Source organism: Atractosteus spatula, chromosome 13 (genome assembly GCF_055471065.1).
Source record: "Atractosteus spatula isolate fAtrSpa1 chromosome 13, fAtrSpa1.hap1, whole genome shotgun sequence".
NCBI lineage: Eukaryota > Metazoa > Chordata > Actinopteri > Semionotiformes > Lepisosteidae > Atractosteus > Atractosteus spatula.
Genome location: NC_142718.1, coordinates 29364626 through 29508804, shown reverse-complemented (window position 1 = coordinate 29508804; position 144179 = coordinate 29364626). Strand labels below are relative to the sequence as shown.

At 37.3% G+C, this 144179-nt stretch overlaps 4 protein-coding genes across 8 annotated transcripts; all 4 read right to left on the bottom strand.

Annotated features, from left to right (window-relative positions):
- Window positions 1-29165: 29165 nt before the first annotated feature.
- On the bottom strand, window positions 29166-56227 carry LOC148822053 (CD302 antigen-like). The gene is made up of 5 exons (XM_088929911.1): window positions 55737-56227; window positions 36783-36908; window positions 32542-32652; window positions 30552-30734; window positions 29166-29999 (listed from the first exon to the last, which is right to left on the bottom strand). Exons 1-5 carry the CDS (start codon window positions 55819-55821, stop codon window positions 29791-29793), a joined length of 714 nt encoding a protein of 237 aa, XP_088786037.1. The 5' UTR covers window positions 55822-56227; the 3' UTR covers window positions 29166-29790.
- A 3459-nt stretch (window positions 56228-59686) lies between these two features.
- Window positions 59687-90332, bottom strand: ly75 (lymphocyte antigen 75). 2 transcript variants are annotated; one of them, XM_088929903.1, is made up of 35 exons: window positions 90112-90332; window positions 86585-86956; window positions 84461-84634; window positions 83790-83948; window positions 82932-83045; window positions 82426-82563; window positions 81857-82045; window positions 81273-81427; window positions 80817-80924; window positions 79193-79281; window positions 78918-79087; window positions 78265-78464; window positions 77221-77363; window positions 76229-76310; window positions 75526-75597; window positions 74646-74769; window positions 73626-73661; window positions 72209-72378; window positions 71697-71764; window positions 70716-70798; window positions 70348-70481; window positions 69631-69736; window positions 69038-69192; window positions 68411-68534; window positions 67611-67834; window positions 66954-67116; window positions 65194-65358; window positions 64680-64802; window positions 64401-64586; window positions 63915-64138; window positions 63258-63438; window positions 62931-63092; window positions 62508-62630; window positions 62244-62417; window positions 59687-61457 (listed from the first exon to the last, which is right to left on the bottom strand). In XM_088929903.1, exons 1-35 carry the CDS (start codon window positions 90209-90211, stop codon window positions 61273-61275), a joined length of 5175 nt encoding a protein of 1724 aa, XP_088786029.1. In that variant the 5' UTR covers window positions 90212-90332; the 3' UTR covers window positions 59687-61272. The 2 variants fall into 2 exon arrangements, with proteins under 2 accessions (XP_088786029.1, XP_088786030.1); XM_088929904.1 differs by having other exon boundaries at window positions 81273-81424.
- A 4965-nt stretch (window positions 90333-95297) lies between these two features.
- On the bottom strand, window positions 95298-125000 carry pla2r1 (phospholipase A2 receptor 1). Of its 3 annotated transcripts, none has more exons than XM_088929905.1 (30): window positions 124779-125000; window positions 121381-121761; window positions 120529-120702; window positions 119917-120081; window positions 119597-119710; window positions 118678-118827; window positions 118212-118400; window positions 117502-117662; window positions 116940-117050; window positions 115328-115440; window positions 114903-115072; window positions 112460-112668; window positions 111487-111632; window positions 110894-110978; window positions 110594-110723; window positions 110105-110140; window positions 109849-110009; window positions 109424-109488; window positions 109237-109340; window positions 108030-108166; window positions 107246-107363; window positions 106207-106346; window positions 105326-105464; window positions 104348-104583; window positions 102700-102877; window positions 101896-102027; window positions 99899-100021; window positions 97911-98090; window positions 97447-97482; window positions 95298-96845 (listed from the first exon to the last, which is right to left on the bottom strand). In XM_088929905.1, exons 1-30 carry the CDS (start codon window positions 124912-124914, stop codon window positions 96628-96630), a joined length of 4437 nt encoding a protein of 1478 aa, XP_088786031.1. In that variant the 5' UTR covers window positions 124915-125000; the 3' UTR covers window positions 95298-96627. The 3 variants fall into 3 exon arrangements, with proteins under 3 accessions (XP_088786031.1, XP_088786032.1, XP_088786033.1); XM_088929906.1 differs by having other exon boundaries at window positions 119917-119992; window positions 124779-124984; XM_088929907.1 differs by lacking the exons at window positions 95298-96845; window positions 97447-97482; window positions 97911-98090; window positions 99899-100021 and having other exon boundaries at window positions 104484-104583.
- A 1696-nt stretch (window positions 125001-126696) lies between these two features.
- itgb6 (integrin, beta 6) lies at window positions 126697-141631 on the bottom strand. Of its 2 annotated transcripts, none has more exons than XM_088929908.1 (16): window positions 141552-141631; window positions 141335-141407; window positions 140328-140407; window positions 139736-139931; window positions 139240-139486; window positions 138772-138937; window positions 138384-138545; window positions 137907-138002; window positions 135313-135402; window positions 133906-134040; window positions 132668-133085; window positions 131518-131740; window positions 130857-130954; window positions 129206-129322; window positions 128550-128716; window positions 126697-127670 (listed from the first exon to the last, which is right to left on the bottom strand). In XM_088929908.1, exons 2-16 carry the CDS (start codon window positions 141387-141389, stop codon window positions 127569-127571), a joined length of 2352 nt encoding a protein of 783 aa, XP_088786034.1. In that variant the 5' UTR covers window positions 141390-141407; window positions 141552-141631; the 3' UTR covers window positions 126697-127568. The 2 variants fall into 2 exon arrangements, with proteins under 2 accessions (XP_088786034.1, XP_088786035.1); XM_088929909.1 differs by having other exon boundaries at window positions 128550-128635; window positions 141552-141630.
- Window positions 141632-144179: the final 2548 nt, after the last annotated feature.

The following is a 144179-nucleotide window of genomic DNA, read 5'->3' as shown; positions in this document are numbered from 1 at the left end:
GCGCCATTTCAGGAGAAAGTGAGAAAAAGAAAAATATTGGAAATTAAAATAACAGATTCACTGCAGATACATTAAATTCCTTAGAAACATTATTTTAAATGTTTCTGACTAGTTGGGAGCGATTTGGGTGACTTTTTGAACGCTGTATTTGTAGACATGTTTTCGATACAGTATTTGAGTTCCCAAAGTGCCCGACCTAGGGTTAGGGTTAGGGTTTCAAAAAGAACTAGACAGTTTCTGATGCATTTGCTGTGCTTTAGGATGCATTTGAAATGCAGGAAAATTGTTGTTTGGTTGTTTCCTCGAGAAAAAAATATGGCCGTATTTTGCCATTTTTCTTAAGCCGCGCGGCTGTCGCTCAAAAAGGGTCAAAAATCAAAAGTTTGAAAACACACATTCTGTATGTGAATTTATCCTGCTTGTTGCATTTAATGCCCAAAACAATGATACTTTTAGCCACACTGTAGTGGTAATTGTAATGCAGTCCCACAAACGCCACAAGACTTGCTCATTTTCTGCGCCATTTCAGGAGAAAGTGAGAAAAAGAAAAATATTGGAAATTTAAACAACAGATTCACTGCAGATACATTGAATTGCTTAGAAACATTATTTTAAATGTTTCTGACTAGTCGGGAGCGATTTGGGTGACTTTTCGAACGCTGTATTTGTAGACATGTTTTTGATACAGTATTTGAGTTCCCAAAGTGCCAGACCTAGGGTTAGGGTTAGGGTTTCAATAAGAACTAGACCGTTTCTGATGCATTTGCTGTGCTTTAGGATGCATTTGAAATGCAGGAAAATTGTTGTTTGGTTGTTTCCTCGAGAAAAAAATATGGCCGTATTTTGCCATTTTTCTTAAGCCGCGCTGCTGTCGCTCAAAAAGGGTCAAAAATCAAAAGTTTGAAAACACACATTCTGTATGTGAATTTATCCTGCTTGTTGCATTTAATGCCCAAAACAATGATACTTTTAGCCACACTGTAGTGGTAATTGTAATGCAGTCCCACAAACGCCACAAGACTTGCTCATTTTCTGCGCCATTTCAGGAGAAAGTGAGAAAAAGAAAATATTGGAAATTTAAACAACAGATTCACTGCAGATACATTGAATTGCTTAGAAACATTATTTTAAATGTTTCTGACTAGTTGGGAGCGATTTGGGTGACTTTTCGAACGCTGTATTTGTAGACATGTTTTTGATACAGTATTTGAGTTCCCAAAGTGCCCGACCTAGGGTTAGGGTTAGGGTTTCAATAAGAACTAGACCGTTTCTGATGCATTTGCTGTGCTTTAGGATGCATTTGAAATGCAGGAAAATTGTTGTTTGGTTGTTTCCTCGAGAAAAAAATATGGCCGTATTTTGCCATTTTTCTTAAGCCGCGCGGCTGTCGCTGAAAAAGGGTCAAAAATCAAATTTTGAAAACAGACATTCTGTATGTGAATTTATCCTGCTTGTTGCATTTAATGCCCAAAACAATGATACTTTTAGCCACACTGTAGTGGTAATTGTAATGCAGTCCAAAAAACGCCTCAAGACTTGCTCATTTTCTGCGCCATTTCAGGAGAAAGTGAGAAAAAGAAAACTATTGGAAATTTAAACAACAGATTTACTGCAGATACATTGAATTGCTTAGAAACATTATTTTAAATGTTTCTGACTAGTTCGGAGTGATTTGGGAGACTTTTCGAACGCTGTATTTGTAGACATGTTTTTGATACAGTATTTGAGTTCCCAAAGTGCCCGACCTAGGGTTAGGGTTAGGGTTTCAAAAAGATCTAGACCGTTTCTGATGCATTTGCTGTGCTTTAGGATGCATTTGAAATGCAGGAAAATTGTTGTTTGGTTGTTTCCTCGAGAAAAAAATATGGCCGTATTTTGCCATTTTTCTTAAGCCGCGCGGCTGTCGCTCAAAAAGGGTCAAAAATCAAAAGTTTGAAAACACACATTCTGTATGTGAATTTATCCTGCTTGTTGCATTTAATGCCCAAAACAATGATACTTTTAGCCACACTATAGTGGTAATTGTAATGCAGTCCCACAAACGCCACAAGACTTGCTCATTTTCTGCGCCATTTCAGGAGAAAGTGAGAAAAAGAAAAATATTGGAAATTTAAACAACAGATTCACTGCAGATACATTGAATTGCTTAGAAACATTATTTTAAATGTTTCTGACTAGTTGGGAGTGATTTGGGTGACTTTTAAAACGCTGTATTTGAAGACATGTTTTTGATACAGTATTTGAGTTCCCAAAGTGCCCGACCTAGGGTTAGGGTTAGGGTTTCAAAAAGATCTAGACCGTTTCTAATACATTTGCTGTGCTTTAGGATGCATTTGAAATGCAGGAAAATTGTTGTTTGGTTGTTTCCTCGAGAAATAAATATGGCCGTATTTTGCCATTTTTCTTAAGCCGCACGGCTGTCGCTCAAAAAGGGTCAAAAATCAAAAGTTTGAAAACACACATTCTGTATGTGAATTTATCCTGCTTGTTGCATTTAATGCCCAAAACAATGATATTTTTATCCACACTGTAGTGGTAATTGTAATGCAGTCCCACAAACGCCACAAGACTTGTTCATTTTCTGCGCCATTTCAGGAGAAAGTGAGAAAAAGAAAAATATTGGAAATTAAAGTAACAGATTCACTGCAGATACATTAAATTCCTTAGAAACATTATTTTAAATGTTTCTGACTAGTTGGGAGCGATTTGGGTGACTTTTTGAACGCTGTATTTGTAGACATGTTTTCGATACAGTATTTGAGTTCCCAAAGTGCCCGACCTAGGGTTAGGGTTAGGGTTTCAAAAAGAACTAGACAGTTTCTGATGCATTTGCTGTGCTTTAGGATGCATTTGAAATGCAGGAAAATTGTTGTTTGGTTGTTTCCTCGAGAAAAAAATATGGCCGTATTTTGCCATTTTTCTTAAGCCGCGCGGCTGTCGCTCAAAAAGGGTCAAAAATCAAAAGTTTGAAAACACACATTCTGTATGTGAATTTATCCTGCTTGTTGCATTTAATGCCCAAAACAATGATACTTTTAGCCACACTGTAGTGGTAATTGTAATGCAGTCCCACAAACGCCACAAGACTTGCTCATTTTCTGCGCCATTTCAGGAGAAAGTGAGAAAAAGAAAAATATTGGAAATTTAAACAACAGATTCACTGCAGATACATTGAATTGCTTAGAAACATTATTTTAAATGTTTCTGACTAGTCGGGAGCGATTTGGGTGACTTTTCGAACGCTGTATTTGTAGACATGTTTTTGATACAGTATTTGAGTTCCCAAAGTGCCAGACCTAGGGTTAGGGTTAGGGTTTCAATAAGAACTAGACCGTTTCTGATGCATTTGCTGTGCTTTAGGATGCATTTGAAATGCAGGAAAATTGTTGTTTGGTTGTTTCCTCGAGAAAAAAATATGGCCGTATTTTGCCATTTTTCTTAAGCCGCGCGGCTGTCGCTCAAAAAGGGTCAAAAATCAAAAGTTTGAAAACACACATTCTGTATGTGAATTTATCCTGCTTGTTGCATTTAATGCCCAAAACAATGATACTTTTAGCCACACTGTAGTGGTAATTGTAATGCAGTCCCACAAACGCCACAAGACTTGCTCATTTTCTGCGCCATTTCAGGAGAAAGTGAGAAAAAGAAAATATTGGAAATTTAAACAACAGATTCACTGCAGATACATTGAATTGCTTAGAAACATTATTTTAAATGTTTCTGACTAGTTGGGAGCGATTTGGGTGACTTTTCGAACGCTGTATTTGTAGACATGTTTTTGATACAGTATTTGAGTTCCCAAAGTGCCCGACCTAGGGTTAGGGTTAGGGTTTCAATAAGAACTAGACCGTTTCTGATGCATTTGCTGTGCTTTAGGATGCATTTGAAATGCAGGAAAATTGTTGTTTGGTTGTTTCCTCGAGAAAAAAATATGGCCGTATTTTGCCATTTTTCTTAAGCCGCGCGGCTGTCGCTGAAAAAGGGTCAAAAATCAAATTTTGAAAACAGACATTCTGTATGTGAATTTATCCTGCTTGTTGCATTTAATGCCCAAAACAATGATACTTTTAGCCACACTGTAGTGGTAATTGTAATGCAGTCCCACAAACGCCACAAGACTTGCTCATTTTCTGCTCCATTTCAGGAGAAAGTGAGAAAAAGAAAACTATTGGAAATTTAAACAACAGATTTACTGCAGATACATTGAATTGCTTAGAAACATTATTTTAAATGTTTCTGACTAGTTCGGAGTGATTTGGGAGACTTTTCGAAAGCTGTATTTGTAGACATGTTTTTGATACAGTATTTGAGTTCCCAAAGTGCCCGACCTAGGGTTAGGGTTAGGGTTTCAATAAGAACTAGACCGTTTCTGATGCATTTGCTGTGCTTTAGGATGCATTTGAAATGCAGGAAAATTGTTGTTTGGTTGTTTCCTCGAGAAAAAAATATGGCCGTATTTTGCCATTTTTCTTAAGCCGCGCGGCTGTCGCTCAAAAAGGGTCAAAAATCAACAGTTTGAAAACACACATTCTATATGTGAATTTATCCTGCTTGTTGCATTTAATGCCCAAAACAATGATACTTTTAGCCACACTGTAGTGGTAATTGTAATGCAGTCCCACAAACGCCACAAGACTTGCTCATTTTCTGCGCCATTTCAGGAGAAAGTGAGAAAAAGAAAAATTTTGGAAATTTAAACAACAGATTCACTGCAGAAAAATCAAATTTTGAAAACACACATTCTGTATGTGAATTTATCCTGCTTGTTGCATTTAATGCCCAAAACAATGATACTTTTAGCCACACTGTAGTGGTAATTGTAATGCAGTCCCACAAACGCCACAAGACTTGCTCATTTTCTGCGCCATTTCAGGAGAAAGTGAGAAAAAGAAAAATATTGGAAATTTAAACAACAGATTCACTGCAGATACATTGAATTGCTTAGAAACATTGTTTTAAATGTTTCTGACTAGTTGGGAGTGATTTGGGTGACTTTTCGAACGCTGTATTTGTAGACATGTTTTTGATACAGTATTTGAGTTCCCAAAGTGCCCGACCTAGGGTTAGGGTTTGGGTTTCAATAAGAACTAGACCGTTTCTGATGCATTTGCTGTGCTTTAGGATGCATTTGAAATGCAGGAAAATTGTTGTTTGGTTGTTTCCTCGAGAAAAAAATATGGCCGTATTTTGCCATTTTTCTTAAGCCGCGCGGCTGTCGCTCAAAAAGGGTCAAAAATCAACAGTTTGAAAACACACATTCTGTATGTGAATTTATCCTGCTTGTTGCATTTAATGCCCAAAACAATGATACTTTTAGCCACACTGTAGTGGTAATTGTAATGCAGTCCCACAAACGCCACAAGACTTGCTCATTTTCTGCGCCATTTCAGGAGAAAGTGAGAAAAAGAAAAATATTGGAAATTTAAACAACAGATTCACTGTAGATACATTGAATTGCTTAGAAACATTATTTTAAATGTTTCTGACTAGTTGGGAGCGATTTGGGTGACTTTTCGAACGCTGTATTTGTAGACATGTTTTTGATACAGTATTTGAGTTCCCAAAGTGCCCGACCTAGGGTTAGGGTTAGGGTTTCAATAAGAACTAGACCGTTTCTGATGCATTTGCTGTGCTTTAGGATGCATTTGAAATGCAGGAAAATTGTTGTTTGGTTGTTTCCTCGAGAAAAAAATATGGCCGTATTTTGCCATTTTTCTTAAGCCGCGCGGCTGTCGCTCAAAAAGGGTCAAAAATCCAAAGTTTGAAAACACACATTCTGTATGTGAATTTATCCTGCTTGTTGCATTTAATGCCCAAAACAATGATACTTTTAGCCACACTGTAGTGGTAATTGTAATGCAGTCCCACAAACGCCACAAGACTTGCTCATTTTCTGCGCCATTTCAGGAGAAAGTGAGAAAAAGAAAAATATTGGAAATTTAAACAACAGATTCACTGCAGATACATTGAATTGCTTAGAAACATTATTTTAAATGTTTCTGACTAGTTGGGAGTGATTTGGGTGAGTTTTCGAACGCTGTATTTGTAGACATGTTTTTGATACAGTATTTGAGTTCCCAAAGTGCCCGACCTAGGGTTAGGGTTTGGGTTTCAATAAGAACTAGACCGTTTCTGATGCATTTGCTGTGCTTTAGGATGCATTTGAAATGCAGGAAAATTGTTGTTTGGTTGTTTCCTCGAGAAAAAAATATGGCCGTATTTTGCCATTTTTCTTAAGCCGCGCGGCTGTCGCTCAAAAAGGGTCAAAAATCAAAAGTTTGAAAACACACATTCTGTATGTGAATTTATCCTGCTTGTTGCATTTAATGCCCAAAACAATGATACTTTTAGCCACACTGTAGTGGTAATTGTAATGCAGTCCCACAAACGCCACAAGACTTGCTCATTTTCTGCGCCATTTCAGGAGAAAGTGAGAAAAAGAAAAATATTGGAAATTTAAACAACAGATTCACTTAGATGCATTGAATTGCTTAGAAACATTATTTTAAATATTTCTGACTAGTTGGGAGCGATTTGGGTGACTTTTCGAACGCTGTAGTTGTAGACATGTTTTTGATACAGTATTTGAGTTCCCAAAGTGCCCGACCTAGGGTTAGGGTTAGGGCTTCAATAAAAACTAGACTGTTTCTGATGCATTTGCTGTGCTTTAGAATGCATTTGAAAAGCAGGAAAATTGTTGTTTGGTTGTTTCCTCGAGAAAAAAATATGGCCGTATTTTGCCATTTTTCTTAAGCCGCACGGCTGTCGCTCAAAAAGGGTCAAAAATCAAAAGTTTGAAAACACACATTCTGTATGTGAATTTATCCTGCTTGTTGCATTTAATGCCCAAAACAATGATACTTTTAGCCACACTGTAGTGGTAATTGTAATGCAGTCCCACAAACGCCACAAGACTTGTTCATTTTCTGCGCCATTTCAGGAGAAAGTGAGAAACAGAAAAATTTTGGAAATTTAAACAACAGATTCACTGCAGATACATTGAATTGCTTAGAAACATTATTTTAAATGTTTCTGACTAGTTGGGAGCGATTTGGGTGACTTTTCAAACGCTGTATTTGTAGACATGTTTTTGATACAGTATTTGAGTTCCCAAAGTGCCCGACCTAGGGTTAGGGTTAGGGTTTCAATAAGAACTAGACCGTTTCTGATGCATTTGCTGTGCCTTAGGATGCATTTGAAATGCAGGAAAATTGTTGTTTGGTTGTTTCCTCAAGAAAAAAATATGGCCGTATTTTGCCATTTTTCTTAAGCCGCGCGGCTGTCGCTCAAAAAGGGTCAAAAATCAAAAGTTTGAAAACACACATTCTGTATGTGAATTTATCCTGCTTGTTGCATTTAATGCCCAAAACAATGATACTTTTAGCCACAATGTAGTGGTAATTGTAATGCAGTCCCACAAACGCCACAAGACTTGCTCATTTTCTGCGCCATTTCAGGAGAAAGTGAGAAAAAGAAAAATATTGGAAATTTAAACAACAGATTCACTGCAGATACATTGAATTGCTTAGAAACATTATTTTAAATGTTTCTGACTAGTTGGGAGCGATTTGGGTGACTTTTCAAACGCTGTATTTGTAGACATGTTTTTGATAAAGTATTTGAGTTCCCAAAGTGCCCGACCTAGGGTTAGGGTTAGGGTTTCAATAAGAACTAGACCGTTTCTGATGCATTTGCTGTGCTTTAGGATGCATTTGAAATGCAGGAAAATTGTTGTTTGGTTGTTTCCTCGAGAAAAAAATATGGCCGTATTTTGCCATTTTTCTTAAGCCGCGCGGCTGTCGCTCAAAAAGGGTCAAAAATCAAAAGTTTGAAAACACACATTCTGTATGTGAATTTATCCTGCTTGTTGCATTTAATGCCCAAAACAATGATACTTTTAGCCGCACTGTAGTGGTAATTGTAATGCAGTCCCACAAACGCCACAAGACTTCCTCATTTTCTGCGCCATTTCAGGAAAAAGTGAGAAAAAGAAAAATTTTGGAAATTTAAACAACAGATTCACTTAGATGCATTGAATTGCTTAGAAACATTATTTTAAATATTTCTGACTAGTTGGGAGCGATTTGGGTGCCTTTTCGAACGCTGTAGTTGTAGACATGTTTTTGATACAGTATTTGAGTTCCCAAAGTGGCCGACCTAGGGTTAGGGTTAGGGCTTCAATAAGAACTAGACTGTTTCTGATGCATTTGCTGTGCTTTACAATGCATTTGAAATGCAGGAAAATTGTTGTTTGGTTGTTTCCTCGAGAAAAAAACATGGCCGTATTTTGCCATTTTTCTTAAGCCGCGCGGCTGTCGCTCAAAAAGGGTCAAAAATCAAAAGTTTGAAAACACACATTCTGTATGTGAATTTATCCTGCTTGTTGCATTTAATGCCCTAAACAATGATACTTTTAGCCACACTGTAGTGGTAATTGTAATGCAGTCCCACAAACGCCACAAGACTTGTTCATTTTCTGCGCCATTTCAGGAGAAAGTGAGAAAAAGAAAAATATTGGAAATTTAAACAACAGATTCACTGTAGATGCATTGAATTGCTTAGAAACACTATTTTAAATGTTTCTGACTAGTTGGGAGCGATTTGGGTGACTTTTCGAACGCTGTATTTGTAGACATGTTTTTGATACAGTATTTGAGTTCCCAAAGTGCCCGACCTAGGGTTAGGGTTAGGGTTTCAATAAGAACTAGACCGTTTCTGATGCATTTGCTGTGCTTTAGGATGCATTTGAAATGCAGGAAAATTGTTGTTTGGTTGTTTCCTCGAGAAAAAAATATGGCCGTATTTTGCCATTTTTCTTAAGCCGCGCGGCTGTCGCTCAAAAAGGGTCAAAAATCAAAAGTTTGAAAACACACATTCTGTATGTGAATTTATCCTGCTTGTTGCATTTAATGCCCAAAACAATGATACTTTTAGCCACACTGTAGTGGTAATTGTAATGCAGTCCCACAAACGCCACAAGACTTGCTCATTTTCTGCGCCATTTCAGGAGAAAGTGAGAAAAAGAAAAATATTGGAAATTTAAACAACAGATTCACTGTAGATGCATTGAATTGCTTAGAAACATTATTTTAAATGTTTCTGACTAGTTGGGAGCGATTTGGGTGACTTTTCAAATGCTGTATTTGTAGACATGTTTTTGATACAGTATTTGAGTTCCCAAAGTGCCCGACCTAGGGTTAGGGTTAGGGTTTCAATAAGAACTAGACCGTTTCTGATGCATTTGCTGTGCTTTAGGATGCATTTGAAATGCAGGAAAATTGTTGTTTGGTTGTTTCCTCGAGAAAAAAATATGGCCGTATTTTGCCATTTTTCTTAAGCCGCGCAGCTGTCGCTCAAAAAGGGTCAAAAATCAAAAGTTTGAAAACACACATTCTGCATGTGAATTTATCCTGCTTGTTGCATTTAATGCCCAAAACAATAATACTTTTAGCCGCACTGTAGTGGTAATTGTAATGCAGTCCCACAAACGCCACAAGACTTCCTCATTTTCTGCGCCATTTCAGGAAAAAGTGAGAAAAAGAAAAATTTTGGAAATTTAAACAACAGATTCACTTAGATGCATTGAATTGCTTAGAAACATTATTTTAAATATTTCTGACTAGTTGGGAGCGATTTGGGTGACTTTTCGAACGCTGTAGTTGTAGACATGTTTTTGATACAGTATTTGAGTTCCCAAAGTGCCCGACCTAGGGTTAGGGTTAGGGCTTCAATAAGAACTAGACTGTTTCTGATGCATTTGCTGTGCTTTAGAATGCATTTGAAATGCAGGAAAATTGTTGTTTGGTTGTTTCCTCGAGAAAAAAACATGGCCGTATTTTGCCATTTTTCTTAAGCCGCGCGGCTGTCGCTCAAAAAGGGTCAAAAATCAAAAGTTTGAAAACACACATTCTGTATGTGAATTTATCCTGCTTGTTGCATTTAATGCCCTAAACAATGATGCTTTTAGCCACACTGTAGTGGTAATTGTAATGCAGTCCCACAAACGCCACAAGACTTGTTCATTTTCTGCGCCATTTCAGGAGAAAGTGAGAAAAAGAAAAATATTGGAAATTTAAACAACAGATTCACTGTAGATGCATTGAATTGCTTAGAAACACTATTTTAAATGTTTCTGACTAGTTGGGAGCGATTTGGGTGACTTTTCGAACGCTGTATTTGTAGACATGTTTTTGATACAGTATTTGAGTTCCCAAAGTGCCCGACCTAGGGTTAGGGTTAGGGTTTCAATAAGAACTAGACCGTTTCTGATGCATTTGCTGTGCTTTAGGATGCATTTGAAATGCAGGAAAATTGTTGTTTGGTTGTTTCCTCGAGAAAAAAATATGGCCGTATTTTGCCATTTTTCTTAAGCCGCACGGCTGTCGCTCAAAAAGGGTCAAAAATCAAAAGTTTGAAAACACACATTCTGTATGTGAATTTATCCTGCTTGTTGCATTTAATGCCCAAAACAATGATACTTTTAGCCACACTGTAGTGGTAATTGTAATGCAGTCCCACAAACGCCACAAGACTTGCTCATTTTCTGCGCCATTTCAGGAGAAAGTGAGAAACAGAAAAATTTTGGAAATTTAAACAACAGATTCACTTAGATGCATTGAATTCCTTAGAAACATTATTTTAAATTTTTCTGACTAGTTGGGAGCGATTTGGGTGACTTTTCGAACGCTGTAGTTGTAGACATGTTTTTGATACAGTATTTGAGTTCCCAAAGTGCCCGACCTAGGGTTAGGGTTAGGGCTTCAATAAGAACTAGACTGTTTCTGATGCATTTGCTGTGCTTTAGAATGCATTTGAAATGCAGGAAAATTGTTGTTTGGTTGTTTCCTCGAGAAAAAAATATGGCCGTATTTTGCCATTTTTCTTAAGCCGCGCGGCTGTCGCTCAAAAAGGGTCAAAAATCAAAAGTTTGAAAACACACATTCTGTATGTGAATTTATCCTGCTTCTGGCATTTAATGCCCAAAACAATGATACTTTTAGCCGCACTGTAGTGGTAATTGTAATGCAGTCCCACAAACGCCACAAGACTTCCTCATTTTCTGCGCCATTTCAGGAAAAAGTGAGAAAAAGAAAAATTTTGGAAATTTAAACAACAGATTCACTTAGATGCATTGAATTGCTTAGAAACATTATTTTAAATATTTCTGACTAGTTGGGAGCGATTTGGGTGACTTTTCGAACGCTGTAGTTGTAGACATGTTTTTGATACAGTATTTGAGTTCCCAAAGTGCCCGACCTAGGGTTAGGGTTAGGGCTTCAATAAGAACTAGACTGTTTCTGATGCATTTGCTGTGCTTTAGAATGCATTTGAAATGCAGGAAAATTGTTGTTTGGTTGTTTCCTCGAGAAAAAAACATGGCCGTATTTTGCCATTTTTCTTAAGCCGCGCGGCTGTCGCTCAAAAAGGGTCAAAAATCAAAAGTTTGAAAACACACATTCTGTATGTGAATTTATCCTGCTTGTTGCATTTAATGCCCAAAACAATGATACTTTTAGCCACACTGTAGTGGTAATTGTAATGCAGTCCCACAAACGCCACAAGACTTGCTCATTTTCTGCGCCATTTCAGGAGAAAGTGAGAAAAAGAAAAATATTGGAAATTTAAACAACAGATTCACTGCAGATACATTGAATTGCTTAGAAACATTATTTTAAATGTTTCTGACTAGTTGGGAGCGATTTGGGTGACTTTTCGAACGCTGTATTTGTAGACATGTTTTTGATACAGTACAGATGCAGCCATTCAAAATGCGCGGGCGATACCGCATTATTTTGCGGTACGCTGTACGCAGTCTACCGCAAGCTACCGGTAAATACCGCGAGTTACCGTAAATTCTCCTATAATACGACAAGCAAAATAATAGTATCCGGAATTTCCGCAAGGTGGAGCTAATAAAGCTCAATCTCTCATGTTTGAGCTGTGGCCATCAAAGTCTTTAACGAAGATATTACTAATAGTATTAATAATGAATGACCTTGGACAAGCTGTAAGTGTAAACTCAAAGTATTGCCCTGGTCAACATTCTTTTTTTCATTGACCGTCTTTGTAAAAGTAACACCACAGCATTTCGCAATCACGCATTTGTTTCCAATCATGCAAAGTACAGTGATTCACCATGCCTTTCACATGCTCATAAAAGAGATTGATTTAGGAACATAAACATATTACCGTATGCAAACTGTACTGTATACAGTATGTATATGTATATTTAATGTCTTTACTGTGCCCGTTTAAGTATTGAATATTCATATCTAATTTTACCACTGAAGGGAAATCTTAGTAGCTGAGCATAAAAAGAATAGGAGCATACTGCAACGCGTGTGAAGGCCATAAACGATATTAATTTTGGAACATAAACATACAGTATATGGCTGGTCTCGGTACTTTAAAGAAAACATACACGAAACATGGTTTCATTATGGCCAGAATCGGTCTTGAGATATTTTTAACTTGATTTACAGTATTTGAGAGGTATGTCTTAACACCAATACTACAGTGCTTAAGTACTGCTCACGTATATGTTTCTAGGTTTATATTATGCATTTCATACGGTCAAATTACTTTTGAGCAACTAATAAGAAGCGCGAAACGGTATGCGTTTTAGTTTCGTTTCGTGCTGGGACCCGTGGATTGATTAGAGATATCAAGTACATACAAGTCATTTTTTAAATGTTGTAGTTCGTCTTGAAAAAATGTTACGAGTACATCATCTATCAACAATTACACAGGTTCTGTTTCCATATTGCGGATTTTGGTTACGTAATATTATTTTCTAGATTTCACGTTGTGAATATATGATTTGGGCAAACAGAGCCGCAAAGAAGTACATTATGGGTTGTTGTTTTTTTTTTTGCAGTTTTATCTAGAACAAGCGATGCTTAAACCTTTGTCTGATTCTTGTGAAACTATCCACACGACAGTTACAGTATCTAGGAGTTGACTTCAGTGATGTCACTGATGGGATGTTTCTAAAAATCCATCCTCTGTAAAACGTCTTCTCTAGTTGTCCTGCATACAGATGCAGCCATTCAAAATGCGTGAGGTATTTCGCGGCATACCCCGGTGGGCGTGTCACAGTATCACGCGGTATGACGCAGTTAACGTGGTGTCACGTGGTTAACTATCCGGCGTCGCCTTGTAAAACCGCCAGGGGGAGCTTAACCTCTCATGTACAGCATTTGAGCCTTTAATTTTGAACTGTGTATTACAGCATGTTAATCATCAGTCATTAAAATGTTGGTTTATTTTAATGAAAGCAAGATTGCTCAGTTGGACAAAAGTACACAGCCTACCTTTATCATAAATATTTATGCATCAAAGCCTTTACTGAAGATATTACTAATAGTATTAATAATGGATGACTTTAGACAAGCTGTATACTCAAAGTATAATTTCTTTAGCACATTTGTACAAGCACTTGGAATCTGTCCAAGCCATACTTTGTCAGGCATTTTGTTTTACTTCAACGGGCATAAAAACTTCCTAGCTTTTAACAGGGCGTTTCATAATTTCTAACTACGAAAATGATTTAAAATGCGACACTTATCATTCAACTAGAGCTTAAAATATCACAAGGATCCTCAAGAGCACAGCAAAGAGTGTATTAAAAGACACTTGTATTTATCAACGCTTTCTTTTCCGTATACCAGATTTTATGGAACCACTTCAGAGGGGTGTCAGCCAGTCAGATTCCAGGATTCGGCACTTTAAAGGAAAAATACACACCGGTATTCCATTTCTCCCTAACGATTTTAAGCATCGAAGTATTTAACTAGCATGTGAAATAGCGTGTGAAAAAGTGTTAGTTTTAAGCTTTTCTGCTAATATAATATGGAATCGATATTGATTTAAATCGTGTTCTGATTTAAATCGCAAACGCGTGTTTAATTATATGTGTTTTTTAATCATAATCAGGCTAATGCAACATAAATTGATACAGTATCTTTGTCTTCTAAGCATCTTAATAAACTTTCAGCATAGCTTTCTACCCGTCAAGATTTATATTTCTTGGGATTTTGGGATCAAACGTGGAAGGATTAGATTATAATCGTTTTTATTTGTCAAATACGTGATTGTATTTCTGAATGTTATGTGACACCTACAGTAGTTCACTGCTTTAAATACATCGAATTAAGAAAGTTATGTGTAGCACTTTAGATCTTTTTTCTGAACCAGGGAAAATCTGATCATGTTTCTCTATAACAATAATAAAAAAAACTTTATTTTACATATCGCCTTTAAAAGTGGCATCTCAAAGCAATACAGTAGATCGAAAAACAGTTAAAAGGGACCAGATTAAATACCAGACAATCGCAAACGCATTTTCAATAAAATTATTTTATTCATTCAGCAGTTTGTGAGAGGAACATCCAGCAGGGAGAGACACACACACCGGTTTTCATTGACAAAATTGTTTTTTTTCAATTCCTTTTGTCTAACAGGAATGTTTTGTTTGTGGACAAACTGTTAGACAAGAGGAAAAGACCGCCTCCTCCTACGAAGCATTAATCGCGTATCTAAGGAAAATTGCAGTATACCTTTGTTCATGCACATCATTATACAGTACAGTATCTCAATTTGTATTTCGATAAAAAAAAATCGTTTGCCCAGCCACTACTGTTGTTATTGTTTTTATCCTGTAAAGCGTTTTCTTTTTCTGCGTTTTCCATTTCCTTTTTCTGATCACTCGCTTTCTGGATACACATCTCACCTGTCCTGTTCTTTGTTTTCCTGGTTTGCTGATTATGCCTGCTGCGGTCCACTCCTACCCTCACACCTAAAGAATACTATTTTAAATTTCTTGGCGCAGTTCATTAACCCTTGTATGTGCTGTCCGCGCCCAAAATGCAATTAAAAAAAAGTAAAAAACCGCGCTCAAAATGCAATTTAGAGCTTAATAAGATACACTCCACAGGCAAAATTAAAGACAAAATTAAAGACGATTAAAATCTGTAATCTTTCCACTTGTACTGTGAGTCATCGGACAGTTTCTGCTTTGTGTAAGGATGGTGAGAAAGCTGTGTTCAATGTATTTAAGGGACTCAGAAGTAAAAGAAGATGCTTCATATTGCGTGACTAATTTTAAAAACCAAGTTATAAATGCAGACGCTCCCTCGGTGCCGCGCCGGGTGTAAATATCAAAGTATACATTCCCAACAAGAATTGTACCCATCTGTCAAACAAATAAAACACCTTGAATTGAATTGAGGGAGAGATGGGGGTAGTGGGACAGAGATACTGTAGACAGACTCAAGGCAAATAAGATACTTATGGGTACGCAGGCATTCACGACAGCAACATACGAAACGTTTGCACGTACTGTATAGTTAAGTTATTACTTGGTTTTCAAAGTGCAATGAAATACAATATTGTTGTTGCTGCTGTTCTGGTTGTTTTTATCCCGTAAAGCGTTTTGAGAAGCCACCTTTAAAGGCGATATATACTGTAAAACCACTGATTCTTATGGAATGTGCTCCGCAGGAGATTCAAATTTTTATTTATTTATTTTTTAATCGCGTATCTTAGGAAATCTCAGTATAACTTTGTTCATGAACAGTGGCATGTTACATTATCATTCGTTTTTTTAACAAGGCTCGCCAGCTAATGTGAATCGAAACCTGTCTTGCTAGCTTTTAAAGTCGTGCATGTGTAAACTGTACTAGAGGGCATGCAAGTTACTCTGCCCCTTTCAGCGGCAGGGAGTCCCTCTGCTGCAACACACAGCAGACAGAACGGGAGACTATTGCCTTTCATATCTGACACCAGTGAAGTAAAAGGGGTGTCTAAAGGGGTGATTTTAGACCACATTTTAGTTACTTTATTTTGTTTACTTTTAACATTTCTGTAATTTACAGTAGATGTCACAATAGAAGCCCGAAGCCTATTATACTCAGTCTAGCCTTGGATCCTCTGAGTCCCTTGACTCAGTTATTGCATATTAATTTCTTGAGATACGCGATTCCATATTATATTCCCTTTTAATCAAATTCTAAAAGTATGCTTGTTGACTCCGGTATCGCGTTACTTAAAGACTTCGATGCTTAAAATGTTTAGGGAGAAATGGAATACTGGTGTGTATGTTTTCTTTAAAGTACCGAGACCAGCCATATACTGAACGTTTAAGTTCCAAAATTAATATCGTTTATGGACTTCACACGCGTTGCAGTATGCTCCTATTCTTTTTATGCTCAGGCACTAAAATCTCCCTTCTGCTTTGTGTAAGGATGGTATCAAGAGCAATCTTAAGTGGTGAGAAAGCTGTGTTCAATGTATTTAAGGGACTCAAAAGTAAAAGAAGATGCTTCATATTGCTTGACTAATTTTAAAAACCAAGTTATAAATGCAGACGCTCCCTCGGTGCCGCGCCGGGTGTAAATATCAAAGTATACATTCCCAACAAGAATTGTACCCATCTGTCATGCAAATAAAACACCTTGAATTGAATTGAGGGAGAGATGGGGGTAGTGGGACAGAGATACTGTAGACAGACTCAAGGCAAATAAGATACTTATGGGTACGCAGGCATTCACGACAGCAACATACGAAACGTTTGCACGTACTGTATAGTTAAGTTATTACTTGGTTTTCAAAGTGCAATGAAATACAATATTGTTGTTGCTGCTGTTCTGGTTGTTTTTATCCCGTAAAGCGTTTTGAGAAGCCACCTTTAAAGGCGATATATACTGTAAAACCACTGATTCTTATGGAATGTGCTCCGCAGGAGATTCAAATTTTTATTTATTTATTTTTTAATCGCGTATCTTAGGAAATCTCAGTATAACTTTGTTCATGAACAGTGGCATGTTACATTATCATTCGTTTTTTTAACAAGGCTCGCCAGCTAATGTGAATCGAAACCTGTCTTGCTAGCTTTTAAAGTCGTGCATGTGTAAACTGTACTAGAGGGCATGCAAGTTACTCTGCCCCTTTCAGCGGCAGGGAGTCCCTCTGCTGCAACACACAGCAGACAGAACGGGAGACTATTGCCTTTCATATCTGACACCAGTGAAGTAAAAGGGGTGTCTAAAGGGGTGATTTTAGACCACATTTTAGTTACTTTATTTTGTTTACTTTTAACATTTCTGTAATTTACAGTAGATGTCACAATAGAAGCCCGAAGCCTATTATACTCAGTCTAGCCTTGGATCCTCTGAGTCCCTTGACTCAGTTATTGCATATTAATTTCTTGAGATACGCGATTCCATATTATATTCCCTTTTAATCAAATTCTAAAAGTATGCTTGTTGACTCCGGTATCGCGTTACTTAAAGACTTCGATGCTTAAAATGTTTAGGGAGAAATGGAATACTGGTGTGTATGTTTTCTTTAAAGTACCGAGACCAGCCATATACTGAACGTTTAAGTTCCAAAATTAATATCGTTTATGGACTTCACACGCGTTGCAGTATGCTCCTATTCTTTTTATGCTCAGGCACTAAAATCTCCCTTCTGCTTTGTGTAAGGATGGTATCAAGAGCAATCTTAAGTGGTGAGAAAGCTGTGTTCAATGTATTTAAGGGACTCAAAAGTAAATGAAGATGCTTCATATTGCTTGACTAATTTTAAAAACCAAGTTATAAATGCAGACGCTCCCTCGGTGCCGCGCCGGGTGTAAATATCAAAGTATACATTCCCAACAAGAATTGTACCCATCTGTCATGCAAATAAAACACCTTGAATTGAATTGAGGGAGAGATGGGGGTAGTGGGACAGAGATACTGTAGACAGACTCAAGGCAAATAAGATACTTATGGGTACGCAGACATTCACGACAGCAACATACGAAACGTTTGCACGTACTGTATAGTTAAGTTATTACTTGGTTTTCAAAGTGCAACGAAATACAATATTGTTGTTGCTGCTGTTCTGGTTGTTTTTATCCCGTAAAGCGTTTTGAGAAGCCACCTTTAAAGGCGATATATACTGTAAAACCACTGATTCTTATGGAATGTGTTCCGCGGGAGATTCAAATTTTTATTTATTTATTTTTTAATCGCGTATCTTAGGAAATCTCAGTATAACTTTGTTCATGAACAGTGGCATGTTACATTATCATTCGTTTTTTTAACAAGGCTCGCCAGCTAATGTGAATCGAAACCTGTCTTGCTAGCTTTTAAAGTCGTGCATGTGTAAACTGTACTAGAGGGCATGCAAGTTACTCTGCCCCTTTCAGCGGCAGGGAGTCCCTCTGCTGCAACACACAGCAGACAGAACGGGAGACTATTGCCTTTCATATCTGACACCAGTGAAGTAAAAGGGGTGTCTAAAGGGGTGATTTTAGACCACATTTTAGTTACTTTATTTTGGTTACTTTTAACATTTCTGTAATTTACAGTAGATGTCACAATAGAAGCCCGAAGCCTATTATACTCAGTCTAGCCTTGGATCCTCTGAGTCCCTTGACTCAGTTATTGCATATTAATTTCTTGAGATACGCGATTCCATATTATATTCCCTTTTAATCAAATTCTAAAAGTATGCTTGTTGACTCCGGTATCGCGTTACTTAAAGACTTCGATGCTTAAAATGTTTAGGGAGAAATGGAATACTGGTGTGTATGTTTTCTTTAAAGTACCGAGACCAGCCATATACTGAACGTTTAAGTTCCAAAATTAATATCGTTTATGGACTTCACACGCGTTGCAGTATGCTCCTATTCTTTTTATGCTCAGGCACTAAAATCTCCCTTCTGCTTTGTGTAAGGATGGTATCAAGAGCAATCTTAAGTGGTGAGAAAGCTGTGTTCAATGTATTTAAGGGACTCAAAAGTAAAAGAAGATGCTTCATATTGCTTGACTAATTTTAAAAACCAAGTTATAAATGCAGACGCTCCCTCGGTGCGCTGCTCTGGTGCGCCGGCTGTTACACAGTGCCTGTCTGCCGTAAGCGTTACAATATACATACCCAACACTGCTTGTACCCATCTGTCATGCAAATAAAACACCTTGAATTGAATTGAATTGAGGGGAGAGGGGGGGAATACTAAAGCCAATACTGGCTCAATACCCTCAATGGGCTTTGACGTGCTAATGCGTTGGTTTAACAGTCCGGGTGTGGCAGGCTTCCAATGTCAACTCGACTCGATTGGAAGACAATGAACGTATTTTAGCCCTAAATGAATTAATAGCAAACATGGTTTACATAAAATACATTTTTCCAAGAAAGTTTATAATAATACGATCTATAGTTGAAATCTGAGCCTACTTTAAAAATAAAGGAAAAGCATTTTCAGAGAGTAATCATGCTGTGTTTATGTAGAAAAAGCGATTAGGTTTACGAGCAATCTAATTACCTATTCGCTTAAAACGCTATTAAAAATTTACTCTGTTGCACACACACACACAATAGAAGCAGGCACCGCTGTCAGAAGGGAAGATATGTTCAAAATATCGCAAATATCGATCATGTTGCGATATTTTGAAATATAAAAGTCAATTGATTGTCCATAATATCGCTATTCTATTTTTTCGAAGAAATGTTTGTTAAAAGAAAAGACCAGCACCAGCTGGATTCGAAAACACAACCTGTCAGCTGGTAGTCACGTCTACAAGACAGCTCACATGAACAGGCAGGCGAAACAGCCCTACACAGCCCTGTCGCAGCACACGAATACCATTATTAAATTCTTTAGATACGCGATTCCATATTATATTCCCTTTTAATCAAATTCTAAAAGTATGCTTGTTGACTCCGGTATCGCGTTAAAGACTTCGAAGCTTAAAATGTTTAGGGAGAAATGGAATACTGGTGTGTATTTTTTTCTTTAAAGTACCAAGACCAGCTATACACTGTATGTTTATGTTCCAAAATTAATATCGTTTATGACCTTCACACGCGTTACAGTATGCTCCTATTCTTTTTATGCTCAGCTACTAAGATTTCCCTTCAGTGGTAAAATTCAATACCTACAACGGGCACAGCAAAGACGTTTACTGTCTTTCTACGACAGACCAACGGACCACGAGTGCCCCTGTCGGTCAACCAATCACGTACTGCGGTGCCCCGCGTCATCTTGCGTCATACTGAGCGACGTCACCTGCGGTACGTGTCTGTAACGCGCACTTTGAATGGCTGCATCTGTATGTATTCGCTAATGAAGCTGTGTGTTCTGAGCCTGGATCTCTACATTTCTGTATGAACCAGCTTAGAGGGCTAAAGACAGCTTGTGTTTAAATTGAGTGTAAGGCAATTTATGCTTCTAAAGTCATGGTCAGCATTTATTATTGTACTGTGCTGTAAACTTGTTCTGTGCCAAGTCACATTATTTTATAGCGTTTTTATAGCGTTATCAAATCCGGTGGCGCTGTGTGTTAGTTTCCTGACTCCCATGTCACATGGTCTGTGATTGAAACCTGTAATACCGGTTTAATTCTTCACAGCCAGCACTCCGGTTGTAAAGTAGAAGCAGGCGAGATTTCCAGCGAAAAACACCTCCCCCTTCTTCAGGTGTGAGGGCCTTCTGCTCAGAATGAAACGCTAAAATGTAATGTAGGCTCTGAATGGGTTCAATTATGATTTGGGCTTGATTAAGGTCGCTGCCTTTCATCTAAAACCCTACTTGAATCCTTCTAAACTAAAAATCAGTGTTAGTGAGTTCTAAATAAAGAGGTATCCAGGTAACAGTGAAACGGGCAGACAGTCTGGGGAGATCGCCCGTTTTCCATGTAAATAGTTCCCTGGTTCCGCACCCCTTGGTGTTTCTCTCGCTCTCTCTCGGGTCACCTGATCATTAGCTCGAAAGATTTGAGTGCTTTGTGTATATTCTAATGGTAGTGGGGGCAGGGTGTGTGGGAACAGGTTTGGTTGAAATTGCATTGGAGATCTATCTTCTTCACACCTGAAACATTTTCTCTGAAAGCATTTTCTTCGCAGTTTAACCGATCTTGTTACAGCATGTTACAGTTTACTATTATTAACCATATTAATTTTAAGTGCTTAATGTAAAATCTTGTAAAAATATGTTTTCATTGTTCAAATATACATTAAGTCTGACTATCATATAATAAGTTAAATACAAAACTAAAGAAAAAATAGGGTTAAATATAATTCAAAATATTTTGCTAACAATGTTAACTGTTTATGAATAATAAAATGTATTAACTAAGGAGTAGGATGGCACAGTTGTTAGTATGTTTTTTGTTTTGTTTCTTTTTCATAAATACAACAGTAGTACCTGATGTCTCAGTGGCTTTCAAAATTAAATTATGCATGCAAACCTGTGAACTAGAAAGATAACTAAGATATCCATCCATTATATTCCATAATATCCATGAAATATATGGCGCTGAAATATGTGTGACGCAGTGGTGGCCTGACACGGTGAGGTGCCCTGGCAGCTATATGATGCAGTGGTGGCCTGGCACGGTGAGGTGCGCTTGCAGCTATGTGACGCAGTGGTGGCCTGGCACGGTGAGGTGCGCTGGCAGCTGTGTGATGCAGTGGTGGTCGGGTATGTAGAGGTGCACTGGCAGCTGTGTGTTGTGACGCAGTGGTGGCCTGGCACGGTGAGGTGCGCTGGCAGCTGTGTGATGCAGTGGTGGCCTGGCACGGTGAGGTGCGCTGACAGCTGTGTGGTGTGGCGCAGTTGTGGCCTGGCACGGTGAGGTGCGCTGGCAGGTGGGTGATGCAGTGGTGGCCTGGCACCGTGAGGTGCGCTGGCAGCTGTGTGGTGTGACGCAGTGGTGGCCTGGCACGGTGAAGTGCGCTGGCAGCTGTGTGGTGTGACGCAGTGGTGGCCTGGCACGGTGAGGTGCGCTGGCAGCTGTGTGGTGTGACGCAGTGGTGGCCTGGCACGGTGAAGTGCGCTGGCAGCTGTGTGGTGTGACGCAGTGGTGGCCTGGCACGGTGAGGTGCGCTGGCAGCTGTGTGATGCAGTGGTGGCCTGGCACGGTGAGGTGCGCTGGCAGCTGGGTGATGCAGTGGTGGCCTGGCACGGCGAGGTGCGCTGGCAGCTGTGTGGTGTGACGCAGTGGTGGAAATGTTCACCATGTTTCACCATGCTGAAAATGTTTGTACCAGACTTTTTTGAGGCCTGTTTAATTGTGTCTGAAGTCTGATGTTGTAAATTTTATTGTTAAAAAGATCCATGAAAATGTCACTACTAAAGTTAGCTGGTACTGTTGGTATTGTAAGTGGCAAGTAGAGCTCATATTTTAGATTTTGTGTAGTTGCTAGCGTTGAACTGTGTGTTGGATGCACATGAATATATTCATTATATGCCAGCGCACCTCACCGTGCCAGGCCACCACTGCGTCACAACACACAGCTGCCAGTGCACCTCTACATACCCGACCACCACTGCATCACACAGCTGCCAGCGCACCTCACCGTGCCAGGCCACCACTGCGTCACATAGCTGCAAGCGCACCTCACCGTGCCAGGCCACCACTGCATCATACAGCTGCCAGGGCACCTCACCGTGTCAGGCCACCACTGCGTAACACCACATAGCTGCCAGCGTACCTCACCATGCCAGGCCATCACTGAGTCAGAGATTAAATAAAACCTCACTCGCACCAAACAAATTTATATTTCTAAATATCACAACATGATCGAATTTAAGTCATTTTAATAACAATGAATAGTCACCTAGGCGTTACAATATAAACATTTATATTGATTTAAATAACGTTTTGATTTAAATCGCAAATGCGGGTTTAAATATATGTGTTTTTTTATTCACAATCAGACAAATGCAACATAAATTGATATCTTTGTCTTCTAAGTATCTTAATAAACTTTCAGCATAGCTTTCTCCCCGTTTAGATTTATTTTGGGATCAAACGTGGAAAGATTAGATTGTAATCGTTTTTATTTTTTAAATACATTTTAGAAAAGTGTAATCTATACTAAAAAGCTGTACACCACCTGCTATAAAGATACATATTGTAATACTTTCGGGTTCGGATAGGACAGACACAAGAACTCAGACTTGCGGAGTTAAAGCAAGTTAAAGCCTTGATTTTATATATCACCTTTAAAAGTGGCATCTCAAAGCAAAGTAAATACCCAACACTGATTGTACCCATCTGTCATGCTAATAAAGCAGCTTGAATTGAATTGAGGAGGGGGGGGGTATATTTGCTTTGTGTATAAAGTACATTGTGAATGTTTTCACAGCCTTCACTTTGTCATTTTTATGCCATTTTTTGACCACGCACGAAAATTCTTATGTCCGTATCTTCGCAAGGGAATCAGTGCGAATTTTAATACTAATTAAATGACCGCGGGCACTTTCCACCCCCTCTACATTCTCAGAGTAGAACAGACTAACCTTCTAATGAAAGACGGTCCACCCCCCACGGACAGGAAAAGTGCCCACAGGCACTTAAACTTAATATGGTCAGTAACAGTAAACAGTAACATGGTCAGAAGGAGCACGTACAAACGTTTCCGAAATAACCACATGTAAGACTCTGATGCTTAAAATGTTTAGGGAGAAAGTGGAATACTGGTGTGTATTTTTTCTTTAAACTACCAATACCAGCCATATACAGTCTGTAACGTAGGGATTTCTATATGTCTTTATTTAGTGGTTACATTAGTGACAAAGGCTAAACTTTTAGCTTCAGTAACGTGTACATATCTCCCCTTTTTATAAAACGACATGGTTGAAAACTGTTCCAGAGCCACTGTTGTTTCATCAGTGAAAAGTACATCATGAAATGCCTCTCCCTGTTCAATCCACTGGAAAAAAGAAAAGGAGCATAAAGCTTCTGATGGTCATAAACGATATTCATTTAGGAGCAGCATCAGAGGTATGTTTTTAACTGCACTGCATTGGAGAGAATACCATAGTGTGTTTTTTTTTTTTACTCCCTGGCGGAAACTGGCTTCCAGAAGAATCAGTATGGCTCAGAGATTAAATAAAACTTCACTCGCACCAAACAAATGTATATTTCTAAATATCACAACATGATCGAATTTAAGTCATTTTAATAACAATGAATAGTCACCTATGCATTACAATATAAACATTTATATTGATTTAAATCGCGTTTAAATCACCTTTATTTAAAACCCATAAATAAAGCTGATACTGTTTAGACTTTTAATTATTTAAAACTGTATTAAAGCAGCACGATACACAATGCAACGTAAATCGCTATCTTTGTCTTCTGTGTAATAATGTTCACCTCTCTGTCCAGCAAATTTACAATAGTAATAATAATGAACTTTATTGTATATGGCGCCTTTAAAGGTGGCTCCTCAAAGCGCTTTACAGGTTAAAAACAATACTGTTAGGCTGGGAAAACGATTTTTTTTAAGAAATACAAAATGAGATATAATGATATGTTCCAGCTTAGACATTAACGAAGAGCATAACGCGTGTACTGTATACACTGCAAGTACAACCCCCCTCTCTGCAGGAGTGCTGGCTGTGACGAATTGAACCGGTTTCACGGGTATTTTCAAAGTAGGAGGCGAGATTTCCAGCGAAAGACACCTCCCCCCCCCTCAAAAACCCAGTAAGTACAGTACTTACTAGTTAAAGGCTAGGCTCCTCAATGAAATCGCTTTAACATGCTAATGCGTTGGTGTAACAGTCCGGGAGTGGCAAGCTTCTAATTTCAAGCAGACTACGGCGAAAGGAACCCTTCTTTCATTAGAAGACAATTAACATATTTTAGCCCTGAATGAATTAATAGCAAACATGGTTTACATAAAAGACATTTTTCCAAGAAAGTTTAGCCTTTGTCACTAATGAAACCACTAAATAAAGACATAAATATAAAAATCTTAAGATTTTTAAAATACATGACTTTGCTAAAATTTATTTGAAAATAAAAACAATTACAACCGCCAGGGGAGGGAGAGAACAGGGGAGGGATGTTGGTTTTGCATAAGGGGCGGGGCTATGGAAATTAGGTCTGTTTGGGAATGTGTAGTTACATGTTCTAGCTGTTTGTGAATTATCGTTGTTGAGTATGGAGTGTTGAGGTATTGATTTTGTGTAATGCTTTATGTTGAAAATTGAGGTGGATTTTGTTTATGATAAACAGGATAAACTGGGATGGGAGGAAGGTTTGGTTTTGCATAGGGGGCGGGATTATGATAATTGGAGGACTTTGCGAGAGTAAAATGGTTTGATATATTTGATTTTGTATTGTGGTTGTTATCTATGTTTTTGGTTGGTATTATGTTCATATGGTTGTTTTTGTTGGTTGGTTGTTATTATGGTTATTAATAATACGATCTATAGTTGAAATCTGAGCCTAAATAAAAAGAAAAAGCAAGTGATTAGGTTTATGAGCAATCTAATTACTTATTCCTTTAAAACGCTATATAAAATAAAGTTTATTATTAATTTGCTGGACAGAGAGGTGAACATTATTATGCATAAGACAAAGATAACGATCCTGATCAGTTTAGAAATCTGTGTACGCTGTAAGGTTTTTACTTCTTAAACTTTTAAAATACACGTTTTGAATAGAAAGAAATCCTCTTCCTGGTACAGTATGTATAGCAAACCAGCACGTCTTTTTTCTCCAATCAGAGGGGTGTCAGATGGTGTCAGCCAATCACCATTCTGAAGCCCTACCATAATCTCTGGTATGGGGAGACCCCAGAATTCTGTCCCATAGTTTAGACAGATGATAGATACTTTTATTGATCCCGTGAGGGAAATAAAGTAAATCATTTTCATTTTAGGAAATTATTAAACGCTCGGTTAAAAGCAAAGGAGATTGTCTGTTATAGTGGACATAAAAACAAGAGTTCGCTGGCATTATATCCTGGAAGACACAGACCGGCGCCAGACCGGTAAAATGCCTGATGAACTAGGGATTGGACAGTTTCCAAGTGCTTGTACAATCGATGGAAATGTTCAAATAAATGTGCAAAAGAAATAAACAAAATAATCATTTATTTCTTTATCATATTGGGTAGCTAATGTCCTCTCTTTGCTAGTTAGTGGCTGTGTTTCTGCATTGGGTAGCAACGGGTGACTGTTCTCAGGCGGAAGATGTAAACAGCTTAATGTTCGTGTTAAATAATTTTTTTAAATTAAAATTCATTCTATACAGCAATCGCATATTTGGGTACCGTTTCATAAAACTTTCATGCTTAAAATGTTTAGGGAGAAATGGAAGACTGGTGTGTATATTTTCTTTAAACTACCAAGACCAGCCATACACAGTACAGTTTACATACATACAGTAATGTTTATGTTCCTAAATTAATATCGTTTATGACCTTCAGATGCGTTATGCTCCTCTTCTTTTTATGCTCAGCTACTAAAATTTCCCTTTAGTGGTAAAATCCATATAAATATTCAAAACTAAGCGGATTAAAATGTGCACAGTAAAGACATTAAATGATTAAATCTTTGCACTACCAACCAATGCACCATGAGTGCCCCTGTCGGTCATTTTGGCCAGCCAATCACTTACCGCGGTGCCCTCCAGTGCCCTGCGGTGGCTTGTGGGTAGGTTACTGTACCGCGAGTTTTTACCGTGCATTTTGAATGGCTGCATCTGTATTTGAGTTCCCAAAGTGCCCGACCTAGGGTTAGGGTTTCAATAAGAACTAGACCGTTTCTGATGCATTTGCTGTGCTTTAGGATGCATTTGAAATGCAGGAAAATTGTTGTTTGGTTGTTTCCTCGAGAAAAAACTATGGCCGTATTTTGCCATTTTTCTTAAGCGCGGCTGTCGCTCAAAAAGGGTCAAAAATCAAAAGTTTGAAAACACACATTCTGTATGTGAATTTATCCTGCTTGTTGCATTTAATGCCCAAAACAATGATACTTTTAGCCACACTGTAGTGGTAATTGTAATGCAGTCCCACAAACGCCACAAGACTTGCTCATTTTCTGCGCCATTTCAGGAGAGAGTGAGAAAAAGAAAAATATTGGAAATTTAAACAACAGATTCACTGTAGATGCATTGAATTGCTTAGAAACATTATTTTAAATGTTTCTGACTAGTTGGGAGCGATTTGGGTGACTTTTCGAACGCTGTATTTGTAGACATGTTTTTGATACAGTATTCGAGTTCCCAAAGTGCCCGACCTAGGGTTAGGGTTAGGGTTTCAATTAGAACTAGACCGTTTCTGATGCATTTGCTGTGCTTTAGGATGCATTTGAAATGCAGGAAAATTGTTGTTTGGTTGTTTCCTCGAGAAAAAAATATGGCCGTATTTTGCCATTTTTCTTAAGCCGCGCGGCTGTCGCTCAAAAAGGGTCAAAAATCAAAAGTTTGAAAACACACATTCTGTATGTGAATTTATCCTGCTTGTTGCATTTAATGCCCAAAACAATGATACTTTTAGCCACACTGTAGTGGTAATTGTAATGCAGTCCCACAAACGCAACAAGACTTGCTCGTTTTCTGCGCCATTTCAGGACAAAGTGAGAAAAAGAAAAATACTGGAAATTTAAACAACAGATTCACTGTAGATACATTGAATTGCTTAGAAACATTATTTTCAGTGTTTCTGACTAGTTGGCTTCCTGTTCTCAGTTTTAAAATGCACATCCTGTGTCCTCTGATTTGTGTTTTGCAATTAACTAAACTTATTACTGAGTTAATGATTGAACAATTTCTTTTAAACTGCAATACCTTTATGAACATTGTGAATTATGGTAATCTTTGTAGGGAATCCTAGTATTGAATGCAGAAGTGGGTCCACAGAGATTATTGAAATGTGAATCTTGTCTTCTTATCTTTAAATTGAACGTTTTCCCCTCTCTTTTACTCAGTTTTTCAACCTAGCAAGGACCCTTCATGAGCACATGGATGATCTTGAAAGTACGTTTTGATTTTCTGTTGGGAAATTGGTGTGATATCACAGTTTTTCTGTCATGTGAAATGACATTAGTTCATCATCAGTTTCAGTTAACAATTAAAGTTTCAAGTATTATCACTGCCTAAGAGCATACTAAGGTTCTCTTTTTTTTAAATACTTGGTTCCCCTGATAAAGTTGGATGACCTCTGGGAACATGGAGACTGTATGGGCAGGAGATTCATCGCAGATTAAGGCAATAATAGTGTAATTAAAAGTCTAAAAACCTGCTCTTTTCCATGTCATTTTAATTTATCTTATTACTTAATATAAAAATATTATATTCTCTTTCTAATGTGTTAAGGTACTTGATCGTATGTTGCATCACTATTTAAATGTTAATCAATTCACTGAATTAGTGCTGTGAATGGAAAATTATTTGATCCTTTCTGCGTTTCCCAGGAACAATCTGGGCCTTTTATCCATGAGTATTATACTGGTGTAATAATTCTTTAAATTTATATAGTTCTTATCTGGACACTTCAAAGAGGTTTACAGTTCACGGGGACTCCACCCCTCCACCACCACCAATGTGTAACCCACTCTGGATGATATATCGCAATCAAACCGCGCCAGTATGCTCCCACACATCAGCTATTGGGAGTGAGGTGTTCCTTTTAACAGTTTTGCTAATATAAGACAATGCTTTATTGGACACTGCAGGATGTGCATTTTTTAAAATGTTTTAAAGTTTCCTGTTCCCTAGAGCTCCTTTACATTCATGAAATTAATGATAATCCCTGAAAAAGAAAGGAAAAATAGTTACAGTTCTGTGAATCTAAAAAAAAAAATTATATTTGTGAACTTTACAAAATGGGTGGGGGGGAGGGGGGGACAGTGTAGTGGCAACAGATACATACATACAGCGGCTTCTGGAGCAGGACAGTTGAGTTCCTGAAGAATTCTTTATTATTGGAAAACCTGGGTTATAAGATCCATTGATTCAAGTGGGAGTAAGGGTTGGATGAGATGTCTAGAAAACATTTATGATCAAAATTTAATATGGAATATTACTGGTAGTATTTGTTATACTGTCAGGCTATGGTTATAATATTCATCGGACCCCACCATGAAAACACTAGAAAATGTGCAAGAGATAGGTACAGTAATGCATCAGCTTTCCTAGCAATGTAATAGATAATGAAGTAGGGAAGGTTGGAGAGAGAGACATGCAGATAAGGGAGGGATCTTGAACAGCTTTTAAAGCGAAACCTTTTAACCCTTAAGAAATACTTAAGGAATATAATGTTCCATTAAGCCCCCACACGAATGTAAGCCGTAAAAAACGGAAGCAGATGAGGTGGAGAAAGCAATGCAGAATAGAGGAAGGCAAGTGAAAAACCTTTATAATTCGAAAACATTTCAACCTAAAGAAATTTTTATTTAAGGTAATTTTACATTGACTTGCTACGTTGTGTTACAAACAGTTTGCACTGGTACTAATCACTGTTTTTTGTTCTTTGGCACAGTTTATACAAAATGCTTGAGGTGGAGAGGCAAAATCAGAAAAGACCAGCAGACTACAATAAACAAGTGCAGTTGACAGCATAGTGATTAAAAAGATACAGAACACAGCGGAGTATCAAAATATAAATTGGATACTTGGGATTCCAAACGGCATTTGGAAAAAAAATGCTTTAAAAAGATGTTAAAATAGTTCTGCAATGTTATAATGAGGAATATTCCTTTTGTACATCGGAAGTCATAATGTCACTTAACACTCATGAACCACAGCCAAGTGTGACAAACAGAAGCCATCAGCAGCCTTCCTATTCTGTGCACAAAGTTTCTCACTATATCTCACTAAAAGAGCAAAATAATGAGGAATGGGTGGTCGTAAATTCTACTAAAATGTGTGTCTTGTGTAAGGGAGTTGCTTCCCTGTAGTGGTTGTTCTAACTGTTCCCAGAAGAACAATTTCCAGAGCTGATTAATTATTAAACCCTTTTTAATAAGGACTTCCAACTTCTTGGGTGATTGTTCATTTACGCCGTGTATTCTTTTTCTTCTGCTTCCACTAAAGAAGTCTCATCGCCAGACGGTGATCTAAATGGAGGGTGGTACTCAAATGATGTAAATGAAGTGGAGCTGAAGTAATTTTTCTGATGCAAGAACCAGACCACAGCTGATATCCCGATAATGATCAGAACGCTCAGAATAACTAGTGCCGAGAACAGAGGTCGATTATCTTTACCTGAAAGGGACAAAAGAATATTTAAAAAAGGATGCAGTTCAAAAGGATGTCATCATTGTAGACCCCACAAACATTATGCACTTAGCCAAAGGAAGCCTTCAGTACAAACTGTTTACCTTAGTCTTACAGTGGCCTTAAGGCCTGTAGGCAACTATTAAAAATTTAATTCAGCCTTAATTTGTGATTTATTATACTTAAATAATCTGGTCCACTGCATTTATATATATATGTAAAAATGTGAGATATAAATATTTTCTGAAAAAACAGTACCTGTAAAACTTTGAGACCAGAAAGTCAATTTGTCTATTTTATCACATACTGTACAAGGTAAATAACATAATCTAATAATTAATAAGATTTCCTAAACTGTGATGCTGACTTTCCTGAGCAAGACTTTTAAAGCACTTTCAGAAAACTTTACAGAACATTTTAGGGAGATTAGAAACCCCGTTATACAAGTGGCCTTGATGTTAACTATTAATCGAGCTTGTGTTGTTAACACACCGATAACCTTGGACCAGACATTTCTGAATACAAAAAGCATACTCTTACTGTTACTCTGAGCACTTTCACAGACAACACCATGTTCAGGGTCGTCCTCACAGCTCACTTTCACCCACTTCCCCGAGCTGGTGTGTAAGGCCGCACAGACATCAATCAAAGCAAGGGCTGTGGAGCTATTGTCCCAGTTGTTTAAAACTACATCCGTTTTATCAAACCACTTCAGAGAATCACCTGCTCAGAGAAAAAAGGGAATGAGTGCACTCTATATAAAAGAGCCACTACAAAGATGACTGTGCTTTTAAGTTGTTTTGTTTTTTCTCCCTACAAGGTCACTGGATCCCCTGTTTATCTGGTGCGTGGAATAAGATAAAGGAATGCAGAGGCTCAAAAAAAGGAGCTCATGAAATTGATCTGGAAACAACAAGCAGCTGCTCTGTCAGTTTCTTCACCAAGATAGAAATGCAGTTTTCTTTTACGACGTCTTGGGTATTGCCAAATGCATGAGGAGTAAAGGCACCACTATTATATCAAATTTGAAACAACAATAACAAAAGAATGGTACAGCATTTTACTTATGAAGAAACATATGGTCCACAAATATAGAGGTTATTTTATTCCAAACTATAGGTAAAATAAGGGAAAAAAACAGTAATGGGTATATCACCTTGTTTAGTAATATCTGACCTGGCACATGAGATTAGGTTCAACACTACTCTATTTATAACTGGTTTTATTTTTTGTACTGTTACAAATTAGATTGTTGTACCTCGTGACTATCGGGTAGATAATGAATGCAAGGAATGACCTGCCCATCCTTTAGGGTATTGGTACTACTTGTGGCTTAGCACTAGCACTTTCAGCTGTGGTCCTGAAGGAGCCCTGTGTCTGTGTGTTTTGATCCAACTGAGCTTCCAAATACTTCACTGACAACTAAGTGAACATAAGAATGGTTACAAAGAGAGAGAGGCCACTCATTCGACCTAACATATTTGGTTTCCAATAGCTAAGTGATAGGCATTTCTTTAAGTAAGTCATGGTGTCAGCTTTGCCAGTTTTGTAGGGTAGTTTAACTCCCATAACCTTACTATGTTTCCACTTGTGTCCTCTGGTTCATTTTTTTAACGGTTGATTCTGAAGACCTTCAATAGATTGACACTGTAGATAGCCTTAAGCATTCTGAATGCTTGAATCAGGTCTCCTCAAAGTCTTCACTGTTCAAGATTATAAAGATAAAGTTATCCGAGACTGAGTAGGATATTCCTTTTCTGGGACTAATTCCAGAGCCTAAAACCTTTTTAAATTGTTATCAGATAAAATCACCTAGAATGAAACCCAGAGAACACAGGGGTCCCCAGAAATTAGGTCAATTTCAATAAAGTAAATTCAGGAAGTCAAAAAATAAAACTATCCACACAGGAATACAAGGACATCAACCATCTTAGTTTTAGTAAGAAGGCCTTGATCTTACGTAATGAAAATTGTGTTTTCTATAGTTTTGTTTTCCAAAGAACATTAACTTCCTGTTTTACACAAGTCTTATTCAACTTCCTGATTTTGTGAAGCCTCGAAAGAAAATTATTTTACGAGTTGAAAAGGCACAAAGGCAATATCTAGAAATTATAGGCTGATATGAAATTAACTTTTTTTTCCTTCAAAACTCCATTTTCTGATGCTTGTTGACCTCAACCTTACCAAAATCATCCCTAAGACCTCCCCTGAGACCAGAAAAAAAAAACCCAAACAAAACAAAACTACTTGGTGAACTGAGTAGCTCGGCAGGTTCAATGGTAAAAGAACCAAATCAGAAATGAACCACTAGTCACCTGTTCTGCTTGTTCTAATCAACCCAGGACATATCAAATAAGGGAGGGAAAGGGAATTGAAAAAACTAGATAAAAATAAATTAAAACAGTTTTCTGAACAAAGTAATGTGTGAGTAAATTACACATAACTTGCATTATCACCAACCCTTCCAGGTCATTTAATACTTTTTCATATAGTAATTTTCATTAATGTCATTTAATGTTTTTTTACTTACTGTCACTATCATAGAACATGCCCAACCACACATTTATTTGGTCTTTCCACACGAAGGAGCTGTATTTAACAATGAAATTATTCTCTTCAATAGTGCTGATGCTCAGAAGACCTGTCAAGTAAAATTTTAGAAAATAACATATTGCCAAAAAGAAGGTTCAGTTTTCTTCAGTTAATATTGCAAATTTTAAAATAATCAACTAATCCTGAAAAATAATTCCATGTAAAATCTCTTCATAACAGAATGTAAAAATTGTTCTTAGATTTTTTATAGCATATGGCTACATTTAACTAGAAGAAGTCATTTCAATATGGCTGCACTTCCAGTAAACAAAATGTATAAAACACATTGCAGTCCAATGTGAAATTAAATATGGATTGAAATAAAATAGACTTCACATTTCCTGTGTTTTCTCTCTAAACGATAAGAGGAGTATTGTGCCTAATTATGAAACATTTAAAAATCCCACTATGTCCAGCTGTACAGATGCAGCCATTCAAAATGCGCGGGCGATACCGCATTATTTTCCGGTACGCTGTACGCAGTCTACCGCAAGCTACCGGTAAATACCGCGAGTTACCGGTAAATACCGCTAGCAAAATAATAGTATCCGGAATTTCCGCAAGGTGGAGCTAATAAAGCTCAACCTCTCATGTTTGAGCTGTAGCCATCAAAGTCTTTAACGAAGATATTAATAATAGTATTAATAATAAATGACCTTGGACAAGCTGTAAACTCAAAGTATTGCCCTGGTCCACATTCTTTTTTTCATTGACCGTCTTTGTAAAAGTAACGCCACAGCATTTCGCAATCACGCATTTTTTTCCAATCATGCAAAGTACAGTGATTCACCATGCCTTTCACATGCTCATAAAAGAGATTGATTTAGGGACATAAACATATTACCGTATGCAAACTGTACTGTATACAGTATGTATATGTATATTTAATGTCTTAACTGTGCCCGTTTAAGTATTGAATATTCATATCTAATTTTACCACTGAAGGGAAATCTTAGTAGCTGAGCATAAAAACAATAGGAGCATACTGCAACGCGTGTGAAGGCCATAAACGATATTAATTTTGGAACATAAACATACAGTATATGGCTGGTCTCGGTACTTTAAAGAAAACATACACGAAACATGGTTTCATTATGACCAGAATCTTGAGATATTTTTAACTTGATTTACAGTATTTGAGAGGTATGTCTTAACACCGATACTACAGTGCTTAAGTACTACTCACGTATATGTTTCTAGGTTTATATTATGCATTTCATACGGTCAAATTACTTTTGAGCAACTAATAAGAAGCGCGAAACGGTATGCGTTTTACTTTCGTTTCGTGCTGGGACCCGTGGATTGATTAGAGATATCAAGTACATACAAGTCATTTTTTAAATGTTGTAGTTCGTCTTGAAAAAATGTTACGAGTACATCATCTATCAACAATTACACAGGTTCTGTTTCCATATTGCGGATTTTGGTTACGTAATATTATTTTCTAGATTTCACGTTGTGAATATATGATTTGGGCAAACAGAGCCGCAAAGAAGTACATTATGGGTTGTTGTTTTTTTTGCAGTTTTATCTAGAACAAGCGATGCTTAAACCTTTGTCTGATTCTTGTGAAACTATCCACACGACAGTTACAGTACCTAGGAGTTGACTTCAGTGATGTCACTGATGGGATGTTTCTAAAAATCCATCCTCTGTAAAACGTCTTCTCTAGTTGTCCTGCATATGTATTCGCTAATGAAGCTGTGTGTTCTGAGCCTGGATCTCTACATTTCTGTATGAACCACCTTAGAGGGCTAAAGACAGCTTGTGTTTAAATTGAGTGTAAGGCAATTTATGCTTCTAAAGTCATGGTCAGCATTTTTGTACTGTGCTGTAAACTTGTTCTGTGCCTAGTCACATTATTTTATAGCGTTTTCATAGCGTTATCAAATCTGGTGGCGCTGTGTTAGTTTCCTGACTCCCATGTCACATGGTCTGTGATTGTAACCTGTAATACCGGTTTAATTCGTCACAGCCAGCACTCCGGTTGTAAAGTAGAAGCAGGCGAGATTTCCAGCGAAAAACACCTCCCCCTTCTTCAGGTGTGAGGGTCTTCTGCTCAGAATGAAACGCTAAAATGTAATGTAGGCTCTGAATGGGTTCTGACTTGCTTTAACAAAATATGTTTACAAATCCTTTCACCTGGCATTTTCGTAGTTAGAAATTATGGAACGCTCTGTTAAAAGCAAGGGAGTTTTTATGTCCGTTGCAGTTCTTTTGCAACATGAATATAATTATATCGTTATTAATTTCTTGAGATACGCGATTCCATATTATATTCCCTTTTAATCAAATTCTAAAAGTATGCTTGTTGACTCCGGTATCGCGTTAGTTAAAGACTTCGATGCTTAAAATGTTTAGGAGAAATGGAATACTGGTGTGTATGTTTTCTTTAAAGTACCGAGACCAGCCATATACTGTATGTTTAAGTTCCAAAATTAATATCGTTTATGGACTTCACACGCGTTGCAGTATGCTCCTATTCTTTTTATGCTCAGGCACTAAGTAAAAGGAGATGCTTCATATTGCTTGACTAATTTTAAAAGTTAGAAATGCAGACGCTCCCTCGGTGCGCTGCTCTGGTGCGCCGGCTCTTACACAGTGCCTGTCTGCCGTAAGCGTTACAATATACATACCCAACACTGCTTGTACCCATCTGTCATGCAAATAAAACACCTTGAATTGAATTGAATTGAGGGGAGAGGGGGGAATACTAAAGCCAATACTGGCTCAATACCCTCGATGGGCTTTGACGTGCTAATGCGTTGGTTTAACAGTCCGGGTGTGGCAGGCTTCCAATGTCAACTCGACTCGATTGGAAGACAATGAACGTATTTTGTGATATTTAGAAATATAAATTTGTTTGGTGCGAGTGAGGTTTTATTTAATCTCTGACCAAGGGAAACGTTTCATTTTTTCAAAGAAATGTTTGTTAAAAAATAAAGTCATAGTTCTATGGGATTCAATCACAGACCATGTGACATGGGAGTCAGGAAACTACTGTAACACACAGCGCCACCGGATTTAATAACGCAATAAAAACGCTATAAAATAATGTGACTAGGCACAGAAAAAGTTTACAGCACAGTACAATAATAAATGCTGACCATGACTTTAGAAGCATAAATTACCTTACACTCAATTTAAACACAAGCTGTCTTTCTGTATGAACCTCTAAGCTGGTTCATACAGAAAATGTAGAAATGCATTAGCCTGATTATGATTAAAAAACACATAATTAAACACGCGTTTGCGATTTAAATCAGAACACGATTTAAATCAATATAAATGTTTATATTGTAACGCATACTGTCCAGCCTCCATTTCTCTATAAAAATTTACTCTGTTGCACACACACACACAATAGAAGGAGGAACCGCTGTCAGAAGGGAAGATATGTTCAAAATATCGCAAATATCGTTCATGTTGCGATATTTTGAAATATAAAAGTCAATTTATTGTCCATAATATCGCTATTCTATTTTTTCGAAGAAATGTTTGTTAAAAGAAAAGTCCGGCACCAGCTGGATTCGATCACACAACCTCCCAGTTGCTAGTCACGCACCTAGACCAGTCGGCTAGAAGACAGCTCGCATGAACAGGCAGGCGAAAAAGCCCTACACAGCCCTGTCGCAGCACACGAATACCGTTATTAAATTCTTTAGATAAGCGATTCCATATTATATTCCCTTTTAATCAAATTCTAAAAGTATGCTTGTTGACTCCGGTATCATGTTAGTTAAAGACTTCAAAGCTTAAAATGTTTAGGGAGAAATGGAATACCGGTGTGTATTTTTTTCTTTAAAGTACCAAGACCAGCTACAGTATATACTGTATGTTTATGTTCCAAAATTAATATCGTTTATGGCCTTCACACGCGTTACAGTATGCTCCTATTCTTTTTATGCTCAGCTACTAAGATTTCCCTTCAGTGGTAAAATTCAATATCTACAACGGGCACAGCAAAGACGTTTTTACTGTAAGTCTTTCTACGACAGACCAACGGACCACGAGTGCCCCTGTCGGTCAACCAATCACGTACTGCGGTGCCACGCGTCATCTTGCGTCATACTGAGCGACGTCACCTGCGGTACGTGTCTGTGACGCGCACTTTGAATGGCTGCATCTGTATAATGAACCTTCTAGTCTTATAGTATTAGAGTGAAACAATAATGGTACCATATCCCTTGCAGATATGTTTTGCATCTTCAATTGTGTAGCTCTTTGCAATGTCATCTTGTCCATGAACAAAATAATAACAGCTGTTTTCAAAAGGAACCCACGTGTGTCCATCTGCAGGGCAATCTGTGGAGATAATTCAGAGTTCAGGCATTAACAGTTTTGTATCTCTTCTGGTTTGTAGTATACCAGGTTATTCTTAAACATATTATGGCAGATGATACTTTAAAACACTTTTACACTCAGTTTAGTTTTCAGAAGATGAAATGACCATCTTACTGCAGTAAAAAACAATCCTGAACCACTGTATATATATTGTATAGTATATCATATTACCAAAAAACGCTCAGTGTTGCAGACTCCAATACCTGTATTCTGGTTGTAATTACCTAGTAACATTAAATGAAATAATCACAGAAACATTAAAAACACTTATCATTAAAGACAGTATTTTCTATGCTCTGATTCATTGCTGATTACCAGAGTATGAGCATTTTGCAAATTTGAAATCTGAGCCAGGAGAGGGTTTAAATGATTATGACATGCATGTAATCTGCAGTATACTGTATGTGCAACATTCAGTGAAGTGACTATTGAGAACACACATCATTGGCATATTCACAGGTTTGCTCGTACTGATCATCTTTGAACTGAATGTGCTAGACATAAAAAGGAGGCTGTATTACACAATGATAACATTGTGGAGTTTCAGTCATGTGGGGTGTTTTCAAAATCACAACAACAAAGAGCTATCACGGTTCCCACAAAAGGCACTTCAAAGGTACACTAAAGGAACAAGTTGCACTTGTGCTCTTACTGATATTCTCTTCCCTTAAGCTGTAAGGCTGTCGCTCAAAAATGATCAAAAATCAAAAGATTGAAAACACACATTCTGCATGTGAATTTGTCCTATTTCTTGCATTTAATGCTGAAAACAATGATACTTTTAGCCATTTTTTGATACAGTTTTTTGATACAGTAGATGTGTTCCCAAAGTGCTCGACCTAGGGTTAGGGTTAAAAGACTTGCTCATTTTCTGCGCCATTTCAGGAGAAAGTGAGAAAAAGAAAAATACTGGAAATTTAAACAACTGATTCACTGCAGATACATTGAATTGCTTAGAAACATTATTTTAAATGTTCCTGTCTAGTTGGGAGTGATTTGGGTGACTTTCCGAACACAGTATTTGTAGACATGTTTTTGATACAGTATGTGAGTTCCCAAAGTGCCCGACCTAGGGTTAGGGTTAGGGTTTCAATAAGAACTAGACCTTTTCTGATGCATTTGCTGTGCTTTAGGATGCATTTGAAATGCAGGAAAATTGTTGTTTGGTTGTTTCCTCGAGAAAAAAATGTGGCCGTATTTTGCCATTTTTCTTAAGCCGTGCGGGTATCGCTCAAAAAGGGTCAAAAATCAAAAGCTTGAAAACACACATTCTGTATGTGAATTTATCCTGCTTCTTGAATTTAATGCCCAAAACAATTATACTTTTAGCCATACTGTACTGGTAATTGTCATGCTATCCCACAAACGACACAAGACTTGCTCATTTTACGTGCCATTTCAGGAGAAGGTGAGAAAAAGAAAAATACTGGAAATTTAAACAGATTCACTGTAGAAACATTGAAATTGCTTAGAAACTGTATTTTAAATGTTTCTGACTAGTTGGGAGTGATTTGGGTGACTTTTTGAACACAGTATTTGTAGGCATGTTTTTTGATACAGTACAGATGCAGCCATTCAAAATGGGTGGGGTATTTCGCGGTATACCCCGGTGGGGGTGTTGCATCAAAACGCAGTATCACGCAGTATCGCATCATTTGACGTCATACCGGAAAGTATCCGGAATCACCTTGTAAAACCGCCAGGAGGAGCCAATAAAGCTTAACCTCTCATGTACAGCATTTGAGCTTTTAAATTTAAACTGTGTATTACAGCATGTTAATCATCAGTCATTAAAAAGTTGGTATATTTTATGAAAGCAAGATTGCTCAGTTGGGCAAAAGTACACAACCTACCTTTATCATAAATATTTTAATTATGCAGAAATATTTTATGCATCAAAGCCTTTACCGAAGATATTACTCATATTATTAATAATGAATGACCTTGGACAAGCTGTAAACTCAATGTATTACGCTGGTCCACATTATTTGTAACCGTCATTTTAAATGAAAAGACTATTTTTTCATCGACAAAAAGTAACAACACAGCATTTCGTTGATCTAACTAACAAGGACGGGACATTAGCTAGCCAATATGATAAAGGAATACATTACTTTTTTTGTTTATTTCTTTAGCACATTTATTTGAACATTTCCATCGATTGTACAAGCACTGAAAAGCTGTCCAATCCCTGGTTCGTCGAGGATTTTCATTTAGTATAACGGACATAAAAACTCCCTTGCTTTTAACAGAGCATTTCATAATTTCTAACAACGAAAATTATTTAAACTGCGACACTTATCATTCAACCAGAGCTCAAAATATCACAAGGATCCTCAAGAGCACAACAAAGACTGTTTTAAAAGACACTTGTACCAGATACATGAGAATCCAAACTTTTTTATCTACGTCTTTAAAATTTATCACACAGTAACAAGTCAAATTTTAGGGGCGTCCGTATACCAGAGATTATGGTACCGCTTCAGAAGGGTGTCAGCCAGTCAGATTCCTGGACCGGAATTATCTGTTTTATAATCGAGAATGTGTAAGCACGTATCTAAATAAATTAATCATGATATTAATTTAAGGATCTAAATTTCTAAATCTATGTATCTATATAGCTGGTAGTATTACTGTATTTCACTTTCTTTGTAAACATGTTTTGTTAACACCCGAATCGCAGGTGGATTCTGTTTTTTGGTCTGTTATGGTCTGTAGCTCAAATCCTGCTTAATTAAAAATTAGACGCGAGAAGAATATTATTGGACAATGTTGTGAGGCTCTGGCGGAATTTCTCTGTAAACTGAAGAGTTATAGAGGAGACAGGTTGTGTATCGCTTCTTTTGACACTTGTAAAAAAAACATTCCAATGTTAATGTGACACAGAAGATAATGTGGTGTAATGGTCGTTAGTGAAAAGATTTAATCATTTAATCTCTTTACTGTGCACATTTAAATCCGCTTAGTATTGAATATTTATATGGAATTTTACCACGAAAGGGAAATTTTAGTAGCTAAGCATAAAACGCAGAGGAGCATAACGAAGGTCATAAAGTTCATAAACGATATTAATTTAGGAACATAAACATATTATGTAAACTGTATGTTGCTGTTATTGGTATTTTAAAGAAAAAATACACACCAATACTCAATTTCTCCTAAAGTATATTGACATTTTTTATATTTCAAAATAACACATGTTCATACTGTATGTACAGTACACAGCAGTACCGCAGGTTGAACTGTAGGGCGCAAATCCACCCGAACCCAAAAGCCCAACATATTAATGTGCATTCGCCTGACGCTGCGCGGTTTTCATCACTCTCTGCGGGAGTAGTTTTTAATTCAGTTTGAATTATAACTGTACGTACTGTCTTTGTATTTGGCCAGGGCTTTAAAGAGAGGGCGCGCCAAAATTTTTCGGTGCCGTCGTCTGCGCTTTAAAGGTACGCCTGTCACGGAAGAATTTGACCTCGGAACGTTCACCCAGCATAATTATTGTTTCATTGCACTTTGACAGATTGTCTTTAAATCAACTGTTGTCAGAATATCCCCACCTCCAAACAAGAACAAAATTGCAACGATTTTATTAACTGGCTGTTTCAGTAACCTAAAGTATATATATAAAGTAATAATATATGTAAATGTTTTAAGATATGTTTATGTTGTGAATGTCTGTAGATTGTATCTTAATTTTAGTTTTTGTTTTGTTTCACTTTAATTTTATAAGGGAATCTTGATTAAAATACTTTTATTTTTTCACAATCTGGTAATGCCAGGCAGAATTCACATTCGCTGCAGCCAAATGGCCTTGCAGATCAGATACTGTATCAAGGAACAAAACAATTATCACGCCCGGCTCCTCAATGGAATCACTTTAACATGCTAATGTGTTGGTGTAACACTCTGTGTCTACAGTACATTGTGAACAAACCGGTTTCACAGGTATATTCAACCCCCAACCAATGTTGTTTCATCGGTTGTTATCCTGTGTAGTGTTTCATAGCCGTTCAGGGACGCCAAATATGTAATCATAGTGGCTCTCTGAAGGCACCAGTTCTGTAGGGTTTGGGCATTTACTGAGACAATTATCAATTGTAGCAGTAAATCACAAAGTTGATTCTTTTGATGGCTTTAGAATCCAACCACGCGACATAACTCAAACAACACGCACACACAGGTACTAATACACGAGGATAAATTTATTAATACATAGAATATGCATATAAACCTAACAGATCTTATCGAGAGGGTTATCAGAATACAAAAGGTATATATTCAATCAGTTACGAAGTGTTACACATCAAGAGGACATACGTTCAGTATATCATTCATTAAGACCGTTTCGTAAATGAACTTGGTTATAACTTCTACATTAGATACTCAAAACAAGTACATAACTCTTAGGAATTAAATTGATATCAACTGGTTGGGATAACAATTGAATTCTCGAGCTGTAATGCATTGAAGTTGAATACTCATCCAATTTCTGGGGATTCAGATCTCCTGCAGGCACAAACAATCAGCTGCAGGCTTGTTGCTGTCCAATCCGCGCTCTCTGGCTCCGTGCCAGGCTGTGCTGTGCGGCTTGCGACGGTGCGCTGCTGATGCTCACTGACCGGCTAGTTAGTGTTGGCTTTAACTAGCAAAGTTTGTGCACAGGAGAAAAGATGACTGTGGATCCCAGCAAGTCAGGAAGAGGACCGGTTCGTTCCTGATGAAGAGCTAGTTCTGAATAGTGATTCAGCTGTCCACAGTTCTGACCTGTCCACGAGGCCTGCTGCTGGTTACTCTCTGGCAACCTCCACTCTAGACTCTTAGAACAAAGGAAAGTTCTGGCACTCGGACACACTGGCCGTTCCGTGGTTGTCCGGGCTGAGTCTCGGGATGGTCAGGAGGCGCGCTGCGAGAATGTCCTGCCCTTGGGAGCCTTCTGCTCCTGGGCCGTCCTGCCCTGGAATTCTCCTTTGAATTCCCTTTAGAACAGTCCACAGAATCCTCTCCAGAATCTTACTGAATCTCCCGAATCTGAATCTCGTTGAATCTCTTGTTGAATCTGAATCTTACAGGCTCTCTGTGTTGCCTGTTTTTACCTGGAGGAACTTCAGCTCGTTGATTGGCTGAAAGTTCCATGGGCATCAGAGTCCCACGTGGGTTACTCAGCCCTACCAGTCCCTGATTGGTTGATCAAGGTGAGATATGAGTCACTTACTTCTGACACTTAGTAATGCAGTCCAGATGTCCATCCGGCACTCCCTAGACATAAAGGCGCCAATGGACGACCATTGATCATGATAGCCAGGCTTAGCTAAGTGCATCCCCCTTTGGGAGCTGTCCTAGGAAACCTTAAATCATCCTAATGGTCTCTCTGTGGCTGCACCACAGAGATGAACAGAGAAATGGGGCCTCATTTGGGAAGCTCAGAAACACTTAATTCTGCCTTATTATTAAGCCTCGCCGCTACATATCCCCCCTTTTTGAAGGTCACGAGGTCCTGAGGCGTTGTTGCCTTCAAAACAAAAACAGAGTTAAGTGATGTCCCTTGCCATTAGAACATTAATCTTAAATGTCCACATTACTCCTCGAGAATTCATACCAGAACCAGCATTGGATACAAACAGGATGAATAACATCTGGAGTATGTATAAACACGGTAGGAGACATTATCTAAGTCTAGGAATTACACATCAGGAAGTTCACTGTCAATATCTGATACCTCTGTGGTAGATATTTGGGGAGAAGTCACTTCCTTTCTTTTGTCATGCTACCTTTGACTCATTCATGCTACCCGGAGTACATCTTGATGTGAGAGTACATCATTCAGAGTACACTGTCAGTCATGATCCAGCTACCTGGCAGTAGTGTTACAATAACAACAGTTCCTGTTCCCAGCCCCCCGATAAACCACAACACCTGTGTTGGGTATCTGCTAGGGTGGTTTGGAGGTTTGTTCCATTAAAGCAAACTAACTACCTGTACCTCTTCAGGGCTTACTGTTTCTTGGATTTCTATCCAATTCCTTAGTGTGGCACCTGAAGGCATCCATGACCTCAAGTTTGGTCTTATGTTGTCTGGTTCTAGACCGTACAGTGTTAAGTTACCATGCTGTACTATGGCCTCCTCAGGAACTTAAAGGAACTGTTTTATTAGGTAGCTGCATCATGCCTGTCACAAGTCACAGTGTCAGTTAAACGTGGTGTGCTGACCAGCCATTTACTTCCCACCTGCTCTTCATGGGGTTCATTAACCTTCCTCTGCTCGTTAGTAGCTTTACACCCTTCATTGGTGAATCGTTTAGACACAGCCAATGGATAGCTTTGGTAGCCATACCCATCTCAAGATTTGGAACCGAATTCAATCTTGGTTTGCCTTCTGGGTGAGCTATGAACGATGGGGTTAATGTCACACACTCCTCTACTGAGAAGAGTGGAATCAAGTGGGTTGGGAATTGTGCCGTGGTTAGACTGGCTACAGTGGCACTAAGCTCCCTTAACAGGTCTTGTGTCAACATTCTGGCCTGTTGCACACAAGCATAAACCCACTGTATAACACCAACAATCATGTCCACTGGTTGGGGAATAAGGTTTAACCCTGTTGCATAGGAAATTGCCTGTAGGGTTTTCCCTAAGCTTTCCAACTTTTGATGCTGTCGATACAGTCTGTCACTACCCTCTGGTATCTCTGACACCTGCCTTCTTGGGGCAGTCAGGATGAGAGTGCCAGCAGCACACAAACCTACCAGAAAAAGCAAACGTGCAACAGTGGCGGCAGCAATCAGTCTTCCCAAAAGTCTTTTCGGGTGGCTGATCCCAGTCATCTCCTTCTGAGTGACTGTTGCCTTTCTAAGCTGGCGCAGCGTGTACATGGTGTCTTTCTCAGTATGCCATGTGGCATCTTGGGCACCAACATCCTGGAAATCTGGGGAGATCTGACACAGCTGCTGATGCTGCTCCTCCTTTTCCAGGGCATCTGCTTTTTCGATTTGTTCATGCCTGTGCTCTAGGAACCCTGCAGGGGGCAGTGCAGCGGTGGAGCATACCTGACCCTCGGCTGAGTGGTCATCTGGAGCACCTGAGTGATCTGGGATTGTTATCCCATTCTCACTGTTCAGGTCCACCCTGCACACTTCCTGATTGAGGAATCCCTCTATTGGCATGTTTACAATCGTTCGCTGGGCGTGGGTGTAGGACACCTGCTCGCTCCCCCCTTCCCTCGCTAGGGGTTCAGGGAGCTGCCCCAGCACTGGGATAGCTAGTTCACTGTCTTCGAACTCGCTATCACCCACCAGGCCCATGTCAGTGCAGGCGGGGATTCTGACACCCCTCTTTGCGATGTCCTGCACTGGCAGGCGGGTGACTTGACCATCCAGCTCCAGTCTGGCTGAACCACTGTTGGTCAGACTCAGACTGACAGACTGAGCTGGTGGCTGTAAGAAAACCGGCTCGGCTTTCATTCCCTGTCCCTTCTGGGGGACTGGGTGTGTTGGCAACCCTGCCGTTGAGGCAGGAACAATCAGGTCAGTCTCACTCACTACCTGGTAGTTGTGAGAAATAATGTTACCTGACTGCAGGTTCCCTGGGTCACAGCAGAGGGAATCGGCATCTGGGATCAGGTGTGTCCACAGCGCAGTAGTCTCAGCGTCCAGCTGGACCTCCTGTCTAACCTGTGAATGTTGCACCAGGGGCACCTGGCGGTGGCCCTGTGACAGCTGCTCAAGCAGATCCTCACTAATAGAGGACCTCTCAGGGCTAAGGGTGAGGGCTACATCACCAACCTGCTCTCCTGCCATCTGGATCCCTTCCACCACTGCAGGGTGGTGGTCCTGACCCCTCTTGGGTGCCAGGGTGCACAGGGAAAGCTCCTTTTCATCGCCAGGTGGGGAGATCTGCTCCTCTTTAGGGATGTAAAAGGGGTGTGCTTTACCTGGTGGATCAGGCGGCTGCTTGGAGCACCGCTCCTGTGGCAGGGAGGCTGTTGTGACCTCAGCCGGGACACGACTTCCCTGTATATCCGGGGAACAAGAAAATATTTTTATTTCTTGTCCAGAGGGAACAGAGGGAATCTCCACATAGGCTTCTGTGTTCGGTGGGCACTGTGTGAGCACAGTCTGCCTCTTGGCCCCCCTTTCCTTCTGTACAGAAGGCTTAGGAGCCTTGACCTGTTTCCACACTTTGCCTTTCTGGTGATCCACCAAAGGTTCCTCTCTGAGTCGCATGCCCTTTTCTTTTTCAACCCGTTTGAGCTTGCCGTGTGACATCAAACACCTTTCAACCTCAGTGTCAATCAGTGTCTCACTGGGTAAGACATCTCCCATGGCAGCCTTGAGGTAAAAGCTTCCTGCTTTTCCTCCGTGTTTTACTGCCTGCTCTGTGACTTCAGGGGTGGAGTCAGCACTCGCTTGGGAGTGGCTGACCTCATCCTGGCAGGAACCCTTCCGCTCAATCAGATAGACTGAGGGAGTGAGAGGGGGCGGGTCTCCGCCTCCTCCAGTGGAGAGTATCAGCTCATTCACGCTTCCGGCAGCCTTGGGGAGCGGTTGTCCCTGTCCTAATAAAGCTTGTTCAAGCCTGGCCAGGCGGGTGGCTACTGAATCCTTTTGTTCAGCCTTTTCTAGCCCTTTCCCTTCCCCGGTGTTCTCATGGCACTTAGGACGCTGGGTGCGGTCCTGTGTGAGTGCTTTGGAACGGGGCTTAGCCAGCTCAGGAGCCTGTGCTCCTTCGAGCAGGGGGGAATTAACCCTGCTGGCTCTGACGGCGAACACAGTCGCTTTAGCAGCTTTTTGCTCAGAGCGACTTTGGACATCATACTCCCAGGCTTTCTGCGCGAATCTCTTAATATCAGTCATTTTCATGGTCTGTGCATCTGTATGCATTAAGATCATCTTTCTGACTGACGGGTGGAGATTCGCAATGAATAAACCCTTGAAATGTGTGTTCTCTTCGCAACCCTCATAATTTCGCCCTGCAAAATAAGTTCGTCTAAGTCTCTCGTAATATTCGCGAGGGGACTCTGCTCTCTCGTGCTTAATGTTAAGGGCGGCGGCTATCGCGGCAGTCGGGTCAATAAACGCACTGTATTCCTCGATAAGTGCATGACAAAGCTGTTCAAAGTCATTACAGACTTCTTTCATCTGCCTAGCCATCCACTCATGTACAGCTCTGCTGGTAGTTTTCCTGACCAGAAACACTTTCTCCTGTTCTGTGGCGTTTGGCAGGTACTGCAGGTTATACCTGAGGTCTTGAATATAACTCTCGATATTATTCTCTGACACTGCGGGGTCAAATCTCTCTATGTCCTTCGCTAGCTCTCTCAGAGAATGGAGGTTTATTCTCCTAGCTTCTCCGCTGACGGAGATATGACGGAGATCGTGGTCAGACTTGTCGCTGCTAGAGAGAGTGCTTAATAGCGACTCGAATTCAGACCTTTTAGCAACCATCGTTAAACTTAAAGAGTATTACTTTTAAGTACGAAATCACAGTTTAAGATCAAGTATGCAATCAAACCGGTAGATTGCAAAAGATCACAAAACAATCAAGCACTGCTTAAAGAGCAAGGGGAACTTTTTCTTTCGGCTTTCAGCACACTGTATTATCGTGAATGAAACCCGCGGCGTTTTATATTGAATTATTCCGCTTGGTTGATTCATTTCAGTCTTGCCACGCCCGTGCCAGGGACGCCATAAATGTAGTGTTTCATAGCCGTTCAGGGACGCCAAATATGTAATCATAGTGGCTCTCTGAAGGCACCAGTTCTGTAGGGTTTGGGCATTTACTGAGACAATTATCAATTGTAGCAGTAAATCACAAAGTTGATTCTTTTGATGGCTTTAGAATCCAACCACGCGACATAACTCAAACAACACGCACACACAGGTACTAATACACGAGGATAAATTTATTAATACATAGAATATGCATATAAACCTAACAGATCTTATCGAGAGGGTTATCAGAATACAAAAGGTATATATTCAATCAGTTACGAAGTGTTACACATCAAGAGGACATACGTTCAGTATATCATTCATTAAGACCGTTTCGTAAATGAACTTGGTTATAACTTCTACATTAGATACTCAAAACAAGTACATAACTCTTAGGAATTAAATTGATATCAACTGGTTGGGATAACAATTGAATTCTCGAGCTGTAATGCATTGAAGTTGAATACTCATCCAATTTCTGGGGATTCAGATCTCCTGCAGGCACAAACAATCAGCTGCAGGCTTGTTGCTGTCCAATCCGCGCTCTCTGGCTCCGTGCCAGGCTGTGCTGTGCGGCTTGCGACGGTGCGCTGCTGATGCTCACTGACCGGCTAGTTAGTGTTGGCTTTAACTAGCAAAGTTTGTGCACAGGAGAAAAGATGACTGTGGATCCCAGCAAGTCAGGAAGAGGACCGGTTCGTTCCTGATGAAGAGCTAGTTCTGAATAGTGATTCAGCTGTCCACAGTTCTGACCTGTCCACGAGGCCTGCTGCTGGTTACTCTCTGGCAACCTCCACTCTAGACTCTTAGAACAAAGGAAAGTTCTGGCACTCGGACACACTGGCCGTTCCGTGGTTGTCCGGGCTGAGTCTCGGGATGGTCAGGAGGCGCGCTGCGAGAATGTCCTGCCCTTGGGAGCCTTCTGCTCCTGGGCCGTCCTGCCCTGGAATTCTCCTTTGAATTCCCTTTAGAACAGTCCACAGAATCCTCTCCAGAATCTTACTGAATCTCCCGAATCTGAATCTCGTTGAATCTCTTGTTGAATCTGAATCTTACAGGCTCTCTGTGTTGCCTGTTTTTACCTGGAGGAACTTCAGCTCGTTGATTGGCTGAAAGTTCCATGGGCATCAGAGTCCCACGTGGGTTACTCAGCCCTACCAGTCCCTGATTGGTTGATCAAGGTGAGATATGAGTCACTTACTTCTGACACTTAGTAATGCAGTCCAGATGTCCATCCGGCACTCCCTAGACATAAAGGCGCCAATGGACGACCATTGATCATGATAGCCAGGCTTAGCTAAGTGCATCCCCCTTTGGGAGCTGTCCTAGGAAACCTTAAATCATCCTAATGGTCTCTCTGTGGCTGCACCACAGAGATGAACAGAGAAATGGGGCCTCATTTGGGAAGCTCAGAAACACTTAATTCTGCCTTATTATTAAGCCTCGCCGCTACACCTGTAAAGCGCTTTGAGGAGCCACCTTTAAAGGCACTATATAAAATAAAGTTTATTATTATTATTATTATTAATATTGATCATATTTTTCCTCCCAGAACTTGTACATTGTTGTTGTTATCCTGTAAAGCGCTTTGAGAAGCATACTGTCCAGCTTGTCAGATGCATTCTTTTGTAAAATAATAAGTAGAGCTTTGTCTTATTAGTGCTCCACTTACAGCAACCCAATGTAAATACATTTTGTCTCCAAATCCACACCCACTTGTATGAATCATAGCCCTGCCAAATGATGCAAATTCCGCTGCAATGGTTGTGTGCAGGAATTTTTCAGTATGGCATCTCCATGTTCAAGTAAACACTGCTCTGTGTACAATTGCAAATGCATTTAAAAAACGTTTTTTTTTTAAAAAGCCACCTTTAAAGGCGCTATATAAAATAAAGTTTATTATTATTATTAATATTGATGATATTCTTCCTCCCAGGACTTGTAAAATTGTTGTTGTTATTGTTGTTATCCTGTAAAGCGCTTTGAGAAGCATACTGTCCAGCATATTGTATTTCATTGCACTTTGACAGATCGTCTTATAATCACTTGTTGTTAGAATATCCCCCAAGAGGATATTCCCCCCAAGAGGATATAGAGGATATCCCCCAAGAGGTATCCAGGTAACAGTGAAACGGGCATACAGTCTGGGGAGATTGCCCGTTTTCCATGTAAATAGTTCCCTGGTTCCGCACCCCTTGGTGTCTCTCTCTCTCTGTCTCTCTCTCTGTCTCTCTCTCGGGCCCGCGCTCTTGTTGGGCTTGTCTTGTGTTTCTCTCTCGTCTGGGCGGGGGAAAGTGCTGCTGGCGGGTGGTGACGTAGAAAAAATAAAGCACAGTTTTTAACTCCACAGGTTTGAGTCTTTGTGTTCGTCCTCAACAAACCCAAATTCATTACATTGGTGTCAGAAGCGGGAGGATGGACAGTGAACGGCCGATGATGTCGGACTCAGAGAAGCGCTGGTTCCCCCAGCAGCCGAGTGACCCCCTAAAGCGCCTTTTGGGGGCGAGCAGCAGCCGGCAGGGGCCAGGACCCAGCCGTTATAATGGGGAGATCCCATGGCAGATGTTTGAGGCCCAGTTCCAGATGGCGGCCTGGGCAAACGGCTAGTCTCAGGTGGAGATGGTGGGCCACCTCACCGCCGTCCTGGAGGGGAAGGCCTGCCAGGTGTTGCTGGATGTACCCGGGGACCAGCGGTACAACTACGCGGCGTTGGCGTCGCCCCTCCGGAGGCTTTTTGGCAGGAGAGGGGAGGCGCTGGGACTGCTCCGGGCAAGGTTGGCCCAACGCTACTGCCTAATGGGAGAGCCACTGGGTCCAGTCGCCGCAGACGTGGCGGATGCCCACCGGGAGATAGCGCTCCAGGCGTTTCTCTGGGCCCTGGTGCCGACTGAGGTGCAGCGCCACGTGATCCTGGCCGCGCCGGTCCTCTTGGGTGCTCACCGTGCACTTTGGGGCTGCGAGGGTGAAACACCCCTTCTACCTTGCCCCAGTCCGCGAGGACTGTATCCTGGGGTTAGACTGGTTGCAGCAAGTGGGTGGTTGCCTTGACCTGGGCGTGAGGGACAGGGTGCTGTGCCGGGGGTGGCGGGTGCTCTCCAGCGGTGAGGTCGCTCCCCCAGCATCACTGCGCTGGCCGTCTCCTCCTCCCCATCTGATTCCCCGTGCACCCCTCCATTGGTGCCCACCGGTCTCCTCGAATACGGCATCAGCCTGCTCAGCCAGAGCCAGGGCCTGCTCCAAGAGGATCGGCGCGGCCAGCATCACGTGGCACTGCACCTCAGTCAGCACCAGGGCCCAGAGGAACGCCTGGAGTGCTATCTCCTGGTGGGCCTCCTCCGGGAGAGTAGGGTAACCCTGGCGGGCTAAGTAGGCCACGTCTGCAGCGACTGGACCCAGTGGCTCTCCCGCTAGGCAGCAGCGTTGGGCCAACCTTGCCCGGAGCAGTCCCGGCGCCTTCCCTCTCCTGCCAAAACGCCTCCGGAAGGCCGACGCCAACACCGCGTAGTTGTACCGCTGGTCCCCGGGTACATCCAGCAACGCCTGGCAGGGCTTCCCCTCCAGCACGGCGGCAAGGTGGCCCACCATCTCCACCTGAGACCAGCCGTTTGCCCAGGCTGCCATCTGGAACTGGGCCTCAAACATTTGCCATGGGATCTCCCCATTATAACGGCTCGGTCTCACCGGCGCAGGCTGGAGCAGGGGTGGCGGGCTGGACCCCGCTGGTCTGGCGTCTCCTTCCTGCCACATGGCCTGAGGCAACCCGGGAAAGTGCCCCCCTTCCGCTGAGTAGGTCACCGTGGGGTAGCCCTGATAAGGGCTGTGGCCACTGGCGGTGCTGAGGGGTCGTCCCGGCCCCTGGCGGCTGCTGCTCGCCCCCAAAAGGCCCTTTAGGGGGTCACTCGGCTGCTGGGGGAACCAGCGCTTCTCTGAGTCCGACATCATCGGCCGTTCACTGTCCATCCTCCCGCTTTTAACATCAATGTAATGAATTTGGGTTCGTTGAGACTCAAACCTGTGGAGTTAAAAACTGTGCTTTATTTCTTCTACGTCACCACCCGCCAGCAGCACTCCCGCGCCCAGTCGAGAGAGAAACACAAGACAAGCCCGCCAAGAGCGCGGGCCCGAGAGAGACAGAGAGAGAGAGACAGAGGGAGAGACAGAGGGAGAGAGAGACACCAAAGGGTGCGGAACCAGGGAACTATTTACATGGAAAACGGGCAATCTCCCCAGACTGTACGCCCGTTTCACTGTTACCTGGATACCTCTTGGGGGATATCCTCTATATCCTCTTGGGGGGAATATCCTCTTGGGGGATATTCTAACAACAAGTGATTATAAGACGATCTGTCAAAGTGCAATGAAATACAATATGCTGGACAGTATGCTTCTCAAAGCGCTTTACAGGATAACAACAATAACAACAATTTTACAAGTCCTGGGAGGAAGAATATCATCAATATTAATAATAATAATAAACTTTATTTTATATAGCGCCTTTAAAGATGGCTTTTTAAAAAAAAACGTTTTTTAAATGCATTTGCATTTGCACACAGAGCAGTGTTTACTTGAACATGGAGATGCCATACTGAAAAATTCCTGCACACAACCATTGCAGCGGAATTTGCATCATTTGGCAGGGCTATGATTCATACAAGTGGTGGTGGATTTGGAGACAAAATGTATTTACATTGGGTTGCTGTAAGTGGAGCACTAATAAGACAAAGCTCTACTTATTATTTTACAAAAGAATGCACCTGACAAGCTGGACAGTATGCTTCTCAAAGCACTTTACAGGATAACAACAACAATGTACAAGTTCTGGGAGGAAAAATCTGATCAATATTAATAATAATAATAATAAAAAACTTTATTTTATATAGCGCCTTTAAAGGTGGCTCCTCAAAGCGCTTTACAGGATAACAACCGATGAAACAACATTGGTTGGGGGTTGAAAATACCTGTGAAACCGATTTGTTCGCAATGTACTGTAGACACAGAGTGTTACACCAACGCATTAGCATGTTAAAGCGATTCCATTGAGGAGCCGGGCGCGATAATTGTTTTGTTCCTTGATACAGTATCTGATCTGCAAGGCCATTTGGCTGGAGTGAATGTGAATTCTGCCTGGCATTACCAGATTGTGAAAAAATAAAAGTATTTTAATCAAGATTCCCTTATAAAATTAAAGTGAAACAAAACAAAAACTAAAAATAAGATACAATCTACAGACATTCACAACATAAACATATCTTAAAACATTTACATATATTGTTAAATTATTACTTTAAATATATAAATATATAAACCTATATATTTAGGTTACTGAAACAGCCAGTTAATAAAATCGTTGCAATTTTGTTCTTGTTTGGAGGTGGGGATATTCTGACAACAATTGATTTAAAGACAATCTGTCAAAGTGCAATGAAACAATAATTACGCTGGGTGAACGTTCCGAGGTCAAATTCTTCCGCGACAGGGGTACCTTTAAAGCGCAGACGACAGCACTGAAAAATTTTGGCGTGCCCTCTCTTTAAAGCCCTGGCCAAATACGAAGACAGTACGTACAGTTATAATTCAAACTGAATTAAAAACTACTCCTATTTGGCATTTTAGTTATGGAGGCGGAAAGACGCCCCCCCATCTCTGGGTGCCTGAGTTGTCGCCATCTTTAACCATTCCGTGTCCGAGTCGCGGCAGGTAGAGACACGTTCGAAAAAAAGTTCATCCTAGCTACAATACATTATTTTTAATATTTTTGTGGTAAGAGGGAGCAAAACATCAGTATTTACTGCTAGTAATTAGTGTACGATCTATAGTTGAAATCTGAGCCTAAATAAAAAGAAAAAGCATTTTCAGAGAGCAATTACGCTGTGTTTATGTAGAATAAGTGATTAGGTTTATGAGCAATCTAATTACTTATTCGTTTTAAAACGCTATATAAAATAAAGTTTATTATTAATTTGCTGGACAGAGTGGTGAACATTATTATGCAGAAGACAAAGATAACAATTTACGTTAAAAGACATTTAATTAAACACGGGTTTGTGATTTAAATGGGAATGGGGGTGACGGGAACTCTTAATCTAAATAAAAATAAAATAAATAAAACAGGTTTCGATAGTTAATAACCACTTTTTATGCACGAAACACGGGTGATTTTTCTTCCTCCTGATCAGTTTAGAAATCTGTGTACGCTGTAAGGTTTTTACTTCTTAATTAAATTTTTAAAATACACGTTTCGAATAGAAAGAAATCCTCTTCCTGGTACAGTATGTAGAGCAGTTCAGCACGTCTTTTTTCCCCAATCGGAGGGGTGTCAGATGGTGTCAGCCAATCACCATTCTGAAGCCCTACCGTAATCTCTGGTATAGGGAGACCCCAGAATTCTGTCCCATAGTTTAGATAGATGATAGATACTTTTATTGATCCCATGAGGGAAATAAAGTAAATCATTTTCATTTTAGAAAATTATTAAACGCTCGGTTAAAAGCAAAGGAGATTGTCTGTTATAGTGGACATAAAAACAAGAGTTTGCTGCGGCGTTATTGGAAATCCAAATTTAACAAAAAATCGCTGGCATTATATCCTAGAAGACACAGACCGGCGCCAAACAGTAGTATAAGACTTTCCATTGATATGTGCTTGTCACATGACTGCTTTGGTAGTGTGATAGGTTAAGTGACAGATTTATGATTTAAGGTTGAGTGTTCAAACCCAGCTGTCGCCATCACTTTTCTTTTAACAAATAAACTTTTCTTTGAAAAACTAAAATATCAAATATCATTGGCATTATATTATATTTTTTATATTTCTAAATATCACAACATGTTCGTACTGTATGTACACAGCGGTACCGCAGGGCGTAGGGCGCAAATCCACGTGAGCCTGAAAGCCCTACATTAATGTTGTGCATTCGCCTGGCGCTGTGCGGTTATCGCGTCTCTCTCTCTGTGTCTATACTGTTTGTAAACAAACCGGTTTCATAGGTATTTTCAAAGTAGAATAAGGGCAAGTCCACCTTCCCCCACTGACATGTTTTCTTAGAAAAACAGATTCACAATGCAAAACTGTGTCAGTCTACTGTGTAAATAAAATTGGGTTGAACACCATGGGTGCTGTTTTTAAGACGCTGCTGAGTAAAGTATAGGAATTTTCCTATAAACAGTACAGTTTACATAATATGTTTATGTTCCTAAATTAATATAATTTATGAGCATGTGAAAGGCATGGTGAATCGGAAATTCTCAAGACTTACTTTGTATGATTGGAAACGAATAACTAAATGCTGTGGTGTTACTTTTTGTCAATGAAAAAATAAAGTATTTTCGTTTACAAAGACAATTACAAAGAATGTGGACCAGGGTAATACTTTGAGTTTACAGCTTGTCCAAGCTGTTATACTATTAGTGATATCTTCAGTAAAGACTTTGATGCATAAAATATTTCTGCATAATTAAAATATTTGTGTTAAAGGTGGTAGGTTGTGTACTTTTGTCCAACTGAGCAATCTTGCTTTCATAAAATATTCCAACTTTTTAATGTATAATGATTAACATGCTGTAAAGCACAGTTTAAATGTAAAAGACTAAAGAGTATACAACTTAAATTCTTAATTGAATAAAGACTGTCCCTCAGCAGTGATCGGGATTCGAAACCGGGTGTTTTCTGGTGACAGCTCCACCTGCTGGTTTTACAAGGCGATTCCGGATACTATTAACATAATCTAATTTGGATCTAATTTGCATATGGTAATCGCAGTACACTGCGACACGCCCACCACGTTGTACTGCAGCTTACCCCGCTTGTTTTGGATGGCTGCATCTGTAGGAAAAGTGTTGTTTGGTTGTTTCCTCGAGAAAACAATTTGGCCAGATTTTGTAGACTGTTAAATTTGCATAATGACAGAGGACATGGTACAAAACCTCTCAAGGCATAAAGAACAACATAAAGCAAAAGACTAACCCCCTGTTATCTCAGGTGTAAACATTTGTGGGACATAATTTTGCAAATGTTTGGTTGTGTCCAGTAAGATCCGTCAGGCAGGGTCCATCAAATGATATACAAGGCCTTTATTAGGGACCTCCTAATCTCTGTGGGACAAAAACGTTCAGATATCATTGCTAATATTGGTGACAGCACTTAGCAACAAGTGACTAAAGCTAAGTACTTTGTGCACTGACACTAATAAACATTCACACTACCCTTTGATATCAAAATTTGATTGTTAGTTTTAGAAAACAGAAATCTTAGTACCATATTTCTCTTCCAAAGAGGCCAAAGTAACAATTTCTCAAATATCTCAAAAGTGTTCTTCTTAAGTTGAGTATTATTTTAAATGGCATTCAATACTTATGTTCTGACTGCAGGTAATGAATGCATCTGCCAATACAGCTCAATTGGTTTCAAAAACTGGAAAATACCAAAATTGCCCTTAGTCATTTAGCTGCTTAATGATGCAGAAATACAAGATTTGTCAAATATAAAAAACCGAGTCTGTACTAATCCTCAAAAATGTCAAACTAATTTACTGATTTCTAATTTACTAAACCAAACTAATTGTCAAAAACTGCAACCAAGAAAAATGAATTTAGTCTTTAACCCTGTTCAAGGCCGTCTCTAACCTTTTTACTATTATAAACAACGATAAAAGTTTAATAAGTAGCAATAGCAAAAGGCACAGCTCTTAATATATGTGGTGTTGTTAAATCGATATAACATGATTAAAAATGCCTGTAACAATAGTTGGAAAATAAAGGTTTTACTTTTCATGCTGAAATCACAGTACAAAGTTAACTAAAATTCAAGTTCTAATCAGCACAGTGACGCAACATTTTAGTGCATGTATTACACTGCTAAACCTACCACTACAGTGGAAATAATATATATAGTCGGAAGAGTGCATTTCAATTTGTAATTTACAATTTAGTGCAGAGGTGGTAGTACAAAAATAATAAGTGTTATTATATTTATAAAAACACGACTAAAACATTACAATTTATATATTTATATTTTTTAAATGATCTGCAGTTTATATGCGTCAGCTTTTTTGTTCCTTTCATAAATAATAAGGAAAAATACACACTTACCACCCGCAACAGAATAATCCCAAAGAAGCAGAAAAATAACACTCGAGCACAAGCGAAAAAAGCTATGCCGCTTTACAGACTCCATGTTTTTAAAGATTTTACAAATGCCAAGTTTTTCATCCGCTTGAAACGTAATCTTCAGGCGTCAACCAGTCATATGATTAATGAACAACTTTGCACAAATAACTTTCGACAGAGCTGTTGCACCGATTAATAGGAGTTAATTTTGCGACTGTTCCGTTTGTTGTAATACTGGAGGTTGAAAACTAAGAAACTTTATTTACAAACTATTATCTCGAACTTTAAATATTGTAGATAAAACAACACAAAAAGTAGCATTACTCCATACTGCCACAGCGCCCCACTAGCCACTAGCCTTGAAGTGAACGAAAGAAAGCAGTTATCTGTAATAAAAGACACTTTTTCGCCACTTTTCTCTGTGCTCTGCAAGATAAAGATTTTCGGGCCCCGTTAAATTGTACTGAGGCGTTCTCTGAGCGAATTGAAAATCTGAACATATGTGCATATTACGACCACAAAAGTGCCTTACCCCCACTCCTCCTACTGGAATATAAATACATTTTAAACCATCAAAATATATGATCACCAGCATGTTAGCCTCTACAGATAACTAAGCCACATTTTCAGATTTTCAGAAAAATGTAGCACAATTGCCTTATAATAGCATCTTTCAAGCTTAGACTTGAAATAGACAAGTTAGCCAGTGCTTAAGCAATTGTATAACCTAAACTGTCACAAACGTTGACTTTACGATGGTAATAACCAGGAAATAAATCTCTAATAGGGTGACATGGTGGCTCAGTGCTGAGGCCCTGGGTTTTAATTCCAGACATTGGCTACTTTTTACCTGCGTGGTTTGTATGTTTTCCTCATGTTAGCTTGAGTTTTTTCCAGGTACTCCAGCTTTCTGTCCAAAAACGTACTGGTAGTCAAACTAGCTTCTGGGAAAACTGCCTCTGGTGTGAGTGTGTGTGTGTGTCTGCCTTGTGATAGACCGGAGTCCCGTCTAGGGTGTACCCTACTTTGCACATGTTGCTTGCTGGGATAGGTGAAGTGGATAAATCAGTAAGAAAATTGGTGAATGAATCTAATAGACACTAAATACACATTCAATTATACAATAATTGCAAATAGGATTAGAAATGTTACTTTCACTCACTTTAAAGTATTTCTTTTTCTTAAATACCTTTATCAAAATCCAAGGACAAGGATGTTAAGCTCTCAATGCATTGAGTTTTCTATCCTTCGCTGATGATCAGAGGCAATTTTTTACACAACAAAGCAAACTCTTCCACAACAGTTAGAGAGTGATAAAGCTAGCGAAACCTTGTGTACATTCCAAAACAAGTGTCCATGTGTGCCTCAGGCCAAGCTTGTACATAGTCATTACATTTTGAAATACTTGTAGTAAGTGCTATTTCAAATGGTCTGCAGCTACATGAGACTAATGAATATTCAAAAGATTAAAATGTGTATAAATTGTGTTTACTTTTAAATAAGATGTGTGAAGACATGATCAGATAAATCTAAAAATTATATTTAATTGAAAATTAAAAATGAACAATAAGAACATATGACAGGACCCCTTCTAAATGTTTGGAGGCTAGGCACGTGCCTATACTTGAACCTGGCCCTGGTAATTGCCCCTCTATAGTGGTAAAGCCAATCTTTTTCTTACATTGCTTTTTTCATGTCCTTTGCCAGCTGTAACTGGGTTTTTCCAAGCCACAGTGGTGTGGGTGGTTGAGTGCGGAGTTGTGTCAGTGTATAATTGCTGTTAAGGAACCAGTAAAGATGAATTCCACAACATGGAAAAATAGAAAAAAAACATGGTTTTACAGTAGCTGTTCATGAAACATACAGCTGTTTCAACAGCCTAATGTCCAGATTTTCCTGAACTGCACTTTCTAATTTCCTTTTTGCTCTTTTAAATCTCTGTCTGGAATGAATTTTCCAATATCTTCAAATGTCCAGATTTTTTTTCCTTAACCTTTTTCCTCAATGGTTTTCAATTTGAAATGGTTCCTTTACAGATATAGGCTGGTATAACTATCACCAGCACTCCAATCCCTCCGGTCAACGGAGTGTATCCTAGAGTGAATGTTCAAATACGGTAATGCCGAATTTGATAGAGACTTACACAAACATCATCGATACTCTCCTCTGCCTCCCCAACCCCCTCTGGGGGATGGTGTGTCCTTTTTCCATGCATCCAGTTTTTTAAATATCTCAAAATGTTGCAGATCTTCTACTTTTTCATTTTGGAATTAACCTTTACTTGTTCATGGAATAACGGCTGAATAAAGGCCCTCTTGGGCTTTGGCAAACACAGCGACCCTTGTGGTCTCCCAGGCTATTTCAGGCAGGTGCCGTCTGTGAAGAACAAACTTCTCCTCCCTTTATCACCGAGTCTTCAGCAAGGACCAGTCAACCTTGGCTGGGTCAGGGGAGTCTGCCTGCACAAAAGTGCAGTCATGGGTGTTAGTAGCCATGAAAAACAGAAGTAACGATTTCAAATCTGGAGGAAATAGCAAAAAAATAATTTAACATTCAATTAAAAAATTACCAAATTTAATTTTTAAAACATTTCAGGATCATAATATGGTGACTATTTGGTAATATCAAAGTTACAGCAGAATATGTTAAATTATATAAACTATGACCAGAAATCTTTCGATTACTGCTTCACACTCTTTTAAATGGAACTGGAAGCGTAGTAATCCACTGCAATAGGAGTATTATAAGTTAATGTGTAGAATACTGTGCTTCAGAGCCAGACTCCACAGTGACCCTCGACAGGAATTAGGAACTCAGAATGGGCAGATGGATTTACAAAGAATCAAAATGTCAATTTTTTTGCAAATAAGAGTCTCATGTCTGATATGGTTGCCAGCAGCCATATCACCCTGCAACTGGCAGCCCACTGAAGCTAAGCAGGTGTGAGGCTGGTCAGTACCTGGATAGAGACCTCCTGGGAAGGTTGCTGCTGGAAGAGGTGTTAGTGGGGACAGCAGGGGGCGCTCACCCTGTGGTCTATGTGGGTCCTAATGCCCCAGTATGGTGACGGGGACACTATACTGTATAAAAGCTGCGTTCTTCAGATGAGATGTAAAACCGAGGTCCTGACTCTCTGTGGTCATTAAAAACCCCAGGGCATTTCTCAGAAAAGAGTAGGGGTGTAACCCCAGCGTCCTGGACAAACTTCCCATTGGACTTTACCAATCATGGCCTCCTAATAATCCCCATCTATGAATTGGCTTCATTACTCTGTTCTCCTCCTCACTCATACCTGATGTGTGGTGTTCATCGCACTATGGCTGCCGTTGCATCATCCAGGTGGATGCTGCACATTGGTGGTGGCGGAGGGCAGTCCCCATTACCTGTAAAGTGCCTTGAGTGGAGTATCCAGAAAAGCGCTACTGGATATACAGTAGGTGTAGGGAATTATTATTATGTCATTTATTAATATACTGTATACAAAGTATGGTGCAGCAAAAACATTTATGAGATGTATATAAAATAAATGTAGAAACTGGTTTATAGCCAACATCTGTGTTTTTCCATCTTTTCTGACCATTTGGGAATATTGTGCCATTAAGCAGTTTTTCCACTTCATTCCTCTTGACTTAGAAACAGAGGTAGTTTCTGTTACAGAAGTTTTCATCTGGTAATTTGTTACGCACACTTCTGACCACTAGTGGGAATAGGCAATCCTGTACTATCAAAATAATATTGTTACCATTGTTGTACTATTAAAAACAATTCTGCTGTAGCACAATAAACAATCATTTATTTAACAGTTTTTACTTTGTACTTAGCAATAAGAAACTCAATCAATGTGAGCTTAGTGTCTTTGTATAGTACTACATTTAGCTCATTGCTGAATAACATCACTACCTACAGAAGGACAAATGAATTGGAAAAAAAAATTGGCAGAAGTGTTTTATTGGAAGGTCTTGATTTTAGCAAAAATAAAGCAGGAGATTCTCCAGGGAAACAAAAAAACATTTAAAAACAAACTAAAACATTCCATAACAAATGAAGAGCAATTTATATAATTATGATATTTTTATCATTATTTTCTAACACATCCCTGTTAGTTTCCAAGATTTGATTTAGTCCCTCAAGCAGTCAAAGGAATGTTCAACATCAACTGTGGACAGTTCCAAATTGCAATGGTTCATTTTCATTTCACAAACCTCTTTGGTTTAGGCTGAAGTTCAAAAATATAAACATATCTTCATATATTTACAAAATGTACAAAAGCAGGTACAGTGCTACTAACAGTTAAGTTACAATATCTTTATCATCTACTAAATTTGTGCTTTGCAAATGGTAAGACTTTTAAAATTTAAAGTGCACATATATTCAGTAGTTTAAGGGTTAGGCAATCTTGGAACATCCATCCAATTACATTTCTCCACTTAACTGTGTCTTGGTTACCCAATAGACCCTGCTGATTTCTTCCATAATTAAGGAAATTGATTATGGATTAGATTACAGAAAGGAACCAGAGTGCCACAGAACCCTGGTTCTAGTGCAAGTATTTGGTGGTTTGTACCAGTCATTTGAAAAACACAACATATCAATACAGTTCATGCGCTGTTATCTCCTTATCCTCTAGATACTGTATATGTGGCAAAATTCAAGAAAACACACTGATGAGGTTTATACTCAGTGCAGCTCAATCAGTGTCCACTTTGGCATTTGGAAAGTAAAATTTTAGTGGTTTTAGTTCTGTTGCAGATCGTATGCAAAGGCTTAAGATTTATAGCAAATTCTAGTCTTAAATAATTAACACTAAATTAAAGGTACCTGTTCGAGACATTGTAGTTTGAATGGAGTGTAAGGAGTTTGTCTTCGTATTTTGTATTCTGATTCAGGACTGATTATTGAAGGCTTTGTAGAATTACTTCCTTGATATGTTCTTAGTGTTGTTATAACAATATTTCGTAGTTTGTAAGTTAAAAAAATCACTTCACCAGCTAAAGGAAGTAGTAAACTATTCCCAAAGTTTCAAATTATTTTTTAGGAACTTTTTTTACAAAAATGTATTAATACAATTATCGGATACATTTACAATCAATACTAAACAGTTCTGAAATTTAAAACAAGAAAGATTTGTTCCAGTGATAGTTCAGTAAAAGATTTACCATGATAAGCTTCAGCCTTCCAATAGTCTGAGCAGACCTGTTCAAATGGTTATCCCAGCAGGATGTGGTAAGCTCTTTCGCACATATGGCTAAATTTAAATTAACAAAGCAACAATGTCATTTAAAATGAAACCTTATAGAGTAAAGAAATTTAAGAAGACTTGTATAAAAACGTGCATGTATTTAACTAGCACTTCACCTCATCGCCTTTGACATTTCACCTTAAAACTTTTTCACTGCAAGCGTAGGAGTTCTTCACTACAGACTGAAAGAATGTAACTGGAGTGTTTGTAGGCATTTGTAGGCAACAACGTAGCTCTTTTCCTCTTGGTGTAAAAAAAGGGAACTCTCCTTTTACAGTTTCAGTCAGTCTGTGTTATTATGCTTGTGCTGTCGGGGTCATCCACACTTCTCTTATAGCGTACCCTAGAAAACATGGATGGAAAGTGTACCCTGTTTCTTCTATATACTAAGAAAAGTATTCCAGCAATTATGGCTACGAGGATGAGCAAAAGGAAGGCGATAACTACTGATGTCCTCTCCGACCCTGAGGAGAAAAAGGAAATTAAGGAAATTCAGATACAGAATAGCGTACATATGAATACTACTATCACTTAGCATAGTTTTCAACATTTTTTTGCTCTTTGAAATTATTTCATGTACAAAGGGATCATCCTAAAAAAATGGATTTGAAAAAAAATCAATAAAAAGGAATCTACATTTGTCCATTCATTGGCCAAACTATTAGCAACAACCCGACAGGCAATTTGTGGCAACCTTGAAAAACATTAAACATATCCCAATCACATGGCCTGGACCGCACCATCTCTAAATCCCTTTCTTTCGAAAACCACTGTAATCGGCAGATTGTGCCATTCACTTCCACATGCCCAATGCCATCAGCAGAACCTGCAAATGTTTCAAACCCCTGTGGAGTAAATGGTACGATCAGTTCAAGACCTTCCTGCTGCCCAATGAGGCCCAGCACAGGTACAGTATATGCAAAGATTAAAGGAGATCACATGTGCTGAATTAAAGTGAATGATTGTATTTTCTTCATTAACCAAATCATCAAACAGGCCATTTATATCCAGGTGTCGTGGAGAGATTTAAAAAATAATTAAATCAATAATGAATGACCAACACACTTCTGGTAAAATGTCAACTGAACAGAATTATAGCATAAGAGCTTTTATCAGCACTATGTTTGCAATAATATTGACAATTCTAATTGTATTTTATGAGACAAAGATGTCTTTATGCTAAACATGTAAGTTCCAAAATACTGCCAGGGCATACTGTGCATTAGTTTTAAAATACATGCAGAACTTACGGACAGGAGCTTTACAAACTATCCTACTGCGTATCGCATCGCAGCTAACATTTCTCCAGATCCCAGTTCTGCTCACAATGACAGCACAGTGGGATTCAGATTCCGGTGGAGAAGTATTATTTTCCCAGTTAGAGAAGCTGAGACTGGTGCCATCTAGCCAGCTGACTGGTTTATCTAGAACAGAAAAAATGCACTTAATGCCGACGCCATTTCACAATCAAAGGGCCTGGGTATGGAGCTTCCACAGATGTGTCTGCCGAGTACCTTTGGAGCCAGGATCAATGCCGAGCCAAACACGGCCAGTGATGATAGGATGCTCTTTGACATATTTGTAAACAAATTCATTCTCTTTCAAATCTTTAATGGTCAGCAGCTGTGAAGACGCATCTAGAAATAAAACATAATTTATAAACGAATGATTCTGAATAGAGAATGGTGTAGAAAATAACTCAATCTGCTTGAAAAGTCCCCTGCTACATCAAATAAGGCAACATCAGTTTCCTGTATAATCATCTGCATCAGGCAATGCATGATTCCAAAGTCCAAGGTAAAAGATACCGACGCTTTTTTCTGACTGTTGTGTTTATCATTTGAATTAGGGCTTTGCATAATGCTTAACAGGCCTGGACTACATAGAAGGAATCTACTGTATTCTTGAAGGGTAGCACAAAAGAAAATTAAACATACCAAGTTGCTGACAAATTTGTTTAGCTTCATTCATAGTGTACACTGAGTAGTTGAAGAAGTTTATGTCAAATGCATAGCAGTGGTCTTTGTACTGAATCCAGTTAGATGAGCCACTACTCTGAGGACACCCAGGAGATGAAACAGAAGTCCTTGGATCTGGCTCTGTTACAAAAGTAACAGCACAAATAATATTAAAGCAAACAGAATATTTTCATCTCATTTTAGAAAAAAAATAATTAAGACAGATCAATATGTAAATCCATTAATGATAAATCTTTGGAATGTCCATGTCAATTATAAGAAAATGATGCTAAAAATGTTGCCTACTTGGAGTGGTCACACTGTAACAAATAGCTCCTTGTACAACAGTGTCACACTTGGTGCGTTTCCAGAATCCTTTAGTATCCATGAAGACACAGGATCCATTGGAATCTTCTGAATGTTTAAACTCCCATGGCTTGTAATCAAAGTCATTTCCATCGGACCATTCAAAGGATGAGCCACTAGCCTAAGAGAGAAACCAATACCATATCCAAGACACTGTCAAAGATTAAGATGTTGCATTTAAAGTCTGGATGTTTCACTGATAAATATAGAGAAACAATTTGCAAATGAGGAGCAGCTAAATGTACAAAATAAATGCAATTATTCACAGTTTCAACATACAGCAGCTGTGAGCTGCTCAAAACAATTAATAAATTATGTCAGGGATATATAGTACAGTATGTTAAAATGTGGTAAATATGACTATAATGAATCATTTACCATAAAGAAACAGGTGTGTGATACTAATTATTCCAATATTACCTGAGGTTTTAATTTACTTAACCCATCTTCCTGTCTAATACATATGAAAACTCCAATTAAAAAATATCCCAAATAAATGGTTACAAAACACATGCCTCTTCCACATTATTAGGCTTCTCATGCGGAAGCATTCCAAAACTTAATTACTTCAACGCACTCATAGAGCATGCCACATACGTCTAGACTGGAAAGGCCGATCCAAAGAGGAAATCCATCCATTCTTGTCAAGTTCTTCAAAAACATATGGTGGGGTTCATCATGGATACTAGCTAAATGGCTGCCACTTCTCTTGCACTCTTTCAGTGCCTCGTGCCAGTTCATTTTCTTCTGTATCACTCTGTAGATGAAGTTTCCATACGTCACAGTATCAGGCAATTTATTGTGATACTCCTCTTTCGAGCCTTAAATAAAAGAAACAACAAACGTACAACAAAGTTCTCATGCTGTTCGTTTGGAATATTTGCGTTCTTTTGAATACTGCAACAAATCACTCACTTCTTAAAATAGCCTCCATATTCTTATTTGTTCTGACTTGTGTCTGTGCTGTTATAAAGTTCACATTTTTAATGGAAATCGAAACTACAAGCCTGTAAGTTGCTGCTTTTGTCATCTTCTGATAAATCATGTTAAACACACTAATGGAAAACCCTTTTCGAAATTCACCTTTTTCGATCTTGCAGGCAACAATACTTTTCTGCTGGAAGAAGGCATGATATGCATAAGGCACTATATCCCAGCTTCCATCATAATGAATTCCAGCAAAGAAGAAGCTATCATTTTGTTGCGGTCGTCCGTCTCTCCAGTTTGAGTACTGAACATAGGTGCCATCAAACCACTTCATGGACACATCTAGAAAGGAACAACCAACCAAAATGAAGGCTATCAGTGCCATGTTCATATTCTGTATGCAATTGTAACTGCTGCATTTTAAAACACACTCACCATTTGAGTCGAAATATAAACCAAGCCACACCCACTCTACAAGGTCTTTGAAAGGCAGAAGTTGCTCCATCACAAAAGTATTCTCGGTTTCATTCCTTATTATCAAAATGTCGGCATTGGGATCTGAAAAAAAAGGGATAAACGGATTTCATCTGGGGTGGTGGTGCAGTGGTTAGTATTGCTGCCTTACAGCGCTTGGTCTTGGGTTCAGTTCTGAACCTGGTGCGCTATCTGCATGGAGCTTATATATTCTCCTCGTGTTCATGTGGGCATTTACATTTTGTAAAATCACAGTAATTGCAAGAACTAAATTTTGTTCTTAAAAGTTAAATGCATAGTTGTGTAGTCTGACAGTTCTAAATCTTTCTAAACCTTTCACTTTTAAAACAAAAGTATTTTTCTTCTCTAACCACCATCTTTGTATGGATCAGCAGAGTAGAACTGGAGAACAATGCAGATGTACATGATCCCTTGCTAGCTTCTTAAATACAGTTTATGAAATGACAATCCATACCTAGTTTCTTGCACACTCGATGAATTTCCATTCCATCATAATCCTCCCATCTTTTTGCAGACAATTGAAATGTGTAGCAGCTGTTTTCAAAAGGAACCCAGTTGGGTCCATTTTTTTTGTGCGGACATTTTGTGACATTTCTTTCAGTTATGTTAACAGTCTCATCTGGAAAAATAAAAAAAACAGTCAGACATTAATGAAGGATAAATATGAAAGGCTGGAGTAGTGGTAGTTCAGATGGCAAGGGTGTCTAGCTCCTGACTAGAAGGTCCTGGGTTCAGTCCCAGGTAGGGGAAGCGATGTAGCTTGCTCTAATTCCTCCCAGACGGCTCCCAGGTCCACTCAGCCTGCTTTTCAAATGAGTACCGGGGGTTAATCCTTCTGGGCGTAATAGGCCAGTCGTAGCGTGATCCTGACCACAACACCTCTACTTCCAGTGTCGGATGGTCAAAGACAAATGGTGGTCCTTGCCCCCCATTCTCCCATGGGCCTTTATGCCCTGAAAAGGGACCTACCTACATATGAATACATACCAAAAGAGTCCATTATAATAATTATAATTAATATCTAATCCGCTTCAACAATGTGACTGTGTAACTTGTTCCAGACTCTCAAAATTGTATTTGACTGCTGTGTAGAAATACATTTGAGGATTCCTACATATGATTGAAAAATGAAAGTTTACAAATGAGAGAAGTCTATTTGGTCCATGTAGCTCATTTGTTGGCCAACTGTTTTAAGAATCTCAACCAGCTGCACCTTGAAAGATCCTAAAGTATCTCTTGAGCAGTGTTTCAGACACCCCAACTCTTGTTTACAGAATTGCTTTCCCTCATAAATCCTGTTCACCTTAATTTTCATTTGTTACTTACTCCTATAAAATTCTGTTTTGAATAGCGGCCATTCTTCTGAACTTCCATTTCAAAGTAATTGAGAATCTTTCTATAGTATATCCCAGCTTTTGTTGGAAAGACAAGTGATTTACAGTGGGAAGGGGGGAGAGATTTAGCTTCCTCATTTTCCAATCTCAATCCCATAACAAACTAAAGTTGCACACCTTTTCCATGACTTACATAATTCCTTTCCACAAGTCTTTTTATCACCTAAATTTTGCATAATTCAGAAATTAACATTTCTTAGCTGTTGCGTGAAAACAAAGAATTACTATTCCCTGTATTTATAAATGTTTTATTTGAAATAAAGTTTTAAACCCTATAATTAGAATAATAAACACAGAATAGCATAAACATACCGTACACTAAAACATATTTAAACACTGTAGAGAGAAACCACCATTCAATTAATTTATAAATACTATTACCCTGCACTACACAATAATTAAACACAAAATTAAATACACAGTAAATAAGTAACAATAAAATCACAACTGAAATACTTCCCTGACAAGATTGCAAAACACTTTAAAAAAAAGCACCAGTTAATAAGCAGAGGTTTACCACATTTGTGATAAGGCACGGCCACCTGACTGAACCCTTCATCAGTGGAAAGAGCTTGTTGCAATGCTTGCTCTGTACATACATAAGCTTTCTTTAACTCCAAAATTGTATTATTGGATCTGAGGGAGGCTTTTATGGAAAGTCAAATAAACATATATCAAGTCTTACATAACCCCAGGAGAGGGTGTTATTTACCCAGATATGCAACTGTATATGAAAGCTCTATGCCCCCTTCTTCCAAAATCAAAAGATACAATGCTCTAGGGATCCAAAACTAAACTACACCCTCTATAAAATACTTGCTTTTAGGAATGTGGCAAATGGCTCCTGAAAGCTGCTCTTCACACTCAGTGGCTTTCCAGAAGCCACCTGTGTCCAGGTAAACACAACCTCCACTGTGTGCTTCCTCAGACCAGCGACTGTAGACTGTGTGGCTGCCATCTGACCAGCGGTAGTGGACCCCATTCTAGGAACAAACAGGTAGGAAAGTGTTCAACTATGCCACCAAGAGACCTCATTGACTGGACCCATTTAATACTTGCCCCGATTTAAGAACTGTTAAAAGGATTTTGATCCCGATGCCAAACTGTGACTTAAAATAGATACTTAAAGTACTTAGATGACTTAAAGATGACTTAAAGTAGATAAAATGTTTCTAACTTTAAATTCAAGCTTCCGGGTATGAAATGCGATTTTAGAGCATTCCTCTCATCCTAGAGATAAGGATCTGCACCAGACCTGGTAACATATCAAATACTGTATGCATGGAAGATTAGGAATGCCAGTTCACTAAGATTAATTCCAACAGTATTTTTAAACTACGTTTATTTGCTAGCCAATGCAAATCACTAACAAAAGGTGATCTACAGATTCATTATCATTGCACTTTAGGAACTAGTGTATTATAAGAATCATAAGACACTTTACTAGAATTGGAGAGACAAGAAAATGCACTCATACATCTTCACTGAAGAGACCAATCCACAGGGGTTGTGTGTACTGGTTGACTTTCACAGTGAGGCGAGACTGCTGGTAGGTGTCTGAGATGCTCGCCAGCTCCATATTGTACTGTTCGCACTGCTTAAGCGCCTCATACCATGTGACATTTTTCCAGATAATTCTGAATCTGTGGTCTGCAACATTAACCTCGGTGTCCTGTGCGAATTCTGGCTGAACTGGTTTATCTAAAAAGAAATGAAATGCAATATAGTTAGGTTTTTCTTTTCCCTAATAAATAAAACTAGTTATTAACTTCAGACATTTTCTAAATACTGTATCCTCTAACCACTCTCAGGAGTCTTCTCAAGACAGGCCTGCACAAATAGAACTTGTAGATCCTTTAATCCCTGTGTCTGCTGCATGTACTCAATAAAGCTTTGCAGAAGAACAATGCGGTCTTTTCAAGTCTAATCTTTTTTATGCAACTGTGTTTTTAGTTGCATTGGATTCATTTTATTGTGTTTTGTGAATTTAAGTCACCTTGGACAAAAACAAAACCAGATCAGTTTATGTTGGTTATTATTCTTCTAACGCCTCAGAAACCTGCCAGAGCACATAAGTTAATTTAATAATGCTTTGATCTGAATAACATCAGGAAGCCCTACTTGGCACTGTAACTGCAAGATAATGTTTTTTAACCTTTAGGATAGAAAAATATTCTTCATCTTCATCTAATACTTCTTTCTTCATCCTCATCATTTAAGTGCTTTGAGAAGCCACCTTTAAAGGCTCTATATAAAATAGCGTTTATTACTATGTACCTGTGTAAAACTGGCATGCTGCCATATATTGCGCATCATTACAAGCAGTGAAATCCCAGGTCCCCACAAAAGTTGAACGGGCATCATTGAGGACATATACACACACACTGTCTGGGTTGCGAGGCTACAATGAAAAAACAGAAGTTATTTATAATCGTAGTAATGCCTCTTAAAGGAACCCTATATCATTTTTCTTTATGTAACATCCATCCAATTTTCTAATTGCTTCATGCTATTCAGGGTCACGAGGGAGCTGGAACCTAGCCCGGCAAGCAACAGGCGCAAGGCAGGGTACACCCTAAACGGGATGCCAGGCCATTACAGGGTACACTCACAGACACAGACACAAACACACCAGGGCCAATTTTCCCAGAAGCCAGAAGCCTCACCCTAACCAACCAGTATGTCTTTGTACTGTGCACGTGGAGGAAACCCATGTGAACATGAGGAGAACATACAAACTCCACACAGACAGCACTCCAGGTCTGGAATTGAACCCAGGGTCCCAGCGCTACAAGGCAGCAATGCTAACCACTGTGCCACCATATATCATTTTAATGACAAACACTTCAATGAAGACCTGTTTTTTGAGATCTACAGACAAAATGAAGGGGGGATTCAACTTGCATCGATCTTAATTCGCCGTTGGTTTCGATGAAGCAGGGGGTGGAAATTGACATATGTGACTGGGGAATTATCAGTCCACCGGAGAGAAGTACGCGTCATCTTCAAGCCAACCCACACTTTACTTTGCAGGCCGTGCAGTAATGAGGTAACAAAATCTGCGAACAGAAACGGAGCACAGATGGAGAAAAAAAAGTGTCAGTTCAAAGAACTGCAGAGTAAGCTCTTGATACTTAGTGTAGCTAACTCTTTCTTTGTATAGAACATGTATGAATCTCCTATACTGCACAAACCTTACTGTCATTAAACACTGTTTCTTCACTCCCTCTGAATTTCAATTCTACAAGAATGCACTAAAGCATACAGCAATTTAGCACCCTAGATGTGGTTTAAAAACAAAGAATAAAATACTTTATTTGTATAATACTACCATTATAAAATATGATTCACAGCATGTATTACCTAGGACGCTATTTCTTGTACTGTATAAGCTATTGTACTTCCAAAGTGGAAGAAGGAAGATGACCTCTGCTCTCAGTTTAAAGAATACTGCATCTTCCCCCTTTTCAGATATAACGTTTGTTAGATGAACCCACCTTGTTCGGCTTGACTTGAGATGCTTGGAAGTGTTCCACCAAGTGACATGCACAATTCATTTGCTTTTTCAAATGTCAGGTAACGGGGTTTAATTGCAGTGTAACACTACAAATGAAAATTAAATATTATACTTTCTTTTCTTATTTTCACCCTGCACATCCTGAATTTCCATTTTTGTTGTTACTCCATTATCTCCACAGCACTTTAGCAAACTCATAAATACCAGTGATGTATCTATTGTCTTTTAGATTTAATGTTTCCTCTGAGAGTGTATTCTGATAATTATAATTCAAGAAACACATTACAAAAATGAAAAGTCTTAAAAATCTAAAGATCAACATTCTACATATTTAAACCACAACTGTAAATAACACAATAAATTAAAAAAATAACTTAATTGTGGAATGTAAAGTTGTCAGAACAGTCCAATACATGGGTTGTGGATAATTTCCCTTTTAAGAACCTCATTGATTTTTGGCCTGCAAGGGAATGGCATTTTCTGGAACAAAAATGTGTGCAGAGTGAAGTCCAAATTGAAGGTTCAGGACTGATTTTTTTTTAAGGTAGGGGGAATCACAGCTGCTAAAACAGTAATGAAAGAACTGGAAATGTAAACAGAAAATTAAAACATTAAAACTAACCATTAAAAGCTCTCTTCATATTTAAAATGAAACTTTATTTCCTGTTCTGCAGCTGTGTATCATTGTGACAATTACCTTTTCTCCAAGAGAAAGAGAATTATTTGGGCACGTCTTGTTAGAATGTCCCAGTGGGCCAGTCTCCATCAGTGTTGAGTTGATTTTTTGACACACAAAAGGCAGGCGAAGCTCACAGTTATGTCCCATAATACCTGGAGATCACAGTACCAAGGAATCAGCTGTTACCATGTACATTTAAGTAAATGTAAAATGTTTAAAGTCTTTGTGAAAATGCAGTGTACTGAACAACTGTTCAGAAAAAGGCTTGGTTCTGCTTTAACATTTTTGCAACTGTGCAAATTCAAATAAAACTAACAGCATTACAGCATTTTTGAAAGAACAGCTAATATTAATCACAGAATTATTAAACTAATATTTTTATTTACCTGGAAACATGGATTGTGGAGTCATAAAAGTACACGTGCCCAGAAAAGGCATCATAAAAGGATAAATTCTCCCATGAGGAAACCTGCGAGAGAAAATGGGCATTTCCATAATCAGTTTAAGTATCAGTTTCTCCTTTTAATCAGCATTGAATTTCTAATTTAAATGTTTTTTGATGAAAACATAGAAATGAAATAAAAACAAAATTAGAACACACTCTGACAAAAGATTTTGTTTTACAGATGCAGAAAAACTGATATCTATGCCAAAACAGATCATGCATAGAAATAGCGTTGTGTGAAACTATCACACAGCCTTAAAGTGTTACCAGTGCACCTGACTGATTTGTGATCCTAGGTGGCACATACAGTGCAACCAGTACAGGCATGTGATTGGCTAACTACTATTGCCAAGGATCTATGATGCATGCCCTCTGATTGTTTCATCTAAACCATCTGCCAAGCAGTTAAGTAATTGAAAGGTGCTCTAATGATTGGTCGACTAAGCATACCTGTTAGATGTTGATACATTAAAATTATTCTTGATTGATTAATCTACCCTGTATAACGTGGCCAAAAAATCCATAATGGCTACATTCTGTCAATTGGTTATCCCCTTTCCACCCCTCAGCAACACCTTTTCTGCTTCCTTCTTTTCAGCACATCCACATAGGACTCCAGGAGAAGGAAGCAAAACATGGCAATTGGATTCTCAATAATTAGGAGTTTGCCAAGTTCTGAGTTACATAATTAACTCCCACACAAATGGGATTCGTTGAACCGTTTTCAGTTCCTAAAATTTATTTTAAAAAAAGAGTTGTCTTTTTTTACACATCTAAGTTACGATCTCCAACATCTAAGAAGAAAGGCTGCATAGGTTTGAATCAACCAATAATTAATTTAACTAAGATTTACTTAAGTTTCTTTGATGCGTCTTAAATTGTTGTCAACTAATCTTCTGAATTTTATAACTAGCAGACTTACCCTATGGGATACATGTGCTCAGCATCACGCATATTCACCCACCAACCCTGCTGGATATTTCTAGAAATCTTAAATAAAAATATATAGAAATGCAATAAGCACAAAATCCAAATATAAATGTTATAACTGTATACAGAGCCTTCTTAAGAGTACAGAACATGTATTGGCACTAAACCTCTGAGAATTAGTTGATGGTCAATATACAGGATCTCAAAGGTTTCATTAAAAAACAAGTATAATTAAAGAAAAACATCCCAGTTAAAGTAGGGATTATTATTATTGTTGTATTATGTTGTAGCAGTCATAGTGGCTGCAGTACCTATTTTGATTAGTATGGAAATAGACTGTAAATATCTCTCCAGTATTTTTAAAGAATATAGAATCTAAGAGCAGAATTTTTCTTAACTACCTAATAAATGTCTGTAAAAAAGTGACCTCTGAAGTAAAAGTAAGCAATTTTAAGAAATGCCTCTTATTTTACACTGCTGTGATATTTGTTTCAGTGTTAATACCTCAGACAGCTTTTCATTTATTTTTAGTGCTGCACTGAAAGTCTGTGGAGCTGCCAGCTTGCTTTCGTTGGTTTTGCAATATAATTGAGCTTCATCATAGGACAGAATTGTATCATTCACAAACCAGAATTCATCTCCGTCAATAAATATTGATGTTTCATGATGTCCTCCTGCAAAAATTATACACAATACATAAACAAGGGGACCATTCAATTTATGTAAAATGCTTTTTCAAAGTTTAGTTAACCTAACGAAAACAAAAACTTATTTTTGTTCACTTCTGCTATTCAGATCTCATTTACCCCCAATATGCAACCTTTTGTAGGCAACACAAATCATACCCTTGTACTGTGTACTGTTGTGGGAAATACTTCATCCAAGGAGCAGGACACAGTCTTTGTGGATTCAGTTGTTTTATTGAGCTCAATAATGACATCAACGTGCGTTGGGTCTGCCCCGCAGGACAGACAAACTGCAAGGGTTTCCCAGCTCTTATATACAGTATGATCTCAGGAAGTTGTTTTGTTTCACAGCTTCATGTGTATTCGTCTTGCCCTTTGATATGTAGCATTAGTTGACCGGTTGGTCCTGTCTCAAGTCCTGTCCTTTGATGTGTAGCTGTCCTTTGATATGTAGCATTAGTTGACCGGTTGGTCCTGTCTCAAGTCCTGTCCTTTGATGTGTAGCTGTCCTTTGATATGTAGCATGAGATGACCGGTTGGTCCTGTCTCAAGTCCTGTCCTTTGATGTGTAGCTGTAATTGTTGGAGCTGCTTAAGATATGTTAAGACAGCCGACACATTACACAATGTGCTTGAATTAAATTGTTGTGTTGGATACAGATAAATTATATATATATATATTTTCCATCAATAATATATATAAGTATGTTTTATGTTCTACTTCAATACTATAAAGTCAATGCCCCCTGCCTGAGTGATTACCCCTTTCAAACTGAAAATCAGACTACTACTATTTATCTCCTGTTTTTAACAGCCCCTTCACAAACAATGTCAGACAAAAAAATTACAGTGCTCAAGTGCTTAATATATTAACTACTGTTATATGCAGAGGAAGACAGCAACATGCCTGATAAGTGAGTTCATGGAAAAATAAATTACATTATGCTTAAGTCAAATAATTTCCTTACTTGATTTTCTGTGAAATGAAGCCCACTGACAAAGTACAATAGTTCAGACTAAAGCAGACTATGATTTGATATAAGATGTTGTTGTTGCAGCTGCTATGCTGATATTTCTAATAGGATTTTGCTCACTTAGAGTTTCCATAGTGTCTGTATTCTCTTATCTATTTTTGAATTTTAGGGAAGTGTACTTGCACAGTTAAGCAATCTCCTTACTACTGAATTTACGACAGTGGAACTACAATATGAACTCCCTTCCCCAGTATAAACTTACCAGGATTATACCACTCTGGAGTCTTTGGCTTCACACCTGTGAATATTAAAAATGAACATATAAAATGCAACAACAAGGCTATTTTCTTCTAACTAAACAAGCATCCTAGAATTTTTTCTTGGCAATCATGTGTTATGCTTACTTAGGACTTGAGATTTTGGACTTTTTATTTTATTTTTGTTAATTTGGCGATTAGCGGTTAATTTCACTTTTGATATGTTTGTGGTTGAAATCAATGACGGGAATAAAGCAGAGGGAGATACTGTAAGTAGATCCATCCAGACTAGTTCTTGTTATCACTTGTCTAAAATAAGCAGCCAAACACCAAGCCACTTCTTCTTAAAGTGGTGCAACTTTTTATTAATAATCAATCATATCTATATCGTGTTGAGATCATTCTGATAATATCACCATGATTGTTTTTTATTTAGATTATCTTTGATTCTCTCCTCCCTTTATAACATTCAGTTTAGAAAAGCCAATTATATTCTGCCTGAAGTGCAATGCAACATAATAATAACCCCATTTTCACTCTAATATACCCCGTTTTGCCAAGTCATCTGCCTCTCTTTATGCTGTGAGGCCAAAATACAAATTGTAGGGCTTTGGTGTCAACTAGAGGTCAAACACAGCTCTTGCTGACAAAACCCATTCTTTCAGGCACCTAGCCAGCAAACATTGGTCATTGGTGCCAAAGCTATCTCAGTGAACTCCACCAACCCTTTGTCACCCTCCTGTGCTGGCAGTGCTATACGGATTCTGCCATATACTCTCAGAACTTCCAACCAGAGCTGGCTGGAAACAGAACTCCTTAAGCTACCAGAGCTAAAAGAACCTTCCTGTACTCCAAGAGACTACTAATTGAGTGGTGCATGCTAACGACTGATGAGATATTTTTGAACACTCTGAGAACAAATGATATGTAAGAGTCATGGAAGAGCCAAACTTTTAAATATAAATCAAAGATTTAGGATTTTTGTGTACTGACAAATGTGACCCACATTTAACCAATCCATTCACCTCTTGGTATCTGACATATCCACTCGAGTTTGGCATCACAACTGAAGGGATGTGCATAAAAATCCTTAGTCACTAAATCGTGAAACAGAATCATGAAGAAAGGCGTAAGTGTTCTCTTCTGTGTCTATTGGAAAAGACAGGACAAAACTGGGAATTAGAAAACGTTAAGTAGAATTTTAATTTGCAATTTAGTCAAATAAGTGCATGTCAAAATGTTAATACAGTATATGCCAGATAATGTTTCTTCAGAAATAAAAAAAACAACTTTTAATTGCTGCACAGGTTTAAAAATCGACTCCTTGTTGTACCTATATAACCAATAATGTTGTTATATTCCCTCCTTGTCTCAAACATTACAGTTAAAGTATCTACACAATTAGATTTGATTTATATTATATAACATATTTAAGTAGCATTAAGTTTTTCTCCCGTTATTTTATTAATTTGCTTAGTAGATGCCCTTATCCATGGCAACATATACTGTACAGTTAACAAATTCTATATTAAGTACAGCAACACTAGTACAAGGAAAACAATAGACATGATTGCAGGTAAGAGCAAGTGCAATAAAATACAGCAAGTAACGAACTAAAACAAAAGAAAAATTATTATCCTGCAACACTGGGCAAGCATTTAAAATCATTGTTTAACTGGTTTTTCAATTCCATTTGGCAAGATGAAAAATGCAGGTGACTCATAACTAATTACAAGAAAACAAAGGCGTTAAGCATGTTTGTGTCCCTAATAAATGCCAAACCATAACACACTGAAGATGCAAATAAAAAACAGCTAAGAAAAGCAGGTAGCGTGGAGAAATAATAAATTGCTGTTTTGGTAAATGATCAGGTCAAACAAAGTAAATTCATGACTTGTATTCTACCTTAAATGCAACGCAGTCACGATCATAATCATCATCTTCATGAAACTCTTCTGAAAAAACAACTGAGGAGACCTAAAACACAACAAAAAGCCACACTGTCAATGTTCATTGGAATGTTAATTGAAATATTAATTCCCCAACCTTAGTAAAATAATGTTTTTGCTGTGTGTTTCAAATATGTGATTATGCATTACTATTATTGCATTTACTGTACCACTGTTTTTCTAAAAAGGAAAGCTCTTTTCCACCCTAATAATGACATCATCATGGCATTGATACATAATACTTGATTATCCCTCATAATCAGGGAGACTTGTGCTCAAAAATATAATGTCAGGCACTAGTTACAAAGGGACAGACAAAACTTCATCAGTTATTATTTTGCAATACAAGTGCTGTATGAAAGTTACTTTCTACAACATAGCTTTGATCTTATCAGTCAAAATGCTGTGCAATAACTAATTCTTAATCTACTGTGTTCCAAATTGAAATATTAACTAAAATAGTTATGCTGGCTACAGTGAACTACTGTACATTAACTTGTAGTCTCATAGGTATTTTTAAAATGTTTTAATGATATATAATAACAGTTAGCAAATGTAATTAATTCTAAACACATTTATGATGAAATACAAGTAAGACTTCCTTCAACTATATACAATTAATAAGTAAATGATGCACAATTAAAATGTATAAAACTTACTGGTCTGTTATCACTCCATTCCCACATGTTTTCAGATTCTGGGTTTCTCTTATTCAATCCAGTCCAAAAAAATCTATTGTTACTGTTTAGAAGCAAAATTAAAACAATATGAAAATGGCTCTAACAAAAATTAAAATAACTTGCATAGATACTGTATAAGTAAATATTTTGTGTTTTAAGTGGACGTTTTATATTCAGACCAATTTCCTAGTTTAGTCCAATAAGGACTGTGCCACAGCATGTCCTTTATAACTTGATGAACAAGGCAGGATACAATTGTTTTAAGAAGAACAATGGTCTCATTTGATAAAAGCATATGAATAGTTGACAAAGTGGTACACAGATTTTGAATACAGAGTAGAAACAGACCATGAATTACACTGGTTTTGCATACTAACTGCAGTGGATGATTCATAATTGGATGCACTTGAAAAACTCTAAAAATAAACACAGCTGAAGCATCACTGACATAGTCCACAGGGAGAAGATAGTGTCACTGCAGGGGTTCTGAGCTGTAGCTTTAATTCATCTGGTAACAATGTACCACGTGTAGGAGAAGAAAACATCTGGAGTCTCTGTTTTTGACACTAACAATGAGGTCTCTCTCTGTCTGGGACTGCTACAAGGACACACACACAGTACAGCACAAAACGTTCTGTGCCTTCTGGTTTTTTTTAATTGTCGTTATGATCTGCCAGTTTAAATGTACACTAAACAGAGTAGTCAGACCTGATTGAAGAATAAAGTGCAGACTCTTTGCTTGCAGGATTATTGCTTAATCTTACATCACTGATCCACACACAAGAATACCTAACAGGTGCCGTATTGTGCAATTTACAGATAATTCCACTAAATATATTTACATGCTGGACTCTGCAGAAAAGGAAATAAAATCAAATATGGGCATATTATTACTGTATGTAAAGTTCCTGGTTACTTAAGTGCACTTTCACACTGAAAAAAAATAAGTAAAAAAGAATATACAAAATGACCTGATTGTGTCCCTTAACAAGTAATGTAGGGCTTCCATCTCCTCATGGTGGCTGAAACTGGGCAAATGGGCTCCTAGCGCTTCACAGAACCTCTCTGCTTCTTCCCAAGTCCTCTTACGAACTATTCTTTCATGATGAAAAACCTGAAAACACAGCAGTACAAAGCCTTATAAAGGCATGACCTTTCTATGTTCCACATGGGAGAAAGAGTGTTAGCCGCAAGTTTAAAAGGTTGCACAACACTCTGCAATGATGATGGCAATAACTATCAACTGTGCGATGTACAATGCTGTTGTAATTTTTAACATTTTAAGTAATATTTCCTGTTCTATATATGAGCTGAGGAACTTAAATCACTAGTACTTTCTGTTGAATCTTGGCTGCTGGCTCTGAAACAAAGTCATGTTGCTGCAAACGCAATGTCTACTGTACATTTTCAACAATCAGGTATCCCTGCCATGCATATGTCACCCTTAAACATCAAGAGAGCTGGTGCATTAAGGTTGCGATTGTGGAAAAAACAACAGTGTCCGGTCATTTTTTTTTCCACATGGAGTGCAGCAGAGATGTGCGCTGGGACAAATGGGAATGTATCACCTCACAGGCTCAACATTGTCTACATCCAGCTGATTTTTGAGAGCACACAAAGTGGCAAGAATTCTCATCCTCGGAGAAAAAACTGAGATGCTGCAGTCCACTGGAAGATTAACAGGTTGGTTGTATAAGGAATGTGGAATTCAGGTCACAGAGCTCCTATCTTGACTATCGTGACGCACAACAAATGGTCTATTGGAAGTGGAACACCTATGTCACTTGCAGAAGGCTATCTCAAAACATCTAAGTCACAGTCTTGACTTAGAACTGCCATCACAAAGCTCGTTGATAAACCAGGGTAAGTGAATTCAGATATGAAAAATTTGGAGTAGTGGAGCATGTTATTGCCACCAGGTTTACTCTATCCCTTCTAAGACAGCAGACTGTTAAGAGATTTTCCATTGTCATATGAACCAAGATTTGCATGTTGTCTAAATCATTTTTACTAACCTTATAACAGTAAAGAAGGCCTTTTTGAGACTGCCAACCAGGAGGACAAGGGGCATCAGGATTGGGTTCAGGTTCTGGTTCTGTGCGAGACTCGATGTCCATCTTGCAGATGGAGATGGCTTTAAAAGTGTCACAATTCTTGACCTCCCACTTTCCCAGGGCCTTGCCAGCAGACATTGCAACACAGCCCTTGAGGTGAGCTGTAACAACACAGCTTGGGTTACATAAGTTTTACTTTCTTTCTGCATCCACAGGTTTAAACAACTACTAGGCAATAGTTTATTTCACCTATTGCTTAGTTTGAACCATTTGTCTCCCAGTCAAACAAAGAAAATATTTGCATTCATGCTTGGATACATGGACAGAAACTTTTCACTTGTTTTGGCAGCAAGAGGACTCATTCACAACAGTAAAAACCCACTAAATATCATAAGTTACAACTCCCTTAGCAGGTTCTTAATGTAATATACTCAATAAACTTGAAATACATATTACAAGTCAAACAACAAAGGAAACGGACAGCCCATTATTTTCATTGAAAGGGCAATGACTCAGTGAAGTTATTTACAAAATTTCTCATTTTGAAATATTTTCCTAGTTTTAGTAGTTTGTGGTCAAAAAGCAATACAAATACCCCTCCCCTTATTTTCTACCTGGTTCAAATGTATTCCAGTTAGTGTATGTGACACGATCCATTACTCCATTTTTGGTCAGCCACTGGTAGTCTCCAGTGCCATTTGTGTCATGAAAGCTTGTCCATATGTACTGAGCTTCTTCTCGAATGTTTTCTCTAATGAGGCTGTTAATAAATGCCTGTTCAAACCTGAAATGTGTACAATAACAATGATGTTTGAATAGAGTCACAAAGACCAAAAGATTATCAATTTAAATACAAAGAATAGACATGATAAAAATGTGAAATGATTACCCGTTCCTTATTGTAAGATCACATCTATCCTTAAACATAACCTCTTTATTTTCCACTTTATAACACGAATTGCCATGTCTCTTCCAATTCTGTAACATAAGAAGTAAAAACCACCCAATCTTTAGCAGCCTTGAAAAAGATAAAAAAAACTTTAAAAGTTTATGTTCAAAAGAAGACCATTTTCAGGATCAAGACAAGTATCATGAGTGGCATGCTACAATACTTTAAATATATTAAACACTGATATAAGCCTATACAGGCTGAAAAAATTGTAAATGTTTACAGTGTTAAACAGACTGTTAATGTTGCCAAAGCCATTTGCTAAAAAAAAGAATAGTGTCAGCTGAATGAGATCAATTAGCTACTAGATAGGCAGTATGGCCTCCTCTAATCTTCAGTCTTTTGTATACTCTTATTTCTCAAGATTTTGCAAAGTTTCACATATATACATGGTAAAACACATTATTTGATTATTATTTAATTAAGGTAATCCTAATAGACATCCTAAAAGTACTACTTAAAAACAGTATGTCATCATTATCAAGTGAGAACTGCATTCATGTTTCCAATTTGATAGTTGTACTAAATTGAATTGTTTGGCAGGAATTTTTATATCAACTGTAACCCTTTAGGAATTTCTTTGTACTAAATTTAATTGCCCACACAGGGAATACAGATATCTCAAGAGACCTCTAAACACATATTAAGAAAGCACATTTTTGCTACTCTATACTTACACATGCAAACCACATCGTTCTTTGACTAACTGCAGCTTAAAGTAGAATGCGATAAGTTTAAAAATACACTACCACCTAAACATTTGAAAGCCACAAACGATGCACAAAGGGCTTGGAAAACGGAACAGCATTGCTTATTTTCTTTGCAGGGAGCTCTCAGGCTTATTAAATAAAACAGGGATTACTTTGAAAACCACTCTTTAAAAATCATGTGTAGGCTTGGCTTGATGAGAAGACTAAATCCAAAACAGTGCTGCCCCAACCTGCTTCTCCTTGCAGAGAAGTACAGTTTGCAATGCTGGGCTTTTTATTTTAATAATTTCACACTAACAGACATTATCTAGGTTATTAAGTTCCACATTATCACGGTATTCTTATTCCTTTGATTTCTTTCTTGAGGGATATAAAATATTAGGAGGTATCTGCATGAAATCTTCCATGCCCCAACTTTATCAGCTAAAATGTGACTCCTAAAACCTAGTGCCAAACACTGCTTGCAGAAAGCACACAGAGAAAGTATATCAATGTTTTCCCAAGCTTTTGTGCTATGGTATAATACATTTCCTCACATTCAGATATCAATAATTCATTTTAATAATATATAAAGCTAGCACAGCACTCTGCAATGTGTCCAGGTGGTATAATGTCCTTTGAGAAAAATGTATCACCACAGAAGACCTTTAAAATTTACCAATTTAACTACAGGACACTATTAAATGCATCATTATGTATATAGTTTTATGGAACGACATTAATTTCACAAAATATCAACAGCTTTTCCATATGATTAATAAATGTAGAGTAAATGTACTGTAGCTAATTCATCACTCATCTTGCAATGCTAACTTTTGCTGCTAAATTAGTTGGTACAGGTGAAATCTGCTTACCCCTTCTGCCAGGCAGCCTGAATCTGACTCCGATTCATTTACCTCACCTCTCTTTTTGCATACATAAGGTAGCTTCTCATCACACGCTTTGATTTTCCAAAGACCAAGCTGAAGGTTTAAAAGCAGCAATGTTATCTTTTGCAATACATTTCTCAATGTTCTTGGCAAGAGCATATCTTTGGTGAAAATACCATGTCTGAAATCCTGGTTTCACACATGCTGAATTTGCTTTCATTCAACTTCAACGAATGACACTGTACGAAAAGCTAGCTCTTGTACAAGGACACTTTGCACTGTCATGAAACAGTATGACATGATGTTTTATGGTACACTTTTAATTACATTTCCAACAAAGCTAAGTTGTATTTTGTCTAGAAAAATTTACTTTATGAAATTCGAAGGATGTACTGTAAAAACAGAAGAAAATAAAACAAGAGGCAAACCAACATACTGTACCTCTCCTGAATATGCCACACAGTTAGCCATACTAGCTGAAGGAAGACTTGGTTCATCCCTACTCCAGTATGTGAAGGAAACCGGAGATTCATCACTCCACTGGAACAAGCCTGAATTGCTCCTGAGTCCTATCCACACATCCCGTTCAGCATCTGCTAAATTTTTTATAATTATTTATTAGAATGGCAATGCTTTCATGGATAACACAGAACCTCTGAGCACATACTGAATGCAACTGACCATTTAAATATGACTTAAAACACAATAGTGTAATTCACAGTGTTGAGCTGTCAGGACCCCTCTGCTACCGTACTTTCCTTAAGGAACTTTGTTGTAGCTACTGGGTTTCCTTACCTTTTCCTTGTGACTGTTCTTTATAATTATATAGTTTATAGTTTGCCATTGTGATGAGATCAAAAACATAATTGAAACAGGTTTAAAAAACTTGACAACAAAAGTAAGCCCTACCCCCCACCAATTGCTAGCTTCTTTTGTCTAATTTCAAGTAAAGAAACATCTAATAAAACCTACTATACTGATTCACGGCAGTTAACAGATAATAAACCATGAGAGGTCAGGAATACCTTTATGGAGTTTAGTGATGATCAGCTCCACATCTGCTAAGGAGTGAATGCTGATTAAATCTCCTCCCCTCTCCTTACAGGAACTCTGAGCGTTCTGCATGGTATTTGACTCCTCCACCATCATATAACAGAACCCATTAAATGGAAGCCACTCTTTTTCACAAGTAGTCGTTTTGTACATCCATGGGTCTGCAAAAACATTTTTGAGAAGAGCGTAAAAGATTTCACATTACAGTTCGGTTGCATACAACAAAAGAAAAGTTACCCAAAATGGCTCCTTTAAAAGTTGGCAATTCAGCCTAAGGATTTCCTTCATCCATGCATTTTCCTTGAGAATTGGCTTCAGCACTGCATAGTGTTGTACTGCACTGCAAATACATGCCAATCTTTAAATTCAAATCTTTAAAATGCCACAGTTGTTACACTGTGAAATTTGATTCTACTTATTTTCACAGCCACATGTACAGAGTTAATTTTCAAACTTTTTAGACTGCTAAAATAACAAAAAGCATTTTTTATTAAAGATATGTTTCCTGATTTGGATTCCCAAAACAGAATAAAGAGCTTACTTATTTCAGTCTGTGATTCATGGATGCGTTTCTTGCAGATGTATGGCAACTTCATTTCACAAGACCAATTCTCCCAGTGGCCTTGAGAATTCATCACTCCACAGCTGGATTCTTTTAACACAGATCTCACAGGCATCCCTTACACACAAAAGGGAAAAAAAGGGAAGAATGTTCAATCACTTGCATAACTGCGAAAATACAACACATTTACAAGAACACAAAATGACCACTGGTTTAAAGCGGATGTCTTTGGCACCCAGTTTGGGTTTTATATAAATTAAACTCGTGTCTTTCTTAAACTGAATTATAAAGAATCCATTCAGGCATCTGACTCTTATTGAACAAGTCCAACAATACCCACCACGCACACTGGTTTTTGCAGGCAATGACCTTGTTTGCTATAATGACTCCTTTGTTTGTACAGCTCTGTTTATTGTATTAACAAAATGCAGGCTGTCTGATTACTCAAACATGATTATTTAGAAAGTAGACAGCCTTATAGTTACCTTCATTCCAGCCCACAAACACAAGTGGAGTCCTGTCAGACCACTGCCACCCATGTGATATATCCAGCTGATTTAATCCAATCCAGACAGAATCAGGAAAGCTGCTTTCCACAGCTGGTGGACACAAACACAGATTAAAATATTAGAAACTGTCCTACACAGTGACTTATGATTGACCTTCATTAGCAATGCTGCTAGCACAGACACACACGCAGATAAAGTTCTCCAAAACATTTTTCTGTTCAACAATAAACAGAGTTTGCAAGACTTTTGAATTTGCGTCTGTAAAGAATTCAAGAGAACACTTTTTTTTTGACTGAAACTGTAAACGAGCAATCCTTTATTAGGATTACCAGCACTAAACATCCGAACATTGTTTAGAATTACTTGTTTGTATTCCAGATGACTGTATTACGTTGCTATCCTATATTAATATTTGAAAAACACAGATAGCTAGCCAAACATATTACATTTCTATTATATTCACAAGAAACAGCATGACTTGATTTTCTTACTGTATAAATTCAGTACAGTGTTCACACAAATGCTTACCCATGCAGAAGATTTTGAATGTTGAAGTATTATACAATTAACACCTTTAAATCATTTAAATTAAGTCAAAATAATTCAAATATTAAATCTGCGCACTTAGTCGTGGTTAGATGCACATCGCTCTTTAACACGTCTATTGTTATTACACCTTCTGACTCAAAATCTATCTCCGGTCTTAACAACACACAGTACACACTGTGGTATGACTGACCTACTGGCAGAATCTAAAATCTAAAAAAAACAAATCCGCAATTAAAAAATACATCAGATGGGAATTTCCTTTTGCACAGAGAAAAGCCTTCTCACCGTGTAGGGAAGCCTGCTCAGAGGAATTATATATGCTCAGTAAATCCCCTCCTTGACTGAGACATGACACACGAGCATCTTTCCAAGTCAGTGCCGACTGAAAGTTAAACTGGTAGCAGTGTTCGTCCCTCTCTTCCCACAAGACTTTGCATCCTTTTTCTATGAAAAAGTTCAACAATAATTTGGTGAAAAACTACTCCCGAGATGTTTGAGCCAAAAAAAAAACACATAAAGCAGAAAGGACACTTGATTCAAAATGACATTATACAGCAAACTGTACAATGCATTAGCCTGATTGTTCATGAATGAAAGTCCATTACAACAACATTAATGGAAAAGTAGCATTTCTGTGTCTTCTAAAATGTTCTTGGATTGTAAAAATCAATTTAGGCTAGGCACTTGTCAAAGACTGCGGTCCATTAACAACAAAAGGCAATGCTAAAAACGAGTGCAGAAAAGCTGCTAAACTTGAAGTTCTGACAATTTGTAAGGTGTAGTCATACATACAGTCATGTTTTATGAAGTGTTTAAACTGGGCTCCTGGAAAATACAACAATGGGTGGTGTTGGGGGCTGTCCTTTCCTTACAAAGAACTCTGCACAACAAATTGTTATATTACTTTATTACTTTTACATTTGATCCGTGAATGAGGAAAGGCGAATAGCACTCACCAGGCTTCAGACAGACTCCCCACTTGCCATCTGTATCATAATCTGCAGTGGTGGGGCACCATTCCCTCCCTTCCTCTCTCCCATCGGAGATACAGTCGTGATGCCAGGTTCCATTCACTTGAAATGGGAGTTCACAAGGTGACCCAAAGGAGTTCCCTCTCGTCGTGTACACCACTGAGAAGAGGACAGGCAGAATGATGAACCGACTTCATATTTTGCAAAATGGTAAAAAACACTCACTCAGAAAAAAATGGCTTCTACTCCTAACACATTTTAAACATGTTGAGGGTTTATTAGTAGCAGTATATCCTTACTCCTACAAGTCCCTACATTGGCTGCCTATCAAGTCACATATTCAATATCATGCATGACAATCTTGTGACTGACTTTCAAGGCTCTAAATAATCTGGTTCCCTCATACATCTCTGAACTCATTCTTGTTTACACTCCCTCCTGTAATCTCTATTCAGTTGAGGCTGGTCCTTTGCTCACTGTACCTTAGACTAAATCTCAGACTTTTGGCGAACATGCTTTTTTTGTACCTGCTCCATAATGAGAAACACATTCTTTCACTCTCTTCAAATCACCTTTTTACCAAGACCTATGTCTGACTGCCCTACATGTTGTTTTTATGAACCTGTATGTTCTTGTTTAATTATTTTCTTTCGATTGTGCTATTTTTGTCTTAATCACTATGTATAAAGTCCGAGGCTTGGAGAGGCACTTTAGAAAATAAGATATTATTATGAAAATCTCTCTTTTGTCTTTGCAAGGAACATCTTGAACATTTTGAAACAAAGAGAGGGAGAAATTAGGAACCATACAGAACAGGGCAAAATACCTTAAGCTTGTAAAACCCATCAAGCAAGCCACTCCTTGAATGTTTGCATAACTTAATTTCTACTTGCTTAGGTTTAGTTTTCCACAAAAAGTTCAAAACAAGCTTAATTTATTGTGCTTAAAAAGAAAAGAAAATATTAAAAAATTCAAAGGAATATCACCAGAACAAGGTTCTAGGTTAGCTGTGCATGTTCTTATGAAATCAGTATAGATGTTGCCTAATATAAACTTGAGCCATCATAATTTTTTTCAGGGCTGAAAATGTAATAAAAGCTTCACACTTTCTTCATTAAGGTGGCTACTTCCTTATCTTGCTATGAATACCTTACATTATTCAAAGTTCAAATACAAGGAGTAGTACATCTTCAAGTTTGTGTTCTTTCAGAAAGGTTTTTTTTTAACTTTTCATAATGTTCATAAGTAGAATCATCCATCATAAAACCATAAACCATTTATAATTGTGGCATAATAATAATATTTTAACCTGTTAACTGTCAAAATAACTAAAGACTCTTTTAGTTGACACTTTATTGAGCAGAAGTTGAATAAATGAGGAATTATTTTTCCAGTGCAAGAGAGTGTTAATCTATGGTGAATGTCTCAACAACCTGGCTAAACAAACTGACCAAAACTGGAGTGAAATCCTTTATCTACAGACTCAAGCCATTGAAAAGAGATAATGAACAAGAATTTCTTCTCTTTCAGAGTAAACATAAATTGTATGGACAATATGAAAAACACCTTTCTTCAGTTCCTTGTTAAAACCAAACTACTGTGGCCCCGGAACTGAATTTTTGTTGTAACATTCGCTTGTGTCACAGTCACCGAGTGGTTCTTTTAGTTTTAATCCTACTAAAAAACTCCCTTAACCTTAAACAAGAAGCAGCTTCTGCCAAAACTCTAGGAATTCCCTTAGTTCTAAATGTTGTTGCTGGAACAGCATCCTTTGTGGATTTGAATTCTAAGAAAGTTTCAACCATTACTGATTACACTCCTTTTTTACAGTGTGGGTACCTAAAAAAACTTTACAAATTTCCTCTAATGTAACTCAACAGTAACAGGCCAATTATAATATTGTTACTCAAGAATATCTTGTTACATTAAGGAGGTGAGTCCCTCAGGTCTTTATTTACTGTAATGGTGACCAGGATACATTCATAACCTGCTAAAAGAAAAAAATATACACTGTATATATTCTAAATATTATAAAATGTTTAACTTACAAGAGCCTTCATGCAAAACCATTTTAGTGTAACCCAACATCAGCTCAGCCCTTGCACTCACCTTTATAAGGACGCTGGCAGATATTTTCGGAGCTGTTGTCTCTGACCCACATATCCGTTAAATCACTGCTTGTAGTTATGGTTCCATTTGAAACAGCTAATGATCTCTGGAATACACCATACAGAATACCTCCTCTACAGCGCCACCATAACATTATTTTTTTATGGTGACACTCATACATTCCAATGGTTTTTCTCGTGGAGTCAAATCCTAGGCACTGTGATGATCCAATGTGAAAAAGTCTGTGTTCAGATCCCCATTTCCACTGAACAGAAGCATAAGAGTCTTTGCATTCTGTTAAACTCAGCTTGGAGTTTTCAGCTTGAAGACACTTGTTGGAGCTTTCATGACGAATTGTAAATATGCCATTATCTAGGAATAGAAGAGAAGACAAAACTGAGAATGAGCTCTTTAAAATCTTTTTCTAAGCAATACATTCACAAATATAGTTTTTTGCTAGAGTAAGAAGGTTACTCTAGAATTAATCCAGAATTCTGAATCTTTTTAGTCTTGAACAGTGAAGACATCTGGGGGACCTTATTCAACAATTTGCAGCTATTCAAAGGCATTAGCAAAGGCTTCTCAATGGACTTCTGATAACTAAGCTTATTTCAAAAATCAAATTGAGATAATTGGATCTCTTTCTACTATAAAAAAACAAATAATAGATGGGCCAAATTACCCTCCCCCCCATAAGTAACCATTCTTTTATCGCATAGTGACTGGCAAAATGTAACTCACATTGTATATCTTTTAAAAGTTAAATTACTTTTCATGTACAATTAATAATAAATATTTCATATTAAGTCAATTCACTGATGTGCACTGTACTGTTAATGAGGCAGCAGGTATTGATTGTGTAGATCTATACTGTAAAATTATGCCAAGAGACAAACAGTACACTCCTCTCCAAGAATCAACCAAGAGGCAAGTCAGTTCCTGTTCTGCCCGGCATTCAGATTTGGGTAGGGGGACTGTATAACCCTGTAGGGACTATGTAGACTGAGTTGGGAAAGCTTGTGGTGTATGTTTTAAGATTAGTTTTGAAACCATAACCTATCTTATTTCATGTTTTGAAACTCCCAAAATGAACTGAACTATAACTGACCTCTGGTACTACTTTTTTTCTTCATTAAACCAAAACATGAGATGTTCCTGAGAACATAAGACAGGTTACAAACAGCTGGAGGCCATTTGGCCCATCTGACCTATTTGGTAGTTTATTACTTATTGATTGAAGGATCTCATCCACCTCCCTCTTGAAGGAAGGAAAGCCAGGGTATCGGCTTCAACCACATAGCTGGGTAGCTTGTTCCATCCTCCCACTAACCTCACTATAAGCAATGACATTTTTTGTAGAGTAATTACACTGGCAGGAGCAAAGTGCAGTCTTATCTGCCCTACTAATCAAGGAATAAGACCACATAACCATATAGTGAGCAAGCCAAATGAACAGAAACCAGGACTCAGTTAACATTCAGTTTTTCAAATGAATCTTTACAGTGCGCTGCTCATCCTCGACATCAGCTCTTTAATTCACTGTTATACTGCTTATCGAGGACAAAAAAGCAGCAACAGTTCAACTCAGGAATATTGTCAACTTCCTGGCTGAATACAGGAAAACAATTTTATACATTTAAAATTTTATATTAAAAACTCAGAACACTGTATAAATCAAAATCAATACATGATCAATCAACACTACCTGAACTACATTTCTAGCTCCAAATGAAAGGTAGTAATGATTTTTTTCCAGTTTCTACAACAGGTAGCACTTATTGTAACTTACCATCTCTTCAAATAGTTATATTCCTTTTTCTGTAATTTAAACATTCAGTGGGAAATGCTGTTTTTTTCATTATTATACCTACTATTCGTATTTAGTAATTTCCAAAACAACACTGACAAATGTTTAGACCTAAATCCAACCACGGCTATTATTGCAGGACTGTAGTTTGCAGTTATTTTAAAGTAATGTCAGAAGTATGATGACAATTTCAAAAATAATTTTAAGACACTTTTAATGGAAGGAGAAAGGCCCAGTGCAAGACTCCGTGGCCTCTGTATCTTCCATTTTGCTCTGAGCTCTTGGTTATTTAACTGAACACCACATTAACCTAATTTGCAAAAAAGGCTTTTTAATTTTATTTATCTCTGAAACCGCAAGACATTAAGCAGGAACTCTTTAGAAGCAGAAAACAATGAAAAAAGCATGGAAATTATTATTGAATTATTATGGCACCATTAAACAACCAAACGTCAAGCAGGAATGTGAGCCAATAGGAAATTCAGTCGTGAGGGCAGAGAAAGCCCAGGGCTAGGATGAGCCATCCCTGGTGGAGATATCAAGGTGTGAATGAGTTTTATGTGGCTGGATCTACTCGGAGATGAAGCTTATTTGTGACCCTGAACTATGCGCGTCCGCATTTTGAGTACGAATTAAAAAAAGATGTATCAGACCAGATACAGTAGAATTCGTTTCAGTCAAGGGTGTCTAATCCTTGTCGCGCACAGCTGCTTTCTCTGCAGGGTTGGATTCTAGCTCACCTCTTTACTATCTTGTTCCACAAATTACTGGGTTGGTCAATTGATTAGGACAAGTTTTGCAGCTTTTCGCATTTCTCAAGGTGCCGCAGACTTACAAAGTTCCCCTACCCCCAAGGACTAGACAGCCAGAAAGTTATCTACGACTTTCCAAAAAGTGATGAGGGTGAATGGAGATGGTCGTGTTTGGGATCATACACCTTCTTGTGTTTAGCAATTCCACGTTTTAAATACACACAGGTCTTCTTAAGAAACGAAAAAATAATAATTAAGTGAAACACGAACATATTACAGTGATATTATATGTTTTAAATCGATAATTATTTTAGCTTTCAGAAGTGTGTTCTTGATTACGTTGCTTTTAAGAATAAGTACCTATGGCAACGTGATCGATCACAAAAATACTGTATAACAAAAAAAGTTTATTTTTGCATTTTCTAGTTCACTTTACATTCTACTTTCAAATTTTAATGTTTACGTAGACAGTAGACATAAACCAAACAAAATCTATTCCCGACAAATTGCAAATGCAGACACTTTTTTCTGTAATCTGTGACTAACAAAATCCTGTTATCGGGTATATTACATGACTAAGCGATATTGGGTTGCCTCACTGTGCGACACCGAACTGTCTGGGAAATTTTCGAAGATTACCCGGTCGCTAGTCTGTTAATTTCAGTTTCTGTTCTGAATTTTTCTGAATATTGGTGAAACGCGACCGAATTTAATGAGTGCTGGGACTTTCAGTGCGTCTTCTCCAGACGAAATCTTAGTTTTCTTTACTCTTCAATTTCAGCATGGAGATAACACTGCACAATTCGCGGTTCCTCACATGGTCATTGCTAGCAAACTAAAGACTTCCGGGTTTTAACTGAAAAAGTACATATCTAGCAAGCTAATCCTTAATCCCCCCACCCTTTTGCTGCCCGAACCGCTGCACCAAAATGAAGTTTCGAATTCGAAATAGAAAGGTGATCACTTACCCGTATCTCCATTTGCTGTACAGGTTACAAAATAAAAGGGCGTACAGCCCAGGAGTAAAAACACATAAATATGAGCCCTTAGTCTCGGACCCTTCTTCATGCTTATAACAGTGCACCTGCTATACAACCTAAAGCATGAAATTTACAATATATCTGCGCAATAAACCCACCCTTCTCTACAACCGCCAGAACAGCTGACAGCCCTTATCATTAGTCTCCACCCTTTCTGAAAGCTTACCATAATAAACTAGTCTTCGGGACGCTTTCAACACCCTCCATTGGACGCTTCAACAACTCGTCATGTGTTTCTGTCTTAAAGTGTAGCCGCTTCTCCGACGAAGACGACAATTTTTACTCGAGATGTGGGTTTAGAAATGACTCGAATTGTATGTGCTTATTTTATACGTTGCGTAATATGTTATTTAGATAAATTAGTTTCCATTACTCTTTCTATAAAAAATAATACCCTTAATATTAAGATTTTTTTTTAAAAAAAAGGTTTTCAAAAAGTAAAAGTGAAATTCTATGTTAACACTATGTCAGTGTTAAAAATATACCTTTTTACTAATACCATTGAAAAGAGTGTGGTACAGTCCAGTCTTCCATTTTCACCGAAGAACAAGGCTGTAGTTTTCTTTTATTTTGTAGCATTAGGGAAATAGATCTACTGTATGTCTTTTAAATTTCTTTGTATTTAATTAGAGTAAAAAGGCACCAAACCGGAAGTTACAGGGTTTGCAGTTCTAATTTGTGACAGAAGAATCTGCAAGCTTAATGAATTGTACAGAGACTGACAGCGAGAGTCACTGGAAAATGAACAAGACGTGACTGATGAAGCTCTGAAGAGCTAATGTTGCGAAAAATTGCTTTTACTGTACCTTTATAACACAGACAATTGAGTTTTCTCTGGGTGCTTCAGTTTTCACCCCCAGTCTAAAAACATACAGTTAGATTCATTGGGTTTAGATGTCAGTGTGTTTGTCTGTATCTGTGTGTCTGCACTGCGATGGACTGTCTCCTGCCTTGAGCCCATTGCTTGCCAGGATAGGCTCTGGCTCCCCGGCGATGCTGAATTGGAAGTAGAGCTTAGGAAATGCATGGATGTAACACTGGTCTTGTATTAATGAGCACCAAATGGGATGTTGTGGCTTAACTAACATTTGCCTCCAGCTCCAGTTAGCTCCAGCTACATGGGCTATATCTGTAGGGTTGCTCTTCTTATTTAAGTAGAGCAAAAAGTCTTGGATGCTGAGAAGGAGTAAGAAGAAGAAGTATGGTGATCTCAATGAGGCTGGGACCAGTACATTCTTCACTACTGCTACCCTGACCGGGAAAAAAAGGCGACTCTGTTTGGCATTTTCAACATGGCCCTCAGAATTGCTGGTGCAGTAATGGGACAGTAATTTAAAATTGATGAATCCATTCAAGCTCATGTCCTTCTTGGCAAGAATCCATCTGTGTGTTCTTCAGTCTTAACACTCACCTGGGGTGTCTTTAGGGAAAATGGCACGCCCCACCCCTACTGATGGGCACGGGACAGAGCTGGAGGCAGTGCACGTCTTTTTGTGGATATTAATTATGGTAGGCATAAATCATGGAATATTTGTACAAAACAATTTCCGCTTCAAAATGCTATGTTTCATTAACCCGGCATGTCCAATTCAAACATTTGTCAGGTAACCGGTCCTTTCATATGATACACAAAACCATAAGTTATCCAAGATGTTACATTTTAACCCTGTATCTGCAGGTTTTTATTTCATTTAACACCCTTTTGACCTTGGTGCTGTGCCCACTTATAAAGCTGGGCCTGAAGTTCACCTGGATATTTGGAACTGGATCTCTCTCTAGCACCTTCTGGTTTGCTTTTGTCCTCAACACACAACCAGACTTGCTCCTGATAGCTAATCTCCTGCATCCTCATGACATGTTTAAGACCATATTTTAGTTTTAGTTTAGAAAAGTTTTTAAGGAAAGCTTCAAGCGCATCCAGAGCAGCTGCAAAAATAGTAGAGAAATAAAAATACATCCACAAAAAGACATTAAAGGAAAACCACCCCACTATAGCAGCATCAAACAGGCCACCCACAGCCACATTTCCAAAACATCTCTCTCTTTCTTGTGAGAGCTTCCTGACCTACTGTATCCACATCCTCCTACTTTTATTTGCACTGACCCTATGTCTCATTTGCTGTGGCTTGTTGATTGCCGATAACCTTTTCTTTAAATGCTAATTCACAGTTAACCAGCAAAATCCCTTATTGCATACCTTTAAATTATTCCATCTTTTACCAAGTACCAATTAATAACAAATTTTCATTTACAGTAACAGCCATTTACGCAGGCTGGTGTTTAATGGGGCAATTTGAGTGAAGTACTTGTCTCCATGGTACAACGACAGCATACCACCCAGACTTGAGCTCATCACACTCCAGTCTGAAGTTCAGAGCCCTAGCCATTACTCCATGCTGCTGCCTGGCGCTTAACATCACATCAGATAATTGTTAACCTTAATTAACCATTTACTCCAAGGTTAATTTCAGCTCACAAGGAGCAATTCCTAAATTCCAACTGTGCGGCAGCTGTAAGATCCCTATTAATACTATTACACTGAGTGCATACCTTCAAACTCATACACCACAAGCACGCATACATCCATCCACCCTCGAAACTGCTTTAGCCACTACAGGTTTGCAGGGAGTCAGAGCCCAACCCAGCAAGCAACAGGTTACACCCTGGTCGGGATGCCAGTCCATTGCAGGACACACACAAACACACGCACACTCACACCAGAACCCAATTCACCTAGGAGTGATAAAAGGGATATTATTAGGAGCTGAATAACATTTTACTGGGAAAAGAAAAATGAACACATTCAATAGGTTTTTGCTATGCTTGTGTACTGCGAGTGCATTGAGTCCATCGTAACTTAAGATTGTGAGCTAAAATAAAACACAGTGATAAACCTGTTTTAATGTGCCTCTATTTTTTACATTACAGTGTTTTACAGTGTCTCTATGTCATGAAAAGGGCTGAAAAGAAGAGAGAACTTCTGTTTTCTACTGAATAGATTACCATTTTTCACTGTTCCAGAATGAAAAATTTCTATTGGAGTTATGAGATTGCTAAAGCACACTTTGTGCCAAAGAACTATTGTGACACATTACACAGCCCAAGGACAGATTAAAATATTATGTATATTTAGTAAAACTATGTACAGAGATTTCATAATATACTGTAAGTCTCTTTGACCCTGTTAAAGCAATCTTAAAAATGCTTAAAAAAGTGTTAGTATGTGGATGAAAAGCAGAAAATGTGCAATTCTGATTGGCAGAAAAAGTCATAGATTAATCTTTTAGTGAAAGTGATTCATGAGCCTTTAACATTTGATAAGTATTACTGAAGGCTTTATATATTAGTTGAAATTCAAGCCCACTTTTATTTTTATATCAATTGCAGATGGCTACTACCATTCTGTTCTTTCCATAGTCATTGAATGACAGACTCTTTGAAGTTTGAGCAACCTGCATTCGTCAAATACCTGTGCAAGGAAGGATGCACTACAGTGCAGATCCATGGGCACATGATTACTGTGATGGAGAGAGCTCCTTCTCCTTATTTCACATTACACTCCATTAGACTCAATTACTGTAAACTACATTCTGAGACCACTAGCATCTTTAAACAGTTAATATCTAGAGGACTGACTTTCATGTTCAGAAATTAATCTTAAGCACATTATTTTTTTGAGATAAGAAGACCTGAGATAACAAACCTTGAGCATATTGTGCACAAGCCCCCAGTATGGTTAGGTGTAATACTGGTATCATTATTTTCAATTCAGATTTCATTAGCTATTTAAATCTCCATATGGATTGATTTATGTTGGTGAAACTACATGACCAATCAAAATTCCCATTTCTAAGTATAAGAGTAGAAGCAGATGGAAAGTAAGTTCTGTAGCAAGACATTTAAGGAAGTAAAACATGCTGTCTCAACACTTTGATTCATGCTTATTGTTTTTCACTGGAAAGTGCAACAGTCAAAATTTGTCATACAGCCTAGTGGCTTTATAAACGGACAAGTTTTAGTACAAGAGGTCTGAATTAAGGCCTTGATTTCACCTGATAAAACTGATTTAGCCTGATTTGTCCTCACTTTTGCGAGATCAGGGTGTATCACTAACCTTTTTGTGGACAGTACAGTAGAACTTTCTCATTCTATTTTTAGCCTGGAGCCCTAGAATTATTATTAAGTTATATTTTATACTTTACCATGTGAACAGCTGTCGTCTCCAACCATTCATTAAGCGAATGACGCCTGTGAGGTGGTGAGGATGGGGCTTCAAGCTGTTGCAGGGCCAAAGAGAAAGTGTGACAGCACAATGTACAGGAATGTTTTGTGGCGACAGTCTAATTTTCCATGGTTTTGAAACTTTTCCATCTCATCATACTATCTGAAATCCATTCTCAATTAATTCAGATTCTTCCTTTGTAGAAAACCTTATTAAGACCATCTTTTGCATATTAATTTCTGCAAAAAGTCATATTCTTGCACTGTGAAAAGTGAACCAAGGTAATGTTTTGTTATGGTGCTGGCCTCCTTGCCATCATTAAGCTTATTGAAAGATTGCTTTCTGGAGTTTGTGTGTTTACTCCTGCAGTGCTGTTTTTCTAAATGAAAAATCTACTCATTTCTGAAATAAAAAGCTCTTCTGTGGGCGGCACAGTGGTTAGCATTGCTGCCTTGCAATGATAGGCTCCGGCTCCCCTGTGACCCAGAATTGGGTTAAGCTGTTAGAAAATGGATGGACAGCTTTTGTCAAGTTTGCTAGTTGACAGCAGCCATCCGGCGCTGACACTTTTTCAGAGCAAATATCACTTATGTTTCACCACTTAGTTTTTAAACAATAAATGAACTTCATCATTATACAACAGACAAATACTGTAAGTTCATTACAGAGTCCAGGACAAAACAATAGTTATTTTTGTAAATACGTAATCCATTAGTAATTTTCCAAACATGTATATAAGAAACACCCTAACCCTGAGTTCACAATAGTATAATCACACATACTGTATTAGGAGTGCTAGTGAAAAGACAACACCCACAGAATAGGCCTTCTATTAATCAAAAATAAAAACCTTTTGGTACTTAATATGATAATAAAAACACACATACACTCATTTTAACAATTTTATTAAACAGTTTAGGTGGGGGGGAAGCATTGCAGTGTGTGACTTCATGTAGTTTACAGTGAGGCATTTTTATCTTATTACCAAACCACGCATGGTTGGTGTGGAGTATATACATTTTCTGTACCAATATATTTCTATTGTACCAACACCATTATGATTTAGCTAAGGCTTATTGTCCATATTACAACAAAACACAACACAATGACCAAACATTGGCGAACATATTTTTTCTAATATACTTAAATATTCTGTTGTATGCCATTTTAAATACACAAATGAAAAAATAAAATAAACTCACAAAAAAGTGCAGATTAAGTACCTACTAAAATATTATTATTTATAATGTTTGATTCAAGGCTTCACAATAATAAAATATCATTTTGTATTTAATGCATACTTACAAAAACAGTAATGATTATTTTCATTTTTAACATGATTAAATTAATTTCCCTGTTGTTTTAAGGCTTGCTTGAAATACAATACTGCTGTAGATAATAGCATAGTAAAATATGTAACAGCCCAGAGATCAAACTGGCACTAATAGCTCCATAAGTTGATTGTGAAAGTAATAAGGGATAAGCAGTGCTTCCAGCCAGTCACAAATGCAGTTTCCATGTTGGACATTGGTTGATATTGTGAACCAGCTGTTCAACTTTATGGCACGAAACAAATTTCACAAATAAACATAATTTGGCAATATTTCTTTCCTTTTTATAGTTACCTATCCTAGTGTCCTAGACCAGAAAAAATATTTAATTGTATCTGCCTTCATTCTTATTATATTTTATAAAAACATTAAAAAATATATATACATGTATTCCCATTTTTTGTTCCAAAAGAAGCCAAAGAAGAAGCATAGCCCATTCCTATATATACTTCATCTTCAATATACTGCCATTATATTGCTTGTAAGTCATTACTTTAGACTATTTAAGTAAGGAACATTATTTGGACTTTAAACAAAGAAGAAAATTAAACAGAAAAGCAAGAAAATGCTGCCTTTTGTCTTCCTCCAAAATAAATCTTGCATATTGAATTCATCTGCCTAAGGCAACTAGATGAAATATAACAATAGTAGTCTTAATTTTACAGGTGCAGCTTTATTTTCTTACCTTAAATATTTGTTAGTTATACTTGCTTTGAATACTGTACATCTATGCCTAAACTTTAACAGTAACAAGTTTTTGTTTTTCATCTTGCTTTTGGATCGGTAGTTATCCTATGTCAAATGTTTCAAGCAGATTCATCCTTTTTGTCTTTGCCACACAGTTTTCTGCAACTGATTATAACCTCAATTTGAAGGTGTTTAAAGGAAATCCTACTGTCCAGTGTTTGAGTCAAAGTCTGTAATAAGAATACTTCCATCTGAATCTGTAGCTTCTGAACCTGCTTGATGGTAGTATGCATTTCCAAATGAAGAAAGCCTTCTGAACCGTACCACATTTCTTTTATATACACACCAAAGTGATCCTACAAGCACCACAAAAATCAGTATTGCCACTAGGACAGCAACTGGAATCATTCCTTGATGCACACCTGAAACAGAAGTGATTAGAGTCACACTATATACTATCTACAGCGATAACTAAACACTGTTTCCTCATGTATATTTATGCATCATAGATTATTCAGAGTAATAACCTGGGATCTTAAAACTGTAAATCATTAAGGCTTAAATATTTATTTTATGACATCATTTTAACACTAGACATTTTTTGGTTGAAAAAAATATCTTGGTGATGACACACAATTTAACCCACAAGGAAGTGGCCAAGGTTATTTATCCTGTCTAGTCTTTTGAGACTGTGGTGAGATCTGTTTCAGGCTCTCTCTTGTGAAGTGAAGTTTGCACTTTAATCATTGAGAGAAAAATCAGCTTGATAGCATTACATAATTATGTCAATGCTTTTAAGAAAGGATGTCTATTAAATATTAAATAGATATTTTAATTTCCTCTAAGCTAGGCATAAATAGCCACAGACCATTATGGAACAAAATGAATCTTTAAGAAATCTAATGTAAAAAGAACATTTAAAGCTCAGCTAATGGGAACAAAATATATAATACATTTTCATGTCTAGATTTACTATGGTAAATTAAATTTAGTTCAGCTCTAATGTTGCCTATGAATACTTACCTTTTAGTGGCTCAATTTCTATTTCATTGCTTACATCTGCAAATAAAGCAAAAGAATAAGTAATCTGCTTACTTATTTCTATATTTGGTCAATATTGTTACATTCTTTAAAGCAAATGTAGCACCATTTGTATGTTTTTTCAAGTAGGGTTGGGATTTACAGTACATTTCTATATTAATACACTTTCTTACAATACATTGTTTAAAAATAGTCTACTGTGTCATGTTATAATCTAACCCATTAGTTAAAAAAAGACAAGTTTCGGAAATATAAGTCAAAAACAGAAATTCTGCAAGAACCTCGACCCTTAACCTGTCATTAACTGAATTCCCTGCACTACTTAAATGACACTTCAATACAAGATTTTCATGTGTCTTAAGGAACAACTGCATCTAAAATACTCTTGAGAAACAGGGTTGAAACTGGAACAAATAAATAATAAAAGCTTTAAACTTTAAGCATACCTCCATGTATTTTACAAATAAATCCTAGTTTCTCGTTACAGTGGGACAACTGCCAGATGCCATCAGAGAGCCGCACAGAAACACAGCTATCAACGGTAAGAAATTCTGCTTCTGGGCTTTTTCCAAAGGGCCAGTTTGAATACTTGATTGGAGAGCCATTGAACCATTCTAAGGCATCATCTACAAAAAAGAGATCAAGAGTTAATGATAAAGTTTGGAAATTCAAGAGTTAATGTCCTGTGTGGTCTTACTGTACATTGTGATCAACAAAGTGTTGTCCACAGGCTTAGTGAGCACCTGACAACTGACCGTTGGTTGCTTCATACTGTTAGGTCATGAAAATCATTAAAGGTTTATAAATGGAAACACGGAGTCTGTTTTATTTTATGGTACATTAAATAATGAAAAAGAACTTAATGAAATAAAAACAGAGACAGAAGATTTCTCAGTTATATATTAAGACAAATTATGGATTTAAGTAGGAATGGTGGAATACTGTATGAAAATCTCTACATTGGCTGAGGCAGTAAAAATAAAATGACATCTTTCTATTGGATGTTGTGTAATAAGGTCTCTTTTGTCACCAATTTGGATTATAAATACACTTAACACTTTGGTGACTGGAGAAAATATTTCCTCAAAGTTGTTTCTGAACGAATTGTATCAAACATTGTGGCACACGTCTTGTGCACTTCTCAGCCATGTAACAACAACCATTCATCTGCATACACCTTGACTAATAATTCTGGAGACACCAGTTACTGGTATTTAAGAACACTGAAAGTTAGAATGTGACAGCGGTTGGCTGTACATTGTTTTAATGTCTACAGATCAACTATGTGTTGTTAATTAAACAATGTTAGGATGACTTGTAGTGTTTAGTGATCATTGTTATCCTGGTACCCCATGCTTCCATGGCAAAACAGGACCTTTACAATTGGTTTCAACAGATCAAAACTATTGCAAATGCAACAGGGACTTGAAACAGGTCAGCTATGAACAGAGCAGAGGAGATGTGTTTCAGACTATGGTTTGCAGTGCTACAGGCATTATAACAAATCTTTCCTCAGAAAGGAAAATACTGAACAGGAACAACCAGGTGGAAAAAACATGCTTATTTCCCAAAATGACAATGCTTGCTCCTACACAGTCAGTAGGTACACACAGGTATTTCTTCTTGCTTACAACGTTTATGTCTAGACTGCTATAAATCTGATATGGAACCAGCTGAACTTGGTAAATAGCAAATAATATTTACCTATGATTATCTATGAATATTTATGAATTGGCTTCGTTACTCTGCTCTTCTCCCCACTGATAGCTGATGTGTGGTGAGTGTACTGGCGTACTATGGCTGCCGTCGCATCATCCAGGTGGATGCTGCACATTGGTGTTGGTGGAGGGGAGTTCCCATTACCTGTAAAGCGCTTTGAGTGGAGTATCCAGAAAAGCGCTATATATGTGTAAGCAATTATTAATTATTATTTTTAATAATAACATTTATTCTATATGGTGCCTTTTAAAGTGGCCAGGGAAGGTGACTCTCCGATATCCTTCGGGATAGAATTCCAGAGCTTTGGGGCATAGCAGGAGAAGGCCCTGTCACCTTTAGTATATACAGTATGACATCATAAGACTCCTGTCACACAAGTGATATCTGTTAGTTGATACCTTGTAGAGCATGTGTTTGAGCACATGGTGGACATACCCATAACCAGGTGTCAGTGACCCCTGCATGTTTTCCTGACTTCTTCTGCGCAGCAGGTACATTTATTATGTAAATAACAATGTACTGCTGCTTCAAGACACTAGTTGATTTAGGTTAACCTTGATTAGGTTAACACCAACCTAACAACCAGGCATAATAATAAGGTAATAAGGTTATTTTCGAGCCATTTCGAAAATGACAAAATCACCATAATGTGCAAATAAACACAAAGTTTATATATCTGCATGCATATTTGTTTTTTCAAATCATCAATACTTACTGTCAGTGTCATATGTAATTCCAAGCCAAACTGTCTGATGTGGTAGTTCAAATGTCTTTAATTCCTCAAGAACAAATCTGTTCTCCTCTTCATTTTTAATGGTCAGTATGTCAGAACCATTTGCTGAAAAATAAATATTCAGTAACTGATCTACAGACTTTACATAAGCATCATTAGAAGGAATGTAACAAAAGACTTGTATTTCAGGCTTTAGAGTAAAGCTGTCACTCAACTAAACATAAAAATAAAACGATAGCTAATATCTGCCAATACTCTGTAGAAAAATATGTTTGCAACACATTCTTAATCATGTCCATCTGCTACACTAAATCTATAGAAATTACATTTGGTGGTTTACATGACAATGGTAGTGCTAAATTACAATCAATGGTTTTAAATGTTTTTTTATTTCAATATATGAAAGAGAATATTGCTAGTAATACACATAATGTTCATGGCAATCTCAGGTTTCAGTGAGTGGCTTTTTAAAGCCTCAGAGTTTGACAGGAATTGTACTGCCTCTGACATACTGCACAAGGAAGTAAACAGCTCCTGGGCTGCAATAAAAATATAATTCAATTTACAGATCACAAGAAGCATACGAATTTATCATTAAACAGAACAGCATGCTGGAGCCTCTGGTATATGTTTTTGTGACGCTTTTCCATTTCCATATACTGTAAAGTATTCTGCAGTCATAACCTGACCTAAAAACAAGAGACAATGCTTTATGTCTTTGTAACAGTGGCTGACATCACTCTTTCCAGCCACTCTTCAAAGAATAGCAGGGGAGGACATACAAGTTCATGAACTTCTTGAGGTGTGGGTTGAAAATAATCTCCTTTCCCTTTCATCTTGTGACTACATAAAACTACAGATATCTATGATACATGATGCTATCTGTAAGACAATAGAATTGAAATTCACCTTAAATGTATAGGGAAAAAGACACAAGGTAAATTTCTGAGACATTCTGTATGAGGAAGCACATGATTATTTAAACCCAAAACCTAATAATGTTAAATACACAAATGCTGTATCTGTATTGTATCTCTCAAATGGTCGTGGTTTATCAGTCTTGCCCATTACATTAGTTCACAGATAGAAGGAATATGTATAATGAGGATCCAAAAGTTTTCAGCTACAATTCTGTTAACTCCTAGAATCTTGAGCCGCATTCTAACTCAAGTTAAAAAAGGTATAAGACTCGAAATACTGAAATATTTTTTTCTGTACTTTATCTGTACTGTCTCATGTCTCATCTCAAATGATGTACTTACAGTAAGTAGTGTCACATGAAGAAAGAGTTACTTAGATTATTTTAATTGATTTAAGATACCTGTTATGTAATCTTTGATCCTTACTTTTAACATTTTATTTTTATGATTTTGATAGTATTCAAGTTAGTCTGGTCACTGAAAATAATGAATATGTCTGCCTCAAGCTTTCTGAATATTAGGTCTAACACTAAAATGACCTTGCATTCAGTTTTAATGTAATTTGACCATGAACATTAGCTCTCAAATTATGTTCTCAAATTATGAGCCTTTTTAGACGTAACCAGTAGTCCACAACATTCTCTAAACTAATCTACAGTCTCTAAACAGTTCTTACCCTTATCTTATTTAACTGTTGTGAGAACAACAAGCTATAAATAAAACATACATTCTAACTAAATTATGAAAATACTGTATATAACAATATATTAAACTATTTGTATAAATATTCCTGCAATGACAAATAGATAAGGTAGAGGACTAAATGTAGTATACATACTATAATTCAGAAAACTACAGCTTTTGAAAAGTAATCCTTTACCTTCTGCAAAAACATCCATTGGGGGGAGCTCTTGAAACATAAAACTGTTGGTAATAGAAAATTCTGGAATTGACAGCTTCAAAGTCCAGGAAGATTTAAAAACAAAGAAGGAAACTGTGGAAACTGCTTTGCTGTAACCTGCTTTAGCTTAATTATGAAATCACCAGTTTGATCTTTACCTTTTTGTCTGCAATGTGTTTGGCCATCTTCTAAACTCAGTTTCATCATAACAGGTTCAAAACTATAGCAGCTGCTTTGAAACTTCACCCACGTCTTTGGGCACTCCGTTTTAAAAGAAATGGGTTCACTTTCTGTGAAAAAAAAATGGTTTAAGCTTTGTTTGAATTTTTGGATTTTTTGGTTTTGCTAATAAGGCTATATCACACTTACAGACTCATGTTTTAAAGGCAATTGACTCATATATTATCACTTGAAAGGGGTTTCTTTCAAAATATTTATCAAGAAAATGTTTACTTTGTAAGCTTTTGGCTGTGTACACAATGTGTTCCAACAGGTTCTTAGCTGTTACAATACATGATACTCCATTACTACACATAACACAAAATAAGCCTATAGTTTACTGCATGCTCAACATTAACAATAATTAGCCAAGTTAGAATACAAAGCTGTCTCTTGTTTTTGTTTGTGATAAGACATATCAAAATACATAATTATTTTATTTATCTTCCAGCAGTAACATGTCAACGTGTCACAGCCTTGTACCAAATTTATCCTTTCATTTACCTTCAATGTGTTTAACCCATTTCTTGGTATATAAATTCATCTCACAAACCATTCAAAAATAACCAGATGAGCTTTACTCCTGGCAGCTGAAGGTCTTTTGTGATCACTTGGATGAGGTCCTCCATTTTATAAAACCCTGATGCTGAATTTAAAGGTCTTTTCATTTAAAATCCAAAGCTTTATTTTAAAACATTAATGTTTTGACATCAGGAATGACACTCAGGAATATTTTAACTTACTCAGTAGCTCATGGCACACAGCACCCCGAAGAGGAGTTTCACAGTCAGCCCTTTTCCACTTGCCATTAATGTCCATATACACACAGTCACCAAGTAAATGTTCATCATTATCATCATCGTCCCAGTGAGTAAAAAAAGAAGCGCTGCCATCCGACCACTGATAATTAATTCCATTTTGCTGTAAAAAATAAACAATATAAAACAGTAAGTCTGCAATTAAAAAGTCATGATTACACCATTCAAGTTAGTAAACATATCCTTATTAAATCTCTTAAGGCCTTATGTATAAAATCAAAGAGATAAATGACATTTCTTAAATGGAAAAGGAACATTTTATTGTGCTTAGGTTTTGGTCAAATTAATTTTAGGAAACCTAGACCACATATTCCATGTGAAGAACATTCCTTTAATAAAGAAATCAAAAAATAATCTGAACATATTTATCAGTTAAGACTGTTAGGATGTTTTAGAGTACATAAAATGTAACGGCTCATGTGAATAAATCACTAAAAAAAGGCCTCAGCTTGATGATCAATGTTGGAACAAAACCATCTGGAGGAAACGCTAAGCACGACACATAAATGACTGATCTTCACTTGTGTGTCTATTAGATTTTCATTTTTGGAAAATTGGCCAAGCAAAGCAATTCAATAGTCAGTAGGTGCAATGCAGCCACATTCATTCTTTACAATACATAAAGCAGTCATTTGTAACATTTGCTCATTAATATATAATTAATGATCTACATTTCTTTCAGTAATATGTAGAAATAATAGTATCGCTTTACTTGAATGGGGCTCAGAAACTGTCATGACTCCTTCATAAACAAGACAGAACACATATATAATTCTTTACAACCATTTGTGCAAATGACTTTACAGACATGCAATTATTTGTAACTCTTCATAACGAGACCTACTTTCAGGTAAAAGCTAAGAGAAGAACTTCAGGCAGAGAGAAGTCAGGTGAAAGTGATGGAAGACATCACCAAGGACTTGAAACTGACAAGGACTTTCTGCCAACACAGGTCATTAACAGTGGCTCTAGCATGGTCACCCAAGATTTTAGTTTACTAGATGGTTTTTATGCAGATTTGTATATCACGTTTACTGTTTTTTAGCCACAATCAAGTAAAGTGATACCAAAATATACTGAAATATATTCAGTAATATACAGTACTGCAATATACAGTAAATAATACTGGATAGATGTTATTTACTAATGGTTTACTAAAATTTGGGTGGCTAAATAATTGTATTTGGTTATTCAATTTCCAGATCGTTTTTTCAGTATTATTTCTTGATTTAAAGATAAAAATGTAATTAACCACACTAGAAAAATGATAACATAGCATAACAAGTAAGGCAGCTAAAGATGATAGACAATGACTTTGGAATAAAGACACTCAAAGCATCGAACCTTACATATTAGTCTTAAGAATGACATACAGCATATGTATTCCACTTCAATATCAGGGAGCAAGTTCATTCATCTCCACATCACCTTCAACATTTAACAACAGTTTCGTAGGTTTCATTATGATCTGCCTTGGGACATACAACCAGATTTCATGCTGAAGCACAGTCTTCACATGCAGCTTTTTGCAAAACCACACTGCTAAACAGTTTAAATGTACAGAAATACATACGTCTTGACTATATAGTCCAATCCAGTGTGGGTGTGCCAATTTATTGACAATGACTGTAAGGAAAGCCTGGTGAAACTCATCAGTAATGCTCACTAGCTCAGATTCTTTTTCTAAGCATTTATTCAGGGCTTCATACCAGGTCATGTTGCCATGAATAACCCTGTAGCTGCGGTTCTTGTATTCAATTGTTTCAGGAAGAGGATGAAAATATGACTGTGATGGAGGTTTAGATGGGTCTGTTCAAAAAGAAGAAGAAGAAAAAGGAACTGAGGAAACAGGTAATTCTAATCAATCAAAATGGTGAACTGCAAGGGTGGAAAAAGAAGAAATGCCAGGGCTAGCAATTTTCAGACACAAGCATTTTTTAACACAATTATTTTTAATTATATACCCACCCAATTTAGAATTGCCAATTGTTCTCAAGACTCAGCTCTCCAGTAATGACTCCCATACCCATTAAGGAGAAAAGTACAGTAGGTACATAGACTATGCTCTTCTGACACACCCGCCTCCTATGGTCATTAATCTCAGGCTGAAACTGGATTCTTAGTGCTCAACCTGTGCACTGAGCAAGCACCTTTGCTGGTTGGGCACATGTATGTTATGTTTAAACTTAAACATCCTACCATCCATTGTCAGAATTTCACTGATAAGTATCAACAGTAACATGGATTCTAACCAAGAAACATGGGGCACAATGTAGGACAATCGCAGTCCATCGCAGACAGCACATCTTTAGGACGTGGGAGGAAACTATCACGGTCTATGACAGGATTAACTTCCACACAACCACACCACCCATAACGTTAAAAAATGAGCCCAAAACACAAATCCACAAATCCTGTAGATTGGGGTGGCAGTATATTTAAAGATCAAAATAAATCAATGAGGAATTTTTGCAATTAATAAGAATATAAATTATGACTGTAAATATTTCACAGACATCGAAGTCATTTTAAAAGAGAAAGATAACCTTACCCTGCAGCTTCTGACATACAAATCCATACTCATGTTCAAGACATGGTTGGTTGTACCATTTTCCAGACAGATGATAGTTGTGATTGTTGGACATCAATGTGCAAAGTGGAGTATCACTACCTTTTAAATCATCTTCATTCTGTAATAAGTACAAAAAGCTGCATTTGAAAGACAGTAAAATTTGAATTTATCTAATGATTTTACGTCTTTTTTCAGTTCATATGAGAGGTCTGTGAAATATGAACTCTGATCCTGGAACACCTCTGTGTCTTGTTTTTTTTTCCAGCCATGTTCTTCATTGCTGGCTAACTGATTTCTATTTGCAGCATTTTTTAAAGCTGTGTTTTGCAGTTGGTATCAATTTTAGCAATTTGTAAGCAACAGAAGCCCTCTTTCAACTGTCCTTCCCAATTTCCTGTGCAGGTCTATCATAAATCCATCACCTATTAACAGATGATTATTTATAAATAAAGAAGTAAACTCTTAATAAACAAAATTCATGAGAACACACATACAATTCTAGATGCAGAAGCTGTAGGAAATCTTCCTTGTGTAAGTTATTTTTACAACCAAGGACTAAGGGCAGAAACAGTTTAACAAAATTTGTAACAAGCAGGTAGGCCACACAAAGGCATAAGTTAGAACCAATTATTATGAGTTCATCTGAAAAGAAAATCAAATCTCCCTTCAAACATGTGTGACATATCAGGTGAATATACTGTTATTTGTGTATATGTAATAAAAAAATACGGGCACACTGTAGATCAGCTCTCAATGAGTAAGTGTATCTATGAAAAAACAGCTCACAAATAAGTCAGTTTTACATTTTATTTTTTCCAAAAATCTATAACAACATTTTAATAAAATGTATTTATACGTACAGGATCAAAGCTCTCTGGTTCAATGGGTGACCAGTTAGTGTAAGTTACAGGTTTTCCATTAGCCCATTTATTTGTGCCATCATCCTGCAGACCAATCCACACACTTGTTGTGCCTCCAATAAGCAGCATTGTTACATAAGCTGTGAAAGACAAAAGGAAAATATGGGTATGTATAAAACACTGTAAGAAATACCAAACCACTTGCACAAGAAAATGCATCCACATGGGAAAGTTGACATACCACCTATTTTGGTCATGATCTATTTTGGTCATTCCACTATAATTATGACTTTGCTGGAATGAAAAACACCTACAGTATAGTATCACAATGGACTTCAATAATAAAGAGCATGTCTTACCCAAGACTAAAAAAAATATTGCTGTTCATATCTCAAAAACACAACAACTGGAATAGTTCCAATGAGGACAGAAGCATGTGGCTGCCAGTTACCACCTCACTGGGCCCTTCAGTGAGAGAGCTATTTTCTTTGCATTGCTGGTGATGTAACTTCTGAGCCCATTGCATTATATTGGTGTTGGAAGCCAATAAGGTGATGCCTGCATGGTGCGCAGGACTGTGCACCTAATGAAAGAAGGACAGGTATTGTCCCAGTGAGGCCAGATTTTGGCTTGCCAGATCAATGGTTTGACCTCCAGCTTAGGCCTGCTGATGCTCAAGAGCTAATGATATAAAGAGAGGTCTGCACTCCCAAAAAATATTACATTAAAAAATTCAACATTTTACGGAATATGCATCATTTTAAATAGCAGACTAACTCCTAAAAATGGAAAACGGGTTTCACCAGCATTCAGACAGGAACAGCATTCAAAATATAAAAATTCCATAAACGCCTGCTAGTCAAATAAAATTAATTGACAGCCCTAGTTATCCTATTCACTTTAATAATGAGTTAAGTCTTAGATTATTTGAGCATATCTTTGCATGTAACTGGTATCAATTGCACTTATACAGGGTCAGTTATCACAATAAGAGTCCATTTAAAAGTAATTTTGAATAAATTCAGGCAGTATACTGTACCTTGCTCTATTTCATTGTCAATTGAAATGAGAGATCCTTCAAGAGATTTACAGGCAGCCTGAGCATCACTCCAGTTCTTTCCTTCACCAGACTGGCTTGGTAAATTAATCAAAATACACTGGGACCAAAACAGAAATATAATTCAGTGATTGTTCTGCTAGAGGTGCAAAAAACCTTTTATGAAACATAAATGCAATCAACCATAATCAATCATGGTGTAAAATAATGAGCTGTTTGTCTTAATTATTTGAAAATAACTCCTACTACAGAAACATTACATAGCATTGTTTGAACCTTCTTCTAGAGGTAAACAGTACCACTAAAATAAAAAATAATTACTGTATATGATTATGTACATTCTAATCTCTTTATACCTGGAAGCAAACATGTCTAACTGTGCATTAAATTGGACAGACGCATTCAAATTAGACAAATTTTATACAATATCAAAATCCATATTGATTTATCCATCCATCCATTTTCCAATTCAGTGTGGCGGAGGAGCTGGAGCCCATCTCAGCAAGCAAGGGGCACAAGGCGGGGTACATCCTGGAGGGGATTTCAGTTTACACCAGGACTGTGGGAGGAAACCTGAGCACCAGGAGAAAACTGGGGGAGAACATACAAACTCCACACAGATAGCACACACATCTGGATTTGAACCCAGGGCCCCAGCGAGGCAAGGCAGAAATGTTAACCACTGTACCACAATGCTGACCTAACCCATATTCCCTGACAGCAGATCAAATAAAGCAAAAGAATTATAAAGAACCGAAAACCTTACATTGTGGCCAAAGTAAAGCCATTTTTCTGGACAGGCTCCTATGTGATGGGGTTCTCTGGGAATTTCTACAACCGATACAGTTCTGCGCTTACAGATGTAACTGTGGTGGTCACTGCACTTTCCCTCTGACCACCGCCCTGTAATTTATTAGAAATACAGATCACATGTAAAATACATTATTTTCATGTTTCATGTTTCTTTTCACTGACAGTTCACTTGTATGCTTTTATTCTTCTAGACAATAAAGAACCCATGATATCAAACTGAAGGCAGAATGAACAGTCATTAGCCAAGAAAAAGGGTAATTCCTGAAACCTCTACCTCTGTAAGCAGAATCAGGTTTTGATTTAATTTGAGTAACTCACGGAATTTGTCCAATGGAGAGTCATGATACCTCAGAGTATCCTGAGAGTCAACAGAATAGCACCTTTTCACAAATCAAAATATAGTAGTAGTATGTACTGTAGTGTCCAAATAGTGTAACAAAGAATATTCTAACACATTAAGATTAATTTAGAATCTGTAAACTTCAATCAAATCCAATGATGTTTCTCAGGGACATCTGTACCACATTGTTCGTTCTTTATAAAAAATCTCAGTCATCAATAGAAATCATCAATTTTCATTTTATTAATGACATTCATCCAACCATTTTCTAACCGCTATATCCAATTCAGTGTTGCCTGGGTGCTGGCTCCTATCTCGCCAAGCAATGGGTAGGGTACACCCTGAATGGGATGCCAGTCCCTCGCAGGGCACACCAGACACAGACAGACATACACTCACACCAGGACCAATTAACCAACAAATACATCTTTGGATAGTGGGAAGAAACCGGAGCACTTGCAGACAACCCACATAAACTACACACAGACAGCATCCCAGGTCCAACATTGAACCCAGGGCCCCAGCACTGCAAGACAGTAATGCTAACCACTGCACCACTGCACTGTCCTTTAATGACCATTCTTAATCAAACAATTTTTAAAACTGATATGAGTATCTTTAGGCGATGTGGATGTGTGTGTACTTTACAAAAATCAGTTAATGAAGCATCATTTTTGACAGGTCCATCCAACATTCAGTACACAATTCTGTATGTATATTCTTGTCGTAAATATTGATCTCTAAAACAATTTGAACAGTAAATGTTATAAGCTGCCTATTACACATTAACAATTTTATAATCAAATGATTCTCTATTCACCTGAGTGTGATGCCATGTAGACACATTGGTCATTCTTTAGAGGTGATTGTCTTGAATTCCTGTCTTCCCAATTCTCATAATATAAGGGTGATCCATCCCTCCATCTAGGATTAAATTAATCCCTGCAATTAATACAGCCAAATAACACACAGCCTAACATTATCGTAAGAACACCATATATCCTTACCTAAATTCTGATTGGATCAAATCTGGAAACAAGCCAATCCACCACTTTGTATCATTTTGTGACAACTGTGAAGAAAAAGATCACAAAAAACTGTACGGTCAATCATTATTCCAATTTAACCTCTACAGATACTTGTACACATTATATGATTTTCACAAATAATAAACAAACACCCAAATGCTTCTTCAATTAAAAAGGTATAAAACTTTATGAAAATATGAGGCTATTCTACTGACACTCTTAATGTGAATTGCATACTATTCCCACTCATAAGCTACAAGAAACATACTATTGAAACAAAGAACATCGTCTCCTTTTAAAATAAAAATGCATTTTACATTCAATCAATCTGGAAAATAAAAAAGCCTCTGCAATTAAATGGTCTAACACACTGCTAAGTTATTTTCTCTTATTCACCAACTTGCCTTTTCAATTCTGGTTTTAATGAAGTTAATTTCTTCTGAAGATTGAATTGACACTAGTTCAGCTCCCATCATTGTGCAAGCAAAGGACACCGTTTCCCAAGGAAAAGACTGAGTATCAAAGTAGTACTCCGATCCCTTATAGAAAACCCATGGTTCATTCTCTAAATATCAAAAAATTAATTACAGGTTAATGAAACTCATAAATATTCAAATCCTTACACAAATAATCTAAAAGATGAGCAGAAAAAACACTCACGTTCAGTGTACCAGTAAGGTCTCTTCAAATCTACACCTGAAACAAACATACAGAATTAACAACAGATTGCTTTTAATCAGAAAAAAATATGTTAACTCCCAGAGTAGCAGAATCTCAAAAGGAAGAATGTGTATGCTAATAACATACGAGTATGTTGTTTTTAATTTAAGTTAATTGTTCTACTATCTTAATATTAATTTTAACTCATAAGAAATGCCAGATTTCTAGATTTGAAAAAAGATAACACATTACTATTCAATTTAAAATGCATTCATAAAAATAGTTTGTAATGCAGAATAACAAAAAATTAGCCAAAAACATCACAATGAACTTTAAGATGCCGATTCTTTTTATATAATGTGACCATTTACTAACTTGATAATTCACTTGAATCATGGTGCTGTTGTGATGTCTTTGCTTCAATGCAGGTATACTTAACTTGCAGTACTTCCAATCTACTCCAGCTCAGAGTTTTGCTACATACTTTACCTTTAGGCATTTTACATATCCACTCATGTTTTGCATCACATCTTTGAGGCATCACCGTATTAGTTCTATAAACGGCACAATTCTGTTTATCATCTTCATTGTTTTTGTCATCTATAAATGAAGAAACCACCTAAGGAAGAATGAGGAAAAAAGAAAAATGATGTAAAAAATGACAATTAAATTCAATATAATAATATATCAATTGTTGTGAAGTATGACTGGCACATTATGTGGTATAATCCAATACTACAACATCTTGTCATCCAATGCACTTCTCACGATTTCACGAGTTGTACTTACTGGTGTGCCATCAGACCATTCCCAGGCACCGTCAGAACGGGGATTTCTTTTATTAAATCCGACCCAGAACCATCGATCTTCATCACTAGAGTAAAAAGACACAAGAAATCGGGTTTAAATAGTATAGTCATTCAATATCACTTCTATTAACGTTGCACCCAACCATACCAGGTTGTTCATGCTATCCATTAATGAGACTTAACATACTGTACATACAGATAATCCTTTATAAAGAAATTTGTGAAACAAGCCTTTTTTCTAATGCAACTGTTAATTTAGGGATAGAACATATTTCATATTAAATTTAAGAGTCACTGTTGTATATTAACAAGACTTAAAAACAACAATCTTGAAACAAGCTTAATATTTTTCTTTTCTCAAATACCCTTTACTAGTACCTCATTAATGCTGGATTACACTTACAATTTCAGTATTCAAATATTCAAAATGTTGTTTGAGAGTGTTTAAAGATTTAAAATCCTTCAACAATCAAAATGGTATTCAAAAATACCAGTAGATCTTAATCGAGAAATTAACATTGAAATGACACCTTCAGCAGCATGAAGGAAAATTAACATTTGTCTCTTATTTACCCATCAAACATGTTCTGTAATATCTCATTCAAAAAGATTTCCTCTTCATAATGGTTGAAGCTGGCAAGATTAGCTCCTAGATCCTGACAAAATGCATCTGCTTCCTCCCATGTTCGTTTCATTATAATCTTCTCACTGTGGTAAACCTGTAAAGTAAAGTATTACAATACATTTTAGACATCTACACAATGTGGTGTACTAAGGATTATATCAGCGCAGTAATGATCAATGCTCTTTGTTCAGGACACGGTGACTATTCTTTGACTGGTTATAGTACACTTAAATAGGTATGCAATATACAGGTTAATTGTTCTTTCAGCTGAAAATATAAGCATTGTCTGTAGTATACATTTAATGATTTGATTAAAGAAACAAAAATAAATTAGTGAGAACGGCTTCCTACTTAAGCTTCTTACCACCTTAAGCAGGAAAACCAGCAAACTCTCAACTGACATTAAATCTAACAGCGAAATCCACTAAAGAGGAATTTTCTTTGTAAAATCAGGAATCCCAGACTTTCTCCACAATAATTAATCGCTTGCGATGGGTGTTGTTTTGTATTATTCTGCAAATTTTTAAAAAACATTCATTGTATAAAATGTACTATAATGCTAACAATAATAATAATAAAACAATGTAAAAATGAATTGTATACAGTATATTTACAACAAGTGAAATAAAGAGCTTGTATATTTATGATAAGAAGACACCTGAACAATTTTCATTGACTATTTTGATTGCAATTGTTACAATAATAAGAAAAAGATCAAGAAAGCATAGATACAGTATTTTTTTTCACATAAAAATGTGTTTTTGGCTGAAAAAAAAATCACATTTGTGATTTCATAGAGTTCCAGCAATTATGGAAACCCTTCCTCCCAATTTGTCGGTTAAACCAAGGGTATACTGTAATGCATTTTACTTTAATGAACTAAAATATACACAAAATTAACAATAATTGAGAGCACTTTACCTTGTAACAGTGAAGAAGCTCAGGTTTCGATGTCCATCCAGGTGGACATGGGGCACGTTGGTCGATGTTAACAGTGGAGGACTGGTTGACTTTATAAGTACTTATAGGCTTCTTACATATTGACATTGCCTTAAATGCTTCACAGTCTTTTACCTCCCAGCGACCCAAAGACGTTCCTGCAGACATTGCTACACAGCCACCAGAACTGACTGCAATGGGACACACACAAAACGAAAAAAATCTACTTTAATTTGTACAATAAAATAAAAAAAAATATTTGACACAGAGGGGTTTCATTTAATTGTTACAAAATGACTGAAACATTGAGACATTTGTGGGATTGCCATATTTTGCATCCTGAATTCCAATTCTTTCACTTGCAGGGTGCCCCAATAAAACAAATAAGCCTTAAGCTGAGAGTCTGGGCTCTTCAGTTACAGGCATGATAAAGAACTAACCCAATATACTAAAAGCAAGAATTATAAACAGCTCTGTTAAAGTACTGCTCCATTAAATAAACATATTAAATGACTGATTAAAAAAATAAATTAATTAAATGTTTTCAGATATTACTAAAAAATGGTAGATACTTATCAAAACACAAATCATGTTTTTGTTTTCACAGCCAGTCTGTGTTGGACAAAAATGTAAAATGAAACGACAGAGTCCTGAAGTGCAGAGCTGTTCAAATTCAAGCAACCCTTTAATGGACCTTCCACAGATAAATAAACTCAAATGCTAAAATACAGAGCCTGAAAAAACAGGATGTTATAGTTTGAAACTCCCTTACAATGTCGATAGGCATACATAAAAAATGAAGTTATGCATAATGTAAAAAGTAAACTAATCACCACTATCTGCTCTCTACTTTTTAACTTTTTAGCTTGGGAAACTGAAATTCTGTTGTTAAAAAACAAAAGCCTTAAATCTTTTTAATTGGATGTGGAGGGTTAAATCCAACGCTGTCATTGTTTTTTTACTTCCTACTAGCTGTATATCATTCAAATCACTTGAAATTAAAAAAAAACACTGGAAAGTATGTTGCAGCATCTCATGCTCAAAGGCAGCGGTGTTAAGCTGTCAGAGAGAGAAAGTTAGGAGGACACAAACGAAGGTACACCTCATACCAGGCACCTTCCACAGTGCCTCAACACGAACACCAGCACTAACACGCTTCAGCTCAGAAAACAGCAAACATCAACACCCACGCCAAGGGTAGGAATTTCAGCTATTTTTGACTCTATTCCCAAATCTCTGCAATGCATAGGTGGAAACAGAAGGCCAAGAAGGAGCTTAGCAGAGAATGGTTTATCTAATCTTTCCTTTTAATATTGGCTACACCTCGATGTACTATACTGTAGCTATTTTCAATCTATTGCATCAGTAAAACACTAGCAACCTCTTACATGTTTCAAGAAAATGTTAACTGAAGAATCATGTTACTATATTTATTAATAACCAAGTAAGGAAAAAATGCTGTTTTAAAGCTACCACCTTGAACAGACCAGATGTCTACATGATGTCTAAACAAACTAACTTTATAATGTTGTGAAGAATAAAAATATGATGGTAAAGAGCCCAGTATGTCCCTTTAATGTTTCAATATAAGTGAACTAAACACATCAACACCCACATAACTGTATATTTGCATACATTTACAACAACATATTGCAAATAAAAGTAGCAGACACAAACATATGGGCAGTAAAATTGTACTGTTTTGATATAAAAAGGAAAATGTTGCATACAATGTAATTAATGCTGTCATGGGCACAGTAATTCATAGATTGACAAAACATTCGGGAACCCTTACATTGTTAGTATTTTGATAGGAGCTATGGCATTTTTCTGGAGATATTTTTGCACATTCCTCATATATACAGTAGCACTGAATTCTGCCAATCAGATTTGGTTAGCTCAGTGCAGTTGCAGCCTTAAATCTACAACACCTTTATAAGACTGGAGACTATGATGATCCAGTATTTGACTCTAATAGTCATTTTTTTAGTAGAATGTTTTTTATTTCCCTAATACTTCTGTGTGAGACTACATTGGGTTAACAAACCAAGGACTACAGTGCAAGACAAACAGAGGACATTAGGATATTCATATCTATGTAACAAGCACATCTGACAGTGGTCCAAGACTACAAATCTATACGACAGGAGTCATCCAGGAGTCAGGACCTCATACATACAGGAAGATACAAATCTATAGTATATACTGTTCATACTGTATGAAAGGCCAGGACAAAAATCCAATATTCTGTTTAACTGTCTAATATAAATGCACCCTTTCCTCATGAATTTAGTGCTCTTACATTTTTTAAGCTATAGTAACATAAGGAACAATTGTGTTTTTGTCTTTGAATTACTAAGACCGTGTAGTATTGTGGTAGCATGCAGCATCATTAATCACTGGAAAAGAGATTAAGTATGCACACCTGGTTGGTATTTGTTCCAATTTGTAAAGAGGAGAGGCTGGGAAAATCCATGTTGGGAAAGCCAGCTGTATTCTCCAGTCCGGTTCCTGTCCTGAAGAGCTATCCAAAAGTAATGGTCCTCATCTTTACTCACATTGTATAACAAGCTCTTTATGAATGCTTGCTCAAACCTGCAATTAAAATAGCTTAGTTACTACTGTAAAATGATTGTACTTTCTTCCATTAAGACTTATAGGCAACAAGTGAATAAAACCCCATGCAAGCATTTTTTTCAGTACAAAATTGAAATGGCTCAGAAAGCCCTGTTCCCAAAGTACTGATTAGTTATGGCATTGTGGAACACTGCAAAAAAGCACTTGGTGATGGAACCAATTCAGAAGCTGGCTGCAATAGTTTGTCTAGTCATTGGTGAGTAGTTTTGTTACCTGTTTTCCACAATCACAAGTGGAGCATTACAGTAATAACCCTGGGAAGCATCTTCATAAGTCTGTAAATGCCTTGTAATGTTGTAGCAAAAACTACCTCTTCGCTTCCAACCCTACGACAAAAAAAGGAAGAAGCAAAATAATTCAGTTGAATGAGCTCATTCTACTGCTTTTCAGTAACTCATTTGGCTTAAGGACAAAACAAAAGCAGGTAAATGTGTTATCTTTTCTTTAGTGTTTGGTATAATGTTACACGTGTGTGGCTGACAATGAGCAAGGAAATAATCTGCATTTTAACTACTGCTAAAGAGGGTGACATTAAAAACCCAATCTGTCCATGACCTGATCTAGCTCTGGCCTAAGGTCACCAGATTAGAAGTGTTTGAAAAACTAGTGATTACACTGACATTTCTGCCTAGATCTGTTTCATTTTAAACACAATGCCACCAATGTCCTGTTTAATCCTTTATAGTGTAAAGCACTGAATATTTCATTCCAATCTCTTCATTCAACAGGAAGATTTCATAAATGTTCAGAAGTCAGGAAAAAAAAAAACAAAGTCCAGGATGAAGTTTTAAATTAGCCGTAACACTCTCAATAGAACCATGTGAGAGTAAAACTCTGCTAATATGCTGTGTGTTTTTACAAGTGGCTTACATTTGCAGCTTTTGATGTGTTGACCGTTTAAAAATACTAACAAGACTCCATGGTCACAAATGAAGAAAAATGTTTTTTCAAGTTTTTTTTCTAAAATTTATTGTCTTGAATAAGTAAACATAGGAATGTTTTTTTCTTGTATTTGAAAGAATTATGTTTTGTTCAAATTTAACAATTCTAAAATTAATGCTTTCTGTGTATTCTAAAACTGTCATGACGGCTTTAATGTGTATTATAATTAAAACGTCTAACAACAGATACCAATAACAATATACTGTATACTCATAAACATTTTCTAGCACACAAATAATAAATATGGAGCAGGCTAACATTAATATTTTCATGTGAAGTAAAACAGCTTTTTTCAACCACGTTTTCTATTGCATAAATAAAACTACAAAAGTACTGCTATTGTAAATTTTGTGATTGTCTACTTAGTTTAAGTTCGCAAACATATTCATTGTTTGCACTGTACATGTTACTTAACGTCTGGTGGCAGCATTCCCATTTTGGGAAATATGTAATGGGGCTGATGAGTCAAAGGGTACATTTCCTGGTAACTAACAGCACATGAATGTGAGACAATACGTCACCAACTGACAGCAATCAGAGAACTTATTATCCACAACAGACACGGTTACATAAATTTGCAAAGTACCCTTTCAATACATCTATCATAGCCTCTTTAATGCAGATTGTGCATATTTTTTCTGATCGTAATGAAAAACAGTGTTTGTCAACCCAAAAGCTATGACTAATGAAAACATTACTTTATCAAAATAATTTAAATTAATGGCAAAACCACTTAATTTAAATTATTTTAAGGTTATGTGATTATTCCAGAGCACGCAAACTGACATCAAGCACTTACTGAAACACAAAAGTAACTCCCTCTGGTCTCACGTGATATGGAGGAAAATTAGAGGATACATACTGCAGCTTCTATTTTTCTCACCTCAGGGCAGTCTTCATCCAAAATGCCAGGCTTCTGTTGTATTACATTTCCTGTTTTTTTACAGACTGAAGGTAGTTTTTCAGCACAAGATGCCAATTGCCAGTTTCCTACCTTTATATTAAAAAAAAGTTAAATGTTTGTAACAATGTAAAAAATGCATAAATGTTTGCATTTTGAAAGTGGCATGACAGACTTTGACAATGTCCGTGCAAAGCTTTGTTTATACATCTCTCTTAGATATGATAATTTTGTTACGGTCTTAATACAAAGAATTAAAATATACAAAAAATCACAATATTCAGGTCACAGTACACTGTATACAGTATGCTGTATGGGCCATTACTATCAGAACATAAACAATAATGCCCAGCAACACAACAGAGTTACTGAGTACTTAAGTCTGTTATCACCAGTTATTTCAGGGAATCCTCTTAATAATACAAACAACTACATGTAACTCTTTTTGAAACATTTACATAAGTCCGACCTACCTAAGTGAACTACATTTCTCCAGATATTAGGTCTTTAAACTTACAATTTCAAATTAAAATAAAAAACTTACAGCTTTCTTAGCTTTAACACAAAGCTTTCCAGGATCATCACTGATATTGGGTTCATATTTATACCAATTAGTAAAAGTTACAGGTGAACCATTAGACCATTGAAAGGTATATGAGGTCCTGTTATTTAAACCGATCCACACATCTGATTCAGCCTCTGAAACTTAAAACATATAACAATCAGTCATTTTTCTGTATTTCTCTGCACTTGGTGATAAATTCAGTTTAAATTATTTAGGGTTATTTAGTCAGACCTAAAATAGAAAATTAAATATTTTTATGGCAAAGCAGTACAATGTTATGCCACACTGAAAAATGCCAAATGTAGAGAAAAACTTTCCAAATTTTGTTTTTTTCAGAAAGTTTGATTTTTCAACTTTCACCTTCCACCTCATTAAATGGAACTGAGGACAACGCAGAAATACTTTGAACTACAAAACTGTAAAACTAAAATAATACGACAGTTTGAGACTTTCAAACTGATCTGGAAGGTATGTTTTGCTTTTTACTTTTCATTCTGTTTTGATTCCTTTAATATATTATTTTCACTATAATGCTCCCAAATCTCCCACAACTAACAGAAAAATAAGTATACATATACAAAAAAAAACATGCAGTGCTTTAAAGGTTTGATTTTAAAGGCAACAAAAATTAGGGATCCTACAACTAAACAAGTGAATTTTCTTCACATAGACCACTGTACAGTACTTACTGTTTTTAAAAAGGTTTAGGGATAGCTCCACATCTGCCAGAGAGTGTATGCTTATAAGGTTGGCACCAAGTGAATGGCATGAGGCTAAAGAATCTTCCCAGCTTTGTTCTTCAGCCTGACGTTTGTAACAGAACCTGTTGTGGGGAATCCAACCTGGAGCACACTCTGTAGGGTAGTACTGCCATACATCTGTGTCAATTAAGAAACTTATTTAAAATAAATCAGCAGTGTGCATTAATAATAAAATACAGTATGCACATGCTATTACATATTTTTATGTTATTAAAAATTAAAACAGTGAAACCTTAATACAGTTAAGCACCCTTTGTTAAATGTCCATGTTGCAATTTAATAAAAGAATTGCACATTCAAGCTTCATGGTAAATTACCTAATGAAGTTTTACTTTCTGTAAAATTAAAAGTATGGAAAAAATCAGATCTGCTTAATAAAACTCTAGTCATTTACCAAAAGGCTCTGCTTTCCTTGAGTAATCGGGGTTCTTCTTACAGATGTATGGCAGTGCAGATCTGCAGTGCAGACTGTGCCACTTGTGTCCCCACACAGAGTTATACACTCCACAGTATGCATTGTTCACACGCGACATCATAGAAATGTCTGTGAAAGCAAACACCAGTATTAGTATCAGTTATCAGCTTCTTCACCCATAGGCATACACTGTAGGAAGAAGCCTAACATGATATACAATGCAATGAGCATGCAATACAAGATGTTCCACAGGTACGTAGGGCTTGGAACAGATCTTACAATTTCATCTAGTGCACATAGAAAGGAAAATGTGTTCATGAAATACAAAATCCTAATTAAACAATATTTTAATTCAATTAACAGCCAATTACCAAATAGGCTTAATGAACCAAATGGCCTCATCTCATTTATACTATTCCAATGCCCCTGGTAAAAAAAAGTTTGCACCAGAGCCTAATCTGGCCAGAGCACCTCCTGGTTTCTACAGCGTTAAGAGGATTATGATGGGAAGGGAATGGGAGACCAGTCCACCATAGGAATTACCTCCCAGCAAAGTTGGTCCTTATTTTCCCCACATACAGCTGGGTGGACTGGAGCAAACATGGTAAACTACTCCATTATACAAAGACAGTGTCTGCTGCAGGGACTTGAACTGACAACCTCCCAGTCATGAGTCACAAGTCTTCCTCACTATGCTACACCACATCCCTGCCCACTGGTATTTGTCAATAAAACACAAGAAAAATAAAGTGAATGTTTTCAGTGAATTACGAGTCTTGGGATAGGCACAGTTTTATGGCCAGGAAGAAATCTTGTCATTTAACGTGATAATCAACCTCTTTTCTCCGGTTTATAGTTCTTCATGACAGAGGATAAAGAACATGAAAACTTTCCTCACCTGTGGTGAAGTTCACCAGAGCCAGAGGTGCTCCATCTGACCACTGCCAACCAGCGGTCTCATCCAGGTGGTTTAACCCTATCCATACCAGGACTCCCACATCATTCAGTCTCTCTAGTCAGGAGCAAAATTACAATGGCACAATCACAAAGATAATGTTTAATTACTGTGATGTTATTTCACAACTTCCAAAGAACATTTTACACAATAATTCAGCGGTTTTTTAAATTTATTCAGTAAAAAGGCACCTCAACTTGACAACCAGGAAGATTTAAAGTAAAAGAAGACAAAGCTATTGTATTATAGAGAGCTCTCCATACCTCTGATGTATCTTTGTTCTGTAAGGTCAGTTATACTTAATAAATTTCCACCTTGAGCTTGACATGAAGCATGTGCCTGGTTCCATGACAGAATGGAGTAAAGATTAAACTGGTAGCAGGCTTTTGTATCTTGATTTTTCTCCCAAAAAACATCACACCCTGTCTCTGAATAAAACAGAAAAAGAACTGTGGTAAAGAACTGTATTCCGAACCCAACACAAAGCTCTGCATTATGTAGTTTTATATTTTTAGCTTGCTTACTAAATCTAACTCTGTAATGCATGTAACTGACTGAAGAAGGAAAACTATATTCTCAGTTTGGATAGCCTCTGCTTTTTGCAATTTTAGAGACTGCCTTGAACAGTTAGGCTTGCACTGAATACCAATCAAAAAGAACTTCAATAATACTTTTATAAATATAAACTATACTGTATATATATTAAATATGCCCTGCGATGGAATGGCGTCCTATTCAGGGTTTATCCCAATTTGTGTCCACAGCTTGCTAGGATAGGCTCCGGCTCCCCCACAACCCTGGACTGGATAAGGTAGTTAGAAAATGGATGGATATATTCATTATATTGTAAATAAAGAAAATGTTTTACTAGATACCTGGACTTGGACAAAATCCCCATTTTTCATCTTGATCATACTGACTAGTTGTGGCACACCAGCGGTAGTTATCTTCTCTGCCTTCAGCCGTGCACTCTGAGTACCACTTGTTGTTATATTTAAAAGGAAAAACACATGGCATGCCATGAGCATTGCCCTGAACTGTATGAATCTCTGCAAAAGTAAGAAGAATACTATGCTTAGTTGTTGCACCACATTGGTCTATAGACACTCAAAACATTCAACTCATCCATGTGGAATATTGCTTTAAACTGGTAACCCAATTTAAATGGGAACTGCAATTCCCCTACAATTTCCAGCACAAAATACACAAAATTTCCAGGTATGTGCAGCGCCATATTGCTGTTATTGTCTGCAATTCACAATGAGGCAACAAAACATCTGGTGACGCAAGCCGGAAGGCATCTCTTGTAATCCAATAGAGACATTGCTCTCGACATCGAGACATCGAGATGGTTCTGCCAATGAATACTACTTACTTGTTAACTGCAGATCTGCCTTCAGATCAGGTTGGAACATTTCTGTGGTGAAATGTCTACAGCACAATCTGTACTTATTCGCTCGTACATTGCATGACATTAGTCTTTGCAGTGACTAAGTGAGCAGGATCTAGCAAACTCTCACCTAGAGAGAGACTAGAGTTTTGTAACATGGTAACCATTCAGGACTTTCACAAAGTTTACCATTTTGTGGTTAATTCAGAATTTGTCAGATTTCTGCTATACTGTCAACTCACTTATTTGGTTACAGAGATTTAATAACCAGTCTGTTTAATTGGGACTGCAGTTCCCCCTTAAATCTGTATAAGCAACAGCCATGATAATTACTTGCCTTCATAAGGACGAGCACATGGTCCTTCATCTAATGTTAAGTATCTCTTCCACTGATGGTATCCAGTTCTCTTAGCTATAACGAGTCTCCCATTTGCAGTCAGTTTGAAGTGAGCAGCTCCAAAGAGCGTGTTTCCACTGCAGCGCCACCACAACGTCGTCAGCGTGGAATCACATTCATACATGTTCAGAGGCTGGTGTGCATTGGTAGTGTTGAGTCCAAGGCACATGCTGTTGCCAATGTTAAAGAGTCTATGCCGGGAAACCCACTTCCACAGCATGTATTTGGATGGATTTTCACAGTTCTCCAAAATAAGCTTTGCTTTATCCGATTTGATGCAACTTTTAAACTGAACACTTTGAAGTACAAAAATACCTTTGACTGCAAAATAAATAAGTAAAGCAAGTCAATATACTGGGTTAGAAGAAACCAATTTGCCATTGCACATTTTCTAGCAATCATTTATCAAACATGATCACAGCCACTTAAGGCAGAAGAGCAGCCAATGTGAAGTGTTGACTGATTGCCAGGTCATCCTCATTATTTGTTCCATCATCTGTTCCTCTCTACACATTCATAACACTAAAAGGCTATTTTTGTGTTATAAAATACAGCTCTATCAGGATTTCCTTCAATCTTATAACAAAATGGCTAAGGGTTCAATAGATCATCACAGAATTGTGTTTATGTGTAAAGAAGGAAAAAAAATATTCTAGTTACTCATTAAGTCTAAAGTTCCATTTTAATAGCTCAGGGAATTTTATAAAATTAAAGCTCAAAAGAAGCAGGGTATTTATAAAACACCAAGTTCAATCACTAAATACATTTAATCATTTCAGTTTTCTACTTATGAACCTACAACATTCAGATACAACATGCCCTACCAAAAAAATGTGTTACTATTTCTGCTGTCAGAAATATTTTTTTAGATTTATGGACAGGGGTCAGTAGATTTAAGACATTAAATTATTCCCTTCTGACAAATGTTGTAAAATGTTGCATTCCTTTGGAAAAGGGAGACTGTTGCAATGCACCAGTACAGCAGAAGACTACACAATACTCAAGGTACAGTGAATACGTCAGCCATAAGCCTTGGTGTACAAAGCACAGTATTCCATAACTCTGTCAATGTAAGAGGTTTGGGTCATTAACATAGAGCCCTTTATGTTAGATTATGACAGAGAGTTACCAAAGGACCAGAACCATTCAAAGGCAGTGGACTGTTTGACATGACTGATAAAACAGAACAGATACAGATAGAAAGTGCATGTAATTTTTAACTGAAATGGAATTGAGCATTTCTCAATAGCTGTGTAAGGTTTAATTTCAAAGACCTTTTGTGGGCCTCGAGTATAAAAGCCCCACCAAAGTAACAGAAGACATGATTACGGCACAAAGGGTTGTCTGATATCTTGCTGTCCCTGCTGGAAAAAAAAGACCTTGTGTTACGGCAAGTCAGTTTAAAAATTGACCTTTTGACAACTAATTAAAAATTAATTATAAAAGGAGACTCTGAAGAAAATCAGAAAGATTATATGGTGCAGAATACCTCCTTAAGGAATACAATTTACCTCTTTTACATTGTCATTGCAGCTTTTTTGCATATTCAGGTTTGCTGATGGTTTTGTTAGGGGACAGACTACAATGTTATAGCCCAAATACAGTATGTCATCTTCTTTGCTTTAAGAATACTAGGCATTCCACCTTTAGGCAAAAGGGTGAAGACACAGAGATGTAATTATTCCTTTCCAAAATCTTCTTAATCTGGACTCCTTTCACCGCTAGAGCCTACCATGTTGCCCAATGTGTACTCTGACATTTTGTAAGATTAATGCTCTAAGCTGAAATGGTAGAAGACAAATAGCATTTTTTTCCATGACAGTGTACTGGGTACGCTCAAATTGTTAGCCTATTCATTCCTATTAGTGCTGGCAGCTTGTTGTTTTTTAACTAGAAGTGCTGAGGTTAAAAATTCCACTTAAAGAGCATGAGGCATATTATGACTATCTTTCTAATCAACAAGAGCAGGCTCGCACTTGTTCTTTCACCTTCCATGATGCAGATCTGATTACCTCACTTGACCCACTCTGCACATGAAGCTTGGTTACTGTAGTGCAAAAGGTTCTATATGCCTTGCTATCATGACAACGACAGTGAGTTTTTAGGTTAATGTGCCTCGGGACAAGAAATGTATGACTGCTGCTCTTGTCAGGGGTGCTTAAAAATCGGAACTTCTGAAAATAATGCAAACCAGAAAGATTTATGACACTATAATGCTGTAGGGAGCAGTGGTATTTAGGGATCTCGATTTGTAAACAAAGTTTGTGAGCTCAAATTCTAGGTGAGGCACCATCCTCGGAAAAGGGACTTCACTCAGATTTCTTCAGTAAAATTTACAGCTGTATAACTGGGTACATAACAGTATGAATACTACTTTGGATAAAAGCATCAGTCCAGACATGGATTAAGGATTACTTTTTTTATTTCTGAGCACAACTGAAACCCACTATAATAAACTCATGGTTCTCACGGTTCAATTTAATTATTTCATCGTAACTATTTCCAGCCATGTCAAAGGCTTTAGTACTGTATAATACTTTAATCTATACTATGTTGTCCGTGTTTCAAATCGGCTAATATCCACATACATCAATGTCTCTAAACAGTTACATACCGCCTGGATTTTTAACGTGATTTCCAATAAACGTGTTAAGAACTATAAGGTCAATAAAATTGTAAATAACTGTGCTCTTTTGTTGTATTGTTCTTCCTTTAATTTTAAATGTATAGTCTTCCATTATATTTGTAATCACTGTAATTCGTATCCTAGATCCCTTATCAATACTTCAATTTTTTCTGACTAATTCGGTACTTTTATTCATACACAGGCGGAAATCGCCACCGGGACGTTTTCAAGCCCGCACTAAGTGTAAAGCTTGCTGAAACAACATTACCTCGCTTATTTTTCAAGACTTCCCACTCTACTTGCACAGTACTGTCGGCAAGCCAAGTTCAGGCTTTTTTTGCGTAACTTTATAGTAAAATGTTACGGTATTGAAAACAAATTTGTATTATTTCCGGTTTTAATGCTCCTTGACATTGAATCTACAGTATAACGTTTACCACTAAATATAAATATTCGGGAGATTCACGTAACCTGTAAAAAAAAGGGAAAAACAGTGTTGCAGCAGGGAAAAAAATTCTGTGAACAAGTCAAAACTTGTGCTTGAACACACTGCGCCCGCAGTGAGGAACAGATGTCCTTAGTAATACGAACTCCAGAAGAACAGAAACATTTACAAGACAAGAATGCTTTATGTCGTGTCTGATATATTATTTACTACAAACGACTTTTAAGCAAACAATCGTCTTGTTTTATGCAAGACGACTGAACTTACTGTTGTGTTCGGAAAGTTGGTTTTGATCCAAAACCACATCTTCATCAGCAGCAGATTTGCAGCTCTTCATAAAAAGCAATGGAAAGAGAACGGCCAGCGCTCCAACCTTTACACGAACAAAGTGATATTGTTTCATTTCCCAGAACAAACTCAGTTTTTACAACAGCAGGTAAACTCATTCCGAGAGAAAGCAAGTCCGGGAGCGAGTTGTTTTCCTGGACTCGGGAACTTTCTTCGAGTTTTTGGCCTCATGCGTCACTGCTGTCTCCGCGGGGAGGATAATCCAGATTATTTTGCTTTGAGAGGACTATTTGGTGCTGGGAGGGATTCGATGAAGAGCGAAAACAAAAATCAATAACATTTGACGTCTCGTGTATTTGTTTGTGTTCACAGCTAGTTACATTATGTCGGAAAGTTTTTCCTATTCTCAGCAAAATTCTCAGGACAAAAAAAGGTTTAAAACACGTGGGGTGTCTAGCACTGCGAGTCACAAAGAGCAGTCAAATGTTTTATGTGGCGCTAGCTCTTAATCCTTGACCCATACAGCAATTTAATAATGAATTTTTCCTAGAAGAAGTTTCTTATGAGTATAACTCAGAAACATATGAAAAGCCTGAAAATAAAAGGGAAAATTTGCGTTCTCTGTCTAGTTATAAACACAGAAGTAGCTGGCTTGTTTTGGGAGTTAAATTACACAGAACGAGACCACTCTACTCAAAAGCTTCGGCAGCAACATGAGGAGTATTTAAAGACAAAAGACCAGCATATTTCTACTGTTCATCAAGTGTTGCAAAATGAGATAGAAATAAACAGCTTTCGAAGCATGGAAACGTTGCAGAGAATCTTAAAAATGAATGCGATATTGTGGTAACCGTTGTAATTGTGAATGAGATTGTTTAATGTAGTTTTTCAGTCCAAAAACAATCAGGTGTCTACTGTAGATATACGATTTATGCCCATACAGTATAAACTGGTTTTGACAAACATCTATATCAAGTCTGATAGCAGCCACCAGAACATTATGACCTGCAGGACCAATATCTTAAACATACTGTAGCTTTCCTAAATACTGTAAATACATTTTCCGATTTTGAGTGTTTAGTGGATTTGTGATAATTCAGCTTCACAGGCCAATCCTTCCTTCTCATACAATTGTCTCCAGGGGCATCTTCAATACACCTACTGTATCTTAGTGTGAGAAAGTGTTACGATACCCTTAAGCAAATGTCTGGAGATAACAGCAGCTCCTACAAAAGGTGTAACAAATAGTATAAGGCCAATATTTAAAATATAAATCAGTTATTATGCTTCATTGGAAGAGACAGTGTTGAGTGTGATTCGACCACCACAGTCCTATTCAGCTATAGGAGCTTAAAAATGTAATGACTGGGTGCTCTCTGTGATTACAGGTACGTGCACCATAAGTCACTTACCATGCTATACGAGAACTGATCAGTGAAGATAACGCTGTGAACTGAATAGGCTTTATGTTAAATGGTAAGACTCCAATTTTCATATCACCACTAATACAAAGACAATACTCCCAAAACCTACCATTTAATGTTCATGTTCGCTAACAAGTATGACATATAGAAACAAAGAGAAGGTCAGAATTGTCTCTCAGAAAGCACAAATAAAATATAAAATGTGACCTGACATTTTATGTTTCTTGTGTAGTTTTTCCCTGTTGTAAACTGTGTATTGCTTGCTAAATAAAATAACTGACCTTCTGTCTATTTATGCATATATTAATTTTCTTCATTTTATACACTTGGACTCACTTTCGGACTCCTGCTACTGCATGCAAACAAAAAGTTTAAATAAGATGAAGTATGTCTTTTACTTTAAGTATACTGCGCTGACATATAGTGACTTTGTAGATTAATTACCGTTTCAAAATAAATAATAATGAGACATATAATAAAAGTTCAACTTTATTGTCAAATTTTCTAAACAAGCTAAAATATAGTTTTTCCATTTACAGTACAAAACATAGTTTTGATCCAATAAAGGCGCAGCCTTAATGAAACAGGTATACTTAAAAAAAGTTTCTTTCATTTTTAACACTTTTCTCTTAAAAAAAGAACAAACTCAACCTAAATTGCATCTATTCTGTACTGCACTTGAGTGCTCATGAGTCTAAACTTCAGTTCAGTTTTCAAAGACAAAATGTACAAAACAACAAAAACATCCAGTGTTCAACTCAAACATTAGTATCAGTAGTTACATTTTTCTGTGTCTTATTTCTCAGGTTAATTCAAAGCAGCAAATTTGTAGTGCATTAAGTGGAAATGTCCCTGAAACACACAAAGTTAAATTTTGATAAGAAACTATTCATTTTGATGTAAATATCTAAACATTGGTAGGTAAAGTCAGAAATCACCATGATGTAATTTTGTGACAGCATATACTGTACAGTGTTGGTTACACTTTATTTTAAGTACCTCTAAGGGATTTTTGTAAGATATGTATGACGAACTTATTAGCACTTAACATATCAAATGGACAACATGTTAAAGGCTGGTTAGGTACTTGTTACCTTTCTTTGGTAATAATGGATTATTGCATGCCCTTCTGTATCATTAATAAGGCATGTTTAAAGTATTTACTAGTGCTTCACAGGGGATTTCAGTAATGTAGAAATCCATGACCATAAATGTTACCTGTTCTGAAATGTTACAACAGTGTTTTTTTAACAGACACACACTCACACAAAGGTAGTGAAAATGCACACGAGCAGTTCACAACGTGGCTTCATAAACTTGATTTTAGGATGAAATACATTTGCCATCAGTATTTTTCCACGGAGATGTCAACTTTTTGTTTTCCAGTGTTTTTGTATGTCACATTTTTAAAAGTTGATGTTGAACTTCTGAAAAGTGGATTTGTTCCCTATGATGAGAAAGAAAGCAAATGTTAAAACTTTCTATTGAAAATAAATATAAAACATGACTTTTGAACATATACAAAACAGACATTGCAACAAATTTAAAGTGTCCAAAAAACATCTGAACTCTGATAAAATATACTTACAGATTTTATTACTTATTTTTCTCTAGCACAGAACTAGAGGATTCTCACATATATCAAAAGCACACTACCAAATATGAAATATGGAAACAAAACAAAAAAAACAAATATCAAGCATAAGCAGAGATTTTAAAGATGTATTTGCCCAATGTTACAAGGAATATGCTCCCACACAGCACTACACAGGTACTCCTTAATGCTTGAAATGTTCTGAAAACCCAAATGAGTACTTGTGGGACAAGTTGGAATGTTGTGTTTGACAGCAAATCCTTAAACACAGACTGTTGCAGGGCTGTCAGTGGCCTTCCAATATTACTGGATAGTTCTCAAATAAGGAGTTTTAAGATGTCTGTATTACACAATGTCTTCGTAGATTCCAGGCATGTGTCAGGGAAAAAAGGTGGCCATGCCCTATGCATCACTGGGCCCTGCAGTGACTCCTGTTGTGCCACACTCAATACATACAGTAGCATTGAGAAATGTGGTTATTTCCTCTTCTTACACAAATGACAAAAAACCAAGGTGTATTTGCTTTTTTGTGGAGTCATTAAACATTCCACACCTAGAATTGCACTTGGACTGAAGTTCAACATACTTCAGTGTTTCCCTCTGCCCTCCTTGCTTTGACATGATTGATATTGGGTTTTTGAGTTGTACATTGTTTAAAAAAAACTGTTTTTTAGAAGGATCAGGAAAACAGCAATATTTTTTAAGTCTGATTGCACAAGTATTGAAACCTACCGTCTGCCATTTAGCCTTCGCCCTCTCAGCTTCAAATTTAGCCACTTCCTTTCGGTCATGCACAGAGACAAGCAGTTTCCAGATGACTAGAAGGATGATTCCAATGGTAAGAATTGACAATGAAACACCCAACACAATCATTATTATGTTTGGTGGTTCAGGACAATCTGTAACAAGAAAATATACAATGGCGTATTCCACTTATTAGAGCAGAGTTTCCTTAAACATATACTGTACTCATATTCAGATATTTCTGACTTTTTCAATTTAAGTTCATTTTTTGTGGCTAAAGGACCTGAAACAAGAATGTGTCATGTTATACTACTGGTACAGCTAAAGCAATTAAAAAAATTATCTGTTCATAGATAAAAAGAACTTTTAATGAAATCAAATGCTATTTTTTATTTTTTTATTAAATCACAGAATGTTTTCTTCCACCCTTTCCAAAATAAGAATAACTTACAGTAGCGTATATAATAATACAATCAACACTCAAACGCCAATGTATGCTGCAGGCAGCACAAAAATCCTTATCTAAAACAAATGACCCTTTTCAGAATAGAAAGGTACTTCCAGTTGACATCATAAACAGCCAAGGCAAATAAAGGCTGTGTATAACTACAAATTAATTTAATGAATGAATAAAAGAGGCTCACCAGATTGTTTTAGGTTGTAAACACTGTTTCCGTGCTCATTAGCCACCACATGGAATGAAATAATGCACTCATTTTCACTCTTTAAAGTGCAGAAGAGAGACTCACTTCCTATATAATCTGAAAATTCAAATAGAGTAAGCTGAGAAACAATTAGCTTGCAAAAAACAAAAACCCAACATGATCTATCAAAAATAGCTGAGGGCATTCAATTGAACAACAATGTTCAAAAATACGTATCTTGTATATACAAAGTACACGCATAACTGTAATCAGTTTTCCTGCCTACTTACTTGATAGACATTAAATGCAATGACCAGTAATACTGGACCAATTACAATTAGAATCAAGCTAAGCCTAGTTAATGGAAAAGCTAAATTTCTCTCACTGTCTGTTTTTATACCTCTGTGACTCCTGAATTTCTTTTTCACCCAGTGCAATAACATAAGAGTCCAAACAATACTGTAATTAAAGTGGGGTTATGGTAATTTATAGAATCCCCCTGCTTCTGCCTTGTTCAACAATGCTTGCCTATAGAAGTGTAAGAAGATAGTCTGTTTTTGTGCAGCTCTGATTTCCATGTCAAAGACTGACAAGCTCTCTGTTCCTCTTTGTGGCTCAGATTAGCAGCCTTCAGATGTTTGGTCCGTCAGCTTTGCCCATCAGATACACCTCTCAACTTGCATTAGTGTGAATGAGCTCATAATAATGACTATTTAAGGGATTTAGAGCTCACATTCAAAAGGCTAACAATAGACTTGTCTGTACGACAAGGTAAAGAATATGTTCTCCTTTGTTAAGTGTCACAACTAACAAATATAGACAGTGTTCTAAAGGAGTCTGTGGGTATAGGGAATCATCAGTAGATGGAGTTCAGCATTCCTAGGATTTCCTGATCCATGTAAAAGTTTAACATGGTATCCTAGTTTAGAATTCTCTGAGGATAATTTACTATGAAACTCCCATGCTATTGATGCATGGTAACCTAGTTTAGAATTCTCTGAGGATAATTTACTATGAAACTCCCATGCTATTGATGCACAACTTTAAACACTTAATACTCTTTATATCTTCTTATAGCGCTGTTCTTGCTCTCAGCTAAGCATATGTTTCAGACCAATGTGATTCTGTGAAAAGTTTAAATATCCACGTAAAATCAAAAAGCATAATGTTTATATTATTTATAACTACTATGGCAGTATATGGTAGTATACATATTAAGATGTACTAACAATGAGTCAGTGTTTACAAATGTAAATTATAAAAGACATGCTGTACCAATAATTTAGTTTAAGCATATTTTGGTTTAGGAAAAGGGAACAACAAAACAATAACATAATGTTATAACCTATTTTTCCTTTTTGTTGTGAAAGGAAACCTTACACCTTGTGTAAAGGACAACTAATGTGACAGTAATATTTTCCCACTCATGATATTCTGATTCACAGGAACCCAAAAGAGTGGTTTCATACAAACAAGGTCTATTGTGTGGTATAATTAATCATTTCAAATATCTGTGAGGATCACAGTAAGTACAACAAGACTAAAACCTAAGTCTCTAAGTAATCTTTATGTTAAAGTTAATGGTGAATGTTTGCAGCATTTTCTGAGAAATATTTAAGTGAATTTACAGTCAGTCTCACAGTTCACTCACCTGATGTCTGGTTGACTGATATATGAAGTGCACTACATTTCTGGTGGCATTCCTCAAGAGACTGCTCTTTTGCAAACAAGTGGCACTCCACACAACCTCTAATAAAACACAGACATTGATCTCTGTCATATTCTAAAGATAACGTATTTGCACTGTGTTTTTGTTCTGCACACCAAAAAAATGCTTCTGAACAGGTAGTTGTAACAGGAGCAGATTATTACCCTCAGGGTTGTTTCTTTAAATGCAACATTTGTGTTGGGTTTTTTTCAACTTTCAAATACTTGATTAGTGTCTTGATAAGAGCTTCCCAATGAATTAACAAGTGATATTGGATGTTATATAAATAACTCATGCAGATGGCTTTCAGAAAAGTGAAAGAAAATACTCTTGTTTTTGTGGGGTTTTTTGTAACCATTACCAGGAACTGAGACATCTACACCCCTGACAAGCTATTTGTAAAGAACTAATTGTGTTCACTGATTTAGAAAATCAGTTGCTGATTTAATAAGTTTATTTTTTATCAGTTTTTCATACAACCGACAGGGAACATTCTTCTTTATAATAATAGTGCTGATTTATTTAAGGAGAAAAGTAAATATCACTTGTATGAGTATACAGTATTCACTAAACTCTGATCCCAAAATGTGTCTGCTAAATTTACCTTGTAGAGCTGCAGGAATCCCCACAGGTGGCACATTTTTCACACTTGTCACCCGAAGCTCCAGGAATTGAGCAAACGCACTGACCACAGACACACTTCCCTCTGCCACTGCATAGAACTCCCTCACTGGACAAGCAGGAGTCTGTGCTGGTGGTGCAGTTGCAGTATTCACCAGTCCAGCCACTGTGGCAAAGGCATTCTCCGCAGTCACAGTCACCATGACCTTAACACCATAAAAACAACAGAAAGGTACGTGATAGTTTCTCAGGGAATACAGATGTAAGACTGTATAAAGGTCCAGATTCATAAAACATACTAGGTCGCAGTAAGTGTTCTCAATTTTTCTAAACGAAAAACCAAACTCTTTCTGCTACAGAATCAAAAGAGGATTTTAACCTCTCTATTCCACATTTGAGCCTAGCACAAACAGTAATAATAGTCAGAAACAATTAAATCTTATTCTTTAAACATACATTTCATTTCCAATTACTATTTTTTAACTTGTCACAATCTAGAAGATGCAATCAAAGTCATTAAGTCTAATCTCAATTTCAGCTTGATAACAGGAATTAATTTACATTTTATGTTACTTCTTTCTTTCGGTATTACTGCTATATTTTTTCTAAATATTGTTTTGAGCAAACACAATTTCCCCCTGAGACATGCTCATTTTTGTATGTGTGCCTTTTCTATGTCTACCTTGTGTGCATTAAGAGATATGTTAAATGCAGTTAAGAGATAAGTAAAACACAGCATGAATGAATCATATCTATCTCATTTCTGACCCTTTCTATGCTGATTGCTTCCTAAGAAGAAAAAATAATTTTACAAGCTAACTTTCTATTAAAAAGTCTCAAATATACAGACAGAAAAATAATAAATATCTGTCCATTAAGCCATAGCACAGGTCCCTGGGATTTAAAGGAGATTAATGCCTGAGAGGACACAGATAACTAAATATTCCATCTGAAAGAAATAAAGTGCAATATACTGTATTAAGTTTTAAAAATAATTAAGGAGATCTGAGCACAGCTTATTATCTGTACCCTGATTAGGAGACAAATAGGATCATCAACATTAAACAGAACACTTTTAGTCACAATGCCCTGTGATGTGGTTGCTGGCTCACACAGAGCCTCTGGCTACATACCTCCACACAGAACTCCTCGAAACCTCATACAGGTGAAGTCGTCACACTCACAGTGAGCTCCATAAATGTTCCCAAAGCTGGAAGGATGGCAGATACACTGCCCACAGTAACACTCTCCTTGGCCACTGCAGGACTCAGCCCCAGGCTGCTCCTTGCAGTTGCTGGTTTGCATACTGTCTTCTGTGCACTCACAGTGGGGCCCAATGTAGCCAGAGTTGCACACACACATCCCACACTCGAAGGTGCCCTTGCCTTCACTGCACCTGGTGCTGTTCAATTCTGGTGCCTGATGACAGTTGCAGCTGCACAGGGCCTGAATCTCAATCTCCAGGGCATCCTGGAATCCTACTGGCTTTATTGAAAAGTGTTTGGGATTCTTCAGACAGTTGGATAATTCCACAGTAACATTAAAGGAAACCTGTAAAACACACACTGAAATTATCAAATAAATTCTAAATGTTATAGCAGAAAAACGTCTCTGATTCCCACAAAGTGGTGTAGAGTAGGTAACAGAAAATAAATAGCCAGTGCCAGAAAAGACACATAGTTCCATGTGGAGCCAGGCACACCACTCAAATTCTGTGGACAATTCAGCAGCCCTAGTGTGTGACTCATTCCCATGATAGAAACTATGTGAAGGAGTCCTGGGAAAGTATGTTTACAGGGACAATTATCAGGGGATCTTTTGCGGATAAACAACATGCGATCAATAGGTTTATCTTTAGTAACTGCGCACCCCATAGCTGTGCTCTGTATCACGATAAGTTCAGCTTTTTTCCACAACTTATTTCTGTACTGCAAACTGTGTTTAAAACTATATTTTTGAAGAATGAAAATTAAGACAGAATCATATTGCATACTGTTACATAACTTTATGCATTTTAACTGTATGTCTGTGTAAACTCCTTTTCCACAATAAAATGATTTCTGGGTATCAGCCTTGTTAATCAGATGTCTCAATATCTTAATTATCTGATCTTTGAATCTGTAAATGCCTTTAATGAGCACAGATACAAAGTACCCCAACAACTAACCAGTGGAGTGAGTGAACAGGCCAACTTTGATTTTAATATTTTGATAGAGTTGCATTTGTTGTTGGCTAAACACTTGCTTGGACATCACAACATTGTGCACTGAACTGGTTTTTGTAGCTGACTGTCTGGACTGTCCACATTTGTTAAATTCATGTGATCATAAATGATTCAAAGCAGTGATGAAGCGCTTCCATTCTGACTAACCTTGTCTCCTACTTTCACATGAGAACAGTATTTCTGCCCAGGAACAACTTCTCCCTCACGACATAGAGAGGTGAAAGAAATCTGTAGGTCACTGGTGTCACCTATAACTTCCATTTTTATTTCTGAGCGCAGTCCCTTAAAAACAAGCATACAAACAACAACATCAAAACAAGAGTCAGGATATTTAATTTCAATAGTAGTTAAACGGTACCTGAATAAATAAATGAAAATGAGTAATTGCTGTGAGTTTTTATGCAAGTATAAAATAACTTGGATAAACCAAAACCTTTCAAAATGTTTCAGAGATAATACAATTAATTGGCCTGAAAATGATAAGTTCCAAAGCAACTTTTTTTTTCAGAAACCCATGAACCCTGCAACTGCACACAGGGCAGAATGAAGAAGTGCACACATACTCCTCTGACCCTCCCACTTTCAAGCTGTTCACCTTTTAACAGCACTGATTGGAGGAGAGGTGTCCTGGGAGGCCACAGGGATCAATGTATCACTAACAACTGCAAGAGACCTGGCTAACTGATCCCAACCTACTGAGATAATTGTGCACTGTTGCCTGGGGAACCCCACTCACAGTCAGTTAGTGACTGTGAATTGTGATAGTGCCTTGAACTCACTCATAGATCACTGATCTGCACTTGAGTGAGTGCCTTTACCAGCTGAGCCACTCACATTGTTTGTCATAATTACCTATTTTTTGCATACAGTTGTTGCTGCATACTTACTAATATATATATCTACCTGCATCACTCTTGGGCAGAGCATTTTACTCAAGGATATAGGAACAGCATCTCAACCTGGAAACCCAACCTCTCGATAAGGAATCCAGAATCTTTATTAGTTATGCACACTACCACGAGTTGTCTGTTTGATTTTAAAAAAACACACATTTTAAACCACTTATGAAATGAGAAATACAGCCGACTACACAGAAATATAAATACTACTGCTTTGTTCATTGAGTCAGGGTCAAGAGACAGGGAAGATTTTTAATTTGCTTCTTAGCATAATCCTACTCATGCGCTTCATGTCTGAAGCTGGATTTGAGGAGTAAAAAAACACACAGAAGACATCAAACAAGAAGCATGCAGAGGCCTGTCAACTGCAGACAATGATTCAGCCTAGAGAAGGGAGGGGAACCCTTGCTCAGACACTATAAATACTCTCACACCTAGCTTCCTTGACCTTGCTTTACATATTTCCCCCTATGCCAGGCCCTAGTTCTTCATTTCACCTGTTTTTCCCTGTTTGTTTTTTACAGAACTGCTAATTATGTATTTTGTGAACAGTGTATTGACATGGAAGCCTAATCCTCATGTTAATCAAACAGAAAACAGGTTACAGAATGGAAATAAAACTCTAGTGCACACACATACAATCTGCTTGTCTTACTTTATATGCTGTCACAATGAGTTCAAGGATGTTTTTCGAGTCATCACGGAGAACTCCAACTTTGGCACCTGGAATCATTTGTGCATAATTCTGCAAAAGGACACCATGCACATAACAATGAATAACAAAATCAAACTAGTCCCATTGATCATACCCATATACGTGATATAAAATTCCATGCTTTGAAATTCCATGCTTTGGTGATAACCCATTCGTGACAACATTTCTACTTACAGTATGTCCCATCAATAAAGTATTTTTACACATAACTCCCAATAACTTAAGCTTTTCACTTTAATGGATATTAATATGTGTATGTCTGGAAACTTGTTTTGGTCTTTTCCCAAGCTGTGCACTACGGTTTGAAATAGCTTCTTTTCTCAGGAACACAAACATTCAACTTATGCTTGCAAATGTAATTTATGGTTACAAGAATGCAATCTGCACAAATCTTTTGTCTGCAGTGCATGTAAAGAGACATGAATACACATGTATTGTTAATTTATTGTGTAATTAACTGTCAAGGAGTGCTGACAGGAGTGCAGAAGCAAGCTTCTGAATGAGCTGCATTTTTTGCAATAATAACTGAATTTGTGTGAAATATTTTTAGTAGTTTTATTAGTCTAAAATCAACATCAACCGTATGGACAGATCTCCCAAATTACACTCCGTTTAAGAATAACAAATATAGGAAAATATTTAATTTAATTTGATTAAATTTAATCCTCAGGACTTCTACAGACTTTATTTTAAATGATGGTACATAGTCACAGCACTTTGGCAAAATTGTGTTATAGCCTGATTATTGAGAACGCATTTGTGATAAGCATGCTTTTGCTTTGCAATGTTGCTTTAGAGAGATGGTGCTGTCTCTTTCAACCCTGTTACTAATGCACGGTTCTGATAATAAACTGGGAAGTGTTTTTCTCTTGAGCAAATTTGACATTAGTACTAAGAAGCTGGACAGAGCAAAACATACAGCACCAGTGCTGGGTGTATTAAATATTTCCAATCACATTAATGTTGATACAATGATAATAATGCTCATATTGGTGTTCTACTTTGCTTCCTAAAGGTCCCCAAAGTGCTTAAGCAATAGTGTACAGGGCCAATCCTGAGCATAGGCGAACTAGGTGACTGCTGGGGGCCCTGAGGCCACCAGGGGGCCCCTCACTGTGCAAAACAACATATTTTTAATCTGCACGTTCAAATGTTCATCTTTCGGTTGAGCCGTTAAACCGAGGTCCTGACTCTCAGTGTTCATTAAAGATCCCTGGGCATTTCTCAGGCATTTCTCGAGAAGAGTAGGAAGTTATCCCAGTGTCTGGGCCAAATTTCCCCCCTCAGCCTTTACCGTGGCCTCCAAATTGTCCCCATGTATGATTTGCTTGCACTTGCCCTGTGATGGACTGGCGCCCCATCCAGGCTGTACCCTGCCTTGAACTCGTTGCTTGCCAGGTAGGCTCCGGCTTCCTGTGACACTGTATGGTGTAAAGCGGTTTGGCAAATAACATGACATTACATGACGTTCAAATGTGAGCAGAAAATTCCCTACAGAGGCTGTTTCCGTTGCTGCTGTACCCTAATGGAAGTAAAAAAATGACCAAGCACAATCGAATGTACGTAACATTTCTGAAGCACAGAAAAGAAGAGCAGGATCTCAAAACGGAGGTATGCCTAATCAAGTTGTTGTAATAATGAATACATATATCTAGCAAACGGTAGACATAACATTTTCAAGCTAGAGATGTACACTACATGAAGTATTTTCACTAGAAGTTAATAGATTCAGGATAATAAAAGTTATACAATTAATTGATTTTATTGTCCTAATTAGTAAAACAAGGTTGTGTTGGGAGCTGATAATAGTAGTGCATGTGCAAATCGGGATCTGGAGGGGTCCCTTGCCAAGATCTTGCCTAGGGGCCCCAAACAATTTAGGGCCAGCCCTGATAGGCGGAGACCTACAGTACGTCATCCATGACTGAATAGTAGCATCTGTCTGGGTGATGCACAGCAGCCAGTATGCATCTGTAGCCCCACTACACATAGGTACAGCAATGAGGATTTGCTTCAATTATTAAATTACTACAGAAATTCGGGGAGTTTCAAGAAACCCAAGAGTTTAGCCAGGACATCAGAGATAACATCCCTATTGTTACAAACAGTGTCATGGGATCTTTAATGACCATAGGAGTCAGGGCCTTGGGTTAAAGTCTTATCCAAAGGACAGCATTTACAACAAAGTATCTTCTGTCACCATAGGGTTACAATACTATAATACTGCAATTCTGCTCCAGAGGGAAGAGTGCACCTACTGGTGCACCAACACCACCAAAGTAGATTTCCTTAAAGCTCTCCCATCCCAGTACTGACTAGGCCCAATCTTGCTTAACAAGAGCAATCTGAAAAGATCAGGCTACAAGGTGGTCACACTGCTTTAGACAAATGTAACTCCATTAATAACATAGACATGCCTTAGGATCTGTTCCATCTTTAATTGTCTCCTTCTTACAAATGAACCGTTTTCATCCCTTTAAAAATGAAGCTCTTTGAAAAGCTCTTGCAGGAAAAGGAGAGAGACGTCAACTCACATCATAGTTATTTTTTAGGTTTTCAGTCACAGCGAAAATCAGAAGAATGTTGTTTTCCACAAGCTTTTCAATTAGTTGTCCAAGCGTTGGGTACTCCTAAAAACATTGGAAAGAAAATAATCGGACTCTGACTCGGTGGGGACCTTTAAGAAATGTAACACACAGTAGAAATTCATACAGGAAATTATATACCATTAAGACAATACCAACCAAATTGGAAAGATGGACCTAATGGCCTTCTCTTGTTTAAGACCTTTCTTAAGACCTTTAATATAAATATTCATTTATAACTTTTAATTCTTACAGTTTAGCCACTTATAAAGCTCCTAACTTGTTGTATTGCTGCTACATTACATTATATTGTAGTTGCATGACATTCTCAATCTGAATTCTTACATTTGTGCCAAATATATTCTTTACAATATATTCATCACTATTCTGCATTAAATCTGAAAATGATATAAGGTGCCACTTTACCAAAACTGTTGATTTGGAATATTCATTGTTGCTGTCCAAGTGGCATTTTCCATCATTGGGAATGACAATCCCTGCCATTTTACTGTCCATTCCGAAATGAGAGTCAGCATCACTAACAAACACCACTAGATGCATAGAATCATTCCTCCACCCAATCTTATCCTGAAAAGAGAGGTATTATTTTGCAGTGCGCATTAGATGTTTTTAATTGATTCAAAAAACGTATACTTTTCTAACAGAAATGTGAATGGGAGGATAAGTGTGTGTACTTATTAGAAGTATTTGAATATCAATACATTTCATTTACTACACTTTTAGGTATACCACATAGCTTAGCTAAATGCTTGCAAGAAAAATAACATCCTTGGGCAATTACAAGGTCACCTACCCCACAAACAGCTGCTTGCATTATAGCATCAAATCCACATTCTGGTAGGTCAATATTAGCCGAAACCTTTTGCTTGGTAATGATTTCATTAAATTTTTCTGCACTGCTTGTAAGTGGTAGTACATGCTTATATCCAAATGTAGGCAAGCAGTGCATTTCATGGCTCCTGAAAAACAGTAAATGTTAAAAGTTCATTATCATTATCACTGGTGACACCATTGTCACCATGCACCTGGTGTGTTTATAATCACATCAGGTGGAAACTCTAAACTTGAACTTTTTATTCATGAGAAATTATTGCTTCTAGTATAAATCAATTTGTAGGTACCGTAGCATTTAATTATTCAAGTAATAAAATATTAAGAAGAGGTTAATTAAGAAGACATTACAAAATTGATAGGCTTTATATTATAACCATTAAATTTAAGTTTAAACCGTTATCTGCTCAATGTATGTTTAAATCATTACCTGCAGGGGTTCTCCAACTCTCCTGGGGTGATTTTAATAAAAGGCAGTACTGGTTTTTCAACAAAAGATCCGAAGCCCAGCCTGAATTTACTTGTCAGCTTGGCCATTTCCCTGGAAAGGGTAGATCCTAAATCCTTGATCATTTCAAGGTCGTCAGACATAGAAGCCGACAAGTCCATCAGATAGTAAACATCCACCGGGTAATCCTCGGTTTGCTGAACAGTGATTTGAAATGTGATCTTGCTTGCTGCCAACAATTACAAAAAAGTACGTTTTGTATATTCTGGAAAGGCATTTTAATTGAGCTTGACATGCATATGTTAAAATGTGTTAAGTTTATCAAATTCCCTTCTAGATAGCATATGTACAGTACATTGCATATACAGTATTTAGCTGAAAATGGCACCTTTTCACTTATTGTTCATTCACTATTGTTCATTCATACATTTCACTTATTGTTCATTCATTGTGAACCCAAATTAGTAATGGCGTTTACCTGGTCGTAGTTCCAGCGACATTTTTTGTGGAGCGATATGTGTGACACTGGAGTTGCCGTCCTTGCCCAGAGCATTGCTGGTGTGAATCAGCATTCGTGTGACTGGAAATTCGATAAACTCTACTGGACATCCTTTACGTTCGAGGTTTTCCACAGTGTCACACCTCTCATTTGTGGAAAATGAATCTGTAAAATTCTAAGAATTAAACAGATTGAAACCGAATTTTAGGAAATCAGATCTTAGGGACTATTTATACATTTGGAACACTTGTATCACAGGAATTGTCCCGAGTCCCTACCTCTTCAAATTTTCCTTTAGTTAAAATGGGAAATGTATAAATTAATAACCACATCACACTAAGTACAAGCAGGGAAACAAAAAACATTCCAGATGCAAAAATGTAATTCAATTATATTAAGAATGTGCAGTATACTGTATATACAGTTGCCTTTACGTTAAAAGTCAAGGTGTAATGAAACACAAGGAAAGTATCAGATATGTATTTGTGCTTGTGGGAAGTGATAGATTTATATGTGTTACATAGCATATAAACAGTGGTTGATGTATTAATATATGTGGCATTTGCGTCACCTCCCGAGAGCACCAGGCACAGTGTGGTCCAAGTCGTAAGCAGTCCTCGCAGGTTCTTGCGCTTCCCGATGAACAAGTTCCTATCACAACCAACAATGGTTTTAGTGGTTCGTATTCTCACGACTTCAAAGTTTCACTTGCTATACAATGGCTTTCATTTATCATTCATTGTACATTTCAGCATATATACTGTAATGCAGATTACGGCTGTCTTGCACTCTTTGTGCTTTTGGTTAAAAAATGAAAAGCATAAACAATGCTATGCCGGAAGAAATAAGCAAAAAAACACTAAATAAATTACCTTATTAATTTCTATTAGATGGAAGACAGAAAGACAATATTGTTAAGTATATCCAGGTATACTCAAGTATATAATTACTGTATATTTAGGTATACTTACGTATAGCCAGGTATACAGTATACTGTAAAAGTATATCCAGGACATCAGCAAATATTTTAATAGATACGATTTTTAAACTGGAAACTGTGTTTCTAAAATAAACATATTGAAACCAAATTAAAGCAATTTCCATTTCTTCTGTGTTCAGTTTCAAGGAAATGTAAAGTTGATATCCACATTAGCATGTTAACTGGTCCTTTTTATTTATCGTGAAATAAGAATATCAGATAGCATGCCTTCTGTTAAACCACATACTGTACTGTAAAGTACAAAATAACGATTTTCTTTAAAATCGAATCGAATGCATTTTAACACAGAGGTTCCTTTCATTTTAAAGATATACCAGGGATTCACAATGCATATGATTTTCACTTATACTAAGGCATTGTTTTCAAATTGTACCTTCAATGAATAAATAACAGAAATATTCTGTGCGTACAAACTAAAGATCATTCCATTATAACTGTAGTCTTGCAATCGACTGTGAATTCAGATTGACCAAAACGAGGATTTATAGTACATTATTGACTTATTTATGTGATGGTACCAGGCTCCCAATTAAAGATTAAATGAATTCAGGAAGAAATGAACTTCATACAATTCCTACCTTCCACATCGCAGAGATTTTGTAGAAGAATAAGACTAAGCAGTAAGATCTCCATTAGTCTTCAATGTCGTTTCTGCCGCAGGTAAAAACGAAACAGTTATTAAATAATCGGTTATATGCGCTTTCCATCCTGTTTTGTTTCTTTTTAGAAATATCGATCAAATGACATTTAAACCCATTGTTAATCCATTACAAATAAAAAAGAGTAAAATCTCACCTGGAAAGGTATCGCCGACACTGAATGTTGTTCAGACATACTTACGTGCCTAACCCTTTATATTCACTTCCGTACAGGTAACAGCATAAAAAAAGGTGTGGAAATGTATTGAAATAGATGGCGTTATAGGTAAATCCCGGGAGCGCAGGTAACTCGATTTAAATTTCTTGCTTCTTTAGTGCAAAAAATAGCGTATTCCCAAGGTAATCCTACGTGATCAAAGTAGTCCCAGTTTTTCTTCCCTTTTGAGGTAGGTTACTATTACAGACTAGTTAGAAAAATAGCTTTGTCCTCATGATTCAGAGGTATGTTCTCTTATTTAAACGGGTAAGATTACTTAGTAGTAGTTTAATATTTCACAATTCTGTACATCCACGTACACTTCCTTTTCCACTTTTTTAAGAAATGAAATCTTCACGTTTTGTTTCGTTGTATACAGTAATTGTTTAAGTCACATACTTAAAAAGGAAAAGCTTTTTTATTTAGTGTCCTTTTTGAGGCAGGAAGATTTATCCTCCACTATATTGTAGGCTTTAGATTGGAAAACTCTATGCGCTTGGTGCATAATTAGATACATTTAATCAATGTATTTTTAAATTATAAAATGGGGTGGTGTCTGAAATTTATTAAGTTGTTTTAAAACGATTGATGCTGCTCATACCATGTGAGCATTAATTATGGAAAAATTACGAATTTTTTTCTTTCAGTACTTATAAAGACAACATATCTATTCAATGCATTATTGTTAAGTGTTAAAGCTCATCTTTTTTATTGTTAAAATAAGCAAAATGTGCCCACAATTTCCACTATATTTCACTTCCCACTTATTTGTCTTACTTGCATACAGAGATATTTTTCAGTGGTACATTGGCATTGTATTATGTTCCATTACAAAACAAGAAGACAATAGTACTGTATACCCATAGCAATCATCTCCTCATAAAACCCCCACAAGCTATAGGTGCCAGATCACAGTAAAAATTGGATTTTTCTCTGACATTTCAAATGTCTAAGAAAAAGGATTAAAACAAAGAAATATGTGATTATGCCACAGTTATTGTTATTCAAAATAATAATTAGCATACTTTTGAGTACTCTACAGCAAGTTTAGAGTGAACAATATGATATGTTTCACATTGCTGTTATAAAAGAGAAGGTTCAATGAGTGATCTGTTAAAATAGGTTCTACATGTAAGAGCATTTGAAACAACGACAAAAGCATGAATTTAACACAGGCCTTCCACAGAGTTCCAGATGTCCTCAATAGTCAACGCTGAATTAGTGTTTATTCACGAAAGGTAAGCAGTGAATTAAAAGTCTCAGCATAAAAACTTTGCGAAAAAAGAAATGCTCAGTATCACTTCTCATCGTTTTGTATGACTGTTGTGGCTTCAGAAATAACCAAAACCTTGCTCTGTGAAAGAGGAAATGTACAAGCCAGAAGAAAACTAAGAGCCCTAAAGTCTGGTATTCATGAGCTGCCTTTACATAATGGTAGCTTCTCTTTGTTATTGGTAAAAGGGGATCTACCAAATACAGTGTTAGTACTAAGTACAGTTTACACAACAGGTGTTCAAATGCCTAAATAAAGTGGTGTACCGAGAGCCTAAGGAATGGGATTGAAACCATGAATCTCCAAACAAAACAAAACACAATAGGCAAAATAAAATGATTGTTTTTTTTAGTTGTAAATGAGGCATGTTCCGTATACAAACCACAGTGGCTCCAAAACTTGAATGTATACACAGTCTAGGAGGAAAGAAATATTCCTACTGATTTTCAGTTAGAAACTAGCTTTTTAAAGAATTGCCATTACTAAATTCACCCCATCCCCCCAAAAAAACGTTGTGAGTGTAATGAACAAAAACCAAAAACGTAACTAGCAAAAAAGCTTAGTAACACAGCATAACTCTCAGTTAATAATGGATTATGTGGCCTTGAGGTAATGTAGTACAAAGTCAAAAATCAGGTTCCTCTAGTTTAATGAGCTTACTCATTTATATAACATACTCAAATAAAGAAATTCTACCGATAAAAGCCTAAGGCAATAATATAATACTACATCACACCTTTTCATTACAGCTTTTAAAGGAAATATCATCTAATTACACAACACAAGCTGTAATCTTAAGACTAAAGTTCTATTTTGATGCTCCAACTCATCTAACTAAATAACATTTTGTAGTTTTTCTTTTTTGTGGGGTTCCCAAAGCATTGTTAAGAGTCACAGTAAAAAAGTGAATTGAATTTGCTTGATCCTCAAAAACCTCAGCTAAAGGAGGTAAAAAATGTGAAACAGTTAAAAAGCCTGGTGTTTATTGTTCCATTGGTACTAGCCCCAAACCTCTTAGAACATGTGAATATAATGAAATGGCTAGTCCTTTCTTGAAGGACTTGCATATAAACGTGAAATAAACACCATCAAATTGTTTCTTTTGAAAATATTAAACTCATTCACAGGCAGCTACTTCAGAGAGCTGCCCCAAGTCAGTTTCAGCCTTCCAGATGAGTAGGTAACAAACTCAGCAGGAAGAGTCTGCCTACCAACAGGGTAAAAATTGTAACAGAAATGGTCAATCGTGAAGATGAGATTCCCGAAACTGACTTTCATTTTCTGTGTTGTGCTTT

Excerpts from the sequence above, each read along its gene's own strand:
- LOC148822053 (XM_088929911.1), bottom strand. The coding sequence starts at position 55,821 with ATGGAGTCTGTAAAGCGGCATAGCTTTTTTCGCTTGTGCTCGAGTGTT. Across the intron at positions 30,735-32,541 it reads CATGTTCTATGATAGTGACA|GTGATTCTCTGAAGTGGTTT; the intron begins GTAAGTAAAAAA and ends TTCTCTGAGCAG. Across the intron at positions 30,000-30,551 it reads TGAAAGTGCTCAGAGTAACA|GTAAAGATAATCGACCTCTG; the intron begins GTAAGAGTATGC and ends TGTCCCTTTCAG.
- pla2r1 (XM_088929905.1), bottom strand. The coding sequence starts at position 124,914 with ATGAAACAATATCACTTTGTTCGTGTAAAGGTTGGAGCGCTGGCCGTT. Across the intron at positions 118,828-119,596 it reads TCTGGTGAACTTCACCACAG|ACATTTCTATGATGTCGCGT; the intron begins GTGAGGAAAGTT and ends TTGCTTTCACAG. Across the intron at positions 102,878-104,347 it reads TTGGACTATATAGTCAAGAC|CAAAATGGAATTAATTATCA; the intron begins GTATGTATTTCT and ends TATTTTTTACAG.
- ly75 (XM_088929903.1), bottom strand. The coding sequence starts at position 90,211 with ATGAAGAAGGGTCCGAGACTAAGGGCTCATATTTATGTGTTTTTACTC. Across the intron at positions 71,765-72,208 it reads TAAATGAAAAGCTGTCTGAG|ATTTCTAGAAATATCCAGCA; the intron begins GTATTAACACTG and ends TTTTTATTTAAG. Across the intron at positions 63,439-63,914 it reads TCGGCCTTTCCAGTCTAGAC|GCTAGTGGCTCATCCTTTGA; the intron begins GTATGTGGCATG and ends TTTCTCTCTTAG.
- itgb6 (XM_088929908.1), bottom strand. The coding sequence starts at position 141,389 with ATGGAGATCTTACTGCTTAGTCTTATTCTTCTACAAAATCTCTGCGAT. Across the intron at positions 139,932-140,327 it reads GTGCCTGGTGCTCTCGGGAG|AATTTTACAGATTCATTTTC; the intron begins GTGACGCAAATG and ends TTTAATTCTTAG. Across the intron at positions 127,671-128,549 it reads CGAAGGCTAAATGGCAGACG|GGAACAAATCCACTTTTCAG; the intron begins GTAGGTTTCAAT and ends TTCTCATCATAG.